Source organism: Neomonachus schauinslandi, chromosome 4 (genome assembly GCF_002201575.2).
Source record: "Neomonachus schauinslandi chromosome 4, ASM220157v2, whole genome shotgun sequence".
NCBI classification, from domain to species: Eukaryota; Metazoa; Chordata; class Mammalia; order Carnivora; family Phocidae; genus Neomonachus; species Neomonachus schauinslandi.
In genome coordinates, this window is record NC_058406.1 from 63,706,766 (window position 1) to 63,840,624 (window position 133,859).

Sequence of the window (133,859 nt, forward strand, 5' to 3'; positions counted from 1 at the left end):
TTTTAAAACTGTGATACCTAGCCTTGCTCCTTTTCCTCTACCTATCTTAGTGCCAAATTTTTAGTATAATTCTTAAAGCAGAGCTAAACAGCGAGGTCTTCCCTGACCATCCTGGGTAAGGTAGCCCCTCTCCATCAATTCCTGCCTTAGAAACATTTAAAATTTTTCTTCAAAGCACTTCAAACTATCTAAAATTCTATCATTTCTTTATTAACTCATTTCTTGGTTGTCTTCTCCCACTAGAATATGAGTTGAATGAAAGTGAAGATGTTGTGTATCTCTTTTATAGCACATAGTAAGCACTTAGTAAAGAATGAGATACTTTATTCATGGAAAATGTTCACTATGATAATATCCACCTTTTAAAACAAGTTTTATAGTACTCATCAAATACTATACAATACGCACTCAAATTCTGTTGACTGTTTAATTCCAAATACGAGTCCAAATTACTGTAATAACCTAAAGAAGGACATTTTATAGTTAAGAAAAAAATAGGATTTCTAGAACATTTAAATAGGGTTTAATGTCTTATAGACACTTGCCTTAAGTTTACTTATTCTGTCTTATAACCTAGATGGAGTAAGAAATGAATCTCTTTAATATTTTTCTATTTTTTTCCCTAGAGATAAATTTGCATTTGTAATGATGACAAAATTTTTAGGTATTGTAACTCATGCTCAAAGTCTAAGGTTTTTCTAAAATTTAGCATCTGAGTTCCAAACTTACAGCAGAAACTGCAGCAACAGGAATTAGGGCTGGAAAGATCTGACTCTAAAATCAAAGATACATATTTTAAGGGGTACCTGGTTGGCTCAGTCAGTAGAGCATGCGACTCTTGATCTCCAGGTCATGAGTTCAAGCTCCTCGTTGGGTGTAGAGATTACTTAAAAACAAAACAAAACAAAAAACGTATTTTAAGAATACAAACATTGTACCTTTTTCACATTTATTTTTAAATTTTTAAGTAAACTTTATTTTTTTTTAGAGCAGTTTTAGGTTCACACAAAATTGAGTGGAAGGTTTCCCATAAATCTCCACACATGCACAATCCCCCCACCCCATGATCAATGTCTCCCACTAAATAGGACATTTATTTACAACTAGTGAATTTAAATTGATACATCATTATCACCCAGAGTCTATAATTTACATTAGGGTTCACTTCTGGTGTTATACATTCTATGAATTTGGACAAATGTATAAGGACATGTGCCCACCATTTCAGTATTATACAGAGCAGTTTCACTGCCCTAAAAATCCTCTGTACTCTACCTATTTATCCTTCCCTTCCCACTAACCCCTGACTACCACTGATTTTTTTTTTTTTTTTTTTTTTTTACTGTCACCATAGTTTTACCTTTTCCAGAATGTCATATAGTATATAGTCTTTTCAGACTGGTTTCTTTCACTTAGTAATATACATTTATAGTTCCATGTCTTTTCATGGTTTGCTAGCTCATTTCTTTTTAGTACTGAATAATATTCCATGGTCTGAATGACCATAGTTTATCACATTCACCTACTAGAGGACATCTTGGTTGCTTCCAAGCTTCCAAATTTGGGCAGTTACGAATGAGGCTGCTATAAATATCCATGTGCAGGTTTTTGTGTAGACCTAGTTTTTCAGTTCCTTTGAGTAAATACCAAGGAACATGATTGTGGGGTCGTATGATAAGTATATGTTTAGTTTTCTAAGAAACCATCAAATTATCTTCCAAAGTGTACTATTTTGCACTCCCACCAACAATGAATGAGAATTCCTATTGCTCTACATCTTTGCCAGCATTTGGTATTGCCAGTGTTCTGGATTTTGGCCATTCTAATAGCTTTGTTGTGGTATATTTGTTTTTATTTGCATTTCACTGATGGCATTTGATACGGAGTATCTTTTCATATGCTTATTTGCCATCTGTATATCTTCTTTGGTGAGGTTTCTGTTAAGGTCTTTGGCCCATTTTTTAATTGGTTTGTTTTCTTATTGTTGAGTTTTAAGAATTCTTCACCTATATATTTTTGTTTTGTTTTTCCATTTTTAAATTTAAATGAATTAATAAACATATAATGTATTATTACTTTCAGAGGTAGAGGTCAGTGATTCATCAGTCTTATATAATACCCAGTGCTCATTACATCACATGCCCTCCTTAATGTCCCTCACCTGGTTACCCCATCCCTCTACCCCTCTCCCCTCCAGCAACCCTCAGTTTTTTTTCCTATGATTAAGAGTCTCTTATGGTTTGTCTCCCTCTCTGATTTTGTCTTCTTTTATTTTTTCCTCTCTTCCCCTATGATCCTCTGTTTTGTTTCTTAAATTCCACATATGAGTAAGATCATATGATAATTGTCTTTCTCTGACTTATTTCGCTTAGCATAATACCCTCTAGTTCCATCCACGTCATTGCAAAGGGTAAGATTTCATTTTTTAATGGCTGAGTAGTATTCCATTGTGTATATATATCACATCTTCTTTATCCATTCATCTGTTGATGGACATCTGGGCTCTTTCCATAGTTTGGTTATTGTAGACATTGCTGCTATAAACGTTGGGGAGTAGGTGCCTCTTTGGATCACTATATTTATATCTTTGGGGTGAATATCCAGTAGTGCAATTGCTGGGTTGTAGGGTAGCTCTATTTTCAACTTTTTGAGGAACCTCCATACTGTTTTCCAGAGTGGCTGCACCAGCTTACATTCCCACCAACAGTGTAGGAGGGTTCCCCTTTCTCCGCATTCTTGCTAACATCTGTCGCTTCCTGACTTGTTAATTTTAGCCATTCTGACTGGTGTGAGGTGGTATCTCATTGTGGTTTTGATTTGTATTTCCCTGATGCTGAGTCATGTTGAACATTTTTTCGTGTGTCGGCCATTTGTATGTCTTCTTTGGAGAAATGTCTGTTCATGTCTTCTTCTGTTTCTTGTTTGGATTATTTGTTCTTTGGGTGTTGAGTTTAATAAGTTCTTTATAGATTTTGGATACTAGCCCTTTATCCAATAAGACATTTGCAAATATCTCCCATTTTGTCAGAAGGGAAACAAAGTTCTTCATATATTTAGGATAATAGTCCTTTATCAGATATGTCCTTTTTTTTCCTCCCAAGATTTTTCTTAAATTCAGGTTAGTTAACATATAGTGTAGTATTGGTTTCAGGAGTAGACCTTAGTGATTCATCACTTACATATAAAACCCAGTGCTCATCCCAAGTGGTCTCCTTAATGCCCATCACCCATTTAGCCCAACCCTCCACCCATCTCCCCTCCAGCAACCCTCAGTTTGTTCTCTATAGTTAAGAGTCTCAAAAGGGCCATATGCACCCCAATGTTCATAGCAGCAATGTCCGCAATAGCCAGACTGTGGAAAGAGCCAAGGTGCCCTTCAGCAGATAAATGGATAAAGATGTGGTCCATATATATGATGGAATATTACTCAGCCATCAGAAAGGATAAATACCCAACTTTTACATCAACATGGATGGGACTGGAGGAGATTATGCTAAGTGAAATAAGTCAAACAGAGAAAGTCAATTATCATATGGTTTCACTTATTTGTGAAACATAGGGAATAGCATGGAGGACATTAGGAGAAGGAAGGGAAAAATGAAGGGGGGGCAATTGGAGGGAGAGATGAACCATGAGAGACTATGGACTCTGGGAAACAAACTGAGGGTTTTAGAGGGGGGTGGGGGGATGGGTTAGCCTGGTGATGGGTATTAAGGAGGGCACATATTGCATGGAGCACTGGGTGTTATATGAAACCAGTGAATCATGAATCACCACATCAAAAACTAATGATGGGCGCCTGGGTGGCTCAGTTGGTTAAGCGACTGCCTTCAGCTCAGGTCATGATCCCAGGGTCCTGGGATCGAGTCCCGCATCGGGCTCCCTGCTCTGCAGGGAGCATGCTTCTCCCTCTCCCACTCCCCCTGCTTGTGTTCCCTCTCTCACTGTGTCTCTCTCTGTCAAATAAATAAATAAAATCTTTAAAAAAAAAAAAAACTAATGATGTATTGTATGGTGACTAACATAATAAAAATAAAATTAAAAAAAAAAGAGTCTCTTATGGTTTGCCTTCCTCTCTGTTTGTTTGGTTTTTTTTCTTTTTACGATTTTATTTATTTGACAGAGAGAGGCACAGCGAGAGAGGAAACACAAGCAGGGGGAGTGGGAGAGGGAGAAGCAGGCTTCCCGCAGAGCAGGGAGCCCGATGCGGGGCTCGATTCCAGGACCCTAGGACCATGACCTGAGCCGAAGGCAGACACTTAACTACAGCCACCCAGGCGTCCCTCTTCTCTGTTTTTATCTTATTTCATTTTTCATTCACTTCCCTTATGTTCATCTGTTTTGTTTCTTAAGAATTCCCATGAGTGAACACATATGGTATTTGTTTTTCTCTGATTGACTTATTTCGCTTAGCATAATACTAGTTCCATCCACATTGTTGCAGATTCAGATGTCTTTTGAAATATTTTCTCCCAATCTGTGGCTTGTTTACTCATTCTCTTGACAATATCTTTTTCAGCAGAAAATTATAATTTTAATGCAGTCCAGCTTATCAATTCTCTCTTTCATGAACTGTTCCTTTGGTATTGTATTTAAAAATCATTGCCAAACCAAAGGTCATCTAGATTTTTTCATATGTCCTAGGAGTTTTACAGTTTTGCATTTTACACTTAGGTCTGTGATCCATTTTGAGTTAATTCTTTTTTTTTTAATTTTATTGAAAACTTTACTTGAAAAAATAAAATTCCAAATATTCTGGTGAGACAAACCCCTGTTCTTGCTTTGAGGTCTGTGAATCAGTCTGTGACATTTTGTGTGGTCTGTAGCCTATTGACTCGAGGTGAGTCGGGTTTCCTAGGGAACCTGCAAGGCTTGGGGCTTTTCTCTGCCCTTGGCCTAAGGGACAAAAGTGGGCTAAGCCAGTTTTTGTCATGCTGGGAGGCTGGAGTGAGGGGTCTGTCTGGGCTGGGGGAACCACAGCTCTTCTGTTGCCCATGGCAGTGTCTCGGGCCTCTTCAGAAAAGAGGAGTCTGAAGTGGAAAGACAACAAGGGCGGGTGGACTCCCCAGGATGGGTCTCTGGAGGTAGATGTGATCATGACCATACAAGCAAGGCTAAGACCTCAGGTGAGCAGAAAAAGCCTGTGCCTTTGAAGGCTGGAAGTTTGCTCAGGCCCTAGGCCAGGATGCCCTTTGGATGGTTCTTTTGGAAATGAGAAGGCCCCTGGAGTTTTTCTGCCCTGCTTACCCATCTGGGCTCTTGCTATGGGTGGGGAGCTAGCAGCCTGCTTGGGGCTCTTGGTGCCAGGCTCATTGCAGAGGGCTGGTGAGGTAGAGCAGGGGCCACTGCTGTCCCCGTACTTCTCTTCAGGGGAGGGCCTTTTGCTGGCTGACGCCTGAGCCTAAGCTTGACAAGGGCAAAGACCAGAGAGGTGTCCCAGGAGTCTTTGAAAGGGTGGTGAGGACTCAGTCATCAGCCACAACAGAGAGGGCTCTGAGCTCCCTCAGTCTGGCCTCATTCTCCCTCTCCCATTGCTCATCAGGGTGGCCAGGCTGGTCAAGCTGCTGGGTCAGGTCTCCAAAGATCTTCTGCATTTCAGAGTAGTACCAAACCTAGGCTCGGATCAGGGCCTCAAAGCTGGGCTGGATGGAAGTAGTCGAGCCGGCTGTGGTAGAATCTCGGCATGTCATCCAGGAGCTTGCTTGTTCTTGGCCTCAAAGTCGTCCTGCACAGGCCGCAGCTCTTCTCGGGCCTGGTGGAGTTTGGCCAGCACGGGCCCTGTCTTCTCCTTCTCCTCATACTTCTCCACCTTGGCCTGCAATCTCCAGTAGTCCTGCCAGGCCTGCTCCTGCTGTTTTTCACCGCCATGTTTAGGCTCGGGAAGACACTGCCGAACTTTTTTAAGGGTTCAGTCACGGTCTTTTGAATCTGGTTCACCTTTTCCTGGTTGAAGGTGTCCGTCCGCTTCATGGCTGTGTCCAGAGCTGTCACCATGTTCAGGAAGTCCTGGTCTTGCTCACAGAGGGGATTGGAGAGCAAATCCAAGGATATCTTCCCGGCAGATTTGGATATGGTCAGGTCAGCAACGGTGCTCTTCTTCATGTCCTTCTGCAGCCTCCTGGTCTGCTCCTCCAGCTGCTGGAGTTTTCCATACTCCCTCTCAAAATTTCTCTCCATTGTTTTGGGGACAATCTGTTTCTTGGGCTGCCTGGTCTTGAAAGGAATCCAGCTCATGGTTCCGAACCTGGCCCTGCCGCCGGGGTCCGCGGCTGCAACTGGGTCCTCAGGGCATTTTGAGTTAACTCTTGTGAAAGGTTTAAGGTCTGTGTCTAGATTCATTTCTTTGCAAGTGGATGTCCAGTTGTTCAGCACCATTTGTTGAAAAGACTGTTTTTTCTCCATTATATTGCCTTTGCTCTTTTGTCAAAGATTAGTTGACCGTATTTATACGTGTCTATTTCTGGGTTCTCTATTCTGTTCAATTGGTCTATTTGCCTGTTCTTTCACCAATACCACACTGCTTGATTACTGTGTTTGAAATAGTCAATGTATTTGAGATTTGCATTTGAAATACAATGAATGCTATCTATGTGAAAGTATAATGATTTTAAATTTTAACAGTCAAGATGAGTAAGTAGCAAATATTAACTGGGCTATTTGGAAAGAGCCATTTATTCTTAGTTTGACAGCTGTTGTGTGTGGATGTATATAAAAAAGTAAATGTAAATAAGGACATTTTATTATTCCTATGGTATGGTAATTTTTTTTCTAGAAAAAAGTTCTTCTAGTTCATATGATGAGATCATTGTCATCACAATAGTAGCTAACATTTTCATAGTCCTCATTATGTGCCAGTCACATTTAAGTGTATCACACATTTATCTCATTTAATCCTCACATCAGCCCTATGAAGTAATATTAATGCTAATCCCACTTGACAGATGAGGAAACTGAGGCACAGAAAAGTTAAGTCAAAGACCACACAGCTAGTAAGTGGTGTTGTCAGAACTCTAACCTAGGCAGTCTGGCTCCAAAATCTGTGTTTTTAACCACTACACTGTCAGTATTCCCTGGTGCCACCCTAGCAAATTTTATAACCACGATTCAGCTATCTAAAGCACTGTGGGAACAAGGTGTAAAAGAGCCTCGGTTTGTTTATTCTGGGATAAGAAGCACTGGGGAATGGAAGTCACAACTTACTAAAATTAATTACTTGATGAGAAATTTCTGGACTAAATGTACCCATTTAAGAATTAAATATTGACAAAAAGTTTCCAACAGGAGCATTGGTAAAATATTAGAAGTCATCTGTCTTTAAGTATTTAAGTGATGATCTGAATTTCAATAGTGATTTCTTCTGAGACTCTGGAAGGCATGCTGTCTTTCTTCGTACTAATGTATTATAAACTGAGAAATGATTTGTGAATTGGAGGAAAAAAACCTTTTTTATTGTCTATTAATAAAGCCAAAGTAGAAGGTGAAGAAGGCATCAGTTGAATGACTACTTATGTACTTTAAAGATTGTGTGTGGTAAAGTGCTATTTTTAGCTCTCATGATCTAAACATATATAATATTTTAAACTGTGATTATACAATCAAAAAGGACTCGTTCTTCTGTAAAAATATTTATCTGTAATTACTATGAAAGCATAATATCACAAATAAGGAAGCTTTGTTGAAGTTTTTGAAAAAAAAAAGTCATTAGAATGTTTACTTAATTCTGGCCCATGTCTCCCTAAGATAGAGTGACACACTTCCTCCACATATTATTGGGCACAAAAACTGTTAAACTGTGTTTAAAAAAAAAAAAACTTTGATGAACAAAATAATAAACACACTTAAGTTTTCTGATTTGGTTGAAAAAACTAAAATCTCTTAAAATATATTGTAACTTACCTTCAGTTAGAGATGAATCACCCCTACCCCAGCATGAGAATTTAAGCTTGTAAACTGTAAACATTAAGGAGAAAATCTCTTTGTAATTTTCATTTATTTATTTACTTACTTATTTTTAAAGTAAGCTCTACACCCAATATGGGGCTTAAACTCAGGACCCCAAGATCAAGAGTCACATGTCATGCCAACTGAGCCAGCCACACATATATATACCTATAAAATCATATAAGCAGGATTTATGTGATTTTTTTTTAAAGATTTTATTTATTTGACAGAGAGAGACACAGCGAAAGAGGGAACACAAGCAGGGGGAGTGGGAGAGGGAAAGCAGGCTTCCCGAAGAGTGGGGAGCCTGATGCAGGGCTCGATCCCAGGACTCTGGGATCATGACCTGAGCTGAAGGCAGACGCTTAACGACTGAGCCACCCAGGCGCCCCGGGATTTATGTGATTTTTAAACAATATTTCAAATAGACTATTATGTAGTTTTTTTGGCTTTGCTTTTATTTTTACTTTTATTTTTTTATTTATTTTTATTTTTTTATTTTTATTTATTTATTTATTTTTTAAAAGATTTTTTTTATTTATTTGAGAGAGAGAATGAGATAGAGAGAGCATGAGAGGGAGGAGGGTCAGAGGGAGAAGCAGACTCCCTGCCGAGCAGGGAGCCCGATGGGGGACTCGATCCCGGGACTCCAGGATCATGACCTGAGCTGAAGGCAGTCGCTTAACCAACTGAGCCACCCAGGCGCCCTATTTTTTTATTTTTATTTTAAAGATTCCATCTATCTGAGAGAAAGAGCACGAGTAGGGGGGGAGAGGGAGAAGTGGACTCCCCGCTGAGCAGGGAGCCCATGGTGGGGCTCAGTCCTGGACTCTGGGATCATGACCTGAGCCAAAGGCAGATGCTTAACCAACTGAGCCACCCAGGTGACCCTTTTTGTACTTTTAAAAATATTAAATGAGCTTTGTTCACATCTCAGCTCCATTTTCCCTAAAAACTGCCACTACTTTTCCCTTTACATACTATTTTTGTCATGATAATTATTTTTTTAATTTTTTTTAAAGATTTTATTTATTTATTTGCCAGAGAGAGAGAGAGCACAAGCAGGGAGAACGGCAGGCAGAGAGAGAAGCAGGCCTTTTGCCGAGCAAGGAGCCCGATGTGGGACTCCATCCCAGGACCCCAGGATCATGACCTGAGCCGAAGGCAGACGATTAACCAACTGAGCCACCCAGGCGTCCCTCGTGATAATTATTTATAGGGATGACAGTTGGTTACACACCCCCATTTAAAAAAAAAAAAAAACCCTACACTTATCTCATAGATGAAAAAAAACTTAGATGAAAAAAATTTAATGTAAAGTGACTGTGTAATGGATTTTTAACCCCTAAGTGGTAGAGGAGACAGCTTAGTCTGAAAAAGTAAATATAAGAGCAAAATTTCTCTGAAGTACTATGTAGTTTAATAATTATATCAGTCCACTACTCTATTGCATCTAATTGCAATGAGTATATTGGTATACTTAATAGTTTTTTGTCTTTGGATTATTTCTAGGGACAAATTTCCAGGTATGGTATTTACAGAGATTTTAAAATCATTTTTAATAACTGTTCCCAGGGTCCCCTGGGCGGCTCAGTCAGTTAAGTGTCTGACTCTTGATCTCAGCTCAGGTTTTGATCACAGGGTTGTGAGTTGTTCCCAAATGGTTTTTTAAATTATTTTTATTATTTATTTATTTTTAATGGATAAATGGGTGTTTATTTTATTGTTACCCATTTTGAACTGCCAATTTACATCACATATACTTTTTTGTATATCTCACTGTACTAGTTCTCTAGGGCTGCTAAAACAAATTGTCACAAAGGAGACATCTTAAAACAACAGAAATTTATTCTCACACTTCTGGCAGCTAAACCAAGGTGTGGGTAGGGCCACACTCCTTTCAAAGGCTCTGAGAGATAATCCTAGGAGAGTAGTATAGATCTACACATTTTAGGAATAACTTTTCTGCTTATTTGAGTGTTTCTCATTCTTTTAAAATAAAAATGTAGTGGATTTTATTTTATTTTTATTATTATTTTTTTTTTATTTTTAACTAGGCTCCATACCCAGCATGGAGCCCAGCGTAGGGCCTGAACTCCTGATCCTGAGATCAAGACCTGAGCTGAGATCAAGAGTTGGATGCTTAACCCACTGAGCCACCCAGGTGCCCAGTGAATTTTAGCTCTTAAAAAAAAAGGATGTTTTTCCTCCGTAGCCTGAATGTACTGTTTCCTTTTTCCTTGGGCCTACCTTGTTTCCTGGGATCCATGTTGCTTTTTTTCTGCTCACTTGACATTGAAACAGTGGAAAGGTAGTCAGGCTCACCTGGCTCTGGGTATGATCTGGCCTTGATCCCCGCGACCTTTCCTCCTGATGCTGCCATATTTATTTTCTTTACTGAAGTATAGTTGATACACAATATTGCATTAGTTTCAGGTGTACAATATAGTGATTCAGCAACTCTATATGTTATGTTATGCTCACAAGTGTAGCTACCATCTGTTACTATACAACACTGTTATAATACCACTCTCTATATTCCCTGTGTGGTACCTTTCATCCCTGTGACTTATTCATTCTATGCATATAATATCTTCTTTATCCATTCGTCTATGAATGGACACTTAGGTTGCTTCCATATCTCGGCTATTGTAAATAATGCTGTAATGAATATGTGGGTGCATCTATCTTTTTGAATTACTGTTCTTGTTTCCTTTGAATAAATACCCAGTAGTGGAATCACTGGATTGTGTGGTATTTCTATTTTTAAATATTTGAGGAAGCTCCGTACTATTTTTGACAGTGGCTAACCAATATGCATTCCTACCACAGTGCACAAGGGTTCTCTTTTCTCCACATCCTCACCAACATTTGTTATTTCTTGTCTTTTTGATATTAGCCATTCTGACTGGTGTGAGGTAGTATCTCATTGTGGTTTTGATTTGCATTTCCCTGATGATCAGTGATGTTGAACATTTTATCTTGTGTCTGTTGGCATTGTTCCCAAATGTTTGAAAGAATCATTTACACAACTCATTTTATCAAAACCTAGCTAGATTGTTTTATATTATTTAAAATTATAATTGCTTCCTTATTAACTTGAAATTTCAAAGTTGAGATGGATTCTTGCTTTTCAAGTTTAGCACTATGATTCTTTTTTTTGTGTGTATGATATTTGAAGAAGTATGAAAATCCTTTATCACCCTTCTCTCTATATGTGGAAAGTCAGATTTGTTTCCATTTGTTAATATGTAATGCACTTCTCGGAAATGTGGAAGATCTAGCCTTTGGGTTCTAAAATCCTTTAATGTGTCAAGTCCTGATAATATTTCTAGCTACCTGAAAATGACTGAATCAGGTAAGAATCTGTTTTTTCTTTCCTCCCAGCATTACCCACCAGAACAATTCAGACTTTTCATAGATAGTAATGTCAGTGTTTCTTTGGTAGTGAATATTTAAAAGAGGAATTAATTCTAGGGGCGCCTGGGTGGCTCAGATGGTTAAGCGTCTGCCTTCGGCTCAGGTCATGATCCCGGGGTCCTGGGATCGAGCCCCACGTCGGGCTCCCTGCTCAGTGGAGAGCCTGCTTCTCCCTCTCCCTCTGCCTCTCTCCCTGCTCATGCTCTCTCTCTCTCTCCTTCTGTATCTCTGTGTCCCAAATGAATAAATTAAAAAAAATAATAAAAAAAATAAAAGAGGAATTAATTCTAGAAAAGGTGATTTTTGTTATATTTTTACCCTACTCTAGATGCTGATCATTGCACTGGACTTCAACTTGCATTTTTTTTTAAAGCAGGAGTTTTAAGGTGACTTTGGATATTAGCATTTTCCCCCAAGTTGTTTTGGATTTGAATGGTTAACCTTTTGACATTGAGTATTCCTTGGTGGGACTAAAAAATTTGCTTGAATCGCTAGCTGACAAACCTCTATAACCTGTAAATAGGCTAGACAGATGCTATACATTTCTAAAACCAAAGTATTTTTAAAGGAGAGAGTTTTGAAAAATAGGAAATCCTAGCTGTCAAATGTACAAAGATGAACGTTCCGAAAGAATTGCTGAATCATGAATGTAAAGCTGCTTGGCATATAGAGTAGGTGTTTCCATATCTTTAAAGGTTAACACGTGATCATTAACTTTTCATCATATTCTAAACATATATGTACATTTACTTTTCCTTTACATGTTCTGTTTTTCTTTTAAGCTTACAGATTTAAGATATTTATAGGACTGTGCAATTCTTTTCATATTTTCTTATTAATCCATCTTTCCATATTAGAAATGGGAACATTTTTGAAAAGATGACATAACAATATAGGAGATAAAAGATGAGTAATATACATTGAAAATTTTTCTCATAAGTATCATATATATATACATATATATATAAAAAGCAGACATTGAAAGGGTATATAAATGATAGGACATAAACTTTGTTAACAAAAAAAATACAAAACTACAACAAATAAACATAAATATCTATCAGAAAAAAAAGGACTAGAAGGAAATACACTAACATTTAGCAGGGATTACCTAAAGTGGTATGATAGGGAGGTTTTCATTTTATACTTTTTTCTTCTTTTTTCCTTCTGTGTTTTCCAAAATCTTCAGCAATGAGTATTGCTATTTATAATTAGGGAAATGTGTTTTTAAAAGAAAAAAATACTTCTCATATCACTGCCCCATAAATAGCATATCCAGATTTTAAAATGATCCAGTCAAGGTCTTATAAGAAACATGAGTATTTACTGTCTGTAACCTGATACTTGTCTTCTATCTTTCCTGCAGCACAAAAATTCTTTAGTGACCCTAGGAATTGGGCGGAGGCGGGGAGGGGGGTAAAAGTGGAATCTCATTCTGTTTTTGCTGAAGTAACTAAAATCAGATATGAAGCTTTCACAAATATTTAGTTTGCCAGACTATTAACTCTTGTATACTACAAAAAACTAGTTAAAACCACTAGCTAAAATAATATTTAAGTCCCTTATTGCTTTTGATGTTAATGATATGTAGCCTTTTACAATGTGAAATTGGCATATGGACTTCTTGGCATTTCTGATTGCTAGATCCCAGGAATTCTAAAAATGACACAAATTATCTGAAAATTTTAATTTAAACAAACCAGATTTTAGTATTGTATATCTTACATTTGGATAACTTGAAATTAAAATTAAAATACCTAAAATAAGTTCAAGGGTACCTTTATTTGTATAATACTTTTAATTTATTTTAACATAGGATGCCTAATGGCTGTAATTATTTTTGTTTTTTCACCTACAATAGAGTAAATAAATATGGAGTTATGACCTGCTATGCTGAAATATTGGTTTTTGAATCCACTCAGCTTCTTAAAAAGGAAATAAAAATGGGAGAGCCAGAAGGAAAATGAATAGTTAATCGTGGAGGAGGAGAAAACCTAGCTCAGTACTTTGACTAGAGGCAGCTGGGGAAGTGACGTCCTGTAGCATTTGCTGTTCTAGAAAGTACAGAGACACGTAGTGAAAATGGGAGGATCTAGAAGGAGGCTGTCTCCTGTGTAGTGTATATTTATCTGTAAGTGAGCCTTTGAGGAAGGAATTAAATACAGAGACGTGGTTTGCTTGCTGCCTTAAGACAGCGAAGCTGAATTGCTGATTTGCTTTAACTTTTAAAATACCCAGCTTGGTTTATTTTTCTTAGAATCGTACTGCTAAGACTGGGGACGCTGTTTTCTTTCACAAAGGGAAATCTAAGTTCATTTCAAGGCATTCGAAATGGGGAAAGACTATTATTGCATTTTGGGAATTGAAAAAGGAGCTTCAGATGAAGATATTAAAAAGGCTTACCGAAAACAAGCCCTCAAATTTCATCCGGACAAGAACAAATCTCCTCAAGCAGAGGAAAAATTTAAAGAGGTCGCAGAAGCTTATGAAGTATTGAGTGATCCTAAAAAGAGAGAAATATATGATCAGTTTGGGGAGGAAGGTAAGTATTCCGTGTATATCTTTTGGTCTCTCCAGCTCTGTCTCACTCTCTCTCTCTCTCTTTTTCCCCCCCCGCTCTTTCAGCCTTCTGGTTATCTTTAAATTCTCAGACATCAAAGTAGAAAGACAAATAATGGATAAAAATAAGATTTTATCTTAGATCATCTGAATGAATATTATTATATAGCTGTGAATGAAATATACTTGTTTGCCTTTTTCTTGATTTTGGCATTTTGTAATATATATATCTTCTGCCATTAGATTTATAACGTTAACATTGTATATTTGAAAAGAAACATCACATTCCCATACCCATTAATGAATTGTGTCAAAAGTCTTATGCAACCTGTTTTGTTTTCTAATGAATTTTCTGCCGGAACCACTAAAGGTCCTTCACTCATTTAAAATGTTAAGATTGGCAGTTCAAATTCTGGGTAGTTTATATTTTATTCACAAAAACAAAACAAGTTTTTTGCCTCTCTGATAGCAATTTAATTTAGATTGAACAAGATAGAATCTTCTCTCTGAGAAGCAGAAGGCCCAGGCATTTAGTTCTGGTTGTTTTTGGCGTTTTGCCTGGAGAGGAAAGAATTTTCCTGATGTCATAAAATACCAGAACAAGTTTTTAGCTTAATTGTAAACAGTAATTGTGTGCCAAGAAAATGAGATCTCAGAAATACAGTTTTTGACCTAAAATGGCCACCTCATTAGAACAGTTATTGATTTACGTACAGGTCACATTATGTCTTCAGAAATTTTACTACCTAGGTATAGAGGAAAGCATGACAACTTCCCTTTGCTCTCCCTGCCATACTTTTGTTTCTTTCATCGTGAGATCAGAAACTAGTTGAGTACAGTAAATGGGGGTTATTAAGATTATCCCTTTATCGTTCTGTATTTTAAATTAAGTTTGTCCATCATTTCCATATAAATGTGGCTATAAAGTAAGGCTATTTTAAATTGCTAATTAACAGCAACAACAAAAACACTTTAATTCCTACAGATTCTGGAATTTTCAACATTTTGAATCAGAACTAAGTTACTTCATTATTAATTTTTTTCTCCCAAAATATTCTCTTTTAAATCATTGTAGTTATGAAAACCTTTTTTATTTCTTTGCCTCCTTTATCGCATTTAACATAAAGTTTTCCTAATCAGATATATGCTAAAATACAGTGAAGCAGTAACTGCTCATTTTGAGTTAAAAAACTAAATTTATATAAGCAGGGTGATTGTGTAAAGGTTTTTTTTTTTTTTTCCTTTCTTTGTTTTGTTTTTCTTTTTGACTTGAGTTGCCAAAAATTGCTTTCTGCTCTTGGTTTTGGTGTGATGAGGACCTGCTGTGTCAGGTTCTTACAAAGTCAGTATTGAAAAAGGCACGCAATGGCCAGTTCAATTCTGCCTGTTTCTTATGGCCTTACTAATCAAAATACTATGATTAGGTTCATCTCGAAAGCTAAGCAGGATTCTGAGATACTACAAACAATATACTCCTTCTAAAGAAGTTATTTGTAATTTTGTAAAGAAATCCACAAACATTCCCCTGTAAAAGCAGATAGCCCCTGCTTAAACCACGTCTCACTGCTAGCTCAAGTTTGTTTATAATTAAGCCATAGGATTCAGTGTTTTCTAAGGATATTTATCTTCAGAATTTTCAAGTCATCACATGATACATTTTTCTTGGCTTAACATTACCTCTTAATAGTGTTTTTCTTGAGTGATGTTTCTCTAGGTTGACTTTTACTGATCATTATCAGTGAATGAATTTTTTAAAAATGAAAGCAGTATCATCTGTGTACCCTGAATCTCTTTTTTTGTTGTTCTTGATTCAGAGAATTGATATAAGCAATAGAGGTAATAGGGAAGAATAAGTGTTTTAAAGCATTGAAATATATTCAGAAATACTCTCTAGTTATGAGTTACTTGAGAATATAGTTAAATGAAAATTATTTGGCTATTTTTTAGAAATTACTCTTCCTTTACAGAAAAGCATTATGTTTATTTGCTCTTTATTCAGAATAGCTCATTTATACTTTGGAAAAATCCCTTTTAGGTATACTGTTTAAATGGGAAAACATTTTTTCTCTTTGCCATTCATTGGTCAGTTTATGCCTGCAGGCCTGGTTCCATCACCCAATGTGTTTCTCCAGTAGTAACAAAATACTGAATTTTAGGACTGTGGGGCTATTAGTAATTTACATAATATACTCCTTACCCCCCTCCAGTTATTACACTCTCTTTCAAGGCCTGGGACAATGGGAACAGGAACTATGAACTGAAAAGTGTATGAGTTGAACAAGCTAAATTTATATAGTTAGAAAGTAAGAGAACCAGTGATCCAGTTTATTCATGTTTTGAAAATCTCTAATATCCACAATTTTAAAGGCTTGGTTTAAAAAAATTTGGATAAAAATAGAGATGTTTTAAATTTACCATATTACCCAGCAGTTCCACTCATAGAAATCTATAAAAGAGAAATGAAAACATAGGTCCACAAGAAGACATGTATGTGAATATTCATGGCAGCATTATTTGTAATGGCCCCAAATTGGGAAGAATTTAAAAGTACTATCATTAAGTGAATGGATAAACAAAATGTGGCATATATGTACACACACACACACACACGTACATGCTGGAATACTACTTAGCAATTAAAAGGATTGATATAATAAAACATGCTACAACATGGATGAACCTCAAAAACTATGCTAAATAAAAGAAGTCAGATGTCAAAGGCTACATATTCTATGATTCCATTTATATAAAATGCATGGAAAAGGCACACTCGTAGAGAAAGAAAGCAGATGAGTGGGTTGCCTAGTGCTAGAAGTGGGAGCAGGGCTTAGCTACAGATAGAAACAAAGAGAACTCATTGGGTTGATGGAAATGATCGATAACTGGATTGTGATGGTGGCTGCACAACTCTACAACTTTACTAAAATCACTGAATTACATATTTGCAATGGGTTAATTTTATAGTGTGTAATAAGCAAAGCTATTTTTAAAAAGAGAGAAATGTTCTCCATAGCTGAATCATTTGAAAACAAAAAAATACAACTATGTAAATTGAAAATTGGATTTTGAACCTGTCTCTCCCAGAAGGTTTTAGGTTTAGGTCTGAATTGTTCAGTGGATGTCAACAGAAGTTTGTATTAGAAGACTGAAAAAAAAAATCTTTTAGTAACACATCCTTACAGTATCCTAGTTCTCTAACAGTTCTTTTTCCTTATGCCTTTTTTTGGTTTATAGTTTACTCAATAACTTTCTTTAAATACTGAAAGGTAGTATTTATATGATCAAACTTGTGTTTAGTATATTAATCTATACCAGCTTGCTTCTTCAGTTCTTTAGTTTCCATATTTAATCAACTGGATCTCTTTTTATTTACTATGTGTTTTTAAAAATAAGTTGGATTTTTGTGAGTCAAAGCTGCTTAAAGGTTCTCATTATGCTAGTAACTCTATATCTATAAGTCTTGCTATAAATCTAGATTTTTACGTATCAGATCTCCTTAAAGTATGAGTTATTAAAGTCCTATAATTTTTTTCTTTTAAATCCTAATTCTTCTCCAATGCTGCTTCTTTTGACACACTTTCAACTAACTAGTGGAAATCATGGTTATAGATAGTATACCGAACATATATTTGTTTTTGGATTGCAAATTGGTTGGTTGGTTGGTTTTAGATAACAGCAGTCTTTCTACAGCATAGGCAGATGTTGATTCTAGAGCATATTCCTTGATCACGCAAAGTGATGATGGTGTCTAGAAAACATTTTGGAGAGCAAAGGGAATCCAATTGAATATTAAAATTTTCCATAAGCAGTCAAAATGTATGTAATAAAGAGTTGACCGTATAGTTGATAACATGCCTGTTACAATTCGAGTGCTAGGCAAAGCAGTACTTGCATAATAATTCATGTTATACTGTTGAGAATTTTGGTAGGATTTTTGCGGTCATTTATATAGTAGCCTTGTCCTTTAGCTAAGCTATGTACTTGACTGTTTAGTGTCAGGGAAAACCTCAAAGCTTCATTGGAGCCTTTTTGTCCGCTTTGATAAATGCCACATCAGACTGTGTGAATCTTCTCAGGGACTCTGTAATCCTGATTGAGTTACCATTTTTGGCAGAGGAGGGAAGAGGTTTTAGGGAAAAGCCAAACCCATAATATAATAGCTTAAAATGTTATTCCTTCTTTTCATGAATTTATTATGAGTCCAAACATTTAGATATTGTCTTGTAGAGAGTTAGATTGGGCAAGCTAATTTACTCAATTTATGTTATTAACTCTCTGTTAAACTATTATGCTCTGTTATATTTGTGGGATGAAAGATGAAACGATTAAAGTAATTTAAGCATTGGTTTAGTCACACTGGTCATGACCTTGAGTTATATACGTAATCTATCATATATAAAAATCTGTCTCTAGCTTTTTTTTTTTAACATTTGGAGTTATAACTGTACCACTAAAATTTATAAAAAGAAGTATGTATGAGCTGCATGTTAATATCCTTGTTCTGCTTATACTTGCCATTCTGTTTCTATAAGGGATATCCTAACTGCTCTTTGGATATATCATTCAATTCATATTTTGACAGTTTTCAGATTATTAGACTTTTCTTGGTCTCTCCAGATTTCTATTCATGGATGAAGGTAAAAATGTAAACATCAGCTGACACTGTTGGATGAAATAAGAATATATGTATACCTTTTAATGGAAGAAGCCAAATAGAATAAAACATGCAGAACTAAGTCTCTTTGAAAGCATGCTGAGTATAATTTTTTTATTATTAAGTCTCATATGTGTATGTGTGATTATACTTTATATTGCTTTTGCTTTTGCCTCTTCTCTATCCTGATACTCGACACCTTTTAAAGTTTAAATAGACTTTAAGAACTAGTTCATTCTCTATTCAATAAATATGAGCCCCTATCATTTTCACCCTGTATACATGAGCAATGCAAAAATGAATAAAAGATATTTCCTGCCCTCAAATTACTGTTTGAACATATTAGAATCTCTTAGTTTAATCCTTTGGATTTATCACAGTTTTAAAATTTTTAGATTTTCTTCCTGCTTGTTTCCTTCATCAGGAATGCCCATAAGGCTCATTCAGAAACTTTGCTACTACTGTAATGATATAAATCCTTGTCAGTATTGATCCCTTAAAAGATCACTATACTAATGTTTTGTGGGTTTTAATAGAAACTTTCTTTGGTATATAATGGAAAATGCTGCGTCAAATATGTGATCACTTGTGAGCTACATATTACTTAGTTGAACCTTAAAGAACAGGGTCAGGGCGCCTGGGTGGCTCAGTCGTTAAGCGTCTGCCTTTGGCTCAGGTCATGATCCCAGGGTCCTGGGATCGAGCCCCACATCGGGCTCCCTGCTCCGCGGGAAGCCTGCTTCTCCCTCTCCCACTCACCCTGCTTGTGTTCCCTTTCTCACTGTCTCTCTCTGTCAAATAAATAAATAAAATCTTGAAAATAAAATAAAGAACAGAGTAAAAAGGTCACTATCTTGGTGTCTGAAGCGAGTTGTCCACAGTAGACAGAAATAACCAGTCCAAAGGACTTACATGTCAAGAGGGTTTACAGCACTTGATTTTAGTCTTTTTTCTACATGCTGTTGAAATTAATGCTATCAGATGGTATGCCTAGATAAACAATTTTGTTAGATAGAATAGGGATAATAATTTGGAGTCTAAAAAAACATTTTTCATAGGGTGTCCTATTATCAGAATTTTTTCCCTTTCTGCCACAGAAAGAGTTCTATTTTAATTAATTCTTAAACAATAAAAGACCTGAAATAAAGCTAGTTAGTATGAATATGGCATTTTATATTATTGATTATGCTCACTGATTATAATGGCACTTAAAGACTTAGGTTATGCATTTTGCATTGATTACCAAAGACCTATTTCAATTGACATCTTTTGAAAACTTATATTTATATACTTCAGATTGTCCAACCAGTAGTTTATGAGATAACAGGTTCCCGGTTTTATTTTCTTATTTACCAGTGGAACAGAGATTCAGGAATAAATTGTCACTAAAGATGGGGATTTGGAGGAAGAATTTGAAAGCTAAAAATTTAACTTAGGATGGAATGGTCAAAAGTTAGGTAGCTGTTCTGCATTTAGTGATAATGGCATTTCTGGCCAATATTAATAGATTGTAACCTAAGTTGGCCAAAGTTTATTAGTAATACAATTTTTGCAAGTTTAACTTTCAAGAGTTGCAAGCTTTTTTCTAATCACGTTTATCTGTTCATTTAGGGTTGAAAGGAGGAGCAGGAGGTACTGATGGACAAGGAGGTACCTTCCGGTACACTTTTCATGGTGATCCTCATGCCACATTTGCAGCATTTTTTGGAGGTTCCAACCCCTTTGAAATTTTCTTTGGAAGACGGATGGCTGGTGGTAGAGATTCTGATGAAATGGAAGTAGATGGAGATCCTTTTAGTGCCTTTGGATTCAGCATGAATGGATATCCAAGAGACAGAAATTCTGTGGGGCCATCCCGCATCAAACAAGATCCTCCAGTTATTCACGAACTTAGAGTATCACTTGAAGAAATATATACTGGTTGTACCAAACGGATGAAGATTTCTCGAAAAAGGTTAAATCCTGATGGAAGGAGTTATAGATCTGAGGACAAAATTCTCACCATCGAGATTAAAAAAGGGTGGAAAGAAGGCACCAAAATTACTTTTCCAAGGGAAGGAGATGAAACACCAACTAGTATCCCAGCAGACATTGTTTTTATCATTAAAGATAAAGATCACCCAAAATTTAAAAGGGATGGATCAAATATAATTTACACTGCTAAAATTAGTTTACGAGAGGTAAGTTAGTAGGACCTGGGATTCTGAAACCAAACAGAATTATGCATCCGAGCTTAGGGAATTTATGTAAATAATAGCTAATATTTGTTAAATGTTTAGTATATGTTATTTTTTTAAATTCTCATAAGAACCCTCCAAAGGTAGTACTACTATTATATCTCTTTTATGGATAAGATTATATTTTCTAGGGCGCCTGGGTGGCTCAGTTGGTTAAGCGACTGCCTTCAGCTCAGGTCATGGTCCCGGAGTCCTGGGATCGAGTCCCACATCGGGCTCCCGGCTCAGCGGGGAGCCTGCTTCTCCCTCTGACCCTCTCTCCTCTCATGCTGTTTCTCTCTCTCAAATAAATAAATAAATAAAATCTTTAAAAAAAAAAAAAAGATTATATTTTCTAAGTTTAGTTACCTGTATTAGCAATTTAAATGCCAACTTGAAGTGCTAACCAGATTATGTACTATGAAGCCTAATACTGGCTTAACAGTTTTTATAGGTATGGTTTATGAGATATGCATTGTAATTGAAGTCCATGTATAAGATTTTTTCTAAAATTGTTAATTTGGAGTAATAATTATATAACAAAAAGATTAATTTAAAATAATTTATAAGCATACTGCTTTAATATGAGTCCTTATTTGTTCTATTTGTAGACACTATTTTTTCAAATTGTATTATAATCCTGCAAACATGGCCATGTCAGTTCCCTGCTTAAAATTCTTAAATGATCCCACATAGTATCTACCATAAAGTCCTGACTTTTTAGCTTAAAATGAAGGTCATTTTTTTTTTTTTTTTTTTTTTTTTTAGATTTTATTTATTTATTTGACAGAGAGAAACACAGCGAGAGAGGGAACACAAGCAGGGGGAGTGGGAGAGGGAGAAGCAGGCTCCCCGCAGAGCAGGGAGCCCGATGCGGGACTCGATCCCAGGACCCTGGGATCATGACCTGAGCTGAAGGCAGTCGCTTAACCAACTGAGCCACCCAGGCGCCCAATGAAGGTCATTTTAAATCTGATTTCTACCCATAAATGTTTATGCATTTCCTAAGTTTGCTCTATTATTATCTTACATACATTTATGTTATCGTCTAAATTCTAATCTATGGAACACTGTTGTTCCTCACTCTGCCTCAAAACCTGCTACTGGTCCAATGTTTAGCTCAAGCATTCTGTACTCTCAGAAGCTAAAGGTGGGGAGGGTAAGCTGGGTGCCCTTTGTCTCACAAGAGACTTCTGCACCTCTGTGCTCACGTTATACTGTATTATTATTACCGGTTTGCTTCTGAGTTCCTTGTGCATTCCCAGAGGTGGGGTCTGTGTTCATGGTCCCTAAGCTCAGCATCTAGCAGGAATGTGTGGCATATAGTAGACACTCAGTAAACATTTGTTGACTAAATCAATAAATGTATTTCTTATCCTAACATTTTTCCTTCCAAAGAAGTAGGTAGCTGCTCTTATCCTATTCCTCTCACTCCTAAATTTCTCCCTCTTTTCTTGTCCAGTTCCATCCCTGCATCTTTAATATTGTAATGGCAACCTCGAACATTCCATTTCATTTCAAGGCAATGTGGAAGACATCCTTTACTTCTCTTTCCTTTTCCTTCCCTTCCCCTCCTCCTTTCCTTCTTTTGTAGTATGTCTGATCATGCATGTCCTAAAGGGATCTTTTAATAGGGAAAAAGTCTTATAATTATTGGTATTCTTTTGGAGGTTAAAATTTTACCTTAGTGGTTTCATCCTTCACACCCAGTTTTTGTTGTTGTTGTTGTTGAGTTTTTGAAGTTCTGAAATTTGTTAATTTTATTTGGTCTATTTCAGGCATTGTGTGGCTGCTCAGTTAATGTGCCAACAATGGATGGAAGAACCATACCTATGTCAATAAATGATATTGTGAAGCCTGGAATGAGGAGAAGAATTATTGGATATGGGCTGCCGTTTCCAAAAAATCCTGAGCAGCGTGGCGACCTTCTAATAGAATTTGACGTGTCCTTCCCAGATACTATATCCTCATCATCCAAAGAAGTACTTAGGAAACATCTTCCTGCCTCATAGAATGAAAAACTTTGTTACCCATATTTTGATAAGGCACTGAAAATATAAAAGGACTGGCAGTTTACTGATGTAGATGTGAATTCTGTATAAAGATGTGTAAATTATTTTGAGGATTCATTAAATTGCATGAATAGAGACGGGTCAAATAAATAGGCAAAAGGGATTTTTACAGTGAGAGATGAAGAAACAACCATTCACTGTATTTTATTTTATTTCTCCCAAATCAGAAATTTTTAGTATTTTGCTTACATGTAAAATTTGTTTTTGTGGAGTTAGTAGATAGATTTCTAATAAAGTACTAGACTATCCAAGTACTTTATTTCTTTTATCTTTACATTATCAGTATGATAGTTTCTCATTTATAATGGAAATTTAAGTTCTTAACTAACCTACACAGGTGATTTGTATTTCTAGAAAATAAAAACCCAAGTCATTTGGAAATGTGGTTAACTAGATTTAAATCTCCATCTGAAATGCTGCTATAGGGCTGGGACCCATAAAAGAATATCCTAATGCATATGTTTTGATTTTTAAAGTATGCTATAGCATTTCCTACTAACATGATTGTAATGTTCTTTTTTGGGTTTTTTTTGTTTTTTTTTTTAATTCTTATGTTAATCCCCATACATTACATCATTAGTTTTAGATGAAGTGTTCCATGATTCATTGTTTGTGCATAACACCCAGTGCTCCATGCAGAACGTGCCCTCCTCAGTACCCACCACCAGGCTAACCCATCCTCCCACCCCCCTCCCCTCTAGGACCCTGTTTGTTTTTCAGAGTCCATCATCTCTCATGGTTCGTCTACCCCTCCGATTTCCCCCGCTTCATTCTTCCCCTCCCGCTACCTTCTTCTTCTTTTTTTTTTTTCTTAACATATATTGCATTATTTGTTTCAGAGGTACAGATCTGAGATTCAACAGTCTTGCACAATTCACAGCGCTTACCAGAGCACATACCCTCCCCAGTGTCTATCACCCAGTCACCCCATCCTTCCCACCCATGATTATAATGTTCTTAAGGCAGACCTTTTCATCATAGAAAGGAAATTAATGGCAATTTATCTCCTGTGGAAATCCCAGTTGCCTGAATTACTGATATTTTAGAAATAGGCTGTTTTTAAAACGCCATATGTAATTTTATGCAAGTTGACTATATATCTTGGACTTAATAAGTTATAGGCACATTTTATTGTCCACTAGTTTAAAATAATTTGTTTAATAATAAATGTGTTTTTAGAGGGAATATTGTTACTTAGAATTAATTTTCCAATTACACAGTCTTCTATAACTTACTCATCATATGCTATATGTATCTTACGCAATTTCCCTAAGAAGAATAAACTACCACTATGGTGTTAAACCAAAATATGGGGAAAATAAACACTAACTGCTGCTTATGAATGATGTTGCTACTACTTGTTATGCATATAAATATTTTACTTTTTCATATGTATAGACTGCATTTCTTAGGTGTTTTAATTTTTTAAATATATTTACGTTTAAAAAATATTTTGTTTTCTTTTTTTTTTTAACCATAGTAAGAGTGATGTCTTGAAACAAAATTTTTGGTTCAAAAGTAGCTTTCAGGAAGATTGATACATGTACAAGGTGAACTGGATCCTATCACCCTTTAGCAGAGTACGAGGGTTTTTTTAGTGACTCAGTAAATAGGTTGTAATCACCACATACTTTATAGCCTTACTGCATTGTAATTGACATGCCATAAAACTACCTTTTTAAAAGTATATAGTTCAGTGGTTAGTATATTCACAGAGTTATGTAACCACCAAGTCTAGAACATTTTCATCACCTGAAAAAGAAACTCTATATCCATCAGCACTCACGTCCTATTCTTCAGTGCCTGGTAAATACAAATCTACTTTCTGTCTCTACAGACTTGTCTATTCTGGGCATCTAGTACAAATGGGATCAAAGAATATGTGACTTTTTTCACTTAGCTTCTTTCACTTAACATGATGTTTTCAAGGTACATCCATGTTGCATCATATATCAGTACCTTGTCCTTTTTTATGGCCAAATAATGTTCCATTCTATGGAGATACCACATTTTGTTTATTCATTTATTAGCTGATGGGCATTTAGGTTATCTCCCTTTTTTTGGCTATTGTAAATAATGCTGCTATGAACATTTTTATACAAGTTTTTGTGTACATAACTTTTCAATTTTTGGGGGTATATATCTAAGAATAGAATTGCTGGGAATAATCACATGCTTTAGTTCCAAATGGAACCTGGCTGGCTCAGTTGGTAGAGCATGCAGCACTTGATCTTGGAGTTATGAGTTTGAGCCCCATGCTGGGTATAGAGATTACTTATAAATAAAATCTTTAAAAAAAAAAAAAGGAAAGAAAAGAAAATGGTTGAAAATGCCAGAGAATTCAACTAATCATACTTACTATTCCACCTAATTCATAAATAGTCCCTTTATAATTTTGGTTCTCTCAATGACAGTTAAAACTCCTTAGGGGAGTTTAAACATCACAAAAATTTTCTCACAGGTCTAAAGAGGAGCTGAAAAGCATCAGTCAAGAGTGGTGGATATGATTTCTTTATTAAACCCACTGTCGGGTGCCTGGGTGTCTCAGTTGGTTAAGCGACTGCCTTTGGCTCAGGTCATGATCCTGGAGTCCCAGGATCGAGTCCCACATCGGGCTCCCTGCTCAGCAGGGAGTCTGCTTCTCCCTCTGACCCTCCCCCCTCTCATGTGCTCTCTCTCTCTCATTCTCTCTCTCTCTCAAATAAATAAATAAAATCTTAAAAAAAACCCAAAAACCCAGTCATTTATTGCAATTTTTTTGATTAAGCATTTTCTCCCAAATTAAATAAAGGATTTATAGATTTGGTAGATGGATAATCTTTGGATTAAAAAGTATTTTTTTAAAGTACAGAATTATTCTTTTGGTAGTAAAAAAATTAATTTTCATTGCTATATAGAAACAGTATGCCAGTATCTTTCTTGCCTTAAAGGATACTGATAATGCCTTAGCATGTAGTTGGTGCCCAATTTTTATTTAAGTGTTGAATTAATGTAAAAGAGTTTAAAGTTTTCTTATCTATGTAAATTGTGAAAGTACTTTTGATTTTATTTACTTATTTATTTAGTGCTTTTGATTTTAAAATGTTCTCTTTAAATTCAGTCACATACTTGGATACCTGAAATAGTTTTGCATTACTGGAGATGCCAGGAATCTAATTGATAGAGATGTTTATCTTTCCTACAAGAAAACCAGATTGCTTATGCTTTATAATTAGGATGTTTTTAAGCAAGGCATGCACTGTTGTGTTGTCACTGACCTACCAATCTCAATTGTGTTATATAAAGCCACTTCACACATTTAGTTCATTTACTTCGCTGCCTCTGAAAGCATCTGAGTTTGTGACCCTTTATCTTTTAGCTCATCACTCGTGCCTATTATTAGCCTTTCTTGGGGGCAAGGAATTGAAAATACTTTTGTTTGTTTATTTTTTAAGAAAAAAACCCCTATAATTTGACTAGTTATGATGGATAAAATGATAATAATATATGTGATTGGACTTGGTAAATGGCTTAGAAGTAATTACTCTAGGGCACCTGGGTGGCTCAGTTGGTTAAGCAACTGCCTTCGGCTCAGGTCATGATCCTGGAGTCCCAGGATCGAGTCCCGCATCGGGCTCCCTGCTCGGCGAGGAGCCTGCTTCTCCCTCTGACCCTCCCCCCTCTCATGTACTCTCTCTCATTCTCGCTCTCTCAAGTGAATAAATAAATCTTTAAAAAAAAAAAAAGTAATTACTCTATCCTCATATTAAGGACTATGAACCTCACAGAGTTAAGGTTAAACATTACCCATAATTTAATAACACAATGTTTATCCAACAATGTGTAACGTAGTGTACTGCCTACATACCTGGCTTATATATATATTCCCACTTTATGGAGAATTATAGAAAGAAATGTGATTTGTTACTTTTAAATTATAGCTTAATCAGTATTTATTTGACAAGTTCTATAGGTTGAATATTTCAACCTTTTTATCATTTCTCTTTTTTTCTGTGATATTTTTAATTCATAAAATTCATAAAAGTTTTGGAGCTGGGAGAATTTTAGAGATCACATTTTCTAGATGAGGAAGTAAACCCAGAGATGCTAAGTGACTTGCCTATAGCTAAAAAGCAAGCTTGTAAGGGAATTCTGAGATACCTTGTTTCTTATTCTCAGTAACAGTTCCTACCAATATGTTATGATGTCCCCTGTTGTTAAATTTCTAAGACTATGTCAAATTCTGTTTAAGTACATTTACCTACTTCTTTGTGTAGTCTGTTTAATTCAGCACATTTGAAATATTTTGAGTCATTTATGAGCATGTAGAATATGAACCTATAATTTGATGGTGTTAACTAGAAAACTTGAAAGAATAATTATGAAAACTGCTATTTTTTTTTAAGAAGGGAATTAAGAGCTCAGAATTGAAATGTATCCATCATTAACTTAAAAAATGTATGCCAAAAAAATGTATGCCAATGTTATTCTCAAAATACTTCAAGGCCACATCTGAGCTTTTAGATAAATAATATAAATTAAATTAATATTTTTCCAAGTAAAAATTTACTATCCAAAATATGTGATATTATATCATTGTAAAGAGAGAGAGAGAATGGTGAGAGGTGTTGAGAGGAGGAAGAGGAAGGGAGGAAGAAAAAAACCCTGCACATTTTATTGAGAAAAATTTGTGGGCGCCTGAGTGGCTCAGTCGTTAAGCGTCTGCCTTCGGCTCAGGTCATGATCCCAGGGTCCTGGGATCGAGTCCCACATCGGGTTCCTTGCTCGGCAGGAAGCCTGCTTCTCCCTCTCCCACTCCCCCTGCTTGTGTTCCTGCTCTCGCTATCTCTCTCTCTGTCAAATAAATAAATAAAAATCTTTAAAAAAAAAATTTGTAATGAGTATAATACATATAGAAGCTCTACAATTATTTGCAAATATAGTAATCTCTCCCAAACTAAAAATTGATAGGTACATCTTCTCTGTAGCTTTTAGAAATTTGGCTTGTATGAATGCAGTTCTTGAGCCATTCTTATAGAGAAAATTGTTTTCAATTTTTTTTTCTTATTTTAAGTAAACTCTATGCCACACATGGGACTCAACTCATGATCCGAAGATCAAGAGTCACATGCTTTACTGACTAAGCTAGCCAGGCTCCTGTCTTACAGAGATAGTTTTTTTTTTTTTTTTTAAGATTTTATTTATCTGACAGAAAGAGAGAGAGCACAAGTAGGCAGAACAGCAGGGAGAGGAAGAGGAAGAAGCAAGCTCTCCACTGAGCAGAGAGCCTGACATGGGGCTCGACCCCAGGACCCTGGGATCATGACTGAGCCGAAGGCAGCCGCTTAACCGACTGAGCCACCCAGGCGCCCCCAGAGATAGTTTTAAAAAGAAGAAACTGGAGGTTGGATAAAGAAAAGGAGAGTAAAGTAAATGGAGGAGGAAAGTAAGAAGTTTTGGATACAGCCTTAAACATGAAAAATAAAACCAGAGGCAAAGAACTCCATTCCTGTTTCTGTTAAAGGGATGGCACCAAGATGAATATGAAAAATCTGGACAGAAAGTAGTATTCAGTTATAATAGGTTCTGTATTAGAGAAGAGCTTGAGAAACATTTACATTTTTTAATAAGTTAAAAGTCAGACAATATTTTATTTTTTTATAAGAGTTTTTTTTTAAGATTATTTATTTATTTGAGAGAGAGAGAGACTATGAGCAGTGGGGAGGGGCAGAGGGAGAGGGAGAAGCAGCCTCCCCGCTGAGCATAAAGGCCAATTTGGAGCTCGATCACAGGACCCCGAGATCATGACCTGAGCCGAAGGCAGACACTTAACTGACTGAGCCACCCAGGCACCCCTAAAAGTTACACAATATTTTAAATCAACTATATATTTTGCATCTCTAGGACTGGGTATGGAGGGGTTGGAGAGATAGGATTAACTGAGAATCATAAGATCTGAAAAGTATTAAACATTTAGAATGAGGTTAGGCTTCTTTTTTTCTTAATTGTCTTCTTAATGTGCCTAGTAGGCCTAACAGAGCAAAAACAAATTTGAAGTGGGAGTGGGAGATCCTGAAAGGTTTCTAGTGAGCAAGGAATGATAAACCACATATTTATTACTCATTAAATAATAGGCTGTTGGTCTCTGTTTTTATTTATTTTATTCATTTTTAAAAAGATTTTTGAGAGAGAGAGAAAACATAATTGGGGAGAGGGGCAGAGAGAAAGGGAGAGGAAGAAGCAGACTCCCGACTGAGCATAGAGCCCAATTCGGGGCTTGACCCCAGGACCCCGAGATCATGACTTGAGCCAAAGTCAGATGCTCAACCGACTGAGCTACCTAGGTGCCCCTCTCCTTATTTAATACAATCTTAATTTTAGTGAACCTAAAAGCTAACTTCTCAGGGTTGTGCCTAAAACTATTATTTTCCACAACTTCCTCAGCTAATCCTTCCTCTTCCACAATGGTTTCAGAAACAACCGTCTCAGACGGGGAAATTATATTGTACTGTGGTTTTTATAAATTACACTCCCTTACTTATTAAAGCAATCATGAAAATGGGCACAGCCCACTTCAGAGGATTAATTACACAATAGGAATAGTTTTAGGGGCACCTGTGTGGCTCAGTCGTTAAGTGTCCGACTCTTGATCTCAGCCCAGGTCTTGATCTCAAGGTCATAAGTTTGAGCCCTGCGCTGGGGCTACTTAAAAAAAAAAAAAAAAAAGGAGTAGTTATAACATTTTATGCTCCTTTCCCAGAGTATTTGATACATAAATTTTGGAGGAGATTTTTAGAAGTTAAAATTGGAACCCTGAATGATAATGGGGCATTAGTATTATTTAAAAATTAGTTGCTGGGTTATATAGGTTTATTTTCATGAAGTTTAAAAAGGGTATACATGATGACCAAGTGGGATTTATTCTAGGTATGCCAGGCTGGTTTAGTATTTATAATTTCTCTAATACATCCTTTTTCTCACCTCCTTTCCACTGTTGTTGGCAAATAATAGTATGTTATAGTCACAAGAACACATTTACCTTGTTTTATACAATTGCTTTTTAAATCAGTTAAGAAGAAGAAACATGCATTTATAATGTCTTTTATAATTAGATAATTACCTTTGCCAATGCTCTTTGTTTCTTCATGTGGATTTGAATTTACTGACCTGGGCTCTTTGCTTTCAGCCTGAGGAATTTTTGACAGATTTATTGTCAGGTGGGTCTGCTATCAACAAATTCATTTGGATTGTGTTTATCTGGGAATATCTTTATTTTGCCTTCATTTTTTTTTTTTTAAAGATTTTATTTATTTATTTATTTGAGAGAGAGAAAGAGCACAATAGGGGGGAGCAGGAGAGGGAGAAGCAGACTCCCTGCTGAGCAGGGAGCCCGATGCGGGACTCGATCCCGGGACTCCAGGATCATGACCCGAGCCGAAGGCAGTCGCTCAACCAACTGAGCCACCCAGGCGCCCCTTGCCTTCATTTTTGAAAGATAGCCTTGCAAGATACAAGATTCTTGGTTGACAGATTTTTTTCTTTGAGCACTTTGCATATGTTATTCCACTGTCTGTGGCCTCATTATTTCTGGTTATAGGTCAGCCAATCCTACTGTGGTTCCTTTGTGAATAATGAGTCATTTATCTCTTGTTACTTTCGAATTCATCTCCTTGTCTTTGTCTTTTAGCATTTTTATTCTCATGTCTGTGGATATCTGTGCTTATCCTATATTGAGTTTGTTGATATTTAGATTAATGTTTTTCAATAAATTTGGGAAGTTTCCAGCCATTATTTCCTCAAATATTTTTTCTGCTCCTTTCTTTCTTCTCCTTCTGGTACTCCAGTTTTGCGTATATAGGTATGCTTAATGGTATTCCACTATTCTCTGAGGCTCTGTTCATTTTTCTTCATTCTTTTTTTTCTCTCAATTCTTTTGATTGCATAATCTCATCAATCTATCTTCAAGTTTGGTAATTCTTTTTTCTGCCAATTCAAATCTACTGTTGAGCCCCTCTGGTAAATTTATTATTTCACTTATTGTCCTTTCAGCTCTAGAATTTACATTTGGTTCTTTTTTATAATTTCTCTTTATTGATACTCTTCATTTGATGAGACATTGTCATCATATCTTCCTTTACTAAATCATGGTTTCCCCCCCCCCTTTTTTTTTTGGTTCTTTGAACCTATTTACAATGGCTTCTTCTAAGTTTTTGTTTGTTTAATCCAACATCTGGTTTCTTCGGAGGCAGTTTCTTTTGTCTTTTTTTCCTGATGTATGGGTCATATTTTCCTTTTTTTTGCATGTCTTGTGATTTTGTTGTTGTTGTTGTTGTTGGATATTAGGCATTTTAGATAATATAGCAACTCTGGGTACTAGTTCCCACCCCCCTCTAGGACTGTTATTTACTTGTTTGGTGACTGGCTGAATTATTTTAGTCAAGTCTATTTCCCCCGTAAAGTAAAGCCTCTGATGTTGCTCTTCATGAAAAGGATGAAGGCTTGGGTATGCTCACAGTCACCCTGGGATAACAGTGTTTTTGGCAATGTTCTCTCTCTTTCCCTGACCACACCCAGCAGTTAAATTACACTAATTGCTGACTGATATTCTATTGTTTTCAACAATGCCTTTGGTTCATAAATTTCTGGCAAACGATTAAGTCAAAGTAGGACTCCTTTGAAGGGATAGTTCGAAATTTTCTTTCAGTTGTGTTCTGACCCCTGGAGGGCTCCTCCCATTTGTCTCTTTCCTCTTGTCTCTCTGGCAAACCTGTGCTGGGGGGTAGGGGAGGAGTAAGAACAATGATGCTTTTTGGGGGAAGGTGACACCCCTGCTTTAGAAGCTGAATACTGGGATGGGGGTAATTTGGGAGTAACCCCACGTTTCTTTAGCTTGTCTCTTCCAACTGCCCCTTGGGCCAGTTTAAGGGTACTGAGAGCTCCAATATTTTCAGCAGAGCTGTCCCCAAGGTAGATCCTCTGTCCCAAGAAGGGGGGCATGGTGGTGGAAGAAGGGAGTCCCCCAACTCTCCTTCACATTCACTGGAATTTAGCCTAGCAACAGGTAGCTGGGCAGGATGAGAAATGATGAGGTCCTGCCCTTCCCAGGAAGATAATCCTTTGAGTGGATTATAATTCTTCAGATTGGAGAAACAGGGATATTCCTGGCTATGGCAGTCTCTAGTGGAGTTTCCATCTCACTGAGCTAGAAAGGAGAAGGATAGAGTGGATCTTGGCCAAACACCACAGATTCTCCCTATTCTTATCCAATTTTAATAGATTTTATTGAATAAATGTTTCTTCATTTGTTGTATGCCTTTAGAACCATTTCCAGAGATCTTAAATAGGTGTTTAAATTTTTTTCCCATCAGTTTCACTGGGGAGTAGGTCTGCATAACTTCTCATGCCGTCTCAGAGTTGAGCCTCACACAGTTTAAACCTTGACGGTTTAAAAAAAAAAATTGTTTCTTGAAAGGGTGATAGGTATGTTGCTTCTAATATTTTTAGTTGTTCATATTTGTGTAATTACCAAAATGCCTAAACTACTAATAATGTGTTTTAACAAATGACTTTGGAGAAAGAGGATCAATGTATCTTCATTCTTTTTTTTTTTTTTTAAAGATTTTATTTGTTTTTTGACAGAGAGAGAGACAGCGAGAGAGGGAACACAAGCAGGGGGAGTGGGAGAGGGAGAAGCAGGCTTCCCGCTGAGCAAGGAGCCCGATGTGGGACTCGATCCCAGGACCCTGGGATCATGACCTGAGCTGAAGGCAGACGCTTAATGACTGAGCCACCCAGGTGCCCTTCATTCTTTTTTATAAGTAATGTTTTTGCTTATTTCTGAAGTATAAGCTGAAATAATTAAAGTACATAAAAACACAGGGTGGCCTATTTAAAATATGACCCATGCAAGAAGGCAGGCAAAGTGAGGTTGGAAAGAATACTACTAGGCATCAGGTTTTACCAATAACTAACATTTGTGACCTTGGTCAGGTTGTTTAACCTCACTGCCTTACCTTTTTCTTATTGGTAAAGTTAAAAGTTTAATAAGATGATCTCGAGGGGCGCCTGGGTGGCTCAATCGTTAAGCGTCTGCCTTCAGCTCAGGTCATGGTCCCAGGGTCCTGGGATCCAGCCTCGCATAGGGCTCCCTGCTCCACGGGAAGCCTGCTTCTTCCTCTTCCACTCCCCCTGCTTGTGTTCCCTCTCTCGCTGTGTCTCTCTCTGTCAAATAAATATATAAATAAATCTTAAAAAAAAAAAGATGATCTCGAGGGACACCTTGCTGGCTCAGTCGGTAGAGCATGTGACTCTTGATCTTAGGGTCATGAGTTCAAGCCCCATGTTGGGCATGGATCTTGCTTAAAAATAAAAAAATAAATAAGTAAAATAATAAGATGCTTTCTAAGTCTTAGGTAACTTGAAAATATTGTATTCCTAACAAGGAATATTAAAGAATGATGACTCCTAAATTTTATTTTAAAATTGCTTATTTATGGAAGGCATTTGATGTAAGGAGCACTGGGTGTTCTATGCACCTGATGAATCACTAAATTCTACCTCTGAAACTAATAAAAAATTGCTCATTTATTTATTTTACAGGGAGTCAAATTTTCAAAATTAGGATTAATTTTTTTATTTAATTTTTTTTACATTAGGATGTATCTATAGAAAAGAGACTGGAAGAAAACAAACCAAAACATTTAAAAGTGATGATCTCAAGATGGTAGGATTCAGGGTAACTATTGCCTTCATCTTCATTTTCAAATTTAAAACATTTTCTCCAAGGAGAACATGCTGTATTTACAGCCATAAATTTGTTTTACAATTACCCCTGTTTAAAGTATTGTATTAATTGTAATTCTGATGACTGTTGTTAGATGACAATGACACTAGATGAGGTCTATACTCCTGTAGATGAAACTGCCTTAAATGATTGTACCATAAATTTAATTCACTAGAATCTAGTTTGAACTCATGGGCCAGAAGTTTATTTGTATCATTGACAACTGTAGAAGGTCCTGTACATTTCCTAAAAGAAAAAAGTACTGGTACTAATCTTAGTACTAGTACTAGTAATAGTGTTAGGGTGGAAAAGAATTATGTATGCCTTTTATAATTGTAACGAGTCACAGTATATGATGCAGGGAATTTAAATGAGGTAGTGTTATTGTTTCATCATGCTTTGAAATTTAAACTATTTATAGGATTAATATGGTTTTAAAAAATTGATACAGGGAACAAAATTAGAAAATTAGTTTGCCCACCTCTCGATTATTCCTCACTTAATCCTATTTTTTTCTTCAAAGTTGTTACTAGGAATAATAATCATAGAAGTTTAGAAACTTTAAAATATCTATTAATGAACTTGTTAGAATTCATTTTCAAATATCAACCTGTATTAAAATGTAGTTTAAAAAGTTAATAAACCACAAAAATTTCATAAACAAGTAAAACTACTCTGTAATTCAAAGGAAATAAAAATTCTCAAATATTAGGCTATTTTCTAGAGCTATGTAATGTATTGTTTTGTTTTTTACTCTTTGCCAGCAAGAATACATTGCTTACATTTGTGCATGAATGATTATACATATCAGTTTGAACCATATGAAGTTATATTCAATTTTTTTGATCTATAAAAATAGCAATATGAAATTAGCTGAGTTTTGACCTATGAAAAGAATTTCATATACATATAAAAAGTTTCATAAAACATCATCTATCCTTCCTAGATGGAATGACCTAGATATTTTCTATTTTACTCTAGTTCATTAAATTTTTTTCTGATTGTATCCCACTACATTTATTTCATGATTTACATTTGTGAACTAACTCTACAGTTTGAAAACCACTCATAGATAGGTATTCTGATAAGGATATAAATGTAGTGATTGCCAAAATTTAAACTTAATTGTCAGATAGTTTAAGTTCCCTTTTATTTTTACAAAATTCACTTTTTTAAAATTTTTATTTTTATAAGTAGGCTCCCCACCCAAGGTGGGGCTCAAATTCATAACCCTGAGGGACTCCTGTGTGGCTCAGTCGGTTAAGTGCTTGCCTTCGGCTCAGGTCATGATCCCAGAGTCCTGGGATGGAACCCTCCATCAGGCTCCTTGCTCAGCGGGGAGCCTGCTTCTCCCTCTGCCTGCTGCTTCCCTTGTTTGTGCTCTCATCTCTCTCTCTCATTCTCTGACAAATAAATAAATGAAATCTTTAAAAAAAAAAATCATAACCCTGAGATCAAGAGTCACATGCCCTACTGACTGAGCCAGCCAGGCACCCCTATTTTTATTAAATCCACTTTTAAACTACTGACTGGAAGGTTTTTTGTTTTTTTGTTTTTTTTCTTTAAAGATTTTAGTTATTTATTTGAGAGACAGTGAGAGAGAGAGCACAAGCTGGAGGAGGGACAGAGGGAGAAGGATAAGCAGATTCCCCGCTGAGCAGGGAGCCCAACATGGGGCTCGATCCCAGGACCCTGGGATCACAACCCTAGCTGAAGTCAGACACTTAACGGACTGAGCCACCAGGGGCTCCCTGATTGGAAAGTTTTAACGCATTATTTGATTGTTGAAATAGTAGTAAATATTGTTTTTCTTGGTCACGAGACAAATTCTCGTAAAACACAACTATTTCAATTAATTTGTGGTGGAGTTCATTCCCTTCCCTCCCCCAGAACTTAAGATAATTATATATGTAGCAATGTAAATTTCTATTAAATTTACATATTAAAGGCCTGTATCAGCTATGACAACATTCAGATTTCCTTCGAATTCTGCTTATACATTATTTTAGCAATACATTTTATTAGTTGATAACATTTTAAAAAATTAAATCTATAAACCAAAGACCTTATTATAAAAATCTTACATATAGAGAGATAGGTATTTGAGTAAGAAACAGAAATGTCTTAAATTTCTCATTCAATTTATTTAGAATATTCAGAATAGATTTGAGTGAGCTTAATTTTGATGTGTCGCTTTACTCTGATTTAAGGGAAGATAAATGAAGCACAGTTTTACTTAAATTTTTTTTTCAATTTGCTTTAAACTTTAAAAGAGGGCATGTATTGAATGGAGCACTGGGTGTTATATGCAAACAATGAGTCATGGAACACTACATCAAAAACTAATGATGTAATGTATGGTGATTAACATAGCATAATAAAATTAAATTTAAAAAAAAGTGAATTGGGCAACCCTCTCAGGTCCCCTCTCTCTTTGGGAGCTTTGAACTATCACTCAATAAACTTTGCTTTGCTGCCCACCAAAAAAAAAAAAAAAAAGTGAATTTAAAATTGGCTTTTAAAAACTTCCACTCTCTTTGCCAGCATCACAACCATTTCAGGACTATATATGAGAAAATAAAATACCATTTAGAGTGTCTGACTGAGTTCTATTTTCACATTTCTTAATTTTATGGTAATCATCAGTGACCACAAAAATAATGCAGGGAAATGTTTCCCAAGTTGTTGTATTCAATGGTTTTCATTTGTGAGCATTAAATGTAATCTTGATGTTTGAGGAGGGTGTACATAGTTTTTACTTGTAGGCTGTTGGAGGTCATAGACCTTTGGGTAAGTGTCCTCTTTATTATTGCTATTTTAGTTCATGGTGTGCTTCCGGGAGAGAAATAAATGGGCCACATACATATATCTCTAAAGCAGCAGCCAAGAAATTGTCTGATGTTTAGAAATATTAGAAATTATTAGATAAACAATTTGCATCAAGTGGTTGTGTGTGTGTGTGTAATTTCCAAAGTCATGAAAATATTTTTTCAGAAAAACTAAAATCATCTTTTCTCCAGAAAAAGAAACAATCAAGAGCACTTATTAGTTGACTAAGTATATTTGGAAGATATTGGCCTTGTTAGGTAAATCATACATAGTGCCTTAGCCAGGGTTCTCCAGAGAAACAGAACCAATATGATAGATGGATGGATAGATAGATAGATGATTGATTGATTGATTGATTAAGCAGAAGAACCAGGAAAGCCAGTGATATAATTCGGTCCAAGTCCAAAGTCCTGAGAACGCCGAGGGCTGGTCTAAAACCTGGAGTCTGAAGGTTCTAGAACCAAGAGTTCTGATGTCCCAGGGCAGGAAAAGATGGACATCTCAGCTAAGAGCTTTGCCTTTTGTTCCCTTATTGCCCTCAACAGATTGGATGGTGCCCACCCACACTGGTGAGGGCAGATCTCTTTATTTAGCTGACCGAATCAAATGCTAATCTCTTCCAAAAACTTCTTCACAGACACACCCAGGAAAAATGTTTTACTAGCTATGTTGGCATCCCTTAAGCCAGTCAAGCTGCTGACACAAAATTAACTATGGCACATAGTGAGCACTTAAAGTATATGTTATTACTGTAAAGGAGAATGCTTCTCATTTCCCACTCAGAACACACAAGGAAATCATAACTGTTTCATGTATTACATATATTACCTCATTTAAAGAAATAACCTATCTAGCTCAATAGTAAATATCAGCTATTATTAGTCATAGCATCTTTTCATTTGAAAGTGGACTTAGAATCCTCATTTCAGGCCTTAGTGCCAGGATTTATTCATTCAGTATTAAACATTTAAGAGCAAACTATATGCCAGGCATTAAATTCATGAGGATTTGAGGGTTTCTACTTCCTGGCCAGGAGAGGAAAGTGGCAAGAGCTCTCTGATAATCAGCCCTAGAGAAAATGTAGAGCTAGCTGGAAACAGAAGGAACTGTATAGAGATTTAGGCTATGCTGAACGAACTCATTTGTCAGGGTTAATAGATGGCAGGCTGGCGAGGCAACGATGAGAGGATTTGTTGGAGGAAAGCTTCTCAAGCCTGCTCTTGTCTTTTTCCAGCACTACCTTGTAATAGACATTACCCACAGCTTTACACCCAAAATTGGAGGCAACAGCCCAGGTTGCAGACGCTGATATCTGCAGAGTGTTACCAGGGCAAAGCCTTGGTGTCAAGAGGTGTTGATGAAAACAACTGTAGACAGACTGGTAGTCCTTGGATGGCCATTGCTCTTTCCTTCCCTTCAAAGCCCTTGGGCTGGTGAATTACTTCTCCCAATGTGCTTCTTACTAAGGATTTAAAGGTAAAATTTTTTTTTTTTAAAGATTTTTTTTATTTATTATTTGACAGAGAGAATGAGAGAGAGAGCACATGAGAGGGGGGAGGGTCAGAGGGAGAAGCAGACTCCCCGCCGAGCAGGGAGCCCGATGCGGGACTCCATCCAGGGACTCCAGGATCATGACCTGAGCCGAAGGCAGTCGCTTAACCGACTGAGCCACCCAGGCGCCCTAAAGGTAAAATTCTGACAAAGGAGTTGCCTAACGGATAAGCAGCACACCAGAATGATCAATAGTATTGAGGCAGTGCCTGGGGTCCTGTGCCTTTAGGCTCCTCCCAAGTCCATAAACTCATTCAACTAGGGTCCTGGTTGTAGGCCCTTTGTCAATTTACGTTATTAGCTGGAGTAATTCAGGGAATGTGGCCAAACAGATACCAGACAATTTTCTTTCCATTCAAAGTGGACAATCAAGCAAACTGTCCAAAGTTCTTCACATTGGGGGGATTTCTCTTCACCACATCTTTCAGGGCCATCCCAAGTAGGTTGTAATGCAGCAGCTTTCCATTTCTGGCTGGTGCCAGCATACTGTGCAGATCCAGGCCTGTGTGTTTTCCTCCTTTATAACTACTCTTTACTTGGCTTTGCCATGTCATTCATACGTAATGGAATGCATCATTCTATTAATTCCCTTAATAATAGAGTACATGTTTCAACTTTATGACTTGGTTGACCAAGTAACACTCAATGCATGAGGAGTAGCTCAGGTTTCATAATCACTTGGTGTCCCACTATCAGGGGATCAGTCTCTACCAGCATCCGTCAGTAGGTCAGGAGCTGCTCTTCAAAGAGAAAGTGGTTGTTGGCAGCAGAGGGCATGCCTGTACTCCAAAATCCTAAGGGTTTGCCTATGATTCTTTTTTTTTTTTTTTTAAGATTTTATCCATTCATTTGAGAGAGAGAGAATGAGAGACAGAGAGCATGAGAGGGAGGAGGGTCAGAGGGAGAAGCAGACTCCCCGCCGAGCAGGAAGCCCGATGAGGGACTCGATCCTGGGACTCCAGGATCATGACCTGAGCCGAAGGCAGTCGCTTCACCAACTGAGCCACCCAGGCGCCCCTGCCTATGATTCTTATATTGGGATTTATCTGAGGCTCCATCAATCTATATCTGCTACAATATTCCATATACCCTTGAGCTGAATTTTGAAAAGGGGGCTATCAGGCTGCCATGTTGGGAAAGAGCTTTCTAAGAGTACCATGAACAAAGGGCAGTAGTATTTAGGAATCTGCCAGTGCTCTAACAGGGCTAAAATATAGGTTTTGATCTGGGAGAGGCAGGGGAATACGTGGGGAACTGGTAATAGATGTATGCTATCCTAGGGTAGTTGTGTTTTATCCTATAAGCCAGTGGTTCCCAAATTTAGGGTGAATCAGAGTCACCTGGAGAGCTTGTTAAAACATGGATGGTAGTTTGGGGATGGGACCTGAGAATCTGCATTTATAAAAAACTCCTGGGTGATGCTGATAGTCTTGGTCTGGAGACCACACCTTGAGAACTACTGCTATTAGCAACAGAAAAGAAATAAACGGTTTTAAATAAGAAAGTATCATAATTAGATTTAAGTTTGCTAAGATCATTCACAGGTAGAGATATAGCAGATGGATAAGGAAGATATAGCATAGGAGAAATGAGACCAGTTACAAGACAAAAATGATTATGTTAAGAGATTATGAGGGCTTGAGTTAAAGTTAACAATAGAAATGGGAAGGAAGGAGAAAATAATTTCAAAAAATATTTAGCATTTTTTAAAACGCCAGATACTATGCCTAAACATTTTGCCGTGGATTTTTATGGAACTCTGGATCTTTTCAAAGCATTTGAGATCCTGGCAGAGAAGAAAGTGCTATAATGACAAAGGATGGAATAAACTTTCTTTGGGGGAATATATTTAATTCCCAGAAAAGAAATGTCAGTTACAAACTTGAAACACATCAGCAAAACTGAATCATCTTTTATATTAATAACCACAAGAATGGTAAATTTTTAAATTTTCTATTTAAGTAGGAATAATCCATTTTCACCTTTTAAATGATACAGACTGCTAAAATGTTAAAGCAGTCCCATAGTGTTATACTGAATCATAGAATTTTATCATCTTTTTAAGAATTATATTACTTTTATACTTAAAGGAATCTTAGGTGGTTCCGTCCAACTCTCAGTTCTGTGTAAAACAAGCAAACAGGGGCACCTGGGTGGCTCAGTCGTGAAGCGTCTGCCTTCGGCTCATCATGATCCAGGGTCCTGGGATCGAGTCCCACATCAGGCTCCCTGCTCTGCGGGAAGCCTGCTTCTCCCTCTCCCACTCCCCCTGCTTGTGTTCCTGCTCTATTCTCTCTTTGTCAAATAAATAAATAAAATCTGTAACAAACAAACAAACAAACAAAACAACCAGTGAGGAAACTGGTGTCCAGAGCTGTTAAATGACATGCCCACAAGCTAATTAGTGATAGAGCTTAGACTAGGTTTCCTCACTGCTGGTCTGGTGTTCTGCATTAATCACATTATTGATTATTATCGGTTGTTCACAAAATGAAATTCAAACTTCTTCCTGGTAGTCAAGACGATATATAATCTGGTACAAACCTGCTTTTTCAATTATATATGTTCATACTCTAACCCTAGGGACAAGTTTGTAAGATAAATCATTCACATCTACTTATGTTTGGCCTCTGTAGGAAGAAAGCCCCCGAGTTTTTCTCCTTGTATGTTCCTTATATCATTCTAATTTCATCTTCTGTCAAAATCAAGCTCTACCTCAGATGTGAGACATTCCTGATCAGAATCAATCTTTTCCTCATTCTGCTTCCTTCTGGCAGAGCTTATTATTTTCCACCTTGTATAATTAACAGTTATGTAAATCTTCCTCACTAGAGTGGGTCTTCTTGGAAATTGACTTTTCTTCCCCAGCCTTTAAGTCAGGCTTAATGCAAAACAATTCCTCAATAAGTGTTGGATTGGATTTACGCTGAATAATTTAAATAGTAGACATTTTGTAAAATTTATATAGTATTTTTATTTAAGATAGATATCCAAGAAGGTAGATAATGCAAAATGTTGTTTTTTTTTTTTAAGATTTTATTTATTTATTTGACAGAGAAAGACACAGCGAGAGAGGGAACACAAACGGGGAGTGGGAGAGGGAGAAGCAGACTCCCCGCCGAGCAGGGAGCCCGATGCAGGACTCGATCCTGGGACTCCAGGATCATGACCTGAGCCGAAGGCAGTCGCTTAACCAACTGAACCACCCAGGCGCCCGATAATGCAAAATGTTTTTAAGCAGAAGAAATTATGTTTATTTATCCTAGAAGCAATTTGGAAGAAGTAGACTATGTTTTTAAAAAATATTTAAGTAAGCTCTACACCCAACATGGAGCTTGAACTCACAACCCTGAGATCAAGAGTCATAGGCTCTTCCAACTGAGCCAGCCAGGCGCTCCAGAAGTAGACCATTTTGAATTAAATATTAAATACAATGTATCACAAAGATAGATTGTTTGATTACTTTCTCGTATAGTTTATAACCTGAAATACTCATTCGCTAAATAAATGTAGTTTAGGATTTGATTTAATGAGCAGATAAAAATGTGATCAGCAAATGTGAAATTTCCTATTACACTTTAAAATGAATGAATTGCAAGTATTTTTAATATTTCTCTTATAACTTATATTCACAATTTAAAGCAACTTTTCTTAATCCAAAATGTTTGGAATAAAATGTTCTGATTATATCGAATAATTAAAATATACCATATTCAGATAGCCTATTTTCAAAGTCTGAGTACAATGAAATATGTTGTATGAAAACTGTTATCAAACACAGAACACATATTTGATTCAGAAGATACTACAGGATCTTACAGTATGTCATTCATTTCATTATGAATATCTATTGTGTTAGTTAATAATTAATATTTCTTAAGTATTTACTACGTGCTGAGTACAATGTTACTTCATCTGCAGATGTTATTTCATGTAACCCTCTTATTTACCGTAAGAAATAAATATCTTTAAGCATGAAAAATTAGCCAAGAGAGATGAAAAGATTTGCCCCAAATCATTGTCGACTATCATATAATAGCGTGATGACTTCAATCAGTTCTCTTAATGTAAAACTCATGCACTTAATTGGTATCCTGAACAGCTTCCCTGATTTATAACAGTTGTGGAAACTATAGAACATGATACCATCTTTGTAGAATATTCCCTTATGGCTGATTTTGTCCTTTTTAAAAACATATATATTTTTCTTTGTTTACTTGACTTTTGAAAGGAAAGTGGAAGGCAGGATGCCCGCTTAAAAATTCCATTCAGATTTTCAGGTTATATCTGTGCCATGCTAATCAACATTCTCTGCATTCTGCTTGGCAGATATAAACTTCAGCCCTGTCTCTATTATAAAATTATAGCAAAACCTGAATTATGTTATTTTAAATGACTGAGGTTATAATGATTAGTTTACAGATAAAATTCTTTTTTTTTTTTTAAAGATTTTATTTATTTATTTGACAGAGAAAGACACAGCGAGAGAGGGAACACAAGCAGGGGGAATGGGAGAGGGAGAAGCAGGCTTCCCCAGAGCAGGGAGCCCGATGCGGGGCTCGATTCCAGGACCCTGGGACCATGACCTGAGCTGAAGGCAGATGCTTAACGACTGAGCCACCCAGGCACCCCATCATATTTTTGATATGTAACATAATTACTCCAGAATTTCAACTCTTAGGTGAGATATTTTTCCTTAGAGAAATGATATCTTTTTGTCTACTATCTCTTGACCTTAAAATTACTGTAATAATTATTTTCAAAAGATTATTTAGGTTATTGCTTTTACTGAAAGTATGTTTTACTCCATCTACTCTTTTGGGTTCTGTATGAAGGAAATTATTTGCCCAACTCTGAAAGAGTCCTCAAAGGCTTGCATGTCAACTAATTACTCCTACTATTTTCAGTTTTGTATACAGTTCTTAAATGAGTAAAATATGACTTTTGTATGTGGCTGTTAAGTTCCATGCAGCTCCTCCATATGTATGTTATTATAGAATTTGTTAAATCAGCTTACCGTTCACATCTGTTCTTGCTTTTTCACTGTTTTATTTACCATAACCTTAGTGATGCAGAGTAATTTGGACTCCATGCCCGAGGGCTTCTTCCAAGTATCCCTGGATGAGATAACGTATGTAAAATACTGAGCTCCCGAATGCTCGTATTCTCGTTCATCATTTTACTTGTGTAAGGAAACCTTACTGAAAAATAGTAAAAGTCGATAAATGAAGACCTCCAAAGAATTGTTTGATTATGTATAGGAAATACTACCCTACTGAAAGAATTTCAGTACCCACCTAGAATGGCCTTACCCTTCTCTACACTCCTTTCTGTTGCCCAGCTCCTCCAAGATGTAATGTCTACTGTCATCTACTCATATAATATGCTCTGCATATTACCTGTATGAGAATTACCAGGGGGTGGACATGAGAAAATGTGGATTGTTGGAGCCCATCCCAGATGAACCAGAATATCTTAGGATGGGGCCTGGACATCTGCATTTTAGGTAACTCTCTCCTCCTTCACTCATAATTCATATGCACACTAAGTACTCACTGTAGTTAGTTCTACTGTTATCCTTGAAGCCCCTTTAAGGGTATTAATCCCCTCTCTGAATCCCTGAGGCATTTATCTTTCATATATTCACGTAGAGCACTGCTTTCCTTCTCACTGTTTTGCAGTGACTCTGAGAGAAATGAAATATATGTATATCTGAACTCTAAGTCTTATCCTGTGGGTCTCAGGATATTGTGTTTACTTAAGGTTTTAATTCACATTAACTTCTTTAGCCAGGTTGTGAGTTCCAAGTTAATGTATGAGAAACAACAAATAATCACTAGAAAAATATGACGAACTTAGCTTCACAAAAGAATACTGAGCATTAAGGCAGACACACGGTTGGTGCTCAGTGAACACTTATTTATTATTGATTACTAACTTTATTCTTCCCACTATATCACTTCACCTTTTTCCTCTTCCCACTTTCTAGTTCTCTATTTCCAATTATTCCTAACAAAATTTACTTGAATTTCAGCTAAATAAGAGTTATTTCCTTGCCCACTTGTCATCTTCAGTTGTTCATTGTTGCCATGCAACTATAAAACATGCTATCTTCAGTTCCAGGGAAAATTGCATATGGCTTGACAAAGCCTGCGTTTATTTTCTCTCAAGTATTTGCTTACTGGATACATATATAACTAGAAGGGGGAGGGGAAATTGTTGGGGGGAGGGGTGGACAGTGTATGTTTCTTCAGCATACCTTATCTTACATGTTCTAATTAGAGGCTATATTTGCTGAGCAAAACAAATTAGAAAATTTATCTTATGATTCATTTGATGACTACATGTTTTCTTATAAACAAGTTAATATTATTGCTTTAGGCAGACATTTAAGGTTATATTAATTTAATCTTAGAATTTTTTTATGATTCATTCATATTTGATTTTAGAGTTGATACTTTTAAGCTGTTAGAAACGCCAAATGCTACTGAGTGGAAATACTGTAGATCAATAACATGGTTTAGACTGTAAGCCTTGATGTAAAGTGCAGACTTTTATTTATTTTTAAGATTTTTAAAAAATTTACTTGACAGAGAGCAAGAAAGCACAAGCCGGGGGAGCAGCAGAGGGAGAGGGAGAAGCAGGCTCCCCACTGAGCAGGGAGCCCAACGTGGGGTTCAATCCCAGGACCTTGGGATCATGACCTGAGCCAAAGGCAGACGCTTAACTGCCTGAGCCACCCAGGCACCCCATACAATGTAGACTTTATACTTTCGATTAATTGAAGTTAATTCATTTATTTTAGGTAGGGGCACCTGGGTGGCTCAGTCGGTTAAGCATTTATTTTAGGTAGTAAGAAAGGTCAATTTATTTTATCAGTCATACTTACTGATTATCTGTTATATACATAACAATATATGAGAATCTGGAGGGGATACTAAAGAGGAATATTAAACATGGTTTCTACCATCAAGGAACTGTGTGGTAGGTAGACAATTTACCATATGTGAAAAAAGTCAGCATATATGCAAATACAAAACTCTCTTGTAAAGAACTATTTCTAGAACATTAGATTGTACTTTAGGAATTCAGGAAAGTGAGGGATTAGGTGGGCTGGTGTGCCAGTCTCTCTAGACCAACTTTAATCTTTTTTAGTTTTTCCCAGTGGCATCTGCAGCCTGGGCCATATAAACAGAGACTTTCTTCCCTCTGGCATCTGTTTTAGTGTTGACTCTGAATAGGTGATCTGAGGGAGGGAGGAGAATGAGGTCAGGGTAGGCACATTTGTGGGGTCTAGGGCAAGAGTACAAATGGAGGTCCAGATACCATATCTTAACCATCGAAAACTAATTGCTTAAAAAAACAAACTGTAAAATAATATATGTTCTATCCTTCTATTTTTTTTAAAAAGACATTTATTTGAGAGAGAGGGAGAGAGAGAGAGAGAACGATCAGAAAGGGCAGGGAGACGAGAGAGAATCTCAAGCTGACTGTGCTGAGCGTGGAGCCCTACGTGGGGCTCAATCTCGTGACCCGGAGATCAAGACCTAGGCTGAAACCGAGAGTTGGATGCTTAACTGACTGCACCACCCAGGTGCCCCAATATCCTTCTATTTTAACCAATATATTTTCATAATGATCTGAAAGTGAAGTACAAATTTAGACTTCCTCAGTTCATCAGAGTTCCACACTAGAAAGTAAGAACATGGGGAGAAAAGGGTCTCTGCCTACAGTCTACCTATTATATTCTTACCCAGCTTCACCTCCTCCCATTGACTTTCCTTGGCAAAGAGCTGCTCCTTGACTACCCTCAGGCACAGGGTTGTGCCCACCAGCAGTGCTGACTGTACCCTAGGAAAGCCTATACAGTTTCTGGAAGGAGACTTGGGGCCACTTTGGCAGGGAAATCCAGAGACCTGGGTATCTAGAGCATGGTTTAGAAGGGACAGCATGAGTTCTGGGTGGCCACGGCCCCTTGACTCTGCGGACTCCATACTTTGTAGGGTTTTGTGCCTCTGAAGGAGAGCTGGAGCAGGGGCTCCTTTTGCTCAGGTCTAAGAGTATTGGGTCACGCTGTTCATTTCCTCAGCTGCTTTTTTTCTAGATTGCCTCTGGCTAGACGTTTCCTTCAAACAAATGTCACAGGTCCTCTCAAGGTGTTTTTGTCTACAGAACTTTTTTTTTTTTTTTAAGATTCTATTTATTTATTTGACAGAGACAGAGATAGCGAGAGCAGGAACACAAGCAGGGGGAGTGGGAGAGGGAGAAACAGGCTTCCCGCCGGGCAGGGAGCCTGATGTGGGACTCCATCCCAGGACCCTGGGATCATGACCCGAGCCGAAGGCCGGCGCTTAACGACTGAGCCACCCAGGCGCCCTGTCTACAGAACTTTTAAATTCCTCACTGCTTTGGACTTTGGGATAGAAATGGCCCTGGGATACAATACTATATGTTATATCTTAACCACCACCTGCCTGGTCCCTTTGTCAAACCATCACCAAATATTCTTGAGTGTACCATCTGTTTTCTTCTGGGACTGTGGCTAATACAGCTGGTTCTTTGAGTGAGATTGTACATGAAGGTGAAGTTAATGTAGGCCTCAAGGCAAAGAAAGATAGGATTTAGAAATTAAACGGAATTGAAAGGCTATAGAATCCAACCTTCCTACCCTATGCCAATACTTTTGCTCTGTTTGATATTTTATTTGACACAGCTTAAAAGCATTCTTGGAAGTTTTTCTTAATTTCACACCCTCTTGTTTTCCTTCACACTGCTTGGATATTGAGAATATACCTGCCATACACCCTAGGGTGACTCAGCTCTCTTCCTACTTTTCTTTAATCAAACTTCAGTGAGCCTTTTATTCATACAATATTTTGTGAAAGTTATTTGGCTTTCACTTGATGGGAATGCATCACTTACACATTAGGTTTTCTCTACCTTTTTCTCAGCACAAGACAAAGTAATATTATTTGGTCCTATAGCAATCATAAACACAAAGGCAAATTCAAGCTCTGAGATCCTGTGGCAGTATTTCCTTTTCAGGAAATATGAACCAGAATATGTTTATATTAATTTTTAAAGCCCATATGAACTGGAATATGTTTATACTAATTCTAAGGCATAGAACATAACATAAAACGAAAATATTAAAATTATTCTAAAGAATTAACAGATCCCCTTCTTCCCTCAGGACATCTGCTAACCTTAATTTGAGAAACATGGATTTTCAGGACTGAACTGATGTGAGAGATGGGGAAAAAGTTTGGTATAATGACTCAAAGATGTCTGGTTTGGATTAGAGTACATTATCCTATTTTCTGAAATCAGGAGTAAAAAAAAATGCTTTGAGTGAAAAGGATGAGTTTGTAAAATCTCACTTTGAGTTTCCTGCAGTACATTTTCTTTGTGGTAGACTGAGCTGCAGATATAAATTTGGAGGTCAACAACATCTACTGAAACCAAGAGAACAGATGTGGTCATTCAGGGAGAGCATGCAGAAAAGACGGCCAAGAAAAATAATAGCCTCAGAGAAAACAGTTCCTGGAAAGTGGCAGTTAGCAAAGAGGGAGAGAGCTACGTCAAAACAGAGGCGTTTTAAGAATGAAATGGTCAATGCCGTCAGATACTCTAAAAGGTCAAGTAAGATAAAGACTGAAAAGAGTTAATCGTATCTGATGATTAAGAAGTGATCAGAGTACAAGCAATTTCAGTGGAGTGAGGGCAGTCTGATCACAGTGAGCCTAAGAGCAAAGGGGGAAGTGAGGAAAAGCAGCCTATAATTCAAGATTATTTTTGCTTTGTTGTGAAGATGTAGCTGGAGGCCACTGCAAAGGTGCGACTTGAAAACAGTGTAAAAGATCTGGGCTTCGGACCACCAGTGAGCGGCACCAGATGGGGAGAAGGACAAGACCCAACAGGTAGCTTAAAAATAGAGATTCTAAGAATCGTTGAGTCACTATGTTGTACACCTGAAATTACGTTATTTACAATTCCGGTGTAATACGTTAATTACACTGGAATTGAAAAAAAAAGATCCGGGCGCCTGGGTGGCTCAGTTGGTTAAGCGACTGCCTTCGGCTCAGGTCATGATCCTGGAGTCCCGAGATCGAGTCCCGCATCGGGCTCCCTGCTGGGCAGGGAGTCTGCTTCTCCCTCTGACCCTCCCCCCTCTCATGTGCTCTCTCTCATTCTCTCTCTCTCAAATAAATAAAATCTTTAAAAAAAGAAAAAAGGAAAAAAAAAGATCCTAGAAGAGTGAAGAGATTAGGGCAAGGGTCAAATAAAAAGAAGAGATTTCTTCGGAGTTTGGTGATGGGAAGTGGGTGAAGTTATACAGTAGGATGGGAAATTGAGGGAGCTCACACATTGAACAGAATGGCTTCAATTTTCTCTGTAGAATAAGCGGCAGGGTCCTCTGCAGAGACCAAGAACGGCGCATGACTTGGGGAGAGCGCTGGACACTTGGGAGAGAAAACTGCCCAGGGCAGCGGGCAGTAAAAAAGGTTACTGAGAGGCGCTGAGGGCCGGCTGGAGCGTTTGACTATGAATTGAACATGGCACCAATCTCAAAACTTTCCCTTCCAAGTCCGCCGGGCAGGGTGTGAGGCGCCGAGAAGGCCGATGAAGGTTGACTTCTACTTAAATCCCTATCCCCAGTGGCCCAATCCTGTGCGAGAGCCTACCTCAGATTCGTGAAAAGCACCAGAAAGGCCACCATGTTTGTATTCTAAGACGTGTTGTTCTGTAGCTTCAGCATCTCAAGGCTTTTACGGAAATCGAACCCTTTTTTTTGTTTTGTTTTTGTTTTTAAAGGCGGGGAGATTATATGCAGGAATGGGCCCAACTCTTCCTCTCCCCAGATCTCCCCGGAGGGAGGGCAGGTGGCCGCTGCGGTCCAGGTGCCTCTTCTCGCGGCGGAGGAGGGGGCCTCTGACCCGGCGCCGCCAGGCGGAAGCACCTCTGCCATTGGCCCAGCGGCGGCTTTTACCTGACCGCAGCCCCGTGGCCCGAGCGCAAAGTCCGCGACATTCAGCCGGACAGGCGGCGGTCAGCAGCGCAGGTAGCCCGCCGCCCTCGGCCAGGCAAGATGCCCCTGAGGTTTCGGAGAAAGGTGAAAGCCAAGTCCAAGGAGGCCGCCCAGCTGGTGAAGGCCGAGCCGCTGGGCGCGGGCGGCGGCATTCTCCCGAATCCCCCGCCTCCCACACGCAAGGTGGTTTTCCACGCGCAGCTGGCCCACGGCAGCCCCACGGGCCGAGTGGAGGATTTCACCAGCATCCAGGAGCTCTACGCCAAGATCGCGGGAGTGTTTGAGATCTCAGCGTCTGAGGTAAGGGGTAGGAGCTCAGGCTCAGGCTGGCGCGCGCGGCCGCCCCCTCCTCCCGCGCGCCCCCCGCCTCTCCCACGTGCCGAGCCGGCTTAAATTGGCTCCGGCTGGCAGGGCGCCGCGGTGCCGAGCCCCAGGTCGCATGCGGCGCGGAGTCAGCCTACAGCGCCCCGGGCGAAGTGAGGAGGGGAAAGGTAAGTCCGGGACCCGAGAAAGTCGCGTTCCCCAGGCTCCTGGCTTCTGGGAAACCGGGGTCGACCTTTCTTCCTCATTTCTTCCTCATGCAAATGAGTATGCTTTAGTTGTCCCGGAGTTAGCCGTTCCGGGCTTAAGCGCCTCCCCAGAGTGGAGATATGACTGAGCACGTTAACACCCTCCACTTCATCTGGACTTTACTCTCCTTCCTCTGCTGGGGGGAGAGGGTCACGCGGAGCATCTCCCAGATTAAGGAAGGGTGAGAAAAGGGCCTGCCAGGTGATAGCAAACTGAGGTCCACTTAGCCCCTCAGATGTCTTGTCTAGCGCCAAACACCAGAGTCCCTTTGGTGGTATTCCCAAGAAGTTGATCATACCAAGGGTGCATAACGGAAGAGAATTATAGCTAACTCCATGGGATTAGTTAACAAAACTTTCAGAGGGAAAATCGACTCTCAATTTTTACACCCTATCCTTTAAAAGGGGCTGAACTTCGCATTAGGTAGATTGACTGCATGCGTGTTTGGAACTGAAGTTTGCTATGGGCGTGATGTAGAAAGCACTAGTTTATGTGGGTGTTTATGGGACTACTTTATTTATGCTTACCTGAGCGAACTGCAGATAGCCCAAGGAAATATTTTGTCCACATCTCAAAGAAAAGCATGAGATGTTGCCCTGGACTCCAGGGAGTGCAGAGAGCTAGCTGCCTTTGAATGGCACAGAACTGCACTTGGATTTCTGTTCTTTAATGTTGTTTATCAGGTCTGCTCAAATAAAATTGAGGTCGCGGCAAAATTCCAAGGGGAGATGAAAGAGAGCTTGAAGTGTAACCTTTTGTGCTTTCAGGGTTCCCAGGCACTGAGGGGCAAATCACAAACCCATTTTGTGAATTATTTATATTGACCTGGAGTAGTAACAGTGTTTCACGTTCGTATAGGACATTTCAATTCAAAAAGCACTTTCACGGGAATAATGTCATTTTTTCTAGGAGAAGCAGGTGGCATGTAGTTCATTGTGTAGCTAAGGACAGGATTTGGAGACCCCTAAGCCTGGATGTGAGTCCAGGTTCAACCACTTACTGGCTCTGTGGCCTTGAACAAGTTTAACTTCCCTCACTTTCAGCCATGACAGTTGAGAAAGGGGGTGCCTGGCTGGCTCAGGTTGTAGAGCCTGTGACTCTTGGTCTCTGGGTGGTGAGTTCGAGCCCCACATTGAGTGTGGAGATTACTTAAAAATATGAATCTTGAAAAACAAAAAACAACAAAAAACAATCCAGATGAGAACATCTACCTTGAAGGGTTGTAAAGACTGGAGTTCATATATAAACTTATCAGATTGCATGGTACATGGTCCACACTTAACAAATTGTAACTAGTATTACCAATACCTAGCAGTTAAGTGAGTTGCTGAGGCCTTGGCCAAGGTCACACAATTAGCAAGAAAAAAATCTGGGATGTTATTTAAACTTGGATCTTCTCGTTTCTAAGCTAAGTGAGCTTGTTAGCATACTTAACTGATAACTTTAAATGTCTCTTCTATAACCAGGGACTCCAGATTCAGTTGCTTTGCATTAATAGCCTTCCTCATTATTCTGAGCTCAAGGTGCTTGACTTTATTTAATCCGGTTAATTCTGGAAGAAAAATATTGATATCACTGCTTCAGAGAGGAAGCAGGCTTTGAGGTTCACAAACTTTTGCAAAATTATACATAGTAGCAGAGCCTGGGTTTATACCCAGGTGTGTTTGTTTTTTTGTTTTCTGACTCCAAATTCCATGAACTTCTATTCTGTATTGCTTCCCAAGTTTTCCCGGGTGTCTGTGATAGCTTGGAAACCATTGTCAGTGTTTTCAGTTTCCAATGCACTGAAATAGATAAAATTCTGAGATAGTGTAATCCTTCTATATCAAAGTTCATGTATTTTTATAACTCCAAATATATATATATATTAGTATACTTACGCATATAACCAACATTAACGCGAGTTTTCCGTTTGGATTAGGAATAGTTAAGTATGGGGATCCTGGGTGGCTCAGATGATTAAGCATCTACCTTTGGCTCAGGTCATGATCCCAGGGTCCTGGTATCAAGCCCCACATTGGGCTCCTGGCTCAGTGGGGAGCCTGCTTCTCCCTCTCCCTCTGCCTCTCTCTGTATCACTGTGTCTCAAATGAATAAATAAAATCTTTAAAACAAAAATAGTTAAGTATATCCAGGATAAAGCATTGGTCATCATAGTATAGTATGTCCTAAGTATCTCAATTAATTTTGAAACAAGTAATTTATTAAAACCACTCTGGTGAGATCCCATTTCTCGTCTCCTTTCCCCAGCAAGGGTAATTGTGGTATAAACTTCTGAGTTGTCAGTGGGAACAAAACAAATCCCCCCTCTTAATAGATTCAGTAGATTGTTAGCTCAGAATTCCTGCCTTTTTTCTAGAGCAGTGGCTATAGGGTTATAAATAGCTCTGTATGGAGTTGAACCTTCTTTACTAAGGGTGAGGGGGGGAAGGGAAGGGCTTGGCCTGACCTGATTTCAGGTGTGGCAGATTTAGTGGGAGTTCATAATGTGCCCATGGCTGTGCTAGGCATGTAAGTCAGTCTACAGTGTGGTCGTTCCATCCTCCCCACAGCACTGAGGTAGGGGTTCTTTTCATTTTATAAAGCTAAGTGAGGCTCTAAGAAGTTAAGCAGCTTGCCCAGAGTCACTGAGCTGGTATGGAGCAGGGTCAGGATTTGAATGCAGGTTTCCTGGTTCCAAAGTCCATTACATATCGGCTATGAGGTTTTAGGTAACTGCATTCAAATTTCAAATACAAACCCAGGAAACCTGTTTTTAAGATTTTATTTATTTACACAGAGAGAGCGAGAGCAGAGCACGGGGAGTGGGAGAGGGAGAAGCAGGCTTCCTGCCGAGCAGGGAGCTGATGTGGGGCTCGATCCTGGGACCCTGAGTCACCCAGACGCCCCCAGGAAAACTACTTTTTTAAAACAAAGGGTCTTTTCAATTAAAGCCTCAGACCCCACCACAAAAATACTGCCTCAAAAAAATGCTGTTGTGAAACTAATTTGAATTTCACCTATTTCAAGGTCCCTGAAGGAGGAAACTATGAATCTAAGCTATGAATCACTTGCAGCCTGTGATCATTACCTTGAAACAGATGGCCAATTATGCAGATATTTTTTTGAGCTGATATTTTTTTCTAAACAACTAAATGAACAGTTCAGTAAAAAGAAAGTAAATCTTGCCTAAAAGAGCAGTTAACTTTTGTAAATGCAGGGACACTTTTACAAAAAGTTTAGTACCATCTTTTAAAATATTCAGGTTATACAGAGGAATTGATCATTAAACTCTTGAGCTTCAGTGGTAACATTTGTTGAAGGGGCATTTTGAATATATGACCGCTGTGATTGTTTGGCAGTAGTTTGTGCCATGACATGTTTTCTTAGTTATCTTTTATGTGGAAAGACCGTAGAAAATGGTAATTCAAACAAGCTTTTAAGGAAATCAGTTTTGTAGTTAGATACCTCACATGTCCAGGAAATGAAAGCTCAGTGTCTTTAAAGATTTAATTATTGGGATGCCTGGGCAGCTCAGTTGGTTAAGTGTCTGCCTTGGGCTCAGGTCATGATCCCAGGGTCCTGGGATCGAGTTCTGCATTGGGCTCCCTGCTCAGCGGGGAGCCTGCTTCTCCCTCTGCCACTCCCCTTGCTTGTGCGTGCTTGCTCTCTGACGAATAAAATCTAAAAAAAAAAAAAAAAAAAAAAAAATTTCCTTTGACTTGGTTGTATTCGTTCATATATATATAATACTAAATAGTTCATTGAATGGGTCAAGCAAATGTAGGCTCTTCTTTCTCAATACATAAAGCAGTCCAATAAAGCAGTATTCTTGGGAAGATGAGATTTTAATTTGAGAACTGTGATTTTAATTTCAAGCTTTATATACAACAGTTTATAAATAACAATTATGCTGTGATTTTTCTCAACAAATCTTCCCTTTTCACCTGCCCCTGTCTCCTGTTGTTACCCCATTTCTCTTTTCTAGCAAAACTCAAAAGTTGCTGTCTCCAGTGAGACATATCCTGTATCTTCTCTCTCTGATCAAAACTCTGATGGCTCCCCATCCCACTTACAGCAAAAGCCAAAATCTTACAATGGGCTATAGGCAGGCCCTTTTACCTCTCTAATATCCTTATTCCTTCTGCTCCAGCCAGTCTGGCCTCCTAGCTATTCCTTGAACTCTTGAGCCTTAGGGCTGTTGCTTTACCAGAGCCTTTTCCTGCAGAATGCTGTTCCTTCTTTAAATCTGCTCAAATATCACCTCCTCAGTGAGGCTGGTACTGATCATCCCATTTAAAATTCCCCTCCTCACTTAATTTTCCTCCATAGCATACTCACATCCTATGTATATTTGTCTTTTTCCTCTCCCATGTAGTAGAATATAAGCTCCACAAAGGCAAGGATTTTGTCTATTTTGCTTACTGATATAGCCCCAGAGGGCCTAGAACCATACCTAAAATGTGATTGGAGCTCAAGTATTCATTGAATAAAAGAATCTTCACACAGTAGTTAAAATCCTGTAGCTTCAATATGCAGCTTTAGTACCAGTTACAGTAATATCTTATGTAGACGTTAACTTTTCCTGCTGTGGTGTGAAGAAAGACTTAGCTTTTGATGGAGGTAGGAATGAGGAGCATCGCTCCTACCTTGAAGTGGGTGGGGAGTAAGAGGGTAAAATATGGACACGAAAAGGGTATGGAAAGTATGGAAACTGATTTGTGTGCAATTCTTCTCGAAAAATTCCAGGAATTATGAAGTTGGGGGCTCTGTTTACAAGCAGAATTGTTTCCTAGCTGAACTAGTGTGTGGGGAGCTGCCTCGTAAAGCTTCCCAGAAACTGCTTCCTTTTCAAGTTGCTGGCATCAGTGCTGAGCTCTTGTGAAAGTCCGTATTCCGTATTTATGTGGCACTTCTGGAGAACATGAACTGCACTGCAGACTTTATCATTTCCCAGCAATGCAGATAACTGGCAAGTGGAACCGTGTCTTTCTGCTTCACAATGGGAAATCCAGGAAGACTAGAGCAAAATGAGGTGCACCGACTTGCATACGGTCCCTCCTAGGAACAACAAAAACACACCAAATGAAGGAATTTAGGAATCCAGTGTGAATTTTAGCATTGAGCTATGAGGACTGTGAAGCAAGCCCAACGGAACTGAATAGAAAGCGTTTAAGAGTGAGAAGAGCAGCCCCTGCCATCTGGGAGCTGGCTTGACACTCACTGGTAGGAGTTGGCTTCTCCTTTTGGGCATAAATGGTCTCACAGAACCTCAAAATCCGGTAAGAGCATTCTGTGACTGATGGGGCAAGTCAAAAGTAAGACTACCTGGGGGCGTGTGGCTGGCGCAATTGGAAGAGCCTGTGACTCTTGATCTTGAGGTTGTAAGTTCAAGCCCCATGTTGTGTGTGAAGATTACTTTAAAAGAAAATCTTGGGTGCCTGGCTGGCTCAGTTGGAAGAGCATGTGACTCTTGATCTCAGGGTTGTGAATTCGAGCCTCACATTGGGTGTAGAGATTACTTAAATAAAACTTGAAAATCTTAAAAAAACAAAACAAAAAAACAAAAACATCACTCTGTAATCCTGTCCGGACAGAAACTAAAACATGAACGTTTTTCACACCACAAAAATGACCAGGTGTCCCCCTTGCTGCCCAGACGAGATGACTGATACAAATGACTGCTGTTCCTTCAGTAATCATAGCTTTAGCTTTGATAATTTCTCCCACCTTAGAGATAGGTTTACTAAGATAGCCCTAGAATTGCCTCACTTCCTGATGGCACCCTATCCAGAGCAAACCCATGTTTCCTTGCACGTGCTCCCAAATCCTTCCTAGCATCCTCCTACTAAGACCCCTCCATGGTTCCCCTCGGCATGCTGTCTCCCTTGATGCAAGGAACAATAAACTAGAGGTGAGAAATACTGCTGGTCCTTGGCTGGAGGGCATTGACAGTTGTTACTGTTAGATTATTACTATACTGACTCTAAAGAGGCACCCAGAATACGATTTTTCTGATCTTGCCCATCTTTTTAAATATTTTGATGGTCTGATCATGCCTATTAGAAACCTTCAGGGCTTTCAGTTACTCCCTGTCTTATTCCTTGCTGGCTGCTATAACAGTATCCCTGTCTGGGTAGCTTTTCAACAACATAAATTTATTGCTCACAGTTCTAGGGGCTGGTGCATGACTGCCTTCTGGTGAGGCCCCCTTCCTGGTTCATTGTTGGCACCTTCTTGCTGTATCCCCACAGGGTGGGGAGGTGCTGTAATCTCTCTGGAACCTCTGATAAGGCACTAATCCCATTCACAAGGTCTACCCTCAAGGCTTAAGCAACTTCCAAAGGCCCTACCTAATGCCACCCCCTGTGGGGATTCAACATTTGAATTTTGGAGGGGGAACACAAATATTCAGACAACAGTACTTACAAATAACCCCCACCAGCTAAACAATGTCTCTTATTCCTCCCTCTTGAGTCCTGTCCTTTGCCTGCTACTCTAATCTCCTCTCCTAACCATCCCCTCTATATTACGGAATATTTAACTGTTCATTTCTCTGTGCCTTTTCTACGGTTCTCATTTTTTTTTAATTTTTATTTTTTAAGTAGGCTCCACACCCAGTGTGGAGCCCAGCACAGGGCTTGAACTCATGACCCTGAGATCAAGACTTGAGATCGAGTTGGATGTTTAACTGGCTGAGCCACCTAGGTGCCCCATGCTGGTCTCATTTCTGATAACTCTTATTTACCTCTCCAGTCTCAACTGTCCCCTCCTCCAAGAAGCCTTCCTTGTGAATCCATCAGTCTAGATTAGGTATAATATCCACTATTGCATGATTTTAACCTAGCATTAGCACACTGAATTGAATTTAGTTATTCCTCTCTCCCAGGACGGTTGGGGGGGGGAGGGAGGGCTTGGACTTTTTTTTTTTTTTTTTTTTTTTTAATTTTTTTTCTTAGAGTAGCTAGATGGTTTAGCTGCTCCGTGAAAGTCTGATAAATAAAACTAAATGGTGGCTACAGTAGGAACTGAAGATGTAGATTGTGAGACTATAAATGTCTTTGAAGCTGTATAGATTTGAGTTCTTTTCATTGCTTACAGAATAAAATGTTTTTCAGCAGAGGAATGCTCCCTGACGTCTGTTTTATAAAGTAGAAATACAATTTATCAAGGGGTGCCTGGGTGGCTCAATCGTTAGGTGTCTGCCTTCGGCTCAGGTCATGATCCCAGGATCCTGGGATCGAGCCCCACATCGGGCTCCCTGCTTGGCGGGAAGCCTGCTTCTCCTTCTCCCACTCCCCCTGCTTGTGTTCCCTCTCTGGCTGTCTCTCTCTCTCTGTGTCAAATAAATCTTAAAAAAAAAAAAATACAATTTACCATTCATTTGCTATGTTTGTCTTGTGTTTTGTAAGTTGAATAGGATATTTTCTGGAATTGTACAGTACCATCTGATAAGTTCTAAATATATTACAATCATTATATATGCTTACTATCCCTCGAGGGCATCAGCTTTTTTTTAAAGCTTCATTTTTAGATGAAAAACTCAAAACAAAAACCAATAATTTATTTTGAGAAGCGCTAGAATCTAAGCAGCTGCCTTGTAGACCTCATTGCTATCAGGAACATAAGAAATGAATAAAACTGTTTTTTTTTGTTTTGTTGCTGGAAATCACCTGAAGTTAGCATGTGAACAATCCTAGAGTAAAGTCTGAACCCCTGGGCAGAGGCCAACCACTCTCCTAGCCTGCTACGTCAGAGGCTGATGGCTGGTCTCTTTGCCTTCCCTCACTCCCTCCCACCACTCCCATCCTGAGAGGACATGAAAGGCTCTTGCAAATTTCTAGAGATGGAACACTCATATTACCTTAGGCAATTTGTATGTATGTATGTGTTTGTATCAGGATGTATAGGGAGGTAAAGAAGCTCAGGACAGCTTCTGCAGCTGGGTAGTCACGTTCCATGGAGAACTGTAGAATCATTCATGCTGTCCAGGTGAAAGCAGTAGCTTTAGACTTTGGAGAACCAAGAGCAAGTCTGTTTATCCTTCACGTTGCGTTTCAGCCTCTCTTTCTCTCCTTCCCCCTCCCCCACCCGAACTTCTCTTCTTGACTGATTAATGCCTCTCATCCTTTTGATTTTGCTCCTTTAAGGTTCTATTGTCTCATCTCTGTGTCTTTGTTTTGTTACCGCTCTATTTTCTGTGCCCCAGTGTGTCTCAAATTCAGCCTCCCTGAGAGTGAGTCTCTGTGTTGACAAGTCTGGGTACAGAACAGGTGGGACAGGACCTGTGAGCCTGTGGATCAGGGGCTCATCTCTGGTCTAGCCTGTGGGGCATGTGGAACAAAGGCAGGTGAGTGGTAGTTAAGAAGTCATGTTGGAGAGGATTGTGGGCATGACAGGTGTTCTGAAGACCACTTTAATTAGGGGAATGGTAGATATCTTCCATGGCCTGTCCAGACTGAAACTATTTTCAGTTCCCTATGACTTTTTTTTAGCACATTTTTTAAAGTAAGCTTTACACCCAGCATGGGGCTTGAATTCACAACCTCAAGATCAAGAGTTGCATGCTCTACCAACTGAGCCAGTCAGGCACCTCCCACCCCCCCAACACCGCTACCCTCCTTGATATTTATGCATTGTTCTCCCCAGTACCTGGGAATGTTTCTCCTTCTCCTTCCCTATTAACTGTGTTAAAAGATGAACTGAGGTTTGTTAAAAATCCTAAGGGTTTATTTGAGCAAAATCGATTGGAATTGAACCGTGCCAAACCAGAAGTGATTAGAAGTGTTCCACAGATAGGAACTAGGGGCAAGGTTTTTATAGAGGAGATGTGGAAACTAAAGCAAAGAAAATTTTTGTTTGCATTATTTAGGAAAGCCTTGTTCACTGCCATTGGTTATCTCTAGGTTTTGTATTCTTAACCCTGAGGCATTTACAGGTTTATATTTTCGTTTGCTTACATGGACTGCTGAGATATTAGAACCACCTCAGTCTAAGAGCCTCTTTAACTAACTTTTACTTACACTCAGGAGTCACTAGCCAGAGCTTCCCTCACCTCCCCCATCTGCACCCCCAGCTCAAGGTTTCTTGCCTCTCCTCTGAGCTTCCACAACTCTTACAGACGGAATGATAACTGTTGACTTACTGTCCTTTCCATAAGATTGAGAGCTGCTCTAGGCAGGTACTAGCAGTTAGTGTGAAGTAATTTTTTTTTCATTTTTTAACTTTTTATTATGGAAAACTTAAATACATGCAAAAGAAAATAGTGTGATACCTCCCAGGTGCCCAGCTTCAACAATTATCAGCACTTGCCAATATTTTTTTAATCCTCATTTAAAAAAGTATTAAATATAGAACAACTAGATAAAAGCACATAAAACAAATGTACAACTTAATGGATAAGTTGAATATCCTTGTAACCACAAGTCAGAAGGTAGTCCTTGCCAGCCAACTCAGAACCTTCCAAACGCCCCTCCTCCTACCCAAATCCCTAATAGTCCCCCACAAGTAACCACTATCCTGATTTACAGTAATCCCTTAAAATTTTATCGCCTAATGTGTTTTCCTAAACACCATAATCTAATTTTGGCTGCTTTTAATTGTCTTTTGAGTCTTTTTTAATGTATGGGTTCCTTCCATTCTGTTTTTTCCCTTCCAATGTATTTGTTGAAGCCAGATAATTTATTTTGTGTAGTTTTTCAGTTTGTATTTTGCTGCTTGCATCCCTGAAGTGTAGCTTATCCCCTGTCATTGTATTTCTTGTAATTGATAGTTGTACCTTAAGACTTAAGCAGATGAGGTTTGATTCCTAGTCCCCCCCCCCCCCCCCCCCACCCGTGAGACATCAAAAGTATAGTTAAAATTTTTACTGGTTGGGGCGCTTGGGTGGCTCAGTCGTGCGTCTGCCTTCGGCTCAGGTCATGATCCCAGGGTCCTGGGATCGAGCCCCGCATCGGGCTCCCTGCTCAGCGGGAAGCCTGCTTCTCCCTCTCCCACTACCCCTGCTGTGTTCCCTCTCTCACTGTGTCTCTCTCTGTCAAATAAATAAATTCTTTTTTTTTTTTTTTTTTTTTTTTAAAAATATTTTATTTATTTGCGAGAGACACAATGAGAGACAGAGAGCATGAGAGGGGGAGGGTCAGAGGGAGAAGCAGACTCCCCGCCGAGCAGGGAGCCCGACGCGGGACTCGATCCCGGGACTCCAGGATCGTGACCTGAGCCGAAGGCAGTCGCTTAACGGACTGAGCCACCCAGGCGCCCATAAATAAATTCTTTAAAAAAAAAAAAAATAACATTTTTACTGGTTGAACTAATGAAATCCACAGGGAAAATAGGTAAATTTTTACCTTTTAGGATGGCTTCAGTGTTCCTCCTGGAATAGAATCTAGCCCATTTTGGAAAGCCTCTTCTGTGTTGTCTGTGCAGTGAAGCAATGATGACTTTCTACAACTTTTGAATATATGGCTAGAACTATTTGGGGACCCTTTATCCCAGATAAATCTTGCTAGCCATACACTTGGCAGAGCCAGATGGACTCCTTCCTACATTGGAATGCTAGCAAGAATTTTAATTCTTCAAAAGAAACCTCTGGGGAGATATTTCTTCCTGCTTATGTGTATAGAGAACCAAATACTTAGGGAAAAGGTTGATGCCTTTAACAAGAGGTGTTTATCGTATAAAAAATGCATATTTTCATCATTTGTACATGTTATGAATTTATAGCAAGACGAGTATAATAGTTTTAAAATAGAAGATACACGTATTAGGCCTACTGAATCTCATTAGAAGACTTTGATTATGACTTTGCCAGTCACTGCTCCAAATCTTGAGATACATCAGTGAGCAGAAGCACATGTAGAGGAACAGATTCAATTCTTTTTTTTTTTTTTTTTAACTATTATTTTATTAAGTAAACACTACCCTCCAGCATGGGGCTTGAACTCATGACCCCCGAGATCGAGTCACTTGCTCTACCGACTGAGCCAGCTAGGCACCCCTCAACTTTCTTTTTTTTTTTTTTAATGGCTAAAATCCAGGATGATCCTGTAGATCATATCCATCTGTAAAAGTTCTTAAGTTGTAGTGTTAACTTTATGTGGCCTTAAAGGGATACACAGTAACAAGGTTGAGGAAATGATAATTCTGTTTCCATTCTTGAACCAATTCACATATCCACATACTGCATTAATATAGTAGTAGTTTCTGTTATTGGCATTAACACCATGTCCTTGGTGATCCAGGTCCAGAATCTTAATTTAACTTCTTGCAACTTCTCACATTTGATACTAGCGGTTTGTTCTGGGTGTGGCTAGGTATTAGGTGCTGGTCATGATTCCTGTTACTCTTTCTCCTGTTTTCTTTATACTTCCCCCTTCCTATCTTTATGTGGAGGTGAGTTGGGAAAGGGAAACCTATCTTGAGAACTAAGGGAATTTTTGTTGAATATCTGCCCTTACCCTTTAACCAATGCCATCCTGTTAGAAATGGCAGTTCCTACCCAAATCCCTAGAGATGACTACAAATGGCAACTGGAGCTCAGAGCAAAAGTAAATTATTCAAGTCACACAGTCTAAAGGGATGTCTTTTTTTTTTTTTTTTTTTTAAAGATTTTATTTATTTGACAGAGACAGCGAGAGAGGGAACACAAGCAGGGGGAGAGGGAGAAGCAGGTTTCCCGCTGATCAGGGAGCCTGATGTGGGGCTCAATCCCAGGACCCTGGGATCATGACCTGAGCCGAAGGCAGACCCCTAAGGACCGAGCTACCCAGGTACCCAGAGGGATGTCTTTTTTTTTTTTTTTTTTTAAAGATTTTATTTATTTATTTGACAGAGAGAGAGCTAGCGAGAGCAGTAACACAAGCAGGGGGAATGGGAGAGGGAGAAGCAGGCTTCTTGCCGAGCAGGGAGCCCAATGTGGGGCTCGATCCCAGGACCCTGGGATCATGACCTGAGCCGAAGGCAGACGCTTAACGACTGAGCCACCCAGGCGCCCAGAGAGGGATGTCTTTGATCTTAGGTTTGTCTGGACCCAAAGCCCATACCTTTTCCTTTTACACAAGTGGTTCCTACCTTATTGGGCTCAAAGTAACACCATGTTTTATTTCCCTGAAATAAAAATTTACCTACCTATATATGTAATTGAAAAAAAATATTCCTTAACTCTAATATTCATTTTTAGGGAGAGCATGCACATGTGCATGCAGGGGGTGGGGAGGGGCAGAGGGAGAGAGAATCTCCAGTAGATGCCCCACCAAGTGTGGAGCCCCATGCAGGGCTTGATCTCATGACCTGAGTGAGCCAAAATCGAGTGTCAGATGCTTAACTGACTGAGCCACCCAGGTACCCCTTAACTCTAATATTAGAAACAAATATGGATTTCAACATGGGGAGAAGTATCTTAGAAGACCTAATGAAGCAGTTAGGTGCTTGTACTTATTTGTAGTGAATAAGTTTGGATTTAAAGAATAAGATAATATTCAACTGAATGTTGTTGACTTTCTTTACATAATGTATAAAGAAATAAGGGATAAATAATATTTGTAGATGTTCGTAGAATTACTGTAATGTAGCAATAGGAGCAGATACTTGAATTTTCAGTGTAAAATATAACGTGAATAGCATTGTCATGAATGACTTGATTTTCTGAAATGATAAATAGTTCTTGGTAAAGTTCTGCACAAACAGGTAAGTCTTTTCCTTGATTTACATGGTAATTACAGTCCAGGAAATTGATAACCAAAAATACTTTGTAGCAGAGCTAGGGTTTAGGCTTAAATCTTTTTGTTTTCCTCTTCCCAATGTGAATATCTGGGAGGACATTTGAAAATCATATGGAATGCCAAACAGCTCTTAACTGAGCTGGGCTTCTGTGTTAGAGTTCATACAGTATCCCTACATCAGTGGTGTCACACAATCATTGTAACAACCCAAAAAGCCTCCACAAAATTTCAAATTGTTTCATTAGGGCCAATATCACCCCTGCCCGCCAGCAACATTGCTTTATAACCAGTTGCTTGAGATTGAGTACTTTACCTATGCTGTGAAGTTAGGTGGTAAGAGGAAAAAAAAAGGGAAAGCAAGAAGGGAAAAACCAGTGGAAAGACTAGTTGGTTTTGTACAGTTTTAGGATTAATTTTATAGGATTGTAATTATGCAGAGTGGAGAGTGGTTTGTTAAGTTTGATATTTTAGGCTTTTATAATATCTCAAAGCAACACATGTTGCTGTGGCTATTTGACAGGTTCACAGGGTCCTATGACAGATGGGGAGTCAAGGTGGCATGATAGAAAAGCTTTCAGGTCCGTACAATGGGGGTGGGTTTCAGGGTAGAGTGCCATGCCCTGGGTTTGACTCCTGGAAATGCCACCTTCTAGCCTAAATTTTCTCACTGGCAAAATGTATAATACCTGCCTTATGGGATTTGTTGTAAGAATTGGATTAAATAGCATGTTAGGTATCTAGAACAATGATTCAATAAATATTTAAGATTTTATTTATTTATTTGACAGAGAGAGACCCAGCGAAAGAGGGAACACAAGCAGAGGGAGTGAGAGAGGGAGAAGCAGGCTTTCCCGCGGAGCAGGGAGCCCGATGTGGGGCTCGATCCCAGGACCCTGGGATCATGACCTGAGCCGAAGGCAGACGCTTAACAGCTGAGCCACTGAGGTGCCCCAATATGCTTTCCTTTTCTTTAAACAAGGTGAATTTTTTTTTTTTTTACAACTTTTTGGATACTTTTTGTAATTTTTTAATTTTTCTCATCTAAATTTGTACATTTTTCATTCTCCTACCCTTGGCCAAATCCCTCCAAATAAGGAAAACACATATAAAAGTGTATCCCTATACGTGATCCTCAAATTAAGTTATCTCAGTGTGGAATTCTGTGTTATAGTAACTAATCTGGACCTTTCTGAGGAGGGCTTCTGCAATAAAGTTTAGTATAAACCTAATAAATGATTTAAATCAACAAAATTGAAGATCTCAGTTAAACTTGAGAGATAATAAAACATACCAATTTATTTAGAATTGCTTTGTGTTGCACTTGTCAATGTTTATTTCTCATGTGCCAAAACTAACTCTTTAATAATATCCATATTTCTTTGTGTCCTATTTCTAGGCATAGAGAATACCTGCGGCAGAATTTGTCTCAGCATATAATTGTATTTTTACCTCTTCTCTCACTGGACATGTAGAGCTCATTTTCAACTCTCTGCACACTCAAGTCTCCTAGGATCTTAATTGTGCTGAAGTCCTAGACACTGATATTTGCTTCCAAGAAGCTTCTAGGGAAGATTACTTAGATGTTAAAGGATAGAGGAAGAACTCTACCCTTGCTTTTCTTCAACATCCAAGCTTACCTTTTTCCTTTTATCCCATGCTGTCTTTAGTCATTCCATTCTGAAATGGGAATATGCTTATTTGATCAGCTTAATAGACGATCTATTATAAATAGGTGGCCATATAATTTATAGTCCAAATCCAGACACTTTAGAGAGTTATGGGGATGATATTAAGAATTACTCTGATGGGGTGGTGGGGGGAGCCTGGCTGGCTTAGTTGGTATAGCATGAGATTCTTGATCATAGAGTCTTGAGATCAAGCCCCACACTGGGCATGCAGGCTACTTAAAAAAAATTACTCTGTGACAACAGTGGTAAATTGGGACCTGGAGTCTGCCTAATTGTAACCAAATTGCCTACTAAAAAAGGAGAAAGAAGAGAAGGGTAAGTTTCATACATTTGCCAATTAAATACCAACAATATACAAACCAGTTTCCTGGGCAGTAAGGAAGTTTTTGAATTATAGGCATTTGGGGAGGGGGTGGGGAGAGGATAGTGTGGTTATAAAAATAGAAGCAGAGAGTGAGGGTGCAGTGTCAGCACCAAGCCTGGAGCCAGGAAATGCTGGTACTCCTCGTCCTGGCTCTGGCTGGGTGACACATTCCTGGGAGTCGAGGATAGAACCCCGGGGTAGCCTGACTGCTTCTTCAGGAAGCCTCCTGACACTGCTGGGTTCTCCTCCCCTCTTTAACTGCTCTGCCTGCTCCCGTCCCAGGAGTTTTATAGGCAGGAATGGCAGTAATGTTGGCAAGCAGAGACGGGAAGAAGCTGCTTAGAGCAGGGGAGCAGGAACTAGTAATAAACTACTCCAGCCAGGGTTGTGCCTATGTGTCTGAGTCTGTGACATCATTCTGTTCTTGGCAGCTCCTTTCCACCTTTTCCCAGTCTCTGTTCCCGGGGCTCTCTATCCCCGGGGTGGGAGATGGTTCAGGATTAAGCAACCTGCACCTAGAAGAATCCTCACGCACACCCAGCCACCCACGCACACGCACGCATGCACTCTCACACATATACTCCCTCTAAATTCAGGACTGCCCTTGTGTCACACCCGCCCTACGCATAGAAGTGTTTTGTTTTCTTTTCTTCATTGTTTCTCAAACTTGCTAATGAACGATTTAAGTGTCTAAGGTGGTTGATGAGTTTGCCTTCCCCCCAATCCTTTGTCCCCTCTCATCTAGGGAACCCTGTAGTATACTTTCTTCTGTCACCTTTCACCCGATCACCTTGTACATTTTCCTGTCTTTCCATGTGTCCTAGTTTAGAATAAAAATCCGTTTCAGTCTTTCTCTCAAGATGTTTATAGCTTCTCAAATGGCCCACTTTTTTCTTAAAGTGCTCATCTCTTTCAGAATTTGTTCTAGGAAATAGTAAGGAATAGACCACCTTCCCCTGTCCTTCCCACTTGATACCTCCCTGGCTCACCATGCTTGCTTTCCAGTTTTCCATGATTTATTTGGGTGGTTTGTTTTTTAGTATTTTTTTTTTTTTTTTTAAGTAAGCTGCACCCGACATAGGGCTCAAACTCACAACCCCGAGACTAAGAGTTGCATGCTCTACCGACTGAACCAGCCAGGCATCCCCATTTGGGTGGTTTGTAAATACCACATGTTGTAGCTCTTTCATTGTAAGGATTGTTAAGTCTGCCGCCTGGGTTAATATGGACACACTGCTACATGAGCATTCTGCTAAACACATCTTAAAATTTTGATTAGGGTCCCTTTTGAGATATAATGGCCATCTTTTATAAATTGTATATTTGGTAAACTGGAAAGCTTAATCATAAATCTCTTTATTAATCTATAATATTTCACAAGCCACCCTACTACATTTTTCTTAGATGTAAAATGTCTCCTTGTTACAGTCTCTCTCTGTCTTTTTACATCTTTTCCATTTTAAGTGTCAAATAAGAGGAGGCGTTTAAGAAAAGTAGGTTTAGAAAGCTGGAAAATTGGAGACAGCACCTGACCAGGGGAATAGCAGTGATTTATGAGGTCTTTAAAATTGGCATGTAACCTTGCAGCATTATTAGACTAGGATAAAGTTCTGACTGGAAGAATATTATGGAAAAGGATGACATATATAGCCATACACATTGGATTTATCTTACTCGGTTTAGTATTTCTGTAATGTCCACAAAGGCAAGACTAAAACCTCTCCCTATCCTTTAAACTTAAGTTTCAAGAATTGCTTTGAGATTTTTGACTCTCTTGGACACATAGTTGCTTTGGTTAGCTTTCATTAGCAAAAGAAAATGTTCTTTTGGTTACTGTGGGAAGTCATTTGGTAGATTAACAAATATAAATCTGCTTTTTCCAGATAAAATTATTTGTCCTATTTTGCTTACTAAAAAAGTGGTTGTACTGAAGAAGGAAGAGTACAAAGGATGATTCACCTTTTATTTAAGACTTGCCACCGCTGACCCAGGGCAGCTAATTTAGAAGTGAATCATTTATAGAAAGTTCTACACAGTTCGAGGCAGGGCTTTGTACAATATCCTCATGAAGGTCTAAATAGAGCATACAGTATCAGGTTTCTAAATATCTGTCCTGTTGCCAGTTTTATCTTTTGCAAACGGTGAAACTTGTTTCTAGTTGACTATAGCCATTGACAAGGTGAAGGTAGGGGCAGTATGTATATAAAATCAGGTATATTTTAAAAACAAATCTTAGAAATTTAGCAAGCAAGGAGCCCGATGTGGGACTCGATTCTAGGACCCTGAGATCATGACCTGAGCCGAAGGCAGACGCTTAACCATCTGAGCCACCTAGGCGCCCCTAGGCTTGGGATTTTAAATGACTGTTTATAGTACAAAGAAACAAATGCAACTAGTCAGTTTCAAAATTATTTAATTGGAAGAAATCATTTTAAACTTAAGTCAATGTGTTAGTATTTTGATATTTACTGATCATCTGTTTTTTTTAAGTCCAATTACAAATGGCTCCTTTTTACAATCTATTTTAACTCCTTTTAGGAAGTGGGTGTTTTATTAGATAAACAGTATTATTTGGCTCTATATAGAACACAAAATGTATAGTTTCTGCCCTTGTTTTAAATTCAAAGCTGAGTTTATGTTTACATCACAGTTACAGTATCGTGGGTTAGAAAAAGCCCAGAAGTTTGAATTCTTGTTTTGTCCTTCATTAGCTATGTGACCTTAGATAAATCACTTAATGGGTCTGAGCTGGTTTTCTCCTCTGCACAGGGTGTAGTGATACCCTCATGACCTGACTCACAAGGATTAGTTGAGCTAATGCCTTGGAAAGTGATCAGTAACTTAGGTGTCTCTCTGTGGAAATAATATGTCAAGAGTGGTAACATTGCAGGGAAAAGAACTCGGACATCCAGGGTTGGAATATCATTTGCACCAAATACTACTGATATGACCCTCTAAGCCTTTATTTTTTTTTAGATATAATTGGCATATAATAATATTAGTTTTAGGTATACAATATAATGATTCAGTATTTGTATATATGACAAGATGATTACCACAATATCCAGTTAATATCCATCAACACAATAGTTATAATTTCTTGTGATGAGAACTTTTAAGATCTCTCAGCAACTTTCAAATATACAATACAGCATTAGCTATAGTTGCTATACTGTATATCACATCCTGAGGACTTGTTTATTTTATAACTGGAAGTTTGTAACTTTTGACCACCTTCACCTGTTTTGCCTACCCTGTTAACCGACCCCCCCCCCCCCCCCCCCCCCCCGGCAACCCCCCATCTTTTTTTTTTCTTTGAGGTTTTTTTTTTTTTTTTTTTTTAGATTCTACATATAAGTGAGGTCATACAGTATTTGTCTGTCTTGGTCAGATTTATTTCACTTAGTATAATGCCCCCAGCATCCATCCATATTGTTGCAAACAGTGCCATTTCTAAGCCTTTATTTTTTAGTCTGTTAAAAAAAAAAGGGGGGGGTGGGGGTGGTAATATAATACCTCTCACCTACAATTACCATAGAGAATAAAGGAAGTAATTTGTGAAAGTACCTGGTGCACATAATGTTTCTTGGACCTTGAATTTTGATTTTATTTTTCCATTCTTTCAGATCTATCTCCTTAGTTCCTTCACTTTCCCAGTACTTTACTGTAAGTGGGAGCCAGTATCCAATCTGTGTACAGCTAAGAGGGATAAGCAGATGCCCCAGTTTATGACTATAATTGAAGAATTGAGTTTTAGAAGTTATTTGATACATACACCACATATTTTGGGGGAACCATGTAGCCTAAGACACTCAGAGCTTTTTGAAAGTTTTAAGTTTTTAGTAGACTCCACACATGCCTAACTTGGGGCTTGAACTCACAACCCTGAGATCAAGAGTCGCATGCTGTACTGACTGAGTTAGCTAGGTACCCTGGAAGTAATGAGTAACAATTTTGTCACTGGCTTGGTTAGAGCTACTCCCTTCTGTTCAAGCATTCAGGGTAAGTTGGTAACCCTCTCCCCTCCCCTCCATAATTATTTTGTTCTTAGTTTCTGAGCTTAATTCCTGCTATTTTAAGGGCAATTAACTAGATGGAGGTAAAATAATCTTTTTGTTTTTCTCTTACTGAGGAAAAAGTCTTTGAGACTTAGATAATGAGAACAGCCCAGATAAAACCAGGGTCATTAATACAGGAAACAATCCAAGTGGTGGTCTTATGTATAAAGATAAAGTATTAACTCCTGATGAAAGTATGGTTTAGTTGGGGTGCCTGGCTGGCTCAGTCCGTAGAGCATGTGACCCTTGATCTCAGGGTCATGAGTTTGAGCCCCATGTTGGGTGTAGAGATTCCTTAGGGAAACTTTTTTTTTTTTAAAGTATGGTTTAGTTAATTATTAGGTTTGTCATTATGTATTTTCTGTAATAACATCGACATTTCTATAATGCTTATTTTGTTTTTTTATTTTTTAATTTTTTTTAAGATTTTATTTATTTATTTGACAGAGAGACAGCAAGAGAGGGAACACAAGCAGGGGCAGAGGGAGAGGGAGAAGCAGGCCTCCGGCCAAGCAGGGAGCCCGATGCGGGGCTCTAACCCAGGACCCTGGGATCATGACCCGAGCTGAAGGCAGATGCTTAACGACTGAGCCACCCAGGTGCCCCGAATAATGCTTATTTTAGAAAGCATGTAAAAAGTAGCAAGATTCTTGGGCTAGATTGAGATGTAGGAAAGTAGTTGTATTAAAATATCAATACTGCTACTTTAGATAACCTTCAAGAGGTTACAGTTCCAGTTACTTACATTTAAAATCACACCCACAAATAATGTAATGCCAGCTACACAAGCCCATAATTTCTTCCAGAGGTCTTTGGAACATGTGGAATCTTTGGCCAGCTCAGTTCCTGTTTAAGGAAGGCATTAAACAAAAGAAAGTTGGAAATGGGCTTCCTGGATTAAAAAAAAAAAAAAAAGGCATTTAATGTGTTTTTAGAGAGATCTGTAACCTGTTTATGGGTCAGAATATCTTTTGAAACACCAATGACAGATGATCTATTTAACCTTATTCAAAAAGCACATTGTAAAGTATATAATGGAGAAAAAGCAATATTAATTTATATGAATGACTATATAGTTCAGACTTATGACCCTAGCCATATTGAGTTTTAAGGGTGAATAATCATAACCGCTTGATAAGAACTGGAAGACAACAATTCAAGTATTATGCATGGTAAGAACACTGTCCATGAGTTATTCAACAAAGTTGAAGGATAATGTAATTTATGAGAGAAAATGAAATCCATCCTGGTGATGACATTAAAAAGGAGCAAAATCTGATCTCTTCAGGAAAACTCATGTAGTTTAAGCAGCTTTCAAGCATAGGTGTAAATATTACTGTTCAAGAAGCACTTATATTCCAGGAATAATAATAACCTTAAAAAGAGCTTTTTAGTTTAAAAAGTACTTACATATAGTCTCTTACTGAGTTTTTGTTTTTTTTTTTAATAACAACTGCATGATGTAGACCAAGCTTTAATAATGCCATGATGTACATGAGGACTATGGAGGTCAAATGACTTGACTGAACTCACTGAGAGTACAGAATTGGGACTAGATTCAAGTCTCTTACATCTTTTTTTAAGTTTATTAAAAAAAATCTCTACACCCAATGTGGGGCTCAGACTCATGACCCTGAGATCAAGAGTTGCATGTTCTTCTGACTGAGCCAGCCAGGCACCCCAAGTCTCTTACCTCTTAATCCATTGATCCCTTTTTTTTTAAAGCAACACCCACGCACACACACACACCCACACCCACCCACTCCCCCTCCCCCCTCCGGTGGGGAGGGCAGAGGGAGAGAGAATCTTAAGCAGGTTCCACACCCAGCATGGAGCCCCATTTCACAACCCTGAGATCATGATCTGAGCCAAAATAGAGTCAGACACTTTACCAACTGAGTCACTCAGGTGTGATCTTCCCCTCCTTTTTAATTTTTTTTGATTCTATTGGAAGGGGGAGTCACTTTTCTGTGCCTGAAATTTTTGATAGGGAGAATAGGATGTGAAATTACGATAGGGTGCATGTAGTACCTCAATGTACTAAACACAATTCACCATCTACCTTACTGAGTTTAAGGATAAAATGAGATAGTAGGTAGAAAGAACTTTGAAGAATTATACAAAGTATAATGATTCAGGAATTCAGTTGAAAACAAAATCTAATCTAGAGTGGGTTGGTGAAATTATTGGCTTGTGTAACTATTCTGAGAGAACTGTGTATCAGGATGTTGATCTTGGGGTCATGAGTTTGAGCCCCACATTGGGTGTAGAGATTACTTCAAAATCTTTAAAAAAAAAAAAAAAAAGTTAGCTGAGGATGATGATGATAGAAAATGTAGTAGACTTTATTGGATGGGGAAGATTTTGAGATAGACTGGATTTATTTATTTTTTTTTTAAAAGATTTTATTTGACAGAGACACAGTGAGAGAGGGAACACAGCAGGGGGAACGGGAGAGGGAGAAGCAGGCTTCCTGCGGAGCAAGGAGCCCGATGTGGGGCTCGATCCCAGGACTTTGGGATCATGACCTGAGCCGAAGGCAGACGCTTAACGACTGAGCCACCCAGGCGCCCCGACATAGACTGGATTTAGAAGTTGGGTTTTAGCTATGGCATTTTTGGCCCAGGAAATGCCATGTGCAGGTATATGGAGATGGGGAAAATGCAAAGTATAAAATTGATAAAGACAGGATATTCTAGAACTGAGCTGCCCCATGTGGTAGCTAGTAGCAAAATACAGATACTGGAGGGCACCTGGGTGGCTCAGTTGTTAGGCGTCTGCCTTTGGCTCAGGTCATTAGCCCAGGGTCCTGGGATCGAGTCCCACGTTGGGCTCCCTACTTGGTGGAAAGCCTGCTTCTCCCTCTCCCGCTCCCCCTGCTTGTGTTCCTGCTGTGCTATCTGTCAAATAAAATCTTTAAAAAATATATATATAGATACTGGACACTTTGGCTAGTTCAAATTGAGTAAGATATTAAAAATTTAAAATGTAAAATATCTCAATTTTATATTATATATTTGAAACGATGTATTAGATATAGATTATATAATTTGAATAAACATCTATTTTTACTTTTGTTAATGCAACTATTAGAAAATTTAAAATTATGTGGCTTGTTCCATATCTGTTGGGCAGTGCTGCTTTAGAAAATGGGATAGTCATGAGTTTTCCATTTATCTTTTATTTTTTTTAAACCCAATGTATTTAATTATCACAAGGGCTCAAACTTAAGGGCTTAATTCAAAAAACAGAAACCGAACAAAAATGACACCATAGCTTAAGCTACAGAGTCCTAGACAGGAATGAAAAAAAGGACAGACCATCTAAAGAAAAAATAAAAAGGCAACACAAGGAGAGAGCCTAGACAGTCCAGGATCTTGGCTGGAGACCTGATTTGAGTAGGTTTCTTGTAGATACTTCTTAGAGGCTGTGGGGTTTTTTCCAGAGCTTGGCAGCATGTGTGTTCAAAGGGCTATCAATGTTGGGTTCTCCTAGCAGGTTCTGGATGGACAGCAGGATGGTCCTGCCATCATACAGGATAGACCACTTGCCCTTCAGGATGCCCAGGCAGATGTTCCCCTGGGTGTCCATGCTGGGGTGGTAGCAGGGTGTGAGGAACTTCACCGTGTGGGTGCATTGTAAGGGTAGCCCCTGACGAACTCCAGGGAGAGAGTGTACCTCAGGTCTTCATATACTGAGCCAGGTGCACCATTTGAAAAGGTGGTCTGATTCAGGGAAGGCAGAAATTCCTGTGTCACAGACATCATGAAGGTCATCAGCTCCTGCTGTAGCCTCTTGCCCATGGGGCCCTGCGCAGTGCCCCCGGTGGACTCGACTCCTTTGTGGGTGGCGGCGGCTGGTGGCAGTTGGGTGCCACTTCTGGGAGGCCATCTGCTGTCTGGTCAGGGAGACGAACTTGGAGAGCACAACTGCAACCAGAATATTCCATTTATCTTATAAAAACGGACAATGGTAGTAAAGCACTAAATATGGATACCTCAGAAGACATTAAGGGTTTCATTTTACAGTAAAAAACACCAGAAAGGTTTTATCTAACGGATGACTCACCTTATGATACCTTGCCATGAGTTTACTTTCTTTCAATTTAGTTTAGTTTGTTCATGAGAAGGTATAGAAAATGTTAAATACTGTGTCTTACTGTCTTTTATCTAGTATACTTACGGTGGAAGCAAGTATTTCTTTTTTTTTTTTTTTTTTGTATTTAATTAAGATTTTTATTTATTTATTTGAGAGAGAGAATGAGAGACAGAGAGCACGAGAGGGAAGAGGGTCAGAGGGAGAAGCAGACCCCCCGCTGAGCAGGGAGCCTGATGTGGGACTCGATCCCGGGACTCCAGGATCATGACCTGAGCCGAAGGCAGTCGCTTAACCAACTGAGCCACCCAGGCGCCCGGAAGCAAGTATTTCTTAAAGGAACATGGATATGACCTGAACAGTGCATCATCTTTTTTTCTGTCCTAACAGTAAACACTTATTAGCTGTGTTAATTGGATAAAGTCGTAATTTTCTCATCTTCAAAAAGAGGATAATAAAACCTAGTATACATGTATATTGTATCAAATGAGGTAAGTGAACATATATTGTCATTGCCCCTCAGATACAAACTGAGTGGGGTGCTTGTTAGCCATTGTAGGAGAAAGAGAACAAGATCTCCTCTCAGGGTGAGGATGACAAAATATATGTGTTAAACCAATAGGACTTCAAGGCAAGGTGACTCAGATAGTTGAATGAGGTACTGGATTTAAATGATGTGAGTGAAGTGGAAAGATTGATTCCACCTGGGCTGTCACATTTGAGCATAGTCTCAATAGACAAGAGCATAGGGGTGGAATGGGTTGGGCAGGCATTTTAGATTTTGGATTGAGGGAAATGTATGAATGAAGATAGGAAAGCTCAAGATATGTATTTGAGGTTCCTTTTGGTTTAAAATATTCATGGCTTTTTGATCTCTTCCAGTTGACTCATGTTGCCTTACTATACCTCAGTGCAGTGTATGAGCCGGGGATTTCCTTGTTGTATAGGGACTGTCCATCTTTGCATACATAGTGGGCAGCCCAGAACCTGGCAAAAAGCAGCTATTCAATAGATAATTGGTGGGTGGTTGAATGAGCAAGAATTTTGCAGCATTCAGAAAGCACTGTATCACTTCCTTATTTTTCAGCGAGGATGTGTTTGAATTTCTAGCCCTTTATCACATATTTAACAGATATATTTGTTGATGGTTGTGCGTTGAGATCCCAGGAGCATTATGTTTTTATTCTCCCATGGAGATCTGACCTGAAGTCAGGGAGTTTTAATTACTTGCTGTTGCAGAGGGCTTGCACTCTACCTCTCAGTGACCATTACATTCCTGCAGGTTTTCAACACAGCTTGTGGAGCTCCATTCTGTGAAGGATGTAGCTGGCTCCACTCCTTCCAGAAAAAAAAATGATACCTTGCCTGCAAACTTTTGGCTGTCTGGAATGGAACATTATTCTGCAGGGGAGGAAGCACAATGAAAAAGGGTCATACCTACAGGAAATCTAATATTTGCTTTGCGGTGAAATGTGAAAAATTGAAAGAAAGGAAGCAGCATAGTAACTAGAAGTCCACTTTGTATGGGATTTCCTTTTTGGGGCTTTTCTCCTGCCCTGTTACATCATCATCATCATCATCATCATTATTTTTAAGATTTTATTTATTTGACAGAGAGGGGGATGGGAGAGGGAGAAGCAGACTCCCTGCTGAGCAGGGAGCCCATGGGGCTCTATCCCAGGACCCTGGGATCATGACCTGAGCCGAAGGCAGAGGTTTAATGTACTGAGCCACCCAGGCGTCCCTCATCATTATGTTTTAATGTTTTATTTCCTAACTGGTAAGTTGCTTTTATATTAATGGTGTTTGGGATCCACTGTGAACACATTAACAGATTCACTGTTTAAAACAACACAAAACAAAACTGTTTCCTCTACTTCCCATCATTTTTTGAGAAAGGAAATCAGAAAAGCAGTTTACTATGCATATTCCCTTGCCCCTCTACCCACACTATTAATGATTTTTGCAAGTGGACTAATTATACTATTGATTTCGCAGTTAGAATAAGGAATAGGAGCCATTCTTTTTTTTTTTTTTTTTTAAGATTTTATTTATTTATTTGAGAGAGAGAGAATGAGAAACAGCATGAGAGGGAGGAGGGTCAGAGGGAGAAGCAGACTCCCTGCCGAGCAGGAAGCCCGATGTGGGACTCGATCCCGGGACTCCAAGATCATGACCTGAGCCGAAGGCAGTCGCTTAACCAACTGAGCCACCCAGGCGCCCGGAATAGGAGCCATTCTTAAAGGACTTTCTTTCCCCCTGTGAATTATACGATTTTTACACTAGCATATTTGCAAAAACTTACTAATCATAAAGCCAAATATATTATGTCCTGCCCAGGAACACAGAGGGTTAAATCAAATATCCACCAGTTAGCACAGCTCACCACAGATGAAAAAGGGAAAGGGTGAGGACAGCAGTTTTTCTTTGTAAGCCTTTATTCTTTGGTACCCGGTTGCCTCTTGTCCTCATCACTAGCTCCTTTCATACACTTCTGAGATTTGATCAGAGTTTTGCTGACCACGCTGGACTTTTTAGCTGTGTAACAGAGCTCTTCCAATTCAGACACATTCTGATATGGCTTAAAGAGCCATTTAATAAGTAGTAGTTGTACCATTTCCGAACTTTATGAGGCTTATGGATGTGTTAAGGCTTAAGTTCCAGTGGGAATCAGGAATGGTGTGAAACCCAGGGATATAGGGAGAGGGTTGAAAGGGAGGATTGAAGCAAGGGCTGACAACATCTGTGGCAAAATTACTTGACAATAAAAGAGTAAAAAAATTTTTTTCATTTAGCCATTTTGGTATAAGACAGCCATATTAAAATGTTTTTCTTTGGGGGTGCTTGGGTGGCTCAGTCGTTAAGCATCTGCCTTCAGCTCAGGGTCATGGTCCCAGGGTCCTGGGATCGAGCCCCACATCAGGCTCCCTCCTCGGGGGAAGCCTGCTTCTCCCTCTCCCACTCCCCCTGCTTGTGTTCCTGCTCTCGCTCTTTCTTTCTCTGTCAAAATAAATAAATCTTTAAAAAAAATTTTCTTTGGGACATACGTACTCAAGAAATGTTTGTTGAACTTAATTTTTGAACCAATGATGTGTTTTCAACACTTTCTCCTCCTGTTCTGTAATTTTGTATTTGGGCCCCAGAAATTACCCAAATCATGGTGAACAAACTTAAGAGCTGGCCTGCAGATTTTAGTAAAATGAATCCTATTTTTGAAGGAAAATGAGGTTCAATAAAGACATGAACATGAGTCTCTTTAAAATCTCTCTACAACTTTTTACTATTGCAGTTTTTCCTGCTGTTTCTACCTTCATGTGAATTTGACCAAATTGCGTTCATCTCTCCACACCTCAGTTCCTTTATTTTGAAAATTAAGGAATTGGATTAGTGGTCTTTTAAGGTCTGTTTTAGACCGCTTCATTTTGGTACCTCATTCATTAATCACTTTTCTCAAGCACTATAATGCAAGATAAATAATTTTCCTCATTTAAAAAAAATCAGTTCTCAAAAATAGTCTTGCCTATGATTTCATTGTGGTAAACATGTCATGGCCTTGCCTTTGGGAACAGAACTTTTGGTTTTAGCATTGTAAATGGCAGGTAATGTAAGTGTTTAAATCACTTCAAAGTTGGTATGATCTGAACTCAGAATCTTGCTCTTGACAAATATAGGCTTTGTGACCTCAGGCAAATTATTTTCTTAGCCTCAAATTCCTCATCTATAATTTGGAGGTGATAATGTATTTATAAAGTCCTTCTGAGGATTAAATGAGATCATGGCTGTAAATTGTTTAGAACACAGCCTTGCCTATAGGAAGTACTCCGTATATATTACCTGAGGTTAATGATGTAACTTCTTAAATCATAAATTGAGGACTATTTCACTCAAATATTAAACTAATGACCAGAATGTTTCCTGATGGAAACTGGGCTAACCTATTTCTTTCTTTCTTACAGATATTATATTGTACTTTAAACACACCTAAAGTTGATATGGAAAGAGTCTTAGGATCACATGTAGGTCTTGAAGATTTCATATTTGCCCATGTGAAAGGGATCCAAAAAGAAGTGAATGTATATAAATCTGAGGATTCACTTGGTCTCACCATCACAGATAATGGTACTGGCTATGCTTTTATAAAGGTAAGTCTTAAAAAAATAACTATGTGACCTAACTGAGGGTAATAGTTAGGAAAATCTACCAGGTCAAAGAAATCTTCAGAGTGAAAGTTGGCTTAGCAGGGATGGTTTGATAAGGTTTCATTTAAAAAATGTTTCAAAGACCTCATTTTTTGTTTACCCTTTCCTTGAATTTCTTTCCTTCAGTTTAAACTTCCTCTAGAATTTAGAATTTACTGAAAAGAAAAGCCTGGTCCTGGTGCCCACTCATCCATATGAGCTCTTGTAGGTCTGTAGCTCATTAATATCTGATGACTTCCATGTTGATTTCCATTGATTTTCTAGGGTTATTTCCAAGTAAGAGTGTGTGTGTGTAATATATATATATGTATTATAAATATAATTTTTAAAGTAATCTCTATGCCCAGTGTGGGGCTCAAACAACTCTGAGATCAAGAGTTGCATGCCCCACCAACTGAGCCAGCCAGGTACCCCAAGTGTACACATTTTTGACAACTTCTTAAATGTTTAACGTTTTCTAAACTATGTAATTCCTTTATTTAGATATAAGAACAATATAGAGCTGCAAAGATGGGAGGAGGAGGTTTGAAATAGTATGAAAAACTAAGAACTGAGGAGTGGTAAAAAGGAAATTAGATTCATCTCTTTTTGCTTTGTTTTTTAGATTTTATTTTTGAGAGAAAACAAGCAGGGGGAGGGGCAGAGAAGCAGGCTCCCCTCATCTCTTAAATATCTACTAAGCAGGGGTGCCTGGGTGGCTCAGTCGTTAAGTGTCTGCCTTCGGCTCAGGTCATGTTCCCAGGACCGAGCCCTGCATCAGGCTCCCTGCTTGCTGGGAAGCCTGCTTCTCCCTTTCCCACTCCCCCTGCTTGTGTTCCTGCTCTTGCTCTCTCTTTGTCAAATAAATAAAATCTTTAAAAAAAAAAAAAATCAAAAATCTATTAAGCAATTGTATAACAGCTGACTTCTATTGAATGATTATGTACTAGGCACTTTACATACTGTTTCTCAGTCCTCACAATTCAGTTTGATACTATGTTTTTTCTTGTTGATGTATAACAAATTTTTAATGTATGACTTACTGTACTCATACCTTTGTAACCACCACCAGGCTCAAGGGAGACTTCATTTCTACCACCCAGAATTCTCTTGGAACTCTTCTCAGTCACTCTACTTCCCCCACAAAGGTAGCCACTGTTCTGACCTCTATCACCATAGTTTTGCTTCTTCTTGAACTTCATTAAGTAGAATCATGTACTCTATTGTTTCTGGCTTCTTTTGTTCAATATGTCTAGGAGATTCACCTGTGGCAGTATTTTTAACCTCTTTTAAAGATGTAGAAACAGGATCAGGGAGGTTAAGTAGCTTGCTGCAAAGTTATGTAGCTAAAAAATTCAGGATTTGAATTCAAGAGATCTGGCTCCAGAGCTGACATTCCTATCCACTTCACTAAGAATTAGTTATAAATTTCATAAACAGAACATGTTTCATGTTTTTATTTTGTCTAAATCTTTGCTGATGCATTGTCATCATTAAAGTCTTAGGGAAGCTATCTTCTTAACTGTAAATAGTACTTTATTTAACTTCCCATTTGATAGAATGGCTGTTTTTAGCTCTGCAAAAGATATGACTGTGCTGAAGGTCGAGTGGGTGATCGAATGGAAAATCGTGAGTTGGGAAAGTCATGTGGGATTATCTGGGGGAAGCTCAGGACATGAGGCACATGCAGCAATGCCTTTCTAATGTCAGCAGGGAAGGGCTTAGAAGTTTTGCAAGCACGTGTGGATTTTTTAGATCTTAACCTCTGATGTTCAGAGCTTGTATTCTTTATTTTTTTAATGCCTCCTTGAACATGTGCCTGCCTCCATACTCATTACTAGTCCTGTGGAGACAACATGATGGCAAAGAGAAAGTGGAGCATAAGCCAATTGCTGACGTATAATTCAACTTAGAGAAATGAATAGCCTGTGTACATGGTTAATATGACTTTTTAAAAATTGAGGGGGGTAATTTAAAATTTATTGAAAGATTGTAATAATACAGAGGACTTCCATAATACCCTTTATCTATTTCTCCAATTTTATCATTTGCCACATTTGCTGTTTTGTTTGCTCTCATACACGTGTATATGTGTATATATACACACATAAATACAAATACATACAATTTTTCTGAACTATTTGAAAAAGTGGGTTGTATGTATTATGCCCATTTAGCCCTTACTATTTCAGAATGGAGTTACTAAGCACAGGGTTTTTCTCTATATAACTATAGTACAATTGTGAAATTCAGAAAATCTAGTATTGATAAAACTGCAGTGTGGGGCGCCTGGGTGGCTCAGTCATTAAGCGTCTGTCTTCGGCTCAGGTCATGATCTCCAGAGTCCTGGGATCGAGCCCCACATCGGGCTCCCTGCTCGGCGGGAAGCCTGCTTCTCCCTCTCCCACTCTCTGCTTGTGTTCCCTCTCTCGCTGTCTCTCTGTCAAGTAAATCTTTAAACAAACACAAAAACAACCTGCAGGATGGACATTAGTTTAAAATTATTTTATCAGTTGCCAAATATCCTCTTTAAATGTACATATATAAACAAAGTATTCTATTCAGAGGTTACTTGGAATAGGTTCTTTCCTGCCGCTTTCCCCATTATGTGATTATTATTTATTTGAAATACTGTTGAATTTATTTGCTTCTCTTTGAATTGAGTTTCCCCCTCATCCTTGTTTTCATTTTTTCTGAATACATAAAATACTAACATGATTTGAAAGTTAAAAAACTGTATTAAAAGACCTTCAGAGATCTGTCACTCTTTCCCCTAGCCCTCTAACCCATTACTCATTTCTCCCACTCCTTATAAGTAATCATTTTCATTAATTTTTGGCTCACCATAGGCAGAAAAAAAAAAGAAACATTCCAAGAGCTTGTATGTCATTCTTGTTCAGGGACTGTGTTAATGTTTTTTGTATGGTTCCAATTTTAGTGTATGTGCTGCTGCAGTGAGTACTTGATATCCTTTCAGTAGTGGTTAGAAGTCAGTATATTAGAGTAGGACAGTGTGGTATAGATTCAGACAAAGGTAAAGAGAAAGGATTCCATATTAGGGAGGTGGTGCAGGGTGATGCATGGGAGCATGGGCTTTAGAAGTACAGAGGCCTGGGGCACCTGGGTGGCTCAGTCAGTTGGGCATCTGATTCTTGATTTTTGACTCACGTTGTGATCTCAGGGTCCTGAGATTGAGCCCTGTGTTGGGCTCCATGCTTTTTTTTTTTTTAAATTCATTTGGGGTAAAAAAGTATGAGCAAGCAAGAGCACAAGCAGGGGGGAGGGGCAGAGGGAGAGGGAGAAGCGGACTCCCTGCTGAGCAGGGATCCTGATGCAGGGCTTGATCCCAGGACCCCAGGATCATGACCTGAGCTGAAGGCAGATGCTTAACCCACTGAGCCACCCAGGTGTCCCAGGTTCCATGATTTTGTGTGTGTGTGTGTGTGTGTGTGTGTCTGTGTCTGTGTCTGTCTTTTTTTTTTTTAAGGAGGCTCCATGAACAGCTTGGAGCCCAACCCAGGGCTTGAGCTCATGACCCTGAGATCAGGCTTTTGTCAGAATCAAGAGTCCAATGCTCAACTAACTGAGCCACCCAGGTGCCCCCAAAAAGCAGTTTTAATAGGTATTTATCTCTATGAACTTCCCTACCTCAAGAAACAAATCTCAACCTAACTTTATACCTCAAGGAGCTAGAAAAAGAACAAATGAAGCCCAAAGTTAGTAGAAGGAAGTAAAGAACAAAGATTAGAGCAAAAATAAAACTAGGAATATCCGGGGCACCTGGGTGGCTCAGTCGGTTAAGCATCTGACTCTTGATGTTGGTTTAGGTTGTGATCACAGGGTTGTGAGATCGAACCCCATGTGAGGGGGTTGCTGCTTGGGATTCTCTCTCTCCCTCTCCACCCCCACCCCACTCTAAAAGAAAGAGACTAAAAAGACAATAGAGAAGATCAATGAAACTAAGAGTTGGTTCTTTGAAAAATAATTGACCTTTAGCTAGATTCACCAAAAAGGACTCCAATAAAACCAGAAGTGAAAGATGTTACACTGGATATCACAGAAATGCAGAGGATCATAGGTATAACTGTTCACAGTAGTTTTCTAACATCTTGGATGACCTATAAGAAATGGGTAAATTCCTAGAAACCTACAACCCACCAAGACTGATGATGAAATAAAAAAATTTGAGCTGATGGATTTAATCTCCTTGATAGTAATGAAAAACTTCCCAACAACAAAAGTTTAGGACCCGATGGCTTCACTGGCAAATTCTAGCAAACATTCACAGAGAAGAATTAATACCAGTCCTTCTCAAATTCTTTCAAAAATTGGAAGTGAACTCTTCCAAACTCATTTTATGAAGTCAACATTACCCTGATACCAAAACCAGACAAGAATGCCATGAGAAGAGCCGGTATTCATAATAACATAAATGCAAAAGTCCTCAACAAAACATCAGCAGTCATATTCAGCAATACATTAAAGGATCATACCTCATGACCAAATGGGGTTTATTCCAAGGATGGTTCAACATCCACAAATCAATGTGATAAACCACGTTAACAAAATGAAGGATAAAAATTATGATTATCTCCGTAGATGCAGAAAAAGCATTTAGTAGAATTCAACATCTGTTTATGGTAAAAACTCTCAACAAAGTGGGTATAGAGGGAACATACTTCAATGTAATAAGGGTCCTATAGGACAAGCCCACAGCTAACATACTTAGAGGGAAAGCTTTCAGCTTTTCACCACTAAGATCAGGAACAAGGCAAGGATGACCATTCTTGCCACTTCTATTTAACACAGTATTGGAAGTTCTAGCCAGAACAATTAGGCAAGAAAAAGAAATAAAGGGTATCCAAGTTGGAGAGGAAGAAGTAAAATGGTCACTGTTTGAAGAGGATATATACAAAAAACTCAAGACTTTATCCAGAAAACTGTTAGAACTAATAAATTCAGTAAAGTTGCAGGATATAAAATTGACATGCTAAAATCTTATTTCTATATGCTAATAATGAACTATCAAAAATTGAGAAAACAGTTCCATTTACAGTTGCATCAAAAAGAATAAAGTACCGAGGAATAAATTTAACCAAGGAGAATAGCCTATTCAAAACTACAAGATGTAATTGTAAGAAATTGAAGACAAATGAAAAGCTATTCCATGCTCATGGATCAGAAGAATTAATACTGTTAAAATGTCCATACTACCCAAAGTAATATTACAGTCAGTGCAATCCCTATCAAAATTCCAATGACACTTTTCATACAAATAGAACAAATAGTCCTAAAGTTTATGTGGAACCAACCATAGAAGACCGTGAACAGCCAAGCAAGGTTGAGAAAGAAGAACAAAGCTGGAGGCAGCATACTCCCTGATTTCAAAGTATATTACAAAACTATGGTAATTGAAACTGTGGTATTGGCATAAAAACAAACCTTGATCAATGGGGCAGAATAGAGAGCCCAGAAATAAACTCCTGCATATATGGCCAAGTTATAACAAAGGAGCCAAGAATATACAATGGAGGAGGGGACACTATTTTTTATGTTTATTTAGTTTGAGCTTTCTGTTTAATGGTATGGGAAATATGGGATAGCCAGTAATGGGAAAATTGGATAGTCACATACAAAAGAGTGAAACTGGATTATTATCTCACACCATACACAAAAATTAACCCAGAATGGATTAAAGACTTGAATTAAAACCTGAAACCACAAAACTAGAAGAAAAACTAGGCAGTAAGCTCTTAGACATAGGTTTTGGTGATTTTTGAACCTGAAAACAAGCAACAGAAGGAAAAATAAAAAGTGGGCTATTTAACTAAAATAGATTAAAAAAAAAAAAGGTGGGCGGAAGATCTGAATAGACATTTCTCCAAAGAAGACCTACAGATGGCTAACAGCTACATGAAAAGATGCTTTATGTCATTAATCATCAGGGAAATGCAAATCAGAACCACAGTGAGATACCACCTTGCACCTCTTAGAATGGCTATTCTCAAAAGGACTAGAAGTAGCAAATGTTGGTGAGGATGTGGAGAAAAGGGAACGCTCGTGCACTGTTGGTAGGAATGTAAATTGGTGCAACCACTATGGAAAACAATATGGCGTTTCCTCAAAAAATTAAAAGAGCTACCATACAATTCAGCAGTTCCACTTCGGGGTATTTATATGAGGAAAATGAAAATGCTAATTCAGAAAGATAAATGAACCAGGGATGCCTGGGTGGCTCAATCGGTTAAGTGTCCAGCTCAGGTCATGATCTTGGGGGTGGGACAGAGCCCCACATCTGTCTCTGTGCTTCGTGCAGAGTCTGCTTGTCCCTCCCCCTCTGCTCCTCCCTCTGTGCACGCTCTCTCTAAAATCATAAAGACAAATGCACCATGCATTTGTGTATGGTGTTCATTGCAGCATTATTTACAACGGTCAAGATGTGGAAGCAACCTAGGTGCCTGTCCACTGATGCATGGATAAAGGCGTGTACACACACACACACACACAGGAATATTAGCTGTATAACAGAATGAAATCTTCCCATTTGTGGCAATATGGATGGACCTCAAGGGTATTATGCTAAGTGAAATGTCAGAGAAATACCTCTACTATATAATCTATTTTCTATGTAGAATCTATATATGTGATTAAAAAAAATTGAATTAAAAGACAGTACTGCATGGTTCTTACAGATAAAACTTTTCAGGTGAAAAGACAACAGACTAAAACATTTGTGATTTTAGATTTTACAAGTCTCAATTTCCCAGAACCAGAGTATATAAATAACCTAATCAGAAAATTCAGAGTGTATACTTTTAACAAAACTGGAAATTCCTAGAGTGTTTCAAGATGAGTTGTCAAACATTTACATAAAGGGACAGATGGTAAATATTTTAGGCCTTGTAATTCAGAGTCATGTAGTCTCTTGGACCACCTCTGTTTGAATCCCCATTCTGTTGTTGTGTTCTTTTGATCAAGCCATGTAATCACTGTACCTTGATATTCTCCTCTGTTAATGGAATGAGGCTTGCTTTGAAGGCTAAGTGAATTAACTATTTACAGTTGTTAATGAATGTTACTTTATTATGAATGAGTTTTGAGGACAGTGTTGGGAGGATCAGCACAGATCTCAGAGTTGCTGACCATGGCAGTAGGGCACGCAGCTCAAACAACCTTGAATCTGATGCCTAAGCTGTGAGGAGGGTGCAATGCTGCCCTCGAGTTCTGCTGATATCTGTGATGAGCAGAGTTCTGTAAGTATATGCAGTGAAATAATGGAAAATACTATAATGTCTGAAATGATTGGGAACCTCTGAGTTTAATAATGTGAATCCCATCTTTTAAAAAATATTTGTCTTCTCTGCATTTTGCAGTATCAAGCTCTAAAGCCAGATGAAACAAAGTTCTAAGTGTCACAGAGAATGATACTGACTCAGTAAATATAAGCATAGAACTAATACTTTATTTTCCAGTTCCTTGTGTTTGAATAGCACTTTTAGCAATATTATTAATCTCTATCATGTTATGATTATCAAAGAATAGATTCCAGAAACTTGTCTCAATTGCTACCTCATTTTTTATGACTTAAGAGGCTACAGCTTATGTAATCCATAACATATATAATCAGTGTCTTCTATTTTGCTTCTATATCTTTTTTTTTTTTTTTTTAAGTTTTTACTTTTTTATTTAAGAGAAACTGCATGCGTGGGAGAGAGAGGGGGAGAGAATCTGAGGCAGACTCTGCTCTGAGCGCAGAGCCCAGTGTGTGGGGCTCGATCCCACAACCCTGAGATCATGACCTGAGCCAAAACCAAGAGTCAGACATTTAACCAACTGAGCCACCCAGGCATGCCCTTGGCTTCTGAATTTGATTCCCCTTATGGTGTTCTTCAGGTTTCTTACACTGATTTTCCCATCTCTTCATCCCAGATCCTTATCTGCTAACTCTGATGATTACCCATGCTTTGACTTTTTTCTTGCCCACCTGGATTCTTGCCTTGCTACGTGCTCTGACTTCTGGTAACTGCCTTTCTTCCTTCGGTCTGGACACTCTTCTAGTGATGTCTGTGGCTACTCACAGGTCCAGGACAACCTAGATTTTTGTTACTCTGGCCTTTAATTTACTGGTAAGATTTATATGTGTCTGTAAAGTTTTCCATTTTTCAGAAAAGTTTTATTTATTTAATCTCTACACTCCACATAGGAGCTCAAACTCATGACTCTGAGATCAAGAGTTGCATACTCTTCTGACTGAGCCACCCATGTGCCCTGTAAATTTTCATTTGATTAATTTTATATACTGCTTATTTTTAATCAATTGTGACAAGTCTTAAAAATATGTGGTGGAACACTGAAATTTATATGGTGTCATTGATCAAAGGAAAAAATAGGTTCAGAAGGTATTAAGAGATAAATTAGAATAAAAAGGAAGTGAAAGTTACATAGATTTTCACATTCTCGAATGGCTTAAGAATGGGTAGATGACAGGATATTTAATAGTTTTTTTTCTTTATACTCTAGTTTTCTTTTTATTTTTTTTTAAAGATTTTATTTATTTGATAGCACAAACGGGGGGAGAGGGGCAGAGCAAGCAGGCTCCCCGATGAGCAGGGAGCTCGACATGGGGCTCGATCCTGAGCCGAAGGCAGACACTTAACTGACTGAGCCACTCAGGCGCCCCTCTAGTTTTCTTTTAAATCTTATTTTTCTGTGACCCTTTAGAAACTCCAGTTGCACTTAGTGGTGTGTTGTAGTAACTCTTAATTCTGTTAACTTATAATGCTAATACTGACTCCTAATAATAAAACAATACCAGTCGGATGATGAAATTTCTCATTTTTTTAATATTTCACTTTTTGTAATGATAGTGAGCTCTGAATTGGCATTATTTCTCTTGCATGAAGCATATTAATAGTTACTATTATAATGAAAATAGGAATGTTCTTAAAAGTGGGTAAAAAAGAAACCTGTTGTGAGTTTTGGTATATAGTAATAAAACTTAAAACTTAAAAAAGTCCAACCTTCCCAGAACAGTCTTGTACGATTCTCTTTTTTCTGTTGATATTATGGAGATGCTGGGGTACATGAGATCAGTTTTCCTCTTAACTCTTAGACGAAGTGGTTACCCTGCTGATTCAGAAGGTGTTATTTTTCCACCTGGTAAGAGTGGGGAATGCACATTTTTTTTTTTTTTTAAGATTTTATTTATTTGACAGAGACACAGTGAGAGAAGGAACACAAGCAGGGCGAGTGGGAGAGGGAGAAGGAGGTTTCCCGCGGAGCAGGGAGCCTGATGTGGGGCTGGATCCCAGGACCCCGGGATCATGACCTGAGCCGATCCCAGCACCCCGGGATCATGACCTGAGCCGAAGGCAGACGCTTAACGACTGAGCCACCCAGGCACCCCCACATGCTTTTATTATATATCTAGTAGCCTCTAATATTTCTATCCTACCCACCCCCATGAAGGATGTGTGACTCCTGAGGCAGACTGTGGATTTTCTTTTGCCCTGTTCCTCACTACTGTGGAAGAATTAACTTTGCAGGGCTGTTACCTGTGCAGTTTTTTTCTGGGCCTCTGATCCCTAAAATCCTTCCCTAAAATCTTTGTACTATCTTAGGGAGTCTTAGGTCTCCTTTTGAGACTCTGCACTATAGATTTATTGTATAGAAGTAAAATAGATTTAAGAAAGACCAATTTGAAGTTTTCCTGAGTCCTAAGTTCTCCTGACCTAAAAGGTGTAAGTGAAAAATGATAGTATAGTATCACTCCTACTGGCTACCTAAATGGTAACCACACCTGTGTGTTATTAGTTAATCAATGTTCTTAGCTGAGGTTGTATTCTTGAATCATTACATTTGTAACTAAGGTTTAAAAAAATGTAGCCAGTAAAAAAAAACAACAAAAAACTTAAGCTCTATTCTCATGTAATGGGTTTCATTTTGAAATGATTCAACAACCATTTTCGGAGGACTTTGACTGTGCTAGACACAGAGCATGTAGTGGTGAATAACACCATCTCTGTCTCCAAGGATATTACGGTTCAATAATGGAAATTGAGAAGTAAATGAACAATTGCTCGATAGTATGCTGAACTGGCGAATTACTAGATTTTCCCAAGCTTCAGTTTTTCTCATCTATGACGTGAGACTCTCATAAAGGTTGTTAAAATTAAATGAGATGGCAAATGTAAAGTGCTCAGCTTAGAGCTCAGAATATGTAGCAAAACCTACTAGAGAAGCATGAGAGTGACACCCTGACCATTCTTGGGGGAGTACCCCAGGGAATGTCAGAAGTTTCTCAGAGAAGGTGTGATGATTGATGGAGCATAATTCTAAATGAGGTAAGATGGTTGTCCTTTGTTGCTTGGTCTTTCATCTTTAACTGAGCCTTAAGTTGCATTGTTAGTATGTCAATGTATTATATATAATGTCCCAGGAGCATGAAAAGTAATGTTATGCAGTTCCATTTTGTATTATGTGTTATCCTTAATTTTCTTTCTTTCAGAGAATTAAAGATGGTAGCCTAATTGACTCAGTTAAAACCATCTGTGTGGGGGATCATATTGAATCTGTAAATGGAGAAAATATCATTGGGTGGCGTCACTATGATGTTGCAAAAAAATTAAAGGAATTAAAAAAAGATGAATCCTTTACCTTGAAGTTAATAGAACCTAAGAAGGCATTTGGTAAGTTGGGTGTGGGTGTGTATGTGTATGAAGTGTTCCCTTCCCTGGCTTGTCTTTATAAGGATAGTGCATACTGAGCTGTGATGCCATGTGATACAATATATCTATTAAGACTATAGAGAATGACAGCACTGACAAGGGAAAACAACTATTCGAGGAGAAAAAAGTTGTTTAAAAGGACAATTTCTGAAAGACCTTTGGAGTCACAAAGTCTAATGTCCAGTGACTTTGTGGCAGTTCCAAACTCCAAGGAGAGCACATTGTATTACATTTATCTTGCTCAGCAATAAAATTCTTGATTGAGCTCTCTAAGCCATAATAACTGTTGTTCATGGACCTCAACAGCAAAAACTTCAGTTACACACAGAATTGGTATTTAAAATAGTTATCTAGTCTATTTTAAAGACTTCAATACTTTTCCTCCATTGGCATTTTGAATTTGGCTGCATGGTATGGTATGAAATTACTTCTACTTTGGTGTGACATCTGTACTTGCTTGGTTTTAGCCATGGCAGCTGTGTCCCAACTGTTCAAACCCCCAGGGCCATCTCCTCTACAGGAAAATGTGCCAGCTTCTCTCTACCCAGCACTATTTTAATAAGCCAAATGACCGCCTAGTGTTCATCAGTGTTGAAATATCTTCAGCAGAATCATTCTAGACTGCCCTTACTCATCCATGACCCCACCCAAATTATGTTCGTTCTTTTGCTCACAGTGCATAAATATTCCTTATAGTTTGTCTTTAAATGGGTGTTTTCTCAGGGCAGTTAATAAAAATGTTGGGAGAATGCAATGGATCTTGGGAACTATATTTTCCCTCCCTTAGCAAGTAAGTGACAGGTACTAGCCATATGGAAATGGAAATTCTTCTCTACTTCCAAGTGATTCTGTGCCATTTAATAGAAATACAGTGTAGATTATATGACTTGGGGGAGAAAGAGTTCCATAGAAGGTTTAAGAAAAGAATGCCTTGCACTGAGCTATGTATAAAAATGTTGAATCACTATATTGCACACCTGAAGCTAATGTGACACTGTATGTTGACTCTACTGGAATTAAAATAAAAAACCCCGGGGTGCCTGGGTGGCTCAGTCATTAAGCGTCTGCCTTTGGCTCAGGTCATGATCCCAGGGTATTGGGATCGAGCCCCACATTGGGTTCCCTGTTCAGCAGGAAGCATGCTTCTCCCTCTCCTACTCCCCCTGCTTGTGTTCCCTCTCTCGCTGTGTATCTCTCTGTCAAATAAATCTTAAAAAAAACAAAAAACAAAAAAACAAAAAAACAAAAGAAAACACTGGGTGGCAGGGGGAGGGGTGAGGAAGAATGCCTTATGCCAGTGCTGCTTCTGGAGGGACCATTCATTCTAGGAAACAATACTGTAGATACTGTGATTCTGCATGGAGTACAACCCAGCTTCTGAGCTTGCTTGTCACAGAAGAAGGTGGGCAGCACTCAGGTTTCTCTCTAGCGCTCGTTTTGAAGTGGCTTTGTTTGCTGACCAACTCCTTGGGTGTTATAACATATAAACCGATAGGATATAAACAGTTTGAGATATTCTTATTTGACTTAGACTCTTTATAAATCAGTCATTCTCTTGGTACAACTCAAGGAGTATAAATTTTTTTCACCTTTATTTCTACCATGTAGTTTATTTTTCAGAGTTAATCTTTTTCTATTTTTACCTACTGTCTGCATCTAAATCTTGTGGTCCCTGTATTTTTATAGAAAGTTACTGATACGCTTTAACTTGGATGCTAGGTTGGTGTTAGTTTTGGATGTTGCAGAGATCATTGTATGTAGCTATTGTTGCTCCATGATTAGGTTTTCTCCTTCAGTGCCTGAGACACACGTGTAGATGGTTGGTGTGCTGCACTGCCTTATGTGCCTGGCTACTATTTTTTTAATTTTAATTTTTTTATTAACATATAATGTATTATTTGTTTCAGGGGTACAGGTCTGTGATTCATCAGTCTTATACAATTCACAGTGCTCACCATAGTACATACCCTCCCCAGTGTACATCACCCCCCCGGCTCCTATTGAACCTGCTCTCTGTTGCCTCATAGGAATTCCATGTACACATTTGAGAGGGACAGTGGGTAGGATTTTCCTAGTGGGGGTGTATTGCATCCCAGATTCTGGTGGTGCTGTGGGTTAGGATATGTGGAAATCGATTTTGGAGCAATGATAGGTTTTTATCTTCCAAAATTCCTATGACAGCTTAACTCAGCCCCACTTAAATCTGCTGGACTATGTGCGTTTTCCACTCCGGGTTGGTACTTGACTTTGGGCCATGGCTTGGAGATTCTCTCTTAGAAGTAGGCCTTGCTGCTCTCTGCCCATCCTTCAGCCCTCAATTTTGCTGCTTTTTGCCTTGAGATAAAGGCAATGCTAGTTTGTTTCCCATCCTTTGACTTCATCCCAGTGCTTGGCGCTTTTCTTGGAAGGGGAGTATCCGTTAGGAGGTACTTGAGGAATCTAACTTCCCTCAGTTCTCTTGGTTCTAATCTTATTTTTTTTCTGCTTCCTTCCTTCCTGTGTCTTCTAGCATTATCGTTAATGAATTGATTCAAATTCCTAGTCCTTCATGATTATCTGACTCTGTTGTGTTGGATTCCTACAGGAGGAAAGGGCCAATGTAGGTGAGGCAGAATGTTCTGGTCTCTGCGATCAGCTAGGCCACCTAGGCTGAAGTGAAGTCATTTCTAGGATTTTTACCAAAAGCTGTTGAAATAGCCATACACTCTAGTATTTTGACATTTCCTTACCAACTTCCCTAAAGATTTAGCCTGGGGAGTTATGTGGACTGTGTCCTAAAATGCACGAAGGAGTGTAGTTGGTTGCTTTGCAGTGATATAACAGGGATGATGAACACAACTCTCAGCCATGGATAGGGAATCATTTACAGCCTGCTCCTATTTTCATATTTTAGGTCCACCACCGTCACATCCCATTTCCAGGGGCCATTATATATGCCAAGATTCTTTTTCAGAGCTATAGAATAAATACTTTCTAGTTTAATGAAAAGGCATTTTTTGGTAGACTTATCAAGTAGGTCTCAGAAACAAAGACTGTCAGTGATGCCTTGGGAAGGTCAGGAACAAAGGCCATTTCAGGAATGTATGAACCAGGCACCTTTCCTGGCCCTGGTCTGATTAACTCCCTCCAGTTATTTCCTGTCTTCATGTTACTTCACTCAGGATTCAAATTCCTGGGAGAGCAGGGGAAACTGATAAGGTCATGTCCCATCTTGATAGTGGGGAGGCAGGCATGGTTAATAGGCTCACCAAAATCATGCAGAACAGTGAGGGAGAAATTTCCTTTTGGGTAGGAAAAAAGTAGCAGATGTCCATTTTGCCATTTCTCCTAAGCTTTTATGCCTTGTTTAGTGGAGTGTGTTGGTTTTCTCTTGACTTTGTTTTTTGTTTTTTTGTTAAAGATTTTATTTATTTATTTGACAGAGAGATACACAGCGAGAGAGGGAACACAAGCAGGGGGAGTGGGAGAGGGAGAAGCAGGCTTCCCACTGAACAGGGAGCCCGATGCGGGGCTCGATCCCAGGGCCCTGGGACCATGACCTAAGCCGAAGGCAGACGTTTAAACATCTGAGCCACCCAGGCGCCCCTGTTTTCTCTTGACTTTGAATCTGACTCTACCCATGCATGATACTGTCAGTCTGGGTGTATCAGAATGGATCTGGAGGGAGGCAGGGTATTGTCAGTTGGCTTTGGGTGTCTGGTCTTCCGGATTTTTTTTTTTTCTGTTTGGTGTTGGGTGCTATGTAAATGGCAGTTTGGCTATGGACTCTCTAGAGATCGTGATGGCATCAAGCTTTTTAAGACTTTAAGTAATTTCTACACCCAACATGGGACTTGAACTTACAACTCTGAGATCAAGAGTCACATGTTCTGCTGACTAAACCAGCCGGGCTGCATCAAGCTTTCTTTAAGGGAAAGAGTAAAAGCCACATTCTTCTTGGTGCTGGTCACCAGATTTGGAAAGGGCAATAATCCAGATTTGGACTATACTTCTGGGAAGGTCCTTCATTTCTGTCTGCCACAAATAATTTATTGAGAATTTTCTGTGTTCCAGGTACTCCATTAGGCACAGTGGATACTAAGAAAGACTAAGCCATAGCTCCTGCCTTTTGAAGAGCTCACAGTTTAGCAGAAGGCTGTTACTGATTGAATTGTGCCCCCCTAAAATTCTTGTGTTGAAGCCCTAATCTTCACCACCTCAGAATGTGACTGTATTTGGAGATAAGGTCTTTAAGGAGGCAATTAAGTTAAAATGAGATCATTAGGGTGGGCCCTGATCCAATGTGACTGATCTAAGAGGAGAAAATTTGGACACACACATAGCAGGAGAATGCCATGTGACCATGAAGACCTGTACAGACCAAGAAGAGAGGTCTTAGAAGAAAGCAACCCTGGGGGTGACTTGATATCCAACTTCTTGTGAACAGAGGAAATAGATTTCTTTTGTTTAAGCCAGGTGGTCTTTTGTGGCAGCCCTAGGAAACTAACACAGAGGCCAGTGGGCTTAAAGGAAAATTACAGTGCAAATTCTTTGACTGTGGCAGTATGAGCTCCCTAATAATCTAGAAGGTATAGGTGGAGTATCTTAGCTGTCCTTTGGCTTTGGGTAGATGGCAGGAACATACTGATGTTTTCATTGAATAGATATTTGAGCAGTTAGTATATGCTGGTATTAGAGTGTTAGTGGCTGGGATAATAATAGTTTCTTGAGCATCCACTGTATTCCATCACCATACTACTTGCCTGGTATATCACATGAATAAGATCTAGTTCTTGCCTTCAAGAAGCTCCTATCTAGTGGGAGGAAATGAATGTGAAAAGAAATTCAATAAAGAGAGTTAACAGTGCTAACATGTACTAGAGGCATAAAAGTGGGCGACATCAAGTCTACCTAAGGAGTTGAGGAAAAGCTTCCTGGAGAAAAGATTTGAGCTGAATCTTAAGAGGTGTGCTTAGTGAACAAATTAGGGAAGGTTGTCCCAGGGAGTAGGAATAGAATAAGCAAAGGTGTAGAGGTATACAGCAGTATCCTCTGTTTGGGAATATCATGTATGTCTGTATGATTGGAATAGAGGTTCTAGGTGGTTGTGTGGCAAGAGTTGAAGCTCAAGGGTTGGTAGAAACCAAATCAAGAGCCTTGTATGTGAAGATAAGAGAGTGGGCAAGGAAGGGGTTTAAGCAGGTGATGAGCCTTGGCTTTTAGAGAGTTTGGAGACTGTGTCAGATGGGTGGGGGTGGTTTATAAGCTCGTGTGGCCAAGGAAATCCATGAAGGTTCTGTTGTGTAGGTTGAGGAGAGAGAAGATGAAATCCTGAGTGAAGGCAGTAGCAGTAGGTATGGAGGTGAGAAATCGTTCTGAAGAATAGACTGGTGTGCTGGAGCCGTTGGTGCACATCTCTTCCAAACTCCATGTTCAGTGAGCTCACCTTGGTGGCTTGAAACTGGCTATGGTGTGGGGTATTTACATCACAGACTCAAAGTACTGCAAGTCTGGACTTGTTTTTGTTTTTTTGTTTTTTTTTTTAGCCTGGAGAGCTGATGGTTAAACACTTACCTGCATGCCACTGAATATTAAGAAGGTAGAGTTGGAAACTCATTGAATGTAGAGGTAAAAGAAAAGAGATTGCAAATGATAACCCACAGATTTGTGGCTTGGGTAAGGGGTGGAATGGAGTGCTTTTCTTTCAGATGAGGAAAACTAGAAGAGAAAGTGATTTGGGTGAGGACTTAGAGACGAGAGACTGTACTTACAATATAATTTTAGGCTTGATGAGTTTGAAACCTGTGGGAGAATTTAGTTGGAAATGTGTAAAAGGTAGACAAGTGTTGAGAACCGGAGCCTAGGGAATGGGATTTATGAGTAATTTGAAGCTGTGGAAATCTGATCATTCAGAGTAGTAAGAAAAAGACCAAACCTAGAGTTGTGGGGGAAGGCCAGCATTTAGGGAGTAGAAAGAGGAGGAGCCAGCACAGTGAGGAATGGCCAGACATGGAAGAGACAGCCTCTGGATGGCCTTTTCCCAAGCACTCAAGAACCCATTACTTGACCCAAGAGCAGGTGCTCCACTCAGCTTTTCTAAGTTGGTGGTGGGGCTCTGAGGGAGAAATAAAGGCTACTTTAAAACACACCCTCAGGTTCTCCTGTGTTGATCAGAGTTTAAATCACTGTTTTTCATCTAGTGGATTTCAATCACTGTGTTTAGAATAGGGAGTAGAATAGAATTGAAAACTTCATAGTTCTTTGTGCCTAGTAAGGGTAAGTTACATTGTACATGTCAGTTAATGTGTTTTTGTATATTTGTGTTTCAGATATAGATGTGTGTGCATCTGTATAATTGTGTTATGATATAATGTGTATATTTCTCACTGTGGGTCATAGCAAAAAATAAAATTTGGAAGCCACTGGTTTAAATGATTCCCTTGTTAAAAATTTGTAGTTTGAGGAATCTTTCCCATACCTAACACGGTTTCTCCTGGTCAGCTGCTTTCTGATCCAAATTCTCCTCCTTCTAGCCATGAGTTGATGGCAGCCTTCCCAGTTCTTATCAAGTATCGGGTGGAATGTCTCTGGTGGTATTTTTTTTAGGGCATGGCTCACTTCCTTTCCCTTTTTGCCAATGAAAAGGAACATGTCTCCACAATGAGCTCAACCCTGCAGGGTTTGCCCTGTAAACCTAGACTTTCCCAAGGCTATGAAAATCCACTCTTAACTGGCTCTAAAACCAGACTAGTTCAACTGGTTGAAATTGCAGAAAAATAAGTGTTAAATCTATGAAACTTAGATTGTTTTACTTGGATGAGTCTGTATTTATCCTGGAAAGTTCTTTAGTTGGTAATTGTTGCCCTTTATGGAAAGATGTTTGTAGGAGGCCTGAAATGTTTTTGTTTTGTAAATTGTTTCCAAAATCAAAGGGAGTTGAAAGAAAAAGTTCACCTCCTAAAGCAGTGATAGTCTTTATTTTGGGGTTAGATTTGTAATAGATCTCTGGGCTATGTCTTCTTTTAGAGAGTTCATTTCTGTGCTATGTGTCTATCAGAATAGGATGTTCAGTATGTGAAGTACGTCTGAGTCCTTTGAGTCATTCACAGCTGGAAAACTCAGACCTCATCTTTGTGATTCAGCTTCACTGATGTACTCATTTTCAAAGATGAAGTCTATTTGATATTAAGAGAGAAATTTTGGCTTTTAAGTTTTAGATGACTTTTTAGATAGAAAGTATTTTTCAAGTATTTGAAAAGTCTATTTTTCATGCTATTTCTAGAGAAAAAGTTTCAACTAACAAATGGTCTTGGTGCCTTTTCATGTATACTGAATTCAAAATATACTGGGGAATATGATAAAAGTTACTAAAGAGGAAGAAAGCGTAAATAGTTAAGTATATAGACTGTCACATATGGGCTGTGTGATAATGTGGCATTAGATGAATTAAACTTTGTGGCTTGGTTTCTTCATATAAAAAGTAAAGATGGTAATAGTATTTATCACATTGAGGATTAAATGATTAAACACATTAAAAAATCATAGAATAGTCCCTGACACATAGTACGTGTTCAATAAAAGTATTACTATTATTATGAAGGTGTAGCCTTTCTTTTCTTTTTTAAAGATTTTATTTATTTGACACAGAGCACAAGCAGGGGGAGCGTCAGGCAGAAGGAGAGGGGGAAGCAGGCTCCCCGCTCAGCAGGGAGCTCGATGCGGGGCTCGATCCCAGGACCCTGGGATCATGACCTGAGCCAAAGCAGACGCTTAACCTACTGAGCCACCCAGGCACCCCAGGTGTAGCCTTTCTATAAGTTGTTCATGAACAGCAGTGCAGGTGAGTTGGTTAGCAAGTATTTGTTGGGAACTCTGTCACAGTTCCAGATCATGGAAAGACAGATGATGACATCATATCTCATATCAAATAATGAGATATATCCATATGTCCTTTTAGCAGGTACACGCCATTCAGTTTTCTAAGTACTTTCTAAGTAGGAAATCACTTAATCCTTTCAACCATGCTAAAAGATCAAGCCATTTGTTCAAGGTTGTAGAGCTAGCTAGTGTGATGGAGGCAGGCTTCTAACCCATGCAGTGAACTTTCAGAGCCAGCTTTCTAACAACTGTTATGGATAAGTCCATATGTTTGCTGTCCTCAAGGAACTTACAATTTATATAAGGAGGTAGATACATTAAGAATCAAGTAATTCTATTAGTAGCAGTAATAGCTACCATTTATTGAATGCTTATAAGAAGCTATAAAGAACATAGGCTCTGAGACAAATTGTTTGGGTGTAATTCCTGTCCTGCTGCTTATTACCTATGTGATTTTTGGATCAGTTACTCCCTTTGTTCCTGTTTACTTATCCATAAAGTGTTGTGAGGATTAAATGAGTTAATATATGTAAAGCACTTAAAATAGTGCTTGGCACATAGTGCTATATAAATGTAAGTCATTCCTAATAGGACTACTGTTATGGCCTGTTTTAATCCTCATGCCATTCTTGAGAGGGTTTTTCAGATAAGTAAACTGAGATAAGTAAACTGAGACTTTGGGCAGTTAAATACCTTGCTGAAGTCACCCAGTGGTGGACAGGAAGTGCAAGTACAGTACTTAATTCCTGTTTGCTCCTGAGGCTTGTGTTCTTAACCGTGTATGGTACTGCCTCTCTAGAATACAACGTGAACTAGGACATGTGCTGTCATACAGATTTCAACAAAGTGCACTTCAGCTGAGAGCTGACTTCTCCATGACTGGGAAGGGTTCTAAAGCTTAGAGTTCTGGGGCCTGGGAGAAATGGTAAGATTGGGAAGGAACTTCCCCAAAGAGAAAGCCATGGTTTTTGGTAGGTCCCAACAGTATCAGGGACCAGTGTCCTATTTCCATGAGAGGTGACAGGGCCCCTGATAGAATTGCATACACTATTAGAGTCTTGAGAACTGTGCATGGGGCGCCTGGGTGGCTCAGACAGTTAAGCGTCTGCCTTCAGCTTGGGTCATGATCCCAGGACCCTGGGATGGAGTCCCGCATCGGGCTCCCTGCTCAGCGGGGAGCCTGCTTCTCCCCTGCCTGCTACTCTTCCTGCTTGTACATGCTCACTGTCTGTCTGTGTCAAATAAATAAATACAAAAAAATCCTAAAAAAAAACTGTGCACAGCCTTGCAATCTGAGGTGAAGGACACCCTGTGTCCTGGGCTTGGGCTGCAAGTGGACCCATTGACTTGGACATAGAGTTTCAGGGTAGGGTTTGTGTTGGACTGAGCACATTAGCTCTCTTGTTCCTTGGAGAGGAAGATAGATTTACATAATAAAACTAAGAGTCAGTTTCTCACCAAGCCTCTGGAGTGGGGGCTCAAAGTTTGGTTCAGTCTCTGACATTTCTTATACCCGGAATTATGGAGTAAAATTTTAAATCCATTTCAGAAATTTAAATTGGTGTTCAGAGAAGGGAAAGATATGAGTAGGCTGGACTACGTGAGAAAGACTCCTAGAGAAGATTGCATTTGAACTTGGCCTTGGCAGATGGAAAGAAAAGTATAGACAAGGAGGGTTTTCTGTGGGAAGTGTTCAGGACAGTGAAGAGCCCAGGCTTGTAGGAACTTCAGCAAATCAGGTTGCAAAAGCAGTTTCTGGGTTCTTTCTTTTTTTTTAATTTTTAAACTTAAGTTCAATTTAATTAACATATGCTAGTTTCAGAGGTAGAATCCAGCGATTCACCAGTTGCATACAACACCCAGTGTTCATCACTTTAAGTGCCCTTCTGATGAAAACAGGGAGACAAATCATGGGAGACTCTTAACTACAGGCAACAGACTGAGGGTTGCTGGAGGGGAGGTGGGTGAGGGGATGGCGTAGTTGGGCTCTTCTAAGAAGAGCTCCAAAAACTAGGTGGGGAATCTGAGCGTGTTTTTTTTTTTTTTTTTTTTTTTTAAAGATTTTATTTATTCATTCATGAGAGACAGAGAGAGAGAGAGGCAAAGGGAGAAACAGGCTCCCGAGGAGCAGGGAGCCCGATGCGGGACTTGATCCCAGGACCCTGGGATCATGACCTGAGCCGAAGGCAGACGCTTAACCATCTGAGCCACCCAGGCGCCCTCTGAGCGTGTTTTTGAGGATAATAGGGAGTCATTTAGGTATTAGAACTGAAGAATGACATGATGAAATAGATTTTGGGGAATTAAGCCTGGAAAAACAATGTGGCCATATTTTATAGAGGAGAAACTGTGTAGCAGTGCCTGAGTGAGGGATAAGGGCTGGGATTGGGGGCAGCAGCAGGCATTTGAAGGAGAGAAAAAATCCTGAGTAATATTGCCAAGGCAGAATGGTGGTTAGGGGCTGGACCGATGCTGCTTAAAGGAGAAGAGAGAAGAGAAGAGGAAGTTCGGAAGCAAATGTCACTCCCAAGATGTCTATCCTTGGAGCCTGTGTAACGAGAGTGATTAGAAATGAGGCAGTTTGGATGTGGAAATTGGGGGAAAGTCGGGGAGAGATGTTCAATTTTAGATAGTTTGCATTTTATCTGACAGTGCATGCAACTCTCATGTATTTTTTGGCAAAGGTTTAAAGTCACAGTGATAAATTTGGGGGATAGAACATGCCACCTAATCTTCTTACGTTGTAGTTTGTTCTGCCCTTCTCTCCAGCTAGATGTTGGTTTGGCATTTACCACAAAGTTACTATGGGAGAAGATAAATGAAGAGCTACAGTTTCTTTTGTGGGGGTGTGGCCGATGGGTTAGATGAATACTGAGTGTAACTGATAAATATGTTTTCAGTGTAAAGACCCAGCTGAATAAAGACTCAGGCTAAATATGCACTCTTCCTATTCTAATTGGAAACTGTCATTAAAAGAAAATTCATTAAATGCTGACATTTTTAATTAACAGAAAAATGAAATTATAATCCATAATACTAAGAACTTTGTAATTGAGGCTTCCCAAGACACTTAAACAGTGATTGGCTTCTTAGCACTATAACGTTTCAGGAGCATTTGGAGTTAATAACTGCGAATAGAAGACAGATGACCGTTTTCAACTGTTCTTTTTTTTTTTTTTTTTTAAGATTTTATTTATTTATTTGACAGAGAGAGACACAGCGAGAGAGGGAACACAAGCAGGGGGAGTGGGAGAGAGAGAGAAGTAGGCTTCCCGCAGAGCAGGGAGCCCGATGCGGGGCTCGATCCCAGGACCCTGGGATCATGACCTGAGCCGAAGGCAGACGCTTAACGACTGAGCCACCCAGGTGCCCCGACCGTTTTCAACTGTTCTTAAGCTTAGTAATAGCAGTGTAGGAGGAAGGGAGCAAAAATGATGCTAAAATATAAGTGGCTTCCTTAATAGGGCTGAATAGTGTGAATATAATGTAACTTATTAGAAAAACAGCAATTATGTCAATAATACATATTCTGCCAGAGTATTTGTACAATGGGAGTTGTCATATAAATTACAGGAAAATGGATCTAACAAATTGTGCTCAAAATTGTGGTAAGAGTATGTTTTCAGAAGAAGTTAAGGAGATTATCCCTTTTGTGTATGGAAAATGATAAATGAAAAGGCAGATTAGAAAATATTGGGTGGTAATATCCCATTTTTGTAAAAACGATCTTTAAACGTAGAAGAAGAATGACTTACAGTGTATGTATGTTGAAATTTAATGGTTGTTTAGGTGGTGAGTTTGAGTGACTTCTTTCTTTAGGATTCTTGTATTTTTTTCATTTTAAAATATAAAACAAACATACTAACTTTCATAAGAACCAGAAAATAATTATTTAGAAAAAGAGGCTAGCATTTCTAGGCTAGGAAGTAGGGAGACTGAATCATTCTATTTTTAGTGGCTTTATAATTTTTAACTATATGATTCTTATTTTTTTAAAGGATTTTATTTGAGAGAAAGAGAGAGCAGGGGCAGGGAGAGAGGGAGAAGCAGAATCCCCGCTGAGCAGAGAGCCGGATATGGGGCTCAATCCCAGGACCCTGGGATCATAACCTGAACTGAAGGCAGGTGCTTAACCAACTGAGTCACCCAGGTGCCCCTGATTATTCTCAATTTAAACAGTTTTCTTTAATATTATAAATGGTTCTGTGTTAGAAATGTGGTAGAATATTCCATTGTATCAGTTCTTTAAATTAAGATTGTTTTTGTAACTACTTTTCATACTTTTTATTGAAGGCTGGTGGAAAAATATGTAGTAAACCAATAATAAAAGTGAACAATAACTCCTGATTTTTTGAATTCTTATGATAAAATCATACTGTGGAATAGAATAAGTTTAAAAGGGTAAATGCATTTTAGCCAGCCCTTAAGTTTTTTGCCATCATATTGGAGTCCAGAGGTTTATAATCTTTTTTGTAACACAGTCCCCTCTGGATTAAAGCTAAAAACCCTCTTCCCAGAGGTACACATTAACTTTTGCCTGTAATTTCAAGGAGTGTTAAAAACAGGGCTGAGTTTTTCTTAAATGACCTCCTAACTAAAGAACAAGATTTGGGTCACGGTTATTCCATTTCCCATAAATGTCATGCACTGTTCAGTCTCATCAGAGGAACAGTTAAGAGCAAGTGTGTGTGTGTGTGTGTGTGTGTTTTATGGGGTTGGTTCATATGTTGCCAGCCCTTTTGATCCAGTGGACAACTGATGCCTTGTGCATGTAGCATCCATTTCGTTCTTTTTATCTGCCCCAGCATCCTACCAGCTGAATTAAGAAACAAAACAAAACCTCATAGGCTATTCTAAAGGAGTCTGAGAAATGTTGATGAGAGGAAGGACACATGGAAAAGAGGAATGTACAGTTAAAATTTTAGATTCTGGGGTGCAAACTAGATTTTAGGTCAGCTGTGCTGAGAAGTGTGTGTTTGTGCATGTGTGTTGGGGTTTGGAAGTAGGGTAGGGAGCACTTGAGCTGTTTCTAGACAGTTCCATTTGTATATGTCTAAGCATTGCAAGGCCTGTTTAGAAATTGCCTCACTGCTTAGAATTCTGTATTGTGAGATGTCTTTTAGTTGGAGACCGTGGAAAACCTTACCAGACTGGCTTGCGGCAAAAAAGAGAATCTTATAAATCAACTCCATGAGTGATGCTGGCATTAGCCAAACTCTGTGTAGGGCCTGGATAATGTGATCAGGACCCAGTTTCTTGCTCTTTCTGTGCTGCTGCCTCTCTCTCTGTCAGCCCCTCTTATTTCTCTAGAGGTCAGGGTGGGACTGGCGATAGACCTTTTCTCTGCTTCTCATTTTCTCCACTTGACCTTGAAAATACCACTTAAAATGGAGTATTAGAAAGAATGATACAAGTGTGTATGAACATCTTATTTTAAAACCTATATATTCTTGGGGCGCCTGGGTGACTCAGTCGTTAAGCGTCTGCCTTTGGCTCAGGTCATGATCCTAGGGTCCTGAGATCGAGCCCTGCATCGGGCTCCCTGCTCTGTGGGGAGCCTGCTTCTCCCTCTCCCACTCCCCCTGCTTGTGTTCCCTTTCTCACTGTGTCTCTCTCTCTGTCAGATAAATAAGTAAAATCTTAAAAAAAAAAAACAAAAAACAAAACTATATATTCTTGTATTTTTTTTTTTTTTAATGTAAAAACCCCATTCTTTGCATGGAGGACACAAATTGGAGTTCTGTGAAGTCTTATATAATTATAACCTTAATGCATGCCTATGGGTTCTGTTTCATTTTTTAAAAACTAGATATGTGAAATGCTGAACGTTTAAAGATATTTTTCCTAATCTAGTGTTGTCTTGCCCACACCTAATTTTTTTTTTTTTTTTTTAAAGATTTTATTTATTTATTTGAGACAGAGAGAATGAGAGAGAAACAGCACATGAGAGGGGGGAGGGTCAGAGGGAGAAGCAGACTCCTCGCTGAGCAAGGAGCCCGATGCGGGACTCGATCCCGGGACTCCAGGATCATGACCTGAGCCGAAGGCAGTCGCTTAACCAACTGAGCCACCCAGGTGCCCTAATTTTTTTTTTTTTTAATCTTAGCCTCATGGAATCTTTCTAAAGCAGTTAACCTACTTTTCCTAGCAAGAACAACTCCTTGGTTCACACTTACTTCATCAGGGCATATACTTTTAAATTAAATTACATAATTAGAATAACAGATACAATCACCACGAAAGGGACTTGGGAACGAATGTGACTGCTTCTTGGTGCCATCCACCTCAACTGTGGGAGCAGCCGTGTGCCCACAAGCCGTGAGTGTTCTGTGCCCTATGTGACCAGCAGGCGGGTAGTCTGTATGCTTCACCCGAGTGAGGAGCCCTGAATCTAGTGAATCTAGCTAGCAGCAGGCTGCTTACTAGTGTCTGCCGTATGAACCACATCCCTTTCCTCACTCAGCCCCAAGAACGGCCTCAGGTACACTTGTTCATGGGAAGTGAAGGCACTGATTTAGGACTTGGCTTGTTTGGTTAGACATGCTGAGGCCAGCACCCCAAAAGTAGGCCAGACAAGAAACATTCAGAACCTTCAAAACATTCTGCATGGAAGTACCCAACTTGTCCCCTCCCCCGCTGCTCTGGGTGAACAGGACCATCCTGCCTGTTTTCATGTGTAAACTGGTTGATTTATGTCCCTGAATCATAGGATCATAGAGGAACATGGCTTCTGTTTCCTCAGCTGTGAAGTTGGCCTTTCTGGAGACTGGGCCAAGCCAGAACTTAAATTTTAACTTTTGGTGCCACCGAGTGGTTGGTTTTGAGATAACCACTCTCATGGAGAAGGTTTGACAAATAATGACTGAAAAAAATATCTGGGGTGAATAGGCAGAGCAGATAGGATTTTTAGGACAATGAAACTACTGTGAATGCTGCTGTCATGGTGGATCTATGTCATGAAATTTTCCAAACCCATAGAATGTACAACACCAAGAGTGAAGCCTAATGTAAACGGCGGACTTTAGGTAATGATGTGTCAGTGTAGGTCTGTTGATTGTAACAAACATACCACTGTTGTGGCGAATGGTGTTGATGGGGGAGGCTGTACATATGTGGGGGCAGAAGGTATATGGGAAATCTGTCTTTCAGTTTTGCTGTGAACCTACAATTGCTTTTATTTATTTATTTTTTTTATTTATTTTTTTTTTTAAAGATTTATTTATTTATTTGAGAGAGAGCACATGAGAGGGGGGAGGGTCAGAGGGAGAAGCAGACTCCCCGCCGAGCAGGGAGCCCGATGCGGGACTCGATCCAGGGACTCCAGGATCATGACCTGAGCCGAAGGCAGTCGCTTAACCGACTGAGCCACCCAGGCGCCCCCTACAATTGCTTTTAAAAAAATCTTCCATTCTACATTTCCCTTCTAGCTACTGGTGTTTCAAGTAAGAGCAAGGTAAGATAGAGACATCATCTAGGGAGGTTGGCTGACTTCTCCAGCATTGATGACAGTCCCTTGATAAAGTTCCCACATTCCAGAGGCTGGGTCCTTAGCTTTGTAAATCTCAGAAACCTTTTATTTTCTCACTATTCCCAGAGTTGTTCAAATTTCCAGGGTTATATCATGCTTACTAAACTTCCAAGAGACTTGTTAAGTCAGAATGCTAATGTAGTACTTTACAATTAGAAATATTTATGTAGTGGGAGACCAAAACACAGGTGTTAGCTGAGCAGTTCATTTTCCGCCATGTAGGAAATTTATATGGGAAGACAGATTATACTGAATAGGTTGCTTGGTGAAGTCACAGTGGTGGGGTGTGTGTGGTATAGGGAGTGGTGGGGGGTGTTAGGTGGTTTATCTTGAAGGTTAGTATCATCAAGCTGAGACTGCCTTTTTTTTTTTTTTTTTTAAAGATTTTTTTTGAGAAAAAGTGTGAGTGTGCGCACATGCAAGAGCAGGAGGAGGAAGAAGCAGGCTCTCCACTGAGTAGGGAGCCTGATGTGGGGCTCGATCCCAGGACCCTGGGATCTTGACCTGAGCCAAAGGCAGACACTTAACCCATTGAGCCACCCAGGTGCCCCAAGCTGAGACTGTCCTGAGCACTTTAGGTCTATATGTGACTCAGAGCCGGGAATGTGTTGCTGGGCAGTGCTGATGACAGACTGACCTCATCTTTTTCTTTGGGCATTCTTTTGGAAACTCTGTGCTGAACATCTTGCTTCCATTAACTCATTCTTCTCTCAGGGCTTAGTATGACTGGCAGGGCAAATGCTCTAGACTTGCCAATAATGCTCTAGTCTCTGGAGAATCTGTTCACCATGATTAGCATTAGCATAATCAGCCACCATTTATAGGTTTTTGCTTGGGAGAACTGGTCTCTTTATTGCATGATAATTTTTAATAATTTCATTCTCAGAAGACGACTTGTTTTATGTTTTGGTGATTGTGTCCCCAAATGCAGGTTAAAATTAATATGTAAAATCCTTCATCACTTTGGAGTAGATTCCCAGTAGCAAAACAGTACTTGCTGAAGGCAGGAATTATTCTAGGTTCTAAGTCAGTTAGAATGCATTTCTGCCATGCACTTGATGTCTGTCTTGAGAGCTGTGTACAGACATCACTACCTGCTTGCATATTACCAGCCTGTGCCGTGGTTCCTCATTGGAGCTCTGTTATTTCCAGTCCTTGGTATGGCCTCTCCCTGCCCCTGTTTCTGTCCCTTGTCCCAAACTGCTGCCACATAGAGTCCTCAGGCAGAAGTACTTGGGGGATATTTGCAAAGTTATAAATTGGTAGCCTGTGACTAGAATCGGATCCACAGATCTTTTACTTTTGCCAATATGTTGTTTTTAAAAGTTCGACTTACTTGACAAAACTTAAAAACGAGAAGATTCACAGAGAATTCTGAGTATCCAGTTTCTTTGCATACAAGTCGCTCCAGTTACACGGGGCCTATATCTCCACAGGTCAGTAAGTTACTGGAGTGGCCTAGAGAGGGCATGGACCTTGGAGTTATCCTCAGGCCCCACCCTGCCCTTTCACTCATTTATGTTACTACTTGGTCTTGGGGAAGGGGGTGACTCTTGGTGCATAGGAAAAACAAAAAACACAACAGGCCTAAGGAAAGCAGTAGTTTTCCATGGAGTTTTTGCTTCTTGTTCTTTTGCCTGCCTTCTGAGGGGAATTCCTTCCTAACTTGTTCCTAGCCTCTGTAGAATCCTGCTTCTCTCAGTATGGCACCTCTCAATATATCCCCTGTGGTTGCAAGAGGGGTGGTGTTGGAGTGTCACTGGGGAAAGCATACAGACTTCGAAGGGTCACAAGACCTGGATTCGAATCCCAGCTCTGCTCCTTACTGAGTTCCATTTCCTTTTCTGTAAAAGGAGGGCTGTAACTTGTCTCATGGGTTGATACGAGTATTAAATGGGATTTTGTGTATAGAGCATCATGCCGAAGGTAAGTACTCAAACAGCACCTCCATCCCTGTCTTCTATCAAGACTTGACTTTTCCTTCTTTGTGACCTTAATGAAATCTGGCTGAACTTCTGCCCCTGCTCTCCTGTTACTTATACCCCATTAATCTTATAATAAAGCTAACTTTTATTTTTTATTCCTTATAACTTCCAGTCTTTCCTAACTGCACACTTCACATAGTTCCCTTTTCTTTTTTGTAGCCAGACTGTATGTAGAGTATAAGAATAATGATGGCAGGTGAATTTATTTTGTTTAGGAAATTCTATAAGAAGGCATATCTTCTATCAGATCTCTAATTGTGTATATAGTTTTATGATAGAAATTACATTTGCTTTTATAGCAGTCTGTTGAAATTCTGAGTATACACACCTTTCTCCCTTCATTGTATGTTTATAGAAGTAGAGCCAAGGTCAAAAGCTGGAAAGTCATCAGAAAAAATTAGTACTGGAAGAGAGACACTTCGCCTGAGATCAAAGGGTCCTGCCACCATGGAAGACATGGTAGGTTATGTTTATTTAATTCCCATTCTGCTTGGAAATGTGTGGATGTTCATGTTTGTTAGAGCTGGAAATAAAAGTTTCCAAAGTTAAACAAAATACCATATACTCTAAAGCATGGACTTTAATTCATTGCCCACTTAAACAATATGGAAATTATTGAAAGCATTTAAGAAGGAAATGTAGAAAATAAGTACAAGAGAAGAAATTGTGATCTATAGCCATCTTCAGCTATCTGCAGACAACATTTGCTAGAATCTGTGGATATCTGGACTGGCTCAAAAACTTAACCAAAGTTCCCTGAGAGCCAAGAGAAAGTCTCAGGACCACCTATAGTAGCAGGCATACTTAAGGTTTTGATAATGAAAGATTATATTCATGAACTCCAGTCTCCTCAGGTAAAACCTTTTGTAGTCTTCTTTGACTCTTCTCTTTCATGTTCCATGTCCCTTCCATTAGCAAACCCTTGTGGGTCTACCTCCAGAATAGACCAGAATCCAGCAACTTCTCACTACGTCTGCCCTCATCACTCTGGCCCAAGGCACCTACATCTTGTCCTGAATATTGCAGTCACCTGTATTCAGTCTTCCTGTGTTCACCCTTGCCCTCTCTCTTTCCCACTGTGCTCAGCACAACAGCCAGAATTAAAAACACAAGTGGTTGCTTTTCTGTTCCAAACACTCCAGTGGTTTCCCATGCCACTCAGGATAAAAGCTAAAGTCCTCAGAGTGACCAACATGATCTGACTCTGCATTTCTTCTCTGATCTCATTTCCCACCACTCTCCTCTTGGCTCTCACTGCTTCAGCCACATGGGCCTCCTTGCTGTCCCCAAATACTCCAGATGCATCACAACTCAGGATCTCTGTACTGCTGTTCCCTCTGCCTGAATGCCTTGCCCATTTAGGGGCATGGCTCTACTGACTTCTTCATGTTTCTGTCCACGTATCACCTTATCTAAAAGGCCTTTGAGTATCTTGCATAACAAGCAATTCCTGCCACCCCTCCCCCTGCCCAATCTTGCTTGCCCTTAATTTTCTTTAAAGCATTAAGCACAATAGGACACATTGTATCTTTGTTTCTTGTCTACCTGTTTAGTTCCTTTGCTTCACATGTCACCCCAGCGCCTAGAACAGGACCCGGCACATCAAAGGAGTTCACATCTTTGCTGAATTAATTAATAAATGATGCATTTAAACTTGAGAAGGGTAGGGTTTTGCTGATTGACTCGGTCAGTTTTTGAGTGAAAAACACCAAAAGGTGGAGAGAGAAATGGAGGGACGAAAGGTGGAAGGAGAGAACAGTAGGGGTTAAGGGAGACAGGTTAAGGACTCCAGGTGGCAAGTGGTGGTCTGCTCACCCAGTGAAGACAGCGGTGATGAAGTTGTCCTATAGGCAGCTGGGGGGCAGAGGGGGAGGGTCAGGCATGCGTCTGAGGCTGGGGAGTTCCTGAGGCTGGGGAGTTCCTGCATGGGAGAGGGTACAAGTGCCAGACCCGGCTAGTTGTGTGTTCATATCGTCCTAGGATTCCCCATGTTTTTGAAGAGCAGAAGAGAGAGACCGGTGAACAGGGAGGAGGCCATTTTCACAGAGTGGGATCCCAGAACTTGTTGGGTGACGACTTCCAGGGTCAGTCATGGGGGTGGTTTGTTGGAGCAGACACTCAAGGAACTGTGAGGCCAAGGTTGTGCTTTTGAATGTTTGAGTCACCCAAAATGTTGTCAGTTGGGGGGGGGAATCCAGAGGAAGACTCTGAGTTAGGTGCCTGGGTACTGGGTAGTGAATGAAAGGATTGATGTGGAGGCAAATGCAAGGAAGAGACCTGGGAGGGCCAGAAGCATTCTGCAAATGAGATATGATGAGGTATGTGAAAAACTCAGGGCAGTGACATCTGGCCATTCTGAGTCTCTACTTTCCCAGTGTCCTGCACACTCTTAGGCATATTGCTGTGGGCCAGTAAGTGTTTATTGCATGAATGAGCAAACCTGAGTAGAAGAAAGGAATCTGGAAGAGAATGGAAGAACAGTGAGGAGGAGCGTGCAGGGGGAGCCAGGAGAATGCCCACCGCTTTCCAGTCCAGGCCGGGAGGAACAAAGGACAGATCTTAAAACCGCTTACAAAGGAGGCAGAGGTAGTGGGAAAACTCCATGTCACTTCAGGAGGAGGGTCATTGAATAGTTAACATAATTGATATGTGTTGAGCACCTGCTATGTATAAGGTGCTGGGATGAAAAAGCAGCTGAAGATCTATCTGGGGAGGTAGGAAAGATTCATTTGAAGATAAACATCTAAAACTCCATTCCTATTTGCATAGCGTGTTTCATTAAATAGGGTAATTGAAAGAAGCCCGTAATAAAAGGAAAAATTTTAGTTTGGTACTCATATTAATTTGGTGCAAATGTCTTATCATCTAAAGAATTTATAGATCTGAAACAAGTCACCGCCTTCTAACCTAGCACAAATTCTGAAAACTGGGGGAAAATTCCACCTGCATACCTTATAAATTATTCAGTATGTGTTTCTTGAGACAGGCTTTACAGTCCAGGTGCTGGTGATACAAAGATGAATAAAGACCTTGTTTCTCCTTTAAGGGGAGGGAGGTGTTGAAAGAAGCTATTGAAAACTGGGGAATAGATTTAATGTCACAGAGGGCTGATCAGCTGCTGTCAGGGATGGGAAGAGAGAGAAAGGTGGCAGGGGGTGGGGTAGGGCGGGATTTCCATCCTGAAGAAATGATTGAGTTGGTTAAAGATGGGGAGAAGAATGTTCTAGCCCTGAAATAATGATGGGCTTGGGGGACCTTGTGAGTGTCCATGGGATTGGGGTGTGGAGTGCTGGAGGGACCTGGTGGGGGCGTGAGGAGGCCTGGGTCAGAATGTGAAAGGTCTGTGGAAATGGAGCCATTTAAGAATTGTGAGGAGAGCAACATGGTCAGTTTTGCATTTTAGAAAATCCCTTGGTTCTAGTGGATGGATTGTTGAGCAGGGTAAATTTGAGGGGGTGAAGTTTGCAGGCAGGGAGAAAAATTAGAAAACTTCTGCAAATACCAAAAAAATGAGAGCTGAGCCCAGGCAATCAGAATGTGAGTGGAGAAGAGATGATGAGTTCAAGAGCTATTTAGGAGGTAAAATGGTAATATATTGACGTCTGATTGTGTATGGGAAGTACCGATATTTGTTATGAAAACTTACAATATGGCTGGTTGATACAAAGGTGGACATCCAAGTTTCTTAGCATAGCCTGTTGCTTTACACAGCACATCCAAAATATACTGTAAGGAAGGCAAGAGTGGTATATCGTTATTGTTTTTAAGGCTTAGTTCATATAAATAAAAATATGAGAAAGTTGTAATATCCTCAAGGAAATAAAAATCGACATTTGTAATAAAATGCATATTTCTGATAAGTTTGGAGAACACAAAGCAACATATATTATAACAGTATTAAAAGTACTATGAATTTCTTTTTTTTTTTTTTTTTAAAGATTTTATTTATTTATTTGAGAGAGAGAATGAGATAGAGCATGAGAGTGGGGAGGGTCAGGGGGAGAAGCAGACTCCCTGCTGAGCAGGGAGCCCGATGCGGGACTCGATTCCAGGACTCCAGGATCATGACCTGAGCCGAAGGCAGTTGCTTAACCAACTGAGCCACCCAGGCACCCCAGTACTATGAATTTCTTACAAAATAATCTTGAATTCTACATTTGCGCCAATAGTTGATTATTTCACATCTTTGGGTAATTTCTTTTTCAGCTAGGAAGCTATTTAAAACCAAGTATTAAAATAAACTGAATGTAGAACCAGACTTTGTCAACATTAAACCAAGATTTTCAAAGAATAATAAAATGCATCCAACCATGCTTTTCACATAAACCTTTAATAGTTTTAGGAAGAACAAAATATTTTGGTACCATTAATACACAAAAATTACTTAAAAATAGTTGTTGGGGCACCTGGATGGCTCTGTCGGTTGAGCATCTGACTCTTGATTTCAGCTCTGGTCATAATCTCAGGGTTGTGAGATCGAGCCCTTCGTTGAGCTCCATGCTCAGTGAGGAGTCTGCTTGTCCCTTTAACTCCCCCTCAGCCCCTCCGCTTGCACTCTGTCTCTCTTTCAAATAAATAAAATCTTAACAATAACAAAATGATCGTTTCATCATTTCATCCTTGCAACATTTTTATTTTTTGTGTATTTTTATAATGTATACAATATATTAATATAGTAATGTGTATAATTTATGAAAGACACATACTGTTAAAAAATGATTAAAGAGAAGGTGACTGGCTGGCTCAATTGGTAGAGCATGCAACATTTCATCTCGGGGTTGTGAGTTCGAGCTCCATGGGCATAGAGCTTACTTTAAAAAAATAAAATACAATAAAATGTTACTAAAATTAAAAAGAATCATTAAAGAAGGTAATTTACATGATACAAGCAAACTTTATTCATGATGTGGACAGTCTCCTTTCAGAGAATTGCAAAATGGGGTAGAAGGCAAGAAGCTTTGATAGGATAAAGATTAAAGAACAAGTAAGAGAAAAATAGAAAATATTTGACTGGCTGGGGCCACATAATCTTGTTTGGGGTGAGAAGTCCCAGAGTTGGCTTGTGTTTGGAGATTGGCTGACTGGATTATACTGTGTTTCTTTTTTTTTTTTTTTTTTTTAAGATTTTTTTTATTTGAGAGCGAGAAGGACAGAGAGAGCATGAGAAGGGGGAGGGTCAGAGGGAGAAGCAGGCTCCCCGCCCAACAGGGAGCTGGATGCGGGACTCGATCCTGGGACTCCAGGATCATGACCTGAGTCGAAGGCAGTCGCTTAACCAACTGAGCCACCCAGGCGCCCCAGAATCAGAATCAGTGTTTCTGATTAAGCAGATTATTTATAGGGCCAAGAAAGTTAGATAACATGACACCTTGGACAGCACAGCTCCATCTTGGGCCTATAAAGTTATTTCAACAATACCATAAAATTAAAAAATAGTGAGTATGTGTTCAGAAATGTTTGGCTCACTTTGGTGTGAACCAGTAAAAGGTTTGGAGACCCTTCATCTGCAAGAGGAAGGCTAAAGCCCTTTTCATGGCACACAGGACCCTTTAAGATCTAGTCCTGTCTGGCTATACTCTTTATCAGACTCTGTGACCTCACATAGAGGTAGCGTGTCAACTGCAATGCTTTTTTTTTTCTTTTTAAAGATTTTATTTTTAAATAATCTCTACACCCAATGTGGGGCTTGAACTCACAACCCTGAGATTAAGAGTCCTATGCTCCACCGACTGAGCCAGCGAGGCACCCCTGTTGCATACTTCTATTTGCAGTGCTCTCTCCTGCTTATTTTCCACCAGTGTATCTTTGAAAACAGTTTTTAAGTCACCTTCTTTCTCAAGTCTTCTGTGAATCTTAAGAGATTTAAATTTACTTTGCCTGTGATGCCTCTTACATCCTTTAAAAATTTTTCCTCATTATTACATAGCTACTTATTTTCACAGTTTTGCCTCCCCTTCTAGACTATTGCCAGCTACTTGGAGACTCTGTTCTGGCTTTTCTTCTTTAAATCCATACACTTAACACTAACACCAAAAATAAGTATTTACTGTCTTGATTTGTATTGAGTTACAGAGCACATTGTAGATCTGTTTCCATCCAAATAAGCTGATGTATACAACCATGAACTGGCTTCACATCAGATTTCATATAAAAATAGTATCTTATTTCTCTTTTCTTTGATAAAGCCCTCTGAAACCAAAAAAAAAGCAATTGAAAAGATTGATGATCTTCTTGAGTTGTACTTGGGAATTCAAGATACTGATTTAGGTAAGATTATACTATTTTTTAAGTCTTCCATTTCTTAATTGAATTTAGTGCTGCTTTATGTCTTGCTTGCATTTATACTCAATGATACTTTTCAAGGTAAAAACTATAAAGTGATGAGAAAAACATAATGAAAATAAGGATATAAAACATAAAAGAATAATGAAAAGACCTGGCCCTTACCATTTACTAGCTGCGAGTCAACTTTTCTAACCTTCAGTTTTTAATCTATAAACTATAATAATAATAGCCGTCCTTCATAAGCTTGTTTTATGGATTTAAAAATTATATAAACAAATTTTATAAATGGCACATATGGAATGTATTTGATACATCAGATCTACATTGATTAAATTATATATCATGTACTGTATGCACTTAGTAGGATTACTGAGATCCTGTGAGCAATGAATCAAACAGGAAGAAAAAGGACACACCTGGTGTGTGACTGATCAGGGCAGTTGAGCAGTTGAATTGCTGGGTATTATGTCGTCGCTAGGATGTCAGGGTCTTGATTTATCAATTGCAAATAACAAAACAATAACAACAAACTGAATTCCAACTGACTTAAAGGATAAAAGAGGGGAATTGTTTTGCTTTTTATAACTGAAAACTTCAGAGGTAGGTCCTGGCTTCAAAAATGGCTAGATCCGGAGTTCTCATGCTATCATCAGGATGTGGTTTCTCTTCTTTCCACTTAGGCTGCATTTTAGGCCCCCCTGGTGTCCCCTGGCAACTTCAGACCCTCCCTCGTGGAGTCAAAATGATGGCCATGGCTCCATCCTCTACACCTTAGTGTCAAGCATGATGGGAAACAGGGGAGGGCTTTTCCAAGTCATTCAAACAAAATGCTGAGGATTGACTCTGACTGGGCTGATGGGCTCACTGAGGGTGGGGGTTGGTTGGGTCTGGGTCAAATGCTCTACCTCCGGAGCTGAGAGTGACTGAAATACTAGGGCTGAGCTGGTGAAAAATCCTGGCCCCTCCCATGTAGAAGCCAGAAGAAAGTGCCCTTGAGAAGGGCAGAGGGATGCTGGGTGGTGAAAGAGTGTGCACTGCGGTGGTTGGGCTTGTGTCTGCATGCACCCGTGTGTGCGCTCAGAGTGTGTGTGTGTGGATCAGGTACTTAATACATTTTTTTTTTTTTTTTTTAAGCCAAAGACTTGTACTGTTTTGTTTCCCTGCTACCAGGTGTAAAGTATTTTACTCTGGCTCAGGTAGAGCGTTTGAAACTCATTATTCCTTTTCTACTTCAACTCATTCTTTTTTCTTATAGAGTCTATTATGTTTTTCTTGCCTTTCTGAACTTTTAAAATAAAATTTCTATGTTGGATATGCAGATGCTGTCTGCAATTGAAGAAATATTAATACTCTTTTTTTCTAGTTCCTTGATTCAAAATATAAAATTTGCATATAATAGATACTTGCTCCATATAGACAAGAAGTTCAAGCTGAGATTATCCTGTAGAAAGCCAGCATCTTAAAACTTTTCTACAAAAACTTTTCCTCAACCCTTTTGCATTTGGAAAGACAGATTTGCGTAAGTGAGGTGGGCCTATGAAAATTATGCAAATGAAAGCAAAGGGATGGGCGCCTGTGTGGCTCAGTTGGTTAAGCGACTGCTTTCGGCTCAGGTCATGATCCCGGAGTCCCTGGGATCGAGTCCCACATCGGGCTCCCTGCTCAGCGAGGAGCCTGCTTCTCCCTCTGACCTTCTCCCCTCTAATGCTGTTTCTCGCTCGCTCTCTAATAAATAAATAAAATCTTTAAAAAAAAAACAAACAAGGGATTTATGAATGGCAGTGCTCTTAAGTGCAGATTAGACAGTTTGGAAAAGTGATACATATCTCTATTTAGTTGAGAAGTTTTCAAACAGTGTAACTGACTATTATAAGATTCAGAAACAGCCTATCAATGCTAGATCTTGATGAACTCGAATTTAGGAGAATCACACTTTTCAAAGGGGAGAGTTTAAAATAGTCTTTAGAATTTAATTTTGGGTATAGGCCTTATAGTTAATTAAGTGTAAGTTTGGAATAGTTAAATAAATTAGTTTTGTTCTTTTGTTATTAAATATATACAAGTATACATGGAAGAACAATAGATAGTGGAGTAATTCTAAGTGAATTAAGGAGCGGTTCTTTAAGAACCCATTTCTTTCACTCTGACAAATTCAGGGCACTAAACATTCCTCACAAATTCCTTGTAAATTAACTTGTAATCCCATAGTAAAGTTAATTAATCATCTGTGGCAAATCCCTCCAGTGACTCGGAAAGTCATTATCATTATACATGATTAGCAATGTGATCAGTCATCTAGGGACGTAAAGTTTAAGGAAAATAATTGAAGAATGTCAACCATTGTTAAATCAGGAATTTCTGTCATTACTCAGATCTGATTAGCATGAAATAGAAACCACAAATGTGACACTGATTCAACAAATGAATGTATTTGCTTGTTTTTATGTCTCAGTGTTCTTAGCTTTCAGAAATGTTAAGTCTTAAGGCAGATTGCAGTGACATCATGTTATTCCAGAGTTGTTAATATAAATTTACATTAAAAAGTGAAAAAGGTAATATGGCAATAAAATGACTAAAACCAAAACACTATCTTCACAAAGCTTTGGGGTTGTATTTACCACTTGAAAATGGAAAATAATTGAAATGAGTTTAGGAATTAACCTTGCAGGTGACAGTGCTTTTTTTGGTTGTAAAGTTAAGCTGTGAACTGACTTTTCAACTTTTCAACATGTGTTGCCTTGGAATGTTATCCATGGTGGAAAAATGGATTCTGGAAGATTTTGAGTCCTGTAACATATTGTAGGAGATTGACCTAACTTAATGAAAAAGTTGTATCATATAAGTTTCCTCATGCATATTTAAGGCAACTGTGTTAATTATATATAGAACTATAATATGTCCTGATGATACCAATTTAGGAGTTTGGAGATCATCCTAGCCATGTCAGAATTTTAGGATTTCTAATTTATTAAGAGATCCAGAAATGTGTGGAAAAGAAATTTGAATGATAGATCTAAGTAATTTTTTCTTATAAAACTTTTTTTTAGCTCCTTAAAAAAAAATACAATAATGGCATTTAAATAATTACATTTCTTCTTAGGATGATTTTCTTTCTTCCATGAATTTAAAACCGTGAATACTGTAGAAAGTCACCTTCTCAGATAAAGCCAGTGATTTTGGAAATAGATTTTCATTAACAAAAAAACCATATTCAGCATTGGTCGTGTTTTTGATGTTTGACTCCTGAGTTCTTTGAAATGGATTATTTGTGAAAAGTCTATGGGAAATAAGTGCTAAAGATCTCTCTTAGAAGGAGATACAACTACAGATGGTTAACAGTGGCTAACAATGTTTAGGACTAATCTTTATTTAATCCTGCTCTGTGTCATTTTATAGATTTGAAAACAGATTCAGAGACGTTTGGTTACTTGCCCAAAGTCAGCTAACAAATTAAGAGCTCAGATTCAGATCTGGGATTTTTTTTATACCAAGATTTTTCATCTGCAGTAGTATCTTCTGTTTAAAAGTTCTGTTTAAGTATTTAAAAACTTAGTGGGAAATATAGATTGACCTATATCACCAAAATAAGTTTGTTGTTAATAAATGATGTAAAAATTGTTCAGTTGCGGAAATGATAAAAAGATATTTAAAAAATGGCCAGTAGAGGTCAGCACTTAGCTGCTAGATGTGGTATAACATGTCTATTCTTTCAGTGGAATTTTTTTTTTTTTTCTGGCCAGATTGCATTTGGGTGTTAAATATTACTGCGGTGTATTGCAGATCCATTATAGGTAAAAAAGCATTTTAGTAGCTGTCATATTAATGTGATATAACTTAATAAAAAGTGCTGCTTTTTGCTAAAAGCTTCATTTTGCTTTTCTCTTAAATCAAAGATATAGTCTTTAATCAAAAAGGATAAAATTATACCAATTTACTTCTCCTTTAAGAGTGTTCAAAATATGTGTTTATACTTTATTCATTAGCAAAAATTTGTGCATGTTTTAGTGCGTGCTCCATTCTTAATTTCTTTGAAAATTCATATAGCCGATGCCTTACTGTTTTTTAAAAGATTTATGGAACACTGTGTTACATATAGTATTTCTAACACCTTAACAAAGCTGCCTAGTTGGTATTTTTGTTACTTTTAGCAGATCAGGAGTTCCTTGAGGGCAGATACTGTACTGCTTTTAATCTCAGCTCCTACGACAGTACTTCTCCTAGAGTAAATATTTGGTAAATGTTTCTTGACTGTGTGTTGAGAGGCACAAATATAGTGAATACACAGAGAGTATGAGTCCTAACTTCATAAGTTTGAAACTTTAGCCCTTGGACAAATTATTAAACTTCGAACCTTAAATTCCACATCTTTGTAAAAGGGGTATAATAAAAACCTCAAAGGGTTGCCAACACATTAAATGAAATAATATGTATAAAATTCCTGTCATCATAAATAATAGGTACAGCTATTATTTTTAGTGATGATCACTAGTAATTATTACTAGTAATAATGGTAGTGGTAGTAGAGGTAGGACTGTATACTGGAGGGCTGACCAACTCTGGGACTGTATTTAGTGTGGAAGTTTAACTTTTCTGCTGTACCAGCATGAGTGCATGAGTGAGATTATACAGTTTTTTGGATTGTAAGGTTGTGGTATGGGCATCTGAGACCATCATTTTTCTCATTTTGCAACTGAGGAACCCAAGCCAGAGTTTGCAAGTCAGAGTAGGCAAGGTCCAGAATATATTGTTCCTGGGCTTAGTGCACTAGACGATGCTGCTGAGCTTCCCGAGGTATCATACAGCCATGTACCAAGTTATTTCTTATAGTCAGGCAGGTGTGTGTATGTGTGTGAGCGAGTGATTGGCTGACTCATTGTCCATCAGTGAACATCTGATTCTGGTCTTTGTGTTCCCCCAGCATTTAAGAGCGTCATTCATCTGCACTGTTAGTTTTTGCTTCTGAATGTAGATTTTCTTATATCTCCTGTGTGCATCTTCTTTCTTCCTCTGCTAGATTGTATATCACCCACCTGTTAGTATAATCTTTAGGTAACTGTCTCAACAAATGCTATCTGTGGAGCCTATGAGAAATATTTAAAATGGTAGGCTTAGCAAAATTCTGAACTCGAGTCCTACTTTTGCAATCTTTAAGTTTTGGTTACTCTTTTTTCCATAGCCTGGCTATAGGACCAGACCTCTAGGTTTTGCTTTCTCCAATGCATGTTAACTGTATCGGTGTAAAAATTATTTAAGTATAATTACAAAGCCGCCTCCTGTCCTGTGCATCTACCAGCATGTACAGTGTATAAGACACTGAACTGGTTCCTATGGGCATAAAAGACTGAGTAGGCTATTCAAGATCTGTTGGGAGTTTATTCTTTTTCTTTTTCTTTTTTTTAAAGATTTTATTTATTTAAGAGAGCATAAGCGGGGACAGAGGGAGGGAGAGAAGCAGATTTCCTGCTGAGCAGGGAGCCTGTCACAGGGACTTGATCCCATGACCCTGAGATCATGACCTGAGCCGAAATCAAGAGTCAGAGGCTGAACTGACTGAGCCTCCCAGGCGCCCCTAGGATGTGAACATTTTTAAGGATTTTGATAGTACTGATTGTCAAATTATTTTTCAAAAGCTAAGTTTAAGAAGTCAAGCCTGTGTGTATCTGAATATTTGCTTCACTGTATCCTGGCTAGCACTGGTATGCCATTTAAAATATATATAAAAGTTGTAATAAACTTGGCCAAACCCTTTGGAGCTGAAGCTGAAGGCCTCCTTCCTCTTTGAAGTGTTTGTTTGGATTGACAGTAAATGTAGAAGCTTTTGGGTCAGGGCTGAGGCCTGAGGCAAGATAAGAGAGAGGAATAATGATGAGAAGGAATCCATTCCTTCTCACTCATAACTGCTTTTTATTTATTATTATTTTTTTATTTTTTAAAGATTTTTATTTACTTGACAGAGACACAGCAAGAGAGGGAACACAAGCAGGGGGAGTGGGAGAGGGAGAAGCAGGCTTCCCGCTGAGCAGGGAGCCTGAAGCGGGGCTCGATCCCAGGACCCTGGGATCATGACCTGAGCCGAAGGCAGACGCTTAACGACTGAGCCACCCAGGCGCCCCTCATAACTGCTTTTTAAAAGTATTTTTTGAAGCAATCTTAAACATTGAGAAAGGTTATAAATACAGTACAAAGACTTTTTCCCTTGAGCATGGGAATAAATTAACAATATTTATTGCCCCCAAATAATTTAGTGCATATTTCCTATGAACAAATATATTCTCCTAGCTTACCACAATATCAATTACCAGGAATCATGAAATTAACATTGATACATTACTATCATCTCTTATTCATATGTTATTTTTCACTAAATACCTTAATATCCATTGTAGCAGAAGAGCATGTTCAAAATCTTATGTTACTTTTATTTATATCAATTTAGAACAGTTTCCCACTCTTGATTTTAATGACCTTAATGCTTTTGGAGGGTACAGCTGTTATTTTATAGAATATTCCTCAATTCTGATTTGTCTGATTTTTTTTTTTTTTCCAGAATTACGTTTAGGTTATACCTCTGGCAAAAATATCAAATGTGATGCTGTATTCTTTTCAATTACATCTTATCAGGAGGCATAGGAATTTTTCTATTTCTGATATTGTTCATGTTGATGACTTACAGTGGTATTTGCGAATTGTCTCCACTATAAAGTTATTCTTTCTGTAGTAAGTATTTGGTGGAGAGAGATTTTGAAACTATGTAAATATCCTGTTCCTCATGATCCTACCTTCCTTCTGTCCATTTGTCAGTCAGTCATTACTTTGGGCCACATCTCCTCCTTTCCCTTTAACCTGTGTTAGTACAGAACTGTTTGAGACAAGGTGCAGTCCTTAAATGCTCTTAAGAGCCCTAGTGGATTTTAGCTGAAAGACCAGACCTCTTGGTTCATTCAGAGAAATCCTACAACTGTTGAATTGTTCAGCCTTAACCTGGGAGGAAAGGAGATGCTGAGCTTTGGTGTTTCTTTTTTACCTGAAGGTTCTTTACCCAAGTCCTAAATCACATCCACACCGTCTCTTTCCAGTTGCTGGTGCTTATAAGGGACTGAGAACAAAACAGCCAAGCCTCATGGGCTCCCAGCCAGTTGGGGCAGGTCCCATGGGAATGTGTACTCCTGAAGATGCTGGTTCTCCAGACATAAGAACTGGGGCTTGGCAATTTACTAGAAAAACAGAACAAGAGCACCACTTTCACTTTCTATCTCAAACTAGAAAGGGGCTCAGGAAAAGTTACCTCGATTCCATGAGTAGACCGATATCTTCTTCTCCCTACCTTGATTTTCCCGTTGCCAACTTGTATCCTTTGTCTTTGTTTTTTGGAGGATTGGGGAGTACTAGGTTCCATCATAGTTTGGTGTGGGGTGCTGGTAGAAGGGGCAGAGAGAGCTAGTGACTGTGGGCAGGTGGAAGAGGTATGATGTACTCTGAGATTCCTGGCAGGGTTACCCACAGGGTTTCCTTTCTGGAGCCAGAGGAGTACCAGTAGTTCTTCACTGATGGGTTCCAAGGTGGAGGAGAGGCCAGGGGTGGCAAATCTGGGTGCAGTGGACAGACTGTTTAAAAATGTATTTGCTACCCTGATAGATGATAGTATGTTACTGTTATAGCTTGTACTACAAATAGAGCTATGCATGTTACATGTAGAAAGTAATTTTTCTGCTGCCATTTTTCTCAGTTCTCTGATGCTGTCTCGTGTATCATTAATATTTAAAAATTGTTTTTGATAGCTACCACAATATTTGAAGCTGGAAAGGACAAAGGTAATCCAGATGAATTTGCTGTGGCACTCGACGAAACTCTCGGAGACTTTGCGTTCCCAGATGAATTTGTCTTTGATGTTTGGGGAGTCATTGGTGATGTGAAACGAAAATGATGATGACGTGGATGATCCATCTCTGGAGAAATGAACCATTCTTTTTAAAAAAATCCATAAGATCTGTTTTTAGACACTGTTACAGACTCTGGTTTGGTCTTATGTGTATGGAATACATTCTTTGAAATATAATTTTGGTTTGTGGGTACCTTTTAATGCGGTTGCAGATGTGGTATGCTTAAATCACCTAAAATATGATCAATTTTAATATTCATTCAAGAATCTTTTTAAAGTAAGTTTTAGGGAGTATTTCTAGAGAGAGAATTTTGCTCCCTATTAACATCTGTGTTTTCTTTTCCACATGTAAGTAGCTGATTGCAGTAGCTCTGTAGCTCATTTTTAATATCTTAATGCAGTGAAACTGGGATTAGAGTATGATTTGCATCTGAGCATCTTCATTTTGTTATACCAGCCTGATCTGGATATGTTCAGGCAGTGAAGTGTGAATTATGACCACTATGGGTCTAGAAAGCATTGTTTCTTTAATCCACTGAGTAAGGGGAGGACGATTCCTAAAGCCTCTTGATGTCTATGGCCTACTTTCTTCATAAAACAAGGGTTGATTGACTTTTATTTTTTTGCTTCTTTGTAATTCCTCCTTTTAAAAAACTTGTTAAAATCTATTATACTGTGTATGTATTTGCCTGTGTGGAAGAAGGGTGGAAAAGGCAGATAGGGTAGAAACCACTTAAATTTGATTTTTTTAAAGCAGTTCTTAAACCATTCTTTTTCCACTCATACCCACTGTTATGTTACCCTTTATAAGCACTCCAGGGAAGGTTTTTATAGTCTTTGTAAAACTTTTCTTTTGAAAGATATTTACTCAGAAAATAACTATGTTTGAGAACTTTTTTTTTTAGGTGAAAGAGCAATGCTTTTAAGTCTCCTAAACTTTAGAGGAGATACTATCAGAAATCAGTTTCCCCCAGTGGAAATGAAGGAGGACGGGAGGAATTGAGAAAATATATTAGTCTATTATTTTAGAGTTCTAACATACTTTCTCTAAAACCTTACATTATTGAGAAAATTGAGGGCAAATGACTGTCTTATCACTCTTATTTGACATTTTATGGATGTCAGAGAATAGAAATGAATGGTTTCAACATAGATCACTTAATAAGGCAGTGTATGGTGTGACCAAGCATTCTTTTAAAGTGTTGGCTGGAAAATGCTGTGTGCTGCCATGGTAATCAGAAATAATGACCCGCGAGGGCTGTATTCCAGGAAATCAGGAGCAGTTCCCTTTTCATGGTGAGTTAATGCTTAGATAACTGTTGTTTTCTGGTGCAACTTTACTTTTACTGACATCCTCTCCTCTTTCACATAAGTATAATGCTTTGAAGCAGATACTCTTTGTCTCATTAATCTGAGACCTGTACAGAAGCCCTGTTTTAGTCATTAATGTGTAACTAAAGGAGTTTATAGAACATGGATTCTCTTAATGCGCTTGCCCGTCATTTGAAAATGGGACCCAGCTCAGGCTGTAATTTGTTGTTACTTGTTTCATGGATTTCTTTCGGAGCTCCCTAAGTATCTATTAATTCTTTTTAAAAAAAAATTTTAATTTTTTAATTTTTATTTTAAGGTATCTACCGATTCTTAATACCACCTCTCTTAGAAGGACACACAAAGAGTTGATACTTTGAAAGGTGAGAAAGTTGAGGCCCATAAAAGCACTTTAGTTTAACAAAAATAGTTTCCTGGCACTAGATGTTAGATTTGAAATGATGAGTCCTTATTTATTGTTGATATCTTTTTCTCCTTCCTTTTTGGGCATGCAGGAAGATTGACACTGATTCTCTGTGATTTATGGAATCTCATATTCACAAACTGAGTTGTGCTCACCATGATTTTTCTGGAATTTTGATGTGTAAGGTACCAGTGTCCATGTACAGCGGTAACTCTACTTGCCTGTTAGGGTTAAATAGTAGTTACCATCATTCAGGGCTTCACCTGAGCACAGGTACTTTAATCCTAATAGGTTTTTCCTTGAAATGTCTTTGTCTCTCACCTCTATTGCTTAGCTGATAACAAGGTCAGTTTCTTTATGTCATTTTGTTCCCTCCCTGAAAATGTATCCGTTTGTGAACTTTGTGCCCTTCGGTAACTCTCGGTGCACAGAAAGAGCAGGGTCTCATTTTAGTTGTCACCGTCTACAATGTGGGCTACCCTTCTGCTACTACAATGAGAACAGTCTTTTTTTTTTTTTTTTATTCCCATTAAACATGCTATTTCATTGATACCACCAAACATTTCCAGAAGGCCTCTCTCATTTTCTTTTGTTCTACAGGAGTTTTTTTTTCCCCCCAGTGGAGGAGGAGGAGTTTATTCTTGATTTCCCTCCATGCAAAATTTCATCTTTTAGGGGCCGCTAAGCACACACCATATATTTTCTCTGTGGCAGAGTATGCAGGTGGGGACTGCATGTTGGGCTCGATGGGGCCTTGAATATTGCTTGCCCCTGATCAAGTGTACATATTCTGATGATTATAAATAGGTACATTTTGGGTTTCTGTGATGTTTCAAAAATATAATTATATAATTACATGATGTGAAACTTTAAGAATTCAATTATAAGAGCAGTAATCAGTTAACCTGTACTTGGGACGACTGTATCCAATATTGTAATGTAAACAGGTAATTAGAAATAATTTTGCCAAATGACTAATTTGCTGTATTTCCCCCTATAACTTTAACAAATAGAGATTTTCCAAGTGAAGCACACTTTCTTTAGGTCCATGTTATTGCTAGACCTTCATCAAGTCTAGAGAGAGCCTTCCTGGCATCCTTTAGTTATCATTGCCTATCTAGCATAGAAGCAAAATGAATTTCATCTGCAAATAGAGTTTTCAAAATAATGGTTCTTCTAAATAGGGCACAGTTATCTGCCAAAGATGTAAAAGATCGATCATATAATGACCCTTTCACCCTCTGATACATCTAAAAATATATGGATACTGATAGCATTGTTATTATTCTGCTGGAAGTAATGGGTTAGAAGGACAGTCGGTGTTTTACCCAAGCTATGAGTGAATAAAAAGATAGGAGATGCGGGATGCCTGGGTGGCTTAGTTGGTTAAGCGTCTGCCTCCAGCTCAGGTCATGATCCCAGGGTCCTGGGATCGAGTCCCGCATCGGGCTCCCTGCTCTGCGGGGAGCCTGCTTCTCCCTCTGCCTTTGCCTCTCTCTCTCTCATGAATAAATAAATAAAATCTTAAAAAAAAAAAAAAAAAAGATGCTGTTCAGCTCACTGTCCCAAGAACCAGTGCTCTGTGTAAAATGCACATTTATTAACTTCTTGACACAGATTGAAAGGGACATCAGCGTAATTACAAGTCCCTTACACATATCATGGTTATAAAATGTTTCTAAGATTGTGAAGTGTACAAATGTCACAGTCTGTCCCTACCTCTTACCTGAAATCCTACTTCTAAGAAATGACTCAGGGTTATTATCTGCTGGGAGGGTGAAAATTGAATGTGACATCTTTATCTCAATTTGAGACATTAAGCCTCTATAAAACTTACGTAGAGCCATAGATCTTTTTAAAGCAGTAACAAAGAAAATGAAACTTTCTGATAGTTTTAAATAAACATTTTATATTTTGAACTGTTCATGCCATGCAATGATATTGACTATATGTAGGTAAAATAATCTGTTTTTTGGGGGGAAAAAAACACTTTTGTCTTTTGTAAAAATCATAGCATATACTTTAAAATGTTTTTTGAGATTGAATTTTGGAAATTTATTAATTTGTGAAATTACAACATTTTATTTAAAACTTTATTTAGAACAAGTATTTCTACTTGTAGATTGTATAAATGTTTATGTATTGATCAAAAAGTGAATTATTGTAAAGGTATAATTTATAATATTTAAAATGTAACTCCTTAAAATAACCTTTTCATGAAAAAAATGAATGTTTTTATGAAAAAATTTGGGGTTTTAAATGTTTGGCTTTTTAATTTTATTTAAATAAATGATTCAGGGGATAACATGTAATTGTTTAGGCCTCTATTTTTTTTTTTATTTTTAAAGATTTTTTTTATTAGAGAGCACAGGGTGGGGGATGGGCAGAAGGAGAGGGAGAAGCAGACTTCCTGCTAAGAAGGAGCCAGACATGGGGCTCAATCCCAGGACACTGAGATCATGACCTGAGCCGAAGGCAGACCCTTAACCAGCTGAGCCATCCAGGTGCCCTGACCTTTATGTTTTTAATACATTTTTGATATATAGTTTTTTCTCTGTGTATTTCATATGAAGTATAACCTCTAAGGTCTCTTAGTTTTAAAATTCCAAAATTATATGTTTTGATTCAGTAAAAATATATGAGATATGCACTGCCAGAGTACTCTAAGGTAAAATAGTCATAAGCTATTTCTGTTTATAAAATAGAGGTTTAGCCGGGGTGACATTTTTCTTCTTCATTCAGCCAATTTTATGGCAGTAGTTTCCAAACAATACTGTGTAGAAGAAATATCAGCCTGTAGCTCTTAGGTGGTTATGCCTTTTGGATTCATTATCTCTTTGATGCATTTTGAAGGCCCTATCAGAGCTATTAGAAATCCTTAAAAATATGCTAATTCCATATGTTTGGGGGTGGGGTCCAGGAATCTGCATTTTGACCCATCCTCCAGATGATTCCAATGGAAGTGAATCCTAAACCTTTACTTTGAGGTCCCCGACAGTCAGGACCAGCACTGGGTAGGAACAATAGACATGTCTTCAAGAACTCACCATCTGTCAAGATAGAGACTTAAAAGAGTTCTCCAAGAAAATTAGGTAAGTGCTAAAATGGATGTAAAACCATATGGGAAGAAGCTATGTATGACACTAAGATTTCTTTTAATTTTACCAAGTGGGTGATTTTCTAAATGTAAATTGGTATGCTAGAAGAATTTGTTCTTGCAGAAGTAGACTTCCCAATTGGTGCACTATGGATTAATCCATGTGATAGTTTTGCCTTTGTTTACATGCAATATTTGATGCTTAACATTGATACAAATAAATATTGGCTATTTATCTTGCCCTTATTAGGTATTCTCTTCTAGTTTTATAGATGAGGACCCTCTTAGACAATGGTTTTTATTTTTTTTTAATTTTTAATTTTTTTTTTTAAAGATTTTATTTATTTATTTGAGAGAGAGAGAGAATGAGAGACAGCATGAGAAGGAGGACGGTCAGAGGGAGAAGCAGACTCCCTGCTGAGCAGGGAGCCCGATGCGGGACTCGATCCCGGGACTCCAGGATCATGACCTGAGCGAAGGCAGTCACTTAACCAACTGAGCCACCCAGGTGCCCCTAGACAATATTTATTTATTTATTTATTTATTTATTTATTTATTTAGGTGTTGTCCACTTCCTATAGAACATTTCCAGTTTTTAAAATTTTTATTTTTTATTATGTTAATCACCATACATTACATCATTAGTTTTTGATGTAGTGTTCCATGATTCATTGTTTGCGTATAACACCCAGTGCTCCATGCAGAACGTGCCCTCTTTAATACCCATCACCAGGCTAACCCATTCCCCCATGCCCCTTCCCTCTAGAACACTCAGTTTGTTTTTCAGAGTCCATAGTCTCTCATGGTTCTAGACAATGGTTTTTAGAGTGGAATTGACATGCATGATAAGATCTCTCTCAATGGGAGTAACCTCAGGGGATGCTGTGGTTTTGATTATGGAGAATCCAAGCTTGTAAAAATGCTGCTTGAAGTCTCCTTGTGTGATTTTTCTCTTAGGTTGCTTCATGTAGGGGGTAGAGTGAATACGATTCATGCTTTATTATCTTATGTGTCATCTAAAAATATGTTGGAAATAATATTTACTATTAAAACAATTGTAGATCCAATGAATTAATTTAGTTTTGAAAAGGTGGTTTCTCTAAGTTAGAATTTCTGCCCCCCTCATTCAGATGTTATTATAAAAATAATTTGATATAATTTTATTTTTATGGCTTTCCATGAAAAGTAAATAGAGATATAAAAAATGAAATACACCAAACTCTTTCTTCCCCATAAAGCAAAAGGAAAACTTTCTCTTCTGCAATGGCACTGGAGAAAAATGAGGAAATAAAATCCTGCAGTTTAAGAATGGTGGAAGAACCATAGGATACCTTAGCTTTGGGAAAGGGAAAATGGGAACATTGTATCCATCTTCCTGCAATGTCCTTCCCTCTTCTCCTGGCTCTTCTCTACCTACCCTTCATCCATGGGGTTCCCCAGGCCTCAGACATGGGTTCTGTCCCCGACTCCACCCTCTTAGAACACTCATCTCTTCCCATGGCTTTAAGCATCTTTAGTTACAACTCCCAAACATATATCTACAGTTTGGATCTCTTTTCTGAGCTCTATACTCAGATACTCAGCTGCTTCCTTGACATCTCCACTTGTGTGTCAGAACTTTAACATGTCCAGGATGAAACTTAAATTTTTTTTTTAGGAAAGGGAGAGGGACAGAGGGAGGAGGAGAGGGCGAATCTTAAACAGGCTCCATGCCCAGTGTGGAGCCCAACGGGGGGCTCGATCTCATGACCCTGAGATCATGACCTGAGCCGAAATTGAGTGGGACACTTAACTGACTGATCCACCCAGGTGTCCCCCCCCCCATTTTTTTTGTCTTCTTCAATTTTCTCCGACAGAAAGTGGCATCATAATTCACTGCTTCTTTCTTCACCTACTATGTCTAATTCAGCAAGTTCTTTTTGTTGTATTTCTAAAAATGTCTCCCAAATAGCTACTACTTTCTAGTTTCAGTGTTACCTGTTTAATCCATGCCTCCTTTCCATCTGGGAGGCTGCTTCAGGCTCTGCACTGCTGTCCCATCTTCCACTCCTGCCTTCCTCCACCTGGTGATGTGAGTGCTCTGAAAACGTTGATTGCAGGACGTGAGTGCTCAGCTTTCTTGAAAATGAAAGCGTCAGGGTCTCATTGTTTTCTTCTCTGGAGGGACTTAACCTTATGCTCATTTTTGTCTTTGAGGGAAGCGGCACTAGTTTTTGGAAGATTTAGCTTCTGCTAAAGGGCTCACAGAGACTAAAGGCTATGGCGGGGAGGTAGGTTGTGGGTGTGTGTGTAAGTGTGTAAAAGGGAGAGAGAGATCTTTAAAGGTTGTGTGTGTGTGTGTGTAAGTGTGTGTAAAAGGGAGAGAGAGATCTTTAAAGGTCCAAACAGGAAGATTGTGCCTTGTTTTCCTGCACGCTTGTTATTGCTGGGTGGAGTGCTTAGACCAGCCAGAACATGAGCCTTCCAAAGATTCCTGGTGTCTCATCATTGCAGAGGCAGTAAAACGCACAGTGAGCGGTGGTGTTTGAGTACCCAGTGCCCTTGTGGAAGCTTGAGTCATTGAGCAGAGCCCATCAGCCTTCAAAGAATCAGCACTTCCCATCCCCTATTTGTTTCTATCAGTGTTTGTCCATAGGTTTGCCTATTATTGTCCAGCGAGGACAGTCACCACACCAGCCCAAACCTCTGGCTTATTCCTGTGGATGCCCTGTTCTCGGATCCCCCCCCCCTTTTTTTTTTTCCCCTTTTGGAGTGTTGGGGAAAACCTTTGCTTTTGTACTAAGGAGGCTAAACTGAACCAGCACAAGAGCTTTGACATGAACATGGGCATTTTTCTAGATGCTAATGGGATCACACCACTTCCCTTCCAGCTTTTTATAGAGACCTTCAAAGCCCTACCCATGTCATTACCATGCTCATCCTAGCTCTGTGCTTTGGTTACATTGAACTTGCTTTTCATTTCCAAGTTCTTCCTTTCTTAGAACTTTTTCACTTGCTGTTTTCTCTGCCTTGAACCCTTCCTCCTATTTGCATGGCCAGGTCCTTGTCATCCTTCATTTATTAGTGTAAATGCCACTTCTTTGGCAAAGATGTTTTTGACCTTCTTCCTCTCCATATTCTTGATTTCAGCCCTTGTTTTTTTCCATCCTAACTCATTATTTTAAATTATTAGTTTTTATTCTATATTTCCCACTTGAAAATCAATTTCTTGGGGGTGGGGTTGTTTATATCTCTCCCTGTTATATCCTGGGCACTTAGCATGGAGCCTGGTACATATTAAACACTAACAAAATAATCATTAATGAGGAACTTCAACAAATATCTGTTGAGTGCCTACTGTGTGCCCATTTGCTGTAAGTAGATCAACTCACCTAATCTTCAGCAACCCCCTGGGGAAGGTAATGCTTATCTTCATTTTAAAGATGAAGAAGCAGGTCCAGAGAAACTAAATAACTTGCTCTAAGGCACGTGTTTGGTTAGTGGCAAAGACAGGATTTGAACCCAGTTTTAAGTCCTGAGCTCTCTCCCAAATTGATCCTGTTAATACTTTACCAGAGCAATGTTCTGAGTCACTCAACTGAAGAAAGCTGTGGAGGGGATTAAAGCTGGGAGAACAAGGTTGTAGATTCAGTTAGCTGCTGTTGTCAGCCTGAGTAAGGGAATAGCTACTCCGAGGTTAGGCCAAGAATCAGACTTAAATGGTTAAGTGATGGATTTTAGGTTAGAAACCACGTGCTAAAAGATTTTAGTGGTTTTTTAGATTAAAAAAATTTAACTGGCAGCAGTTAAGTCTGGATTTTTAAAAAACATTGTAGTCACTGGCATAGTAAGTTCTTTCTGGTGTAACTAAAGAAAAAAAAAGATTAAGAAAGTTCTTGACCATTTCTTAGAGAATGAGGATCAGTCTTAGAAATCCTTCAAATCGGTTAAATGACTTCGTGGTTCAATTGTTTTGACTTGGGTTGTGGGTATTTTGCTTCTGGAGTCATTATTGTTTATGTTTCAGAAAACTAAAGGGTGATTACTGTGTTCTTTAGTTCTTTTTTATTATTGTGAAACAAATTTGAAAAAAGTAGCTGCTTGTTATCAAATGCTCTGTGGGCCATTTACTGTTTGAGAATGTAATTAGCATTTGAGGTTTCATGGAGCATGGAATCTCATCATTAACCATTTTTAAGACTCTAAGATACTTGAGTTCTGAGAAATGAATTGGAAAGTTATATTGCTCAGAAAGTCCATTTCTGGACAGAAATTCTAATTTATAGCCAAAGGGGTGAGTTTACAGAGATGATTATAAATACCCTGAGTATGTTCCCTATTCAGTTCTTTTCTATACAGAAGAGTGGTCACTTTTAACATATTAACTTATGAGATGGTGAATAGGGAATATTTGTGAGGCTTCCTGTGGTAATTTAAAAAATGAAATCTGTGTAACTGTGGTAATTTAAAAAATGAAATCAATCATGTACCTTTCCAGAGGATCAAATATTCATTTGTAACTGGACAGGTTTATTGAATTCCTATTTAAATGAGGTCCAAGGGGGTGCCTGGGTGGCTTAGTCATTAAGTCTGCCTTCGGCTCAGGTCATGATCCCAGGGTCCTGGGATCAAGTCCTGTGTTGGGCTCCCTGCTCAATGAGAAGCCTTCTCCCACTCCCTCTGTCCCTCCCCTTGCTTGTGCACTTTCTCGCTCTCTGTCAAATAATCTTTAAAAAAAATAAATGAGTTCCAAGATGTGCCTGTGTGACTGTCAGTTAAGTGTCCGACTCTTGATACCAGCTCACGTCTTGATCTCAGGGTCGTGAGTTCAAGCCCCGTATTGAGCCTTCTTTAAAAAGAAAATGAAGTCCGGGGCGCCTGGGTGGCTCAGTCATTAAGCGTCTGCCTTCGCTTCAGGTCATGATCCCAGGGTCCTGGGATCAAGCCCCGCATCTGGCTCTCTGCTCAGCAGGAAGCCTGCTTCTCCCTCTCCCACTCCCCATGCTTGTGTTCCCACTCTTGCTGTCTCTCTCTGTCAAATAAATAAATAAAAACCTTAAAAAAAAAAAAGTCCAAGGAAATTCTGAAGAAGATATACTGACTGAAATAGAGATAGGTGGCATTTTCAGGACTGATCATTCTAAAATTCTATGGAGTATGTCTGCGACTCTTCTTTTTGACTTTTTTGATAAACATTGTTAATCACATTGGTGTAATCTTTTAAGATAAATTAATTAGCTTCCGGAAGGATTCCTCCAGGTGATCTGATGCTTAGAAAGAGACTACCCAGCTCTCTACCACCTTGACACTTCATGGCAGAAGGGAATTCACTAGGCAGTTTAAAAAATTTACCTCCTCTGACCAGTAGGTGGCATTGCCTGCCCTCATGGCTACCTCTTTTCTATCTGCTGCTTATGTAACCCTCAGTACCAAGTCAGGTATTTTATATTCTTCTTGTATCTGTTCCGATTTGTCCAGCTTGATTTTTGAGCTCATTTGTGATTTCATTAAGGATAATTTTTTGACAATGGAAGTGTCTTTGAAACCTAGATAGCTTCTCCTCAGAATCTTGGAGTTTATATCATGTGGTCTGGGAGAGTGTTCAGAGTGAATGACTAATTCTACAAAACCAACCAAGGCTCTTCTAGATCTGAGAGGCAAAGAAATGACTGAGCACTGAAGTACTGTAGGAGGTGATTATGGTTAATATCCTGTGAAAGTTATAGACAGCTTCATACCAAGCATAAAATTAAATAGGTACATTAAAAACTTTAAAACTTTACTCATGACTTCAAAACTTTTAGACAAGGTTCAAGCAAACAGTTAATTGTGAATTTGTTCTTTGCCTGAATAAATCAAGCTGAGCTTCTTTGCATTTAGTAATTAATATTGTGTGGATGATTCATATCATGAAAAGACCTTCTTTCCAGTGAGATAGAATTCTGGCCAGAGATTGATTCATATACACTCAACAGCTGCCAGTTGAACTAACTTTTCTTCTCTCTAATGTTTTTTACATTTAAGTAATTTGCCAATACTTGTGAGGTACAGTATTTTGTATTTATCATAGGATATTTTCCCCTTATTAATTGTATATCCTATCTATTATCAACTGATGTTATTATCCTATCTATTATTAACTGATGTTATTCAGGACACTCATTAGCTACAGTTAAATGACATTTGCTAGAAACAGAGTTTTTAAAGTTGGAATTGTAAATTTTCCTATAATCATGATAATATAGAACTGCTTCCTTATAGACCATGCTTGTCAGTTCAGGTCCAGGGTCTCTCTGAGTGATTTCCTGCTGCTGTATGAAGTAGAGTTGCCCATGAAAGAAACAGCTGAATCACAAATCAACACACTCAATTAAAAATATTTTATCTGGGCTTTATAACTGGTCATAGTATAATAGAGACTCACAGGGAACAGCAGAGATGTCAAAGCAAAGAGGAAGTTGGAAGGAATCAGTGGCTTCTAGAGAATTTCCCTTTATTAGACCTCCTGAAAAGCCCTGTTGTAAGCATTAGTCTTATTTTAAATGTCCAAATTCTTCATGTTGCTTTGATAGTAAGGATTTCATAATCTCTGGAGCTTAGTAATTGATTCCAGGAAAAGCATAGACAATTAGGGGGTGAATGTCAGCCATTAATCTATTGTTAGATTCCTTAATGTAGCTGATTTGTGGCTCATTTTTGCACTTCTGTTTATTTCCTCTGTCCACAGTGTTTTATTAATATGGCATGTTCCAAATGGTTGAAACCAAATATCCAAACCAAATGTTGGACTTGGATTTCACTAGCCTGTGAAAGACCATGTCTCTGATTGACACTCGTAGGAGTCTATTACGTGCTTCATTTTCTGCAGATCTGGAGGATTATGGTTCATCTCTTCAAGCTCTCCAATTCGAGCCTCCATCGCAATTGCCTTGGAGAGAGTGTGCCTCTCCTGATTGATGACCTGGGACCTCTCGTTGTCCTTGGGTCTCTCTAGGTTGAATTTTATGTAAATCATCCTATTAGGATTCAGTTAGAACACAACCCGCTGTACTGTTTTACGCAGAAAGTGATGTAATATGGGGTATCAGGCCCCAGAATTGTTAGGACTCAAGAGAAGTCTCTGAGCTGAGGAGGCAGACACAAGGATGAATTCCCAAAGCCTTCCTCCCTGGCTGGGTTGCTGGTGGAGCTGCTGCCACGTTAGGAAGCTGTTTCTGCTAAATCTGTAACAGCTCTGGGGCCATACCACATCCTCTGTATCTGCCACAGCACAAACAATGCCATGTGCCCTGCTTCTCTCACAGTAACCTGCTTCTGAATTCAAATCTTGAGTGCTTGTGATTGGCAGAACTTAAGTCCTATCCAGAATCTGTAGCTACAAGGGACTCTGGGGGAAAAAGTTTTTTGTCCATTGTAGAATCAGAAGGATAACACAGTGAGATTGGAATAGATGTTGAGCAAGCCAACCCATGATATTTGCTACTACCAATAGTCTGTATTTAAGTCAGACTTGTATTTAAGCAAGCCAACTTCTCTAATTGGTAAACAAACAAAAAAACAAACCAGCCAGGCTTTTTTGGCATGATGCATAGTAAGCAGATAGCCAGAACATATTTATATAGATTGGTAAACTAGTTTTTGAAAATCTATGCTGTCTTCTAAAAATAGAATCAGTAATTTAATGAATAAGAAATAGATAGCATGGAGGATATTAGGGGAAGGAAGGGAAAAATGAAGGGGGGGAATTGGAGGGAGAGATGAACCATGAGAGACTATGGACTCTGAGAAACAGGGTTTTAGAGGGGAGGGGGAGGGGGGATTGGTTAGCCCGGTGATGGGTATTAAGGAGGGCACGTACTGCATGGAGCACTGGGTGTTATACGAAAACAATGGATCGTGGATCACCACATCAAAAACTAATGATGTATTGTATGGTGACTAACATAACATAATAAAATTAAAAAAAAAGATAGCTAATATCTTTTGTTGAGGCTTATGTGAAAGTTGGTGAAATGTTGGACATAGGATAAAACAGTACCACCTAGCAGATCCTATTGCCTTAAGACAAAATAATCTATGTTAGAGGATTTTGTTCTTGAAGACATGAAGTAAAGGTGAGCTTTGTAGATTAATTGTTGAGTTGCTTGGTGTGAGGGAGCCTGGTGGTGCACTCCTTTCTCTGCATTTCTCTTTGGTGTTATGGCACATTTCATGGCTGCTTGAGTTGGGGACTCAGTGGGCAACCATCCACTGTATTTTTGTTTCATTTGTATTTTACTTTCTCTACTGGGTGACTGGAATGTTCCAGTTTTCTTTTCCTTTAAAAAAAATCCTTTGTTCCTACACAAATGGTGGTTCGCTTGAAATAATTTTATTAGGCTTACTTCATTGTTATAGAGTGTCTTGGTGCAAAGGATATAGACAAATATTAAGGAACTAATAGACTTAATTGATCTAAATGAACAAATGGCTTTTTTGCCTCCCTCTTGTTTATTTTTAAAGCATCTTTTCAATGAATTACATATTTCTTTCCAAATTGGATTTTACAAGCAATGCTAAACGGTAGTGATTTTTCCTTTATTTGTTCTAAGTACTGATCTAAGTGAATACATAATTCTCCTTTAATTATTTGTCACTGACTCTTAATTAGTATAATTCCATCCCTGATTGTTTGGTTGTTGAGGTATTAGTTCACCATTCTCATAATATGATTTTTACTTTTGTTTAAAAAATTGTAGATAATTGGGGCACCTAGGTGGCTCAGTCGGTTGAGCACCTGACTCTTGATTTCGGCTTGGGTCATGGTCTCAGGGTCCTGAGATCAAGCCCTGTGTCTGGCTCCATGCTCAGTGCAGAGTCTGCTTGAAATTCTCTCTCCCTCTCCTTCTGTCCCTTCCCCCTGCTCGCTCTCTCTAGAATGAATGAATAAATCTTTAGAAAAAATTTTAGTGTTTTAAATGTTCTGTACACTGAGAAATTCATGCTACTGAAAATGTCTTGGCTCTAAGATATAAAGGTTTGTGAAAATATCATTGTTATATCATTTAACATGCTACAAACAAGCCCTGCACTTAGAATTTTATTTTGGCTAGAAAATGTTGTAGAATGTATAACATTCTCAGTTTTTAATCAGCCTATCCTTCTTGCAACATGGTGGTAAAATCTTTTGTATCTAGTAGCATCAGATTCTTTTTCCTTCTTTTCCAATTCAGACTCTTTCATCATCTACAACAGAGAAAAATAATTAATGCATGTAAACATATCAAATTAATATATTAAAGAATAGGAGAGAAAAATGGCTCATAATGGGAGACAATATTGCATAATGAAATATTGCATAAAGAAACGGGTTGAAGTCCTATAGACTTGGATGCTAGACTAGCTCCACCACTTACAGGTTGGATAAATTACTCCTCCAACATTCCTTTTCTTCATGTCTTAAAATGGGAATAATACTACTTGTTATTGAGGTCGTTGTAAGGATCACATTAGATAATACACCTAAAATGCTTGGCATATTATCTGGAACATAGTAAATATTGAATAAATTTATTTATTGTTGTTGTTGATATACATCCAGGCAGAGTTTTCACAAACTGGTGGAGAGGTTTCTGAATATGATAGGAGCTAGCTAGAAGTGCCTGATTTGCCTTCTCCTACCTTCCCATTTATTTATTTATTTTTTAAAGATTTTATTTATTTGACAGAAAGAGATAGCAAGAGCCAGGAACACAAGCAAGGGGAGTGGGAGAGGGAGTAGCAGGCTTCCCGCGGGGCAGGGAGCCTGATGCGGGGCTCGATCCCAGGACCCTGGGATCATAACCTGAGCGGAAGGCAGATGCTTAATGACTGAACCACCCAGGCGCCCCCTACCTTCCCATTTAAATAATCTTGAAGAATGTGGAAAACTTACTTAGCAACAATCTTCCCTACTTGAGAAGGAATTTCCAGCATAGGTACAATATATAACTTTCTGGAAAAAAAATTACCCAAATGGATTCAGTGTGAGTAGAAAACCTGAATAGTCCAGTAACCATGGAGGAATTCCCTTAACCTACTAAATGATTCTGTGCAGACAGAAAAGGTGAGTTTTTTATTTTAGA

General features: G+C 38.8%; 2 protein-coding genes, 1 non-coding gene and 2 pseudogenes across 5 annotated transcripts in view; 2 read left to right on the forward strand and 3 right to left on the reverse strand.

Moving 5' to 3' along the window:
* Positions 1–23,430, forward strand: part of DNAJB4 (DnaJ heat shock protein family (Hsp40) member B4) — a 44,069-nt gene extending 20,639 nt beyond the window's left edge. The window contains exons 2-4 of one of the 3 annotated variants that reach the window (XM_021678179.1): positions 13,619–13,903; positions 20,186–20,754; positions 22,569–23,430. In XM_021678179.1, coding sequence (XP_021533854.1) covers positions 13,693–13,903; positions 20,186–20,754; positions 22,569–22,802 — 1,014 coding nt within the window. In that variant the 5' untranslated portion in view covers positions 13,619–13,692 and the 3' untranslated portion in view covers positions 22,803–23,430. Of the gene's footprint in view, positions 1–13,398; positions 13,904–20,185; positions 20,755–22,568 lie in introns of those variants that run through there. The other 2 variants (XM_044914550.1, XM_021678180.1) reach the window with 2 other exon arrangements.
* LOC110570187 lies at positions 5,466–6,234 on the reverse strand (annotated as a pseudogene).
* A 25,663-nt stretch (positions 23,431–49,093) lies between the features above and the next one.
* On the forward strand, positions 49,094–118,990 carry GIPC2 (GIPC PDZ domain containing family member 2). The gene is made up of 6 exons (XM_021678136.1): positions 49,094–49,333; positions 76,463–76,648; positions 87,192–87,372; positions 105,137–105,240; positions 110,967–111,048; positions 118,845–118,990. Exons 1-6 carry the CDS (start codon positions 49,094–49,096, stop codon positions 118,988–118,990), a joined length of 939 nt encoding a protein of 312 aa, XP_021533811.1.
* On the reverse strand, positions 71,735–72,302 carry LOC110570164 (annotated as a pseudogene).
* Positions 79,540–79,646, reverse strand: LOC123324711. Its single transcript, XR_006539982.1, has one exon. It is a non-coding gene; the product is annotated as a U6 spliceosomal RNA (small nuclear RNA).
* Positions 118,991–133,859: the final 14,869 nt, after the last annotated feature.

Bases quoted from the DNA above. Each gene is read 5' to 3' on its own strand.
- GIPC2 (XM_021678136.1), top strand. From the start codon at position 49,094: ATGCCCCTGAGGTTTCGGAGAAAGGTGAAAGCCAAGTCCAAGGAGGCC. The intron at 49,334-76,462 runs GTAAGGGGTAGG...TCTTTCTTACAG, and splicing joins TTGAGATCTCAGCGTCTGAG to ATATTATATTGTACTTTAAA. The intron at 111,049-118,844 runs GTAAGATTATAC...TGTTTTTGATAG, and splicing joins AATTCAAGATACTGATTTAG to CTACCACAATATTTGAAGCT.